General features: G+C 38.8%; 2 protein-coding genes across 12 annotated transcripts; one reads left to right on the forward strand and one right to left on the reverse strand.

The window, feature by feature from the left end:
- Positions 1 to 8168: 8168 nt before the first annotated feature.
- GLDN (gliomedin) lies at positions 8169 to 30429 on the forward strand. Its single transcript, XM_055809553.1, has 10 exons — positions 8169 to 8592; positions 12881 to 12932; positions 15198 to 15215; positions 16395 to 16502; positions 18677 to 18823; positions 19521 to 19646; positions 24747 to 24827; positions 24916 to 25041; positions 25768 to 25918; positions 29227 to 30429. The coding sequence occupies exons 1-10, from the start codon at positions 8560 to 8562 to the stop codon at positions 29684 to 29686; spliced, it is 1302 nt and encodes a 433-aa protein (XP_055665528.1). The 5' UTR covers positions 8169 to 8559; the 3' UTR covers positions 29687 to 30429.
- Positions 30430 to 31792: 1363 nt separating this feature from the next.
- DMXL2 (Dmx like 2) lies at positions 31793 to 86989 on the reverse strand. 11 transcript variants are annotated; one of them, XM_055809468.1, is made up of 45 exons: positions 86765 to 86989; positions 77946 to 78071; positions 76159 to 76230; positions 75391 to 75469; positions 74598 to 74754; positions 73593 to 73659; positions 71596 to 71774; positions 70714 to 70897; positions 69532 to 69706; positions 68543 to 68776; positions 67151 to 67428; positions 66266 to 66962; positions 64460 to 64581; positions 63310 to 63399; positions 61804 to 61921; positions 60954 to 61073; positions 60257 to 60484; positions 57879 to 59558; positions 57469 to 57579; positions 56522 to 56691; positions 55098 to 55195; positions 54773 to 54938; positions 53534 to 53798; positions 51684 to 52783; positions 50393 to 50584; positions 48742 to 48818; positions 47985 to 48112; positions 47063 to 47311; positions 46114 to 46152; positions 45291 to 45472; positions 44803 to 44933; positions 43714 to 43799; positions 43271 to 43472; positions 42050 to 42167; positions 41189 to 41251; positions 40706 to 40792; positions 40485 to 40606; positions 39578 to 39716; positions 38912 to 38972; positions 38698 to 38825; positions 37063 to 37140; positions 36403 to 36494; positions 35764 to 35816; positions 34405 to 34622; positions 31793 to 33276 (listed from the first exon to the last, which is right to left on the reverse strand). In XM_055809468.1, exons 1-45 carry the CDS (start codon positions 86849 to 86851, stop codon positions 33067 to 33069), a joined length of 9258 nt encoding a protein of 3085 aa, XP_055665443.1. In that variant the 5' UTR covers positions 86852 to 86989; the 3' UTR covers positions 31793 to 33066. The 11 variants fall into 11 exon arrangements, with proteins under 11 accessions (XP_055665443.1, XP_055665460.1, XP_055665452.1 ...); XM_055809485.1 differs by having other exon boundaries at positions 45291 to 45451; positions 47985 to 48115; positions 86765 to 86988; XM_055809477.1 differs by having other exon boundaries at positions 45291 to 45454; positions 47985 to 48115; positions 86765 to 86988.
- Between the last annotated feature and the right edge of the window lie 57190 nt (positions 86990 to 144179).

Here is a 144179-nt window from a genome sequence, read left to right on the forward strand (position 1 = left end):
CTGCTGTGGAAACAATTAATTTTCCTTAAGACATGTTTATCTAAATTTGCCTTCTGGACTTGCTTTGTTAGCAGTAGAGGAACAGCAATCATTTTTAGGATGTGATTAATCTTGTTCTCAGGTAGAAGTCTGTGAAGTCTGCGTGGTCACTTGGTTTCATGCCTGTAAGAGGCACTGAGGTGCAATGGGTAAGTTTCTTTAAGGTTCCTCTTTAGTTAATCCAGTGTATGTGATTTTTATTCTGATTATGGGTGAACAGGTGATTATTTGGTTACTGGTGGAAACTATAACTCTTCTGACTGAAGAAGATTCAGTTCTAGATTATCAGTAGACTTTAAGATGAAAATGGCAGATGCATTTAAATTGTTTTAATATATTTGTTTTTAATGACATTCTAATGCATGATTTTACTGCTGTCTTTAATAGTCTTTCAGCTACCTTTCAGTTATCCCGCTGTGTATTTAAAATTGCAATGTATTTTACTATCAGGACCTCAAAGAATATGTTCTGTGGTTTTGACTTGAGTTGATAGATAGTGCCTCTAATAATCTACTTAATAAGGCTAGCAGTTCTGTTTTTCATGTGAATGTTCTGAGATCATGTTGCCATCTTCTCCATTTATAAATTTTCCCTGTGCAGTTGGTGCATCTTTTGCAGCTGTCTTTGTGGTTATTGTGTTTGGTTTTCTCAAAGTCATAGATACCTGCAGTAAATTCATTATTTGAAATTTCTTCTGTATGATCTGTTAAAAAGATTATATAGTGTGGTTTCTTTCTCTTGGCTTTCTAAATAGTCTTACCATGTATATTTATGATGTATATAGTGATATGTCAAATTAGTATGTTAATAGTGCTCAAACGGGCAAAAATAGTTTTAATTCCCTGTGAATCACAATGGTAAATAAAATGAATGACAGAAAGCTGAGGGGAAGCAGGCTTGGAATACTGATTGTATTCCGTACTTTCTGATTGAAAATTACTAAGGGATACAGATAGCATCAATAAGCTCTTCGTTAGATTGCACTACATGCAGCACTAGCTGTAAGAGGGATGGATGCAACGTACACCTGATATAATGCAGAGAGTAGGAGAATTTCTGAAGTAGAGGCAACCTTAATGCTCCTCTACTTTATATCCAGCTATTTTACTTTTTCTGGCCTGGTATCCTTGGGCCACACAGGTATCCACGCTTCCTCCTTGGAAAGATTGCTGGACAGTGAATGATGCAAGAGAGTTCCCATAGTATACAAACTCCAAATTTTCCTTCTGTTGTTGGAATACCTTTATAAAAAAAAAATAATTCTGTTTGTGTGCCACTCTCAATATAGAGACAATTAGGTTTGATAATTTTTTTTAATAATGAAAATTCAGTATTTAATCCCTGGGTGGGTTCATAGATGGCTGAGGAGTGTCCTCTTCTTCCTTTGGCTCCTTACTGAATGGCAGGATCCTTTGCAAAAAGCAAGGACTGTTCTTCAAGGGTAGCTATCTGTGGATTTCTCTAGTCCTATTCACTGTTTTCAGATTCCAGTAGTGTTATAAAGTTGTGATAGATGTGGATAGATGTGATAGAGCCACTTACCGTTTGTCATGTGTTTTGATCAGTTGCTTTTATTCCCAGAGTTTAAATTACGAATGGGTGGTTGTAGCCATGGTGTTTGAATCGTTCTGTTTGACTTTGTTCCTTGAGTCATCTTTCTCTGTGATTCAGCTCTGATTTTTTTTCTGACGTGTGTTGGAGGAATTCTGAGCAGTTTTCTGGGAAAATAGTCTTTAGCTGCCAGTGCCCTAATGATGCATCTCTAAGGCATCTTCCTCCAAGACTACTGAATGTTCATTCAAAGACAATGAAACATTCTGCTGGCGCCATTGAATAGTACTCTTTGTGCTGCACTACTTGCAGATATTTATGGGGTTTCTTTTGAATTTTAAATGCCAGCTTGGCTTACCTAGTAAGAAATTGTTTTGCATTGGTTTTTAATTTATGATTTATCATTAAGACTGGATATTCCAAAATAACAGCTGGGACAACATTTGCTCTGCATAAATTTATTAATTCTTGCAACTCTATATTAAGTAGGAATTTCCTGAAATCATACATGGTACTTAAAGTATATGTTGCTTATTCTGTAAGGAGCTTTGTATCTTTGTGCCGCTGAAATACACAATGGAAGCTTAAAAGGGTTGGGGTATAGCTCCAGCTTTTTCAGGTAGGAATTTGTTAAGCATTATCTAGCAATTCCAATTCTTTCTATGCAGACTTTTTATTTGTCTGCAAAATATTGCTTGAAAGGATCTAATTAAATATTCCTATAATTAATTTCACTTATTCCAGTGCTGTTCAATCTGTAACTTTTTTTTTTTTTTAGTTGGCTGCTCTTTTGGTAATACTACACATTTGTTTAGGGCCCATCCATTTGCTGGAACTGAATAAACGATTAAGCCTTCCTGCCAAAGTATCGCAATGAAGAAGTAATTCCACATATCTTTCTTCCTATTAATACCTTTCACCCCAGGTTGATATACAAAACTAATTCTATTAACATTTCTGCAGTATTCTAGAGGAGCATCCAAGGCTGCTTCTGTGAAAAAACCCACCTCCTCTGGTATAAAATGATCAGAATTATACTGTTTTCTGTATGTTTTATTTTCCTCTAATTCTTAGAAATGTGTTTGGGTTTTTTTTCCTTGAAAAGCAAGCCTTTATATACCATATCCAACACGGTATAATCTGTGTGGAATGTATGTGCAGAAATGGAGTGGGTTGCATTCTGGTGTCTGTCACTGATACAAGCCTGAAGTAATGCTGTGGGGTGAGGTTAATCATGGAGCTTAGTGTCGTAAGTCTGCTATTGTGGCTGGCCCTACAGTTACTGTAAAGACATTTCAAACCTACGTATTCCATTTTTTTCTGAACTTGAATAGCCTAGGACCTAATATGAATTTCAAAATCAAGCCTTTCTTTTTGCATGCGGTCAGAAGCCTTTTAACATTTTAAAGCTAAGCTTTTGCTATAGAAACAATGTTGGTTTCGGTGCCAATATTGCATTGGAACTGTGATTTGGATGGAGGAACTCTGCAGCTGCTGGGCTGCCAGCATGTCACATGGTTTGAGCAGTGATAACAGAGAAGAAGAGAAGGGGCATTTATAACTCTCGTTGTGGCTTGCCTTCCTGGGTACATCCGTGCTGAAGATATAGTTGCAACAGGTACCAGTATCAACTGTTTCAAAGGAAAACACCAGAAGCTGACTGAAAAACATGAACTGTTAATCAGTTTGAGAGTCCAAAGAATGATCTTCCCCTTCCACTTTCTAGGTTTGGAGAGTAGAGTAGATTTGGAATCCTAAACCAATTATCTTAAACCTCTATCATATTTCCTGAGAAGAAAGGGATTCAATAAAATCTGTCAGTTTTATAAGCTTTATAAGACCTTTTTTTCACTTTAACTAGTTCAGGAAAAATTACATTATTTCTAATAGCATTCATAAAGATTACAATCTGTACAATCTTGTAATGGCATCATCAGAGGAAGTTTGGTTATCTATCTTAGAAGAGCGTTGCCCTCAGCAGCCCAGTCCATCTTTCAGCATTAGCTCTCCAAGTGAAAATAACGTACCAGTCTCCAATGTGCTTTATTACTGGGACAGCTGTCTAAGTAGATGAGAATTCAGTAATAAGGATTTTCATAAAGTAAAACATCAGTGGGAGCATTAGCTAAGTGTGACACCATCTGAATACATTCTCGGCCTTAGGATAATCAAGTGATATTCTTTATTATACACAGTGTGTAATTTGGATACAAAAATAACTCTTGTGGTAAAGCTATGTTTTATCTCCTAACAATTTATTTCAACTGTACGACTAAGCTGGAATTGTGAAAAGATAAACGTGATGTCATATCTGCAGTTTGCGTATTTATATTGATAGTTTCTTTCTAGTTCCCATATAATGGGCAGTTTTACATCCTTTTTGTATGCCATGCTTCACTGCATGTCAGTTGTGCATGCTTGTGTTAGGACATGCTTTAAAGACACAATTTCTGAAATGCCAGGAAATAATTGTGCTGCTTGCTGGCATTCTGCCTACCTGAAAAAAAGACTGATGGGTATAAGGGATAACGGTTTTCTCACATTGGTTTAGATTGCCACTGAGCTTATTTTTTCTGTCATTTTACTAAGGAAATAGGAGTAAGGTTTCCAGCATTAGCATTCAGCAGCATTCCCAAGCCTCCGTTCTGCTTTGCTGATCACCAGTGTACCACTGGGACCTTTGATTTTCATCATGGAAAGAGAATGAAGCCATCAGGCTTGAAGCTGCATTGCAGCTGACAGCAAGTGCTGTATGGATGGACCAAAATTTCAGATGTGTTATACAGGGACAAGAGATCTATGAGGACACGTAGGATTAGTAGGGCTGTAGCAGAGCATGAGAGGATATGGAGATATTTGGATGAAGTGCTGGTTATATGGTATGGGGAGAGACTCAGTAGAAAGCTGGGAAAGGCATGTCCACAGCCCAGTAAGACAGCTGCTTCTGCCACTGGAGCAGATAATAGGACTTTCTAAGCAGCCTAAGCTTGGGACCCCCTTTGGCACAAAATGGTGCTGTCAACTGATTCCTGACTTTCAAAAATAGGGCACCTTCTCAACAGAGGTGAGGCTCTGTGTGTCCTAACGAACTAGGCACGGTACTGCACAGACTGCCATATAATCAGTGGTGTAGGCAGCAGCTTTGGAGCAGTTAGCAGCCTGGGGAAGAATCCAGCAGCTCTGCCAACTAAGCAGGTTCTGTACCACAGCTTTGGATAGGGTGTTCACAGTGATCCGATGGCCCTTTATAAAAATAAACAACATTAAATTTCTTTTTGATTCTAATGCAGGGGAAACCCTGCAAGATCAGACGGATGGGGAAACCAGAGTGCTCTGTTGCTTCTGTTATTCTCCAAATGGTAGCTCATGCCTATTACAGTCTTTTTACTCAATCATTGTGCTCTGAAATGGACAATAAAGGTGAAGAATTCCTGTTTGTTATGCTATATGGCCTCTGGAGTGCAGTTCTATTTATGTTCTCAGAAAGAAAGCTTTAGTTTGCTGTTATAATAGATACTTAATAGTTTTATTATATCTATGAAACTGTAAACTAAGCTTGCTTAAGACGTAATGTCTTCTGAGAATTTCTGTGCAAGGTCATATTTCTTTTTTTTTTCCTTCACAAGATTAATAGTGTAAGCAAAACCAAAATATGCACTTCTATGATAAGCTAGGATATCAACTGCAGAGCTAACAATTATTCTTATAATCTCCATTGTCATCAGAAAGACTATTCACATATAAGTCGAACTTTGTGATAGCTTCAGAATAGTCTGCCAAGGCCCAAGGCCTCAGAAGTGATTTTTCAGTAGGTTCTTACATATTTGGATTTGTTATTATTCCTTAGAACATCAAGATTTTACTGGTGGAGCACATTCTAAGACTTCATCCTGCAAAAAGGTATGCACATCTGTATGATCTTAGTAGTCTTACAGAAAATGGGTTATCTGCAACAATATAGTAAAGAGCTCGGGCAGTAATTTAAACATCAGTGAGATTCCTTTTTGGTAAATGTTTCATTGGAGGCTAGTAGTGGGAATATAAATAGAATCATATAATGAAGGTGCAGTTCTGTCAGTGTTTGGGGTTCTTTTTTTTGGTTTGTTTTTTTTGGGGGGTGTGTGTTTTGGGTTTTGTTTTTTTTTTTTTTTTTTGAATGGCCAAATCAAGTTGGTAAATAGTGCACTGGTTTCTGACAATACCAATCAAGGCATTAGATTCCTGATCTTCTTTTATAAAATACAGAAAGCTGAAAAACTTACTGTGATATGGTAGAAGCTGAGCAGGATAGATCTGAAGTAGTGTAACTGGTTCCTAGACCATAAGGTAGGAAGTATTTGCACAATACAGTGAACCTTTTTTTCCCAAATCTGTTTGCCATGCAGGGTGAAAAAGGCATTCTGGTTATCCTTGTAATATGTATGAGCTACCAAAGAAATCCCCGTGATTGTTTATTACAGCACACACAAGAGCAGACTTCTAAGATTGTGCAATTGATGGTACAGGACACCTGCTCAGAATTTTGAGAAAGAGGTTAGCGCTGTTGGAGCAGGTCCAGAGGAGGGCCACAAAAACCATCAGAAGGGTAGAACACCTCTCCTGTGAGGAAAGGCTGAGAGAGTTTGGGGGGTTTCAGTCTGGAGAAGAGAAGGCTCCAAGGAGACCTTATTGTGGCCTTTCGGTATTTACGTGGGAGGCTTGTAAGAAAGATGGTGCAGACTTTTTAGCAGGGTCTGTTGTCATAGGACAAGGGGTAACGGTTTTAAACTAAAAAGAAGGTAGGTTTAGGTTAGATATAAGGGAGAAATCTTTTATGATGAGGGTGGTGAAACACCAGCACAGGTTGCCTGGAGATGTCCCATCCCTGGAAACGTTCAAGGTCAGGGTGGACAGACTGCCCAAGGGGATTGTGGAGTTTTCTTCTCTGGAGACATTTAAAATGCCTGGATGTGATGCTGTGAAAGCTGCTGTAGGTGAACCTGCTTCAGCAGGGGGTTGGACTTAGATGGTCTCCACAGGTCCCTTCCAAGCCTGACCATTCTGTGATGGGGCTCTGAGAAACCTGATCTAGTTGAAGGGGGATCACTGCAAGGGGGCTGGACTAGATGACCTTTAAAAGGCCCTCTTCTAACCCAAATTCTATGATTCTGCGCTGGTGAGCCTTACCCGTTTAAATGTGTGATGATTTCCTTCCATCTCACCTGTCACTACAGAGATGGAATTGTTTTTGTCTCTTCTACTTTTACCCTGCTCTAAGGCCATTATGACAGTTTCAGAAGGAAAGAGTCTCCAGTGTGATGCCAATGCTTTTTGCAGTAATTTTTTATTTTTGAGAAATGAGAACTTTAATATGATGGCATTGTTTTCCTCTCCTGTGTTTAACTGACTGCAGCAGAACTGCATGCATTAAATTCAAATTTGATTTGACCTAAATAGTTCACCCTTCAGTGCACTGTGGGATCAGTGTGAATGGCAGGACAATAGTGTAGTTAGAATGGAGACAAAAGGTTGTACCTGAGCAGTTGCAGAGATCTGCAGAGAATGGTCACGTTGACAGGATTGGCATTCAAAAGCTGTGAATTTCTTGAGATCGGTATGAAGTATAGAATCATTTAAGCCGGGAGAGATCTTTAAGATCATCGCGTCCAGCCGTTAACCCAGCACTGCCAAGCCCACCACTGAACCATGGCCCTGAGCACCGCATCTACATGTCTTTCAAACAGCTCCCAGGGACGATGATTCCACCTCACCCCTGGGCAGCCTGTGCCAGTGCCTGACCACCCTTCCAGCGAAGACATTTTTCCTAATCTCCAATCTAAGCCTCCCCTGGTGCAACTTGAGGCCGGTTCCTCTTGTCCTGTCACTTGTGACCTGGGGGAAGAGACCGACACCCCCCCCCCCCCCGCCTACAGCCCCTTTTGGGCGGTTGCAGAGAGCAGCAAGATCTCCCCTCAAGTACTAACAGTGTGAGAAAGCACACTGCCTTGTCTTGGAAATTAATGTCAGCTTTTAACTTTTCTAAAAATATTGCTCAGAGTTTAGTAACTTCCCTATTCTTCATGTTTATTTTAGAAAGTTTAGTAACTTTCGTATCTGCTGTTCTGTATGACAGTGAAATTCTGGATGGTTCATTTTCTTATCTTTACTAATTGGGAGCAAAATTCGCTGTATTGAAGATACCCTGCATCACGGGAGGGTTGGCAGGAACAACTTGGGGGAAAAGTCCGTGCTTGAAAATCTAAGACAACAGGTGAAGTGCGATTAGTGAACGACATAGGATGTTCTTAAAAATCGCAAAGTGCTTTCAGGGGCTGCAGCGTGTCGGTGTGTGTACCGAGGGGGGTTACTGAGCAGCATCCTTTACCGCCAGCCCCGCAGCCTTGGGGAGCGCACAGTAACGAGAGCCCCGATGCCTGGGGCAGCCCCGTGCGGGTCGGGCCCTTGAGAAGGTGCCTGGGAGTGCCCGGGCGCAGCCCGCCCGTCCCGCCGGCTGTGCTGGGGGCGGCGTGCCCGGGGTGCCGGCAGCGGGGCGGGGGCGGCCGGGCTGCCCGTGCGGCGCTCCCCCCTCGCCCCCAGCCCCTGCCGCTCTCCCCGGCTCCCGGCGGCGCCGCCACTCCCCCCCCGCCCAGCCGGCGGCCCACGGCGCCGGGCGCGGGGCATAAAGCCCTCCCCGGCGGCGGGCCGGGGCGCAGCCGGCCGCAGCGATGGAGGCGGCGGGCGGGCGGGCGCTGCGGGGCGCGCTGGCGGCCGTGGGGCTGCTCTCGGCGCTCAGCGCCGCCGGGACGCTCTTCCTGCTGGCGCAGTGGCGGGAGCTGGGCGCGGCGCTGCGGGAGCTGGAGGCGGCGCGGCCGGCCGCGGGCAACGGCTCCGTGCGGGACCTGCTGGGGGCCGGCCCCGCGCCCCCCCCGCAGCAAGCGGAGCCGCCGCGGGGAGCGCGCCCGCGGGCACGTGCGCGCCGAGAACGACGAGATGCTCATGATGATGACCTACTCCATGGTGCCGGTAGGGCGGAGGCGCCCGGCCCGGCGGGGCGGGGAGGGGGGACCGGGGAGGGGGGACCGGGGAGGGGGGACCGGGGAGGGGGGACCGGGGAGGGGGGACCGGGGAGGGGGGGACCGGGGAGGGGGGGGGCGGGCCCAGCCCACGGGGGGGCCCAGCAGGGCCGGGGGCCCGGCGCCGAGGACGGCCTGGCCCGAGGAGCGCGCTGGGTGCGCACCGTCCCCTCGCCGGGATGTTCCCGCTGCGGCGGCAGCCGCCCGGGGCCCGGGGCCGCTCGGCTCCTGCCGTCCCCCCGCGGTGCCGAGGCGCTCGCGGCCGGCGGGCCATGCGGCTTAGGGCCACGCTTGCAGCGACGCTCGTACGGAGGGATGGAGCGGAGCCGCTCTTAGTGGCGTGGACTTGAGGAACTTCCCCAAGATGAGTTGCAATAAAAAGCCCGCCTGCCAGCTTCCGAGGGCGTTAAATCTCTGCGCCACCAGCGGCGCCCCACGCGTGTCTCTGGCCGTATCGTGGGGGCCTGGCCGCTCCTGGGGCGCCCGGTCCTGGCGGAGCAGCCGGGCCGGCCGCGGGGAGCCGCCTCCCTGCCGGGACGCCTGAGGGGAGCGGCCGGGGCGCCCGCCCTGCGCTGGCGGGAGCGGCCTTGCTGGCAGCGGCTGGGCCGTGCCCGTGAACTCTGAGACAGGCCATAGAGTTGAAACGTTCTGGTCCCATTGAAAAGCTTTTAAGTTCTGAGTCGGAAGAAATACAAGAAAAATGCTGCTCTTGCGGCCACCTGAGCCGAGGGCCTGTCCCGGGAAGGCCTGAGCCTGCCCAGGGAGCTCGCTCCAGCTCTGCCTGGTGTAACTAGATGTAACCCTCACTAAATAATAAAAAAATACTGACAGAAATTACCTTTTCAGCAATGTTCCGCTGGCAGTTTTGTTAATAAACCCTTGCAATGATGATTTTCCAGCGATAACATCGCCATTAACATATAGAGCTAATGAGGTTGTAGAATGTAGGGGTTTGTAGCCTAGAGTTTTAGTAATGCAGTTGTTTGCGGTTTTAGAATAAATAACAATTTTTACTTATTTATTTAATCATATATAGCTAAGGTCATTTAAGTCAGAATGGTCTTAAAAATAACACAAATAATACATATTTCAGCCCTGTGGTAATTCGGGGGGAGGGGGAATAAACATTATTTTAGGGCAAAGTGGAATATAAATCGCTATTTTTTGAACCATAATTCTCAAGTTACTGTTTCTGAGCAGGTTTATTTCAAATTAAAAAACTTAAATGGCTTTGTAGAAAGATATGCCATAAAAATTGGAAGAAATACGTTTTCTTTAGATTTTTTTGCATCAGGTAACGTTAAAAAAAAATTGCTGCTCCCACAAAATATTTTTGTGTGCTGTATCTAAGCTTTTCATCAAAACACTCAGTCAAAACTTCTTCCTCTTTCTTTTAAGAAATCATCTTTGTGTTTGGGCTTATTTTGTTCCATCCGATGGGGTTCTTCTTTGAGTCTAAGGGATCCAGAAATAAATTTATGGGAGAAGAGGTTCAGATCCTGGCAGGGATAGTTATGATGCTGTTAGTGCCATTTGTTGTTAGGTGCTCAGCCTTGAACCAGCAGTGGCAGCTGCACTTCCAGATAGTTTTCACAGGGGCGGTTAAATACACCGCTCTGCTGTCATTAGGTAGCACGTATGGATTAAATTAATTTTATTGCTCTCTCCAAATATCACCAAGCGTTACAGTGTATACTTCAACAGCATGCAGCAAGGCTATTCTCTTGTGCAGCTCCTCCATGTAAATCACCACTGTGATGCTGCTGTGTGCAGTGTGCTTCATTTAAATGGATGTATCCTTGCAGGAGGTTGCTTGGGGTCTTTTTGTGCCTTTTTTTTCTTACAAAATTTCCATCAAGTATTTTTCATCCTGGTTGCTGCTCAGAAGACTGTGTAACTATGTGCAGACCCACTTGCTCAAGGGGAAAAAAATCCTTAGAAAAATTTTCAAGAACCTCCCCTCCCACTCCTGCATTTTTGTATTGTGGATCTAACTCCCACTAATGTAAAACGAAGACTTGAATACTTTTTGTAGCATGAGACAAAGTTCCTTATAGTTGGTGAGATGTTCTCTGCTACACTGGTGGGCCTTAGAACGATATTCCAGCCTCTGCTGAATGTGGGCCCTGAATGGAGGTTTTGTCTGAGCAGGATCTCTGCTGTGGGGCAGGCACGGATTTCTGCAGGCGTGTGCTGCAGGTATCGGTGTCCTACTGCTCTGCACAACAAGGTCAGGGTAGAGCTCTCGTGGCCACTGTTTAAGAACTTTTGAAATAACTTTAGGCATCAAACCCCGTATTTTAGGTTAAATAAAGTGAGTATATTTTTTGTTTTGGGCCTTTTGTTTATTTATACATATAATAAATTATACCTATTTATTTTGTAAGAGGACAAAAATAGGAAATTGGCAAATGTGATGGTGTAGATAGGCTGATGAGAGGGTAACAGTCCAGTAAGTTTGAAAGTGAGATTTAAGACAGTGCAAGAGGTGGTAGCTTATGGATATCTAATTATCTGAGTAGCTCCTTCGTAGTTTAGGTTGTCTTTTTTTTTTTTTTCCTTCTTTTTTTCACCTTTCCCTCATGAGAAAACTAAGCTTTTAGTATTTATATAATACTTTTCTCTGTAGCTTTTCTTCATGGCAAAGGTGATGCTGGCTGATTGGATGACTGGTGTACTCATCTTTCATAATTAAGCTGGAGGCTCTGTTGTAGGCTACTTGCTATAATGCACTCGCTTCTTGAATGCCGTGTTTTTTAATTGTCACCTGAATTGCACTGATTGGTAAAAATAATGCTGCTGAGGTAATTGGAGGGCCCCAAAGCAAGCTGTAATCACTTCAGCAACCTCAACAAAACCATCCAGATTAAAATGCAGTTTGAATTAGAGAACACATGGAGAATGTGTATTTTTCACAAATCACAGGGTAAAGTCAAGTGTGTTTGAGGGGCATGAGGGGAAAGAGAAAAAGCAAATTCTGATATTTAAAACCAGCTAGCTCTTCTCAGCTAATTGAGTCCAAAACCTCTAACTATAAGAGCTGTTCCAATACAGTCTGGAATCCAGTAAATTCTCCATATGTATCTGATAGAATTAAAATCCAGAGTCAAATATAGTTTGATTTTGCAGCAAAATAATACGTGCCATCAAAATAATTGTCCTTTATTTGAGTTAGTTACATTTGTCACTTGAAGCTAATGATGCATTGATTTTAAAAATAAAGATTGACCATGGCAAATAAGCTTGCTACGATTAAACATAAGTCTGCCTTTCAGATTGACTTGAACTTGTTTGTTCTGTCTTGGGACTAGTGCATTGCATTATTTGTAAATAGAGCTATTATACAACGATGAATAAATGTGCAACTCTGGGTAAATAGTTCTTTAATGATCATGTATTGCACAGCCCTGAAATGATGATCTTTTTCTGACTATAAGCGTTAGACTTTCCCATAAAGGGCTGAGGCACTTCCAATGCTTGTGTTTGTAATATTCTCATTTCTGCTGGATGTTTTGGTGAGTTGCAAAACATTTTTAGAGTGTTGACTCTCAGCATGCGGACATGTAATGTGAATGTTTGCCCAGCCGAACCCCGTGTATTTTGTAAAGCTGACTCTTTAATTGATAAATTGTAGTCTATTCTAGATTAAAAGCATCTGTATGAATGTCTCTTCCATCTTGGTTTTTATAAAGTCTGTCAGTGTTGGGATGAAGTATTTCGAATGGACAAAGGTCCATTCCAAATCCACAGATCTTGCTTATTCCAAGATAAGAAAATGCTTTCTTGGAACAGAGGTCATCTTTCTCACTGGATATGCTATGTTGGAAAAGTATCCATCCTTTGATATGAATATAAAATAAACTTGAACATAATTTTTATTGGATGATGTTGGCTTTTAATACCTTCCACTAATAGAGTCAGTGCATGGACAACCACACATGTTTTACAGTAATGTGTGAACTTTAGTGCCTACTTGGTGTATAGTGTTGTCTGCCCAATATTTTCTTCGTATTTTCAGTAAGGTTTAAAATGAGGCATATTGACCGATTCACATGAGAGAATCGGTGCCTGAAGAGATGGGTGCTGTCACAGTGTTAAGGTAGTTCTAAATGGTTTATTCTTACAAGCACAGAGTGGCTGGTTGCATCTTTGTTTTTGGAATTATTTCTATAGGCCAAGTAAAGTAGATACTTTTGTGGCGTGGATTGTTTTCAACTTTACTCTCTTTGCAATATTAGGTCCGAGTGATGGTGGATTTATGTAACAGCACAAAAGGGATATGCTTAACAGGTATGTTTACTGCCTTAAGCATTACACCTATGTTACCTTCAGGAGCACAGAATTCCAGTGTTTTCAAAGAACTTGAGGTCAATGACTACATCAAAGAACTATACTGTTTACTCTATCAGAATTTACATATCAATTGGATTATTTATTTAAAAAAGATAATAGGTGCTACTTAGGGACTTATCTATACCTTTTTAATGGAAATGCTGGAATTTAAGGAGCTCAGTTGATGTTCCTTCGAGCTGTTTCTTTCCCATGTATTTTCAGTAGCAAATCTTAGAGAACTGGATGTTTAAAATGCTAGTTGAGGTTTAGTTTTGGTATTTTTGTGTATGTCCCCACACTTCAAGGCTGTTATGGGATGAATGTATAGGATATAGAAACTTGCTTCCATTGTAACTGCTGTGGAGTAGTGGGACTTAGATGAGCAACGTATTTGTTCCCATCTGCATTGGACCACGGTAGCATGACGTTGGGTTTCACATGCCACCAGTGAGAAGCTGGAACGGCTGATGGCTAGGACAAGAGGAGCTGTGAGAATTTTCTATGTGATTTGGTGAAGAGAATGTTAGGTCGTAGCCAATATAAGGGCTGTGATCCAGCTTTGAAGTCTGTAGTAGAGTCATGTGTTCTTTTTGGAAATGAGAAGATTAGAAATAAGCTGCTTTTTATGAGTTTAAGAAGACGCTTCACTTGCTGTCTGGTTTGTATTTTCACACTGCTAAAAGGTCTGTTTGGCTCAACTGATTTCAACATAAATGAGAATTACCGTAGTATACACAGATGCTAAATACTACTTCTGAAACTGTAGATCAGTTCTGATTTCAACTGAGGCTGAACTACAGATGACTTAGAAGTTTGTTTCTTTGGGCTCCAGAGTTCTGAATTCACACTACTTGGTGCCTCCTGCACCTTTTTACTCTCTTGACACTATTACACTTTGTCTCTGTTAGTGGCTTTCTCTGCTATAGGCCTCTACATTTGCTCCTTTTTAAGCACATTTCTTATTTGTCTTATGCTCATACAAAGGTAATCGAGATCCTCAGTTTTTGAGGTGAGGAAGTAATTGAGCGCACTAATGGGCATAACATTGTAGCGTGGAAAAGATGGTGGTTTACTGGAAGATTGGCAGAAAGATGTTAACTGATGTTACTGCCTATACTGATGAAAAGGGATAATTGCTGTAATGGTATTATAAAATGGTTTTTGCTTTACTCATAATGCTAATTAATGCTGAAAACTGTCATCTTTAGGGAAATCTGGTAATTACTGTTATTTTCTGTTGTAGAGAGTTTTGTCGAAAGAAGATAGTACTTTGTTGGCTGGATAAAAATGTTCACAGAACTGATTTTGTTCTTTAATTGCAGGGTTTTGTTGGTTTTTTTTTTTGTGTGTGGTTTTTTTTTTTTTTTAACGTGTATTGGAGTTCACATAAGATAGATCTTGTTACAGAAACATTTTCTGGTTTACTGTTGCTTCATTCTTGCCTGCTATGCTTTCTTCTAGTTAAGGCCCCATACCTGAACTCAGTCAGAGTGAGATAGGTTTTATTGTATTACATATTGCTGAATAACAGGAGCAAGTCTGATTTCTAATACACCAGCCAGGTTCTGTGGGGAGCTTGGTCCAGTCTGGAGAACAATTACATGTGAAAAGCCTGATTGTGATTTAGAGACAGTTAACAGGAATGATAGAGTTTTGGTGGTTTGTGGTTTTTTTCCTATTTAAATAGTTTGAATCCTGAACTGCTAAGAAATCTCTGTAAAGCAGAGAAGTGTAGCATGTATTTTTAATGTGTCTTTTCAACAGGGTTTTTAATTGTGACATTCACCAGTATTGCAAAGCTATTCTTCTTCTGCTATAATGGGATATGGAGAACACATGTACGGAATTGTACCGAGTGCTAGCTGCCTTGCATCCGTGGCATTGTAAAGGCACCTTAGCCTCTGACAGGGAGATTACATTGTCGAGGTGGTTGTTTGTCAAACCATTATCAGATGAAATTTGCAAAAAGTTATGTTTATATGTAATCACTTTTAAGGACACTCTTCCAGTGAGTCTGACTTTATGCTAATGCTCAAATAGTTATTTATAATACAAAGCAGTTAAATCCATAGGTGTTCATTTTGAAATTTGAGGGGCTTTCCTCCCCATTTACTGTTCTGATCTGATGGTAATCAATTAAATTTGGAATGGCTTTTTGTTTTCTTGCTAGGCTAAACTCACCATTTCTTCTTTCTTGTGTTCTTTTCCTTGTTCTTGTTGTAGGCCCCCCAGGTCCCCCAGGTAAGACAATTGTGGTAACATTTTTGGGTAATTGAAACAGATGCTGGTACAACATGTTGAAATGGAGAAATGTATCTTTAATAGAATACACTTCCATTGCTAATTAGAATGAGGGAGGGTTGAATGCCTGTCTGCCTTTATAATTTTTGTATTTGGGTCAACTCATGCCCCTTCTGAGAAGGGGGAGGTTGTAGACATTATACTTTTCCCGTGGAGGGAATAGAAGAGTTTCACATTTACTGAAACATATTTGATCAAAGCCAGAGGAAATTAGGAGCGTAAGTAGCATTTAGCTGAAAAGATGAGTGTATATACATAAAAAATAAACCCGAGTAAACTGATACTATAATTCAACACTAAAAACACCGCCTTGGAAAATGGTGGTCACTAATTCCATCCTCCCAACTCCCCCATAACTCTTCCTCCTTTCTTACTTGATTGTCTCTTTCTGTTCTCACTCATGTGGTTGCTAGGCTATGTGAACAGTTACTTGCTTGCTTTCTGTGCTTCGTTAGCTGTGGGTCTGCTTAGAATAATTCTCTGTATGAGAAAAGTATCAGGCACGTTTTGTTTGTGGGGGTTCAAGTAGTGACGAAGAGGGAGCAGTTGTCTTCTCTATCGACAGATCATGGTTTGGCACTACGGTGTTCTGGACAAGTAGGTAATGCTTTTTTTGTGCTACATGAGTCCTGCCAACGTCACAAGCAATATTAAAGCTTATGTGGCTTGTGGAAGATGTTATAGTCACTGCCAAATTCTGAAATAGGATGAGTTCCACTGTGTTTGACCTTGAAGTGGGATCCAAAAGGCTGATCTGTGCTGGCCTTTAGCGCAAAATGTGTGCAGTATTCATTTCGGTCAGTTTTCTTACGCTAAGGCCAGGGCAAACAAGCACCTTACCTTTAAGTTTGATTTATAGTTTGTTTGTTTGTTGTGGCAGGGTGTTTTTAGTTTGGTTTGATGGTGGGTTTTGTTGTTTGTTTTTTTTTTTCCTCGGGTCTTTTTTTTTTTTTTTTTTGTAAGGAGAATTGGCAGGGAGAACATAATGGCCAATTAGAGGATTTTGTATGCCAAAGGAATATATATACACATATAAATATACTATACGTAAGCATAGTAGACTTAAGGATAAATTGCATTTAACAGTGAAAATTCAGTTATGCTGTTTGATTTGTTCAGGGCCTCCTGGACTTGATGGACTGCCTGGCCACAATGGATCAGATGGACTCCCAGGTATACCAGGACAAAAGGGAGAACCAGGAATAAATGGAAAAAGAGGAAAAATAGGTATATATTTTTTTTTGGTGATTGTTTAAAAAATAATCCTTTCTTACTATTATATTCAGACTTAGTTGCTTTCAGAGCTTTGTACAGGGGGAAGGGTATCAATGTTTAAAAAGAAGCTGCATGTTGCAAAATTCTGTAGCATTCATTATCTTACACCGAGCTTTGGAAGGTTACTCCAGACTACTTCCACAGTGAGGAAGATGGTATACATAGATCAAAGCTGTGGCGTGCACCCAGTTGAATCTCAGTATTCTGAACTTGCTAGTGAATACTGTTATTGTAGGTATATTTCCATTCCCTCAACCTGCCAACATAATGGCCCTTTGACTTCAGATGTCTTAAAAAAAGAAAGCCAGAGTTTGGGGGTGGGTAGAAGTTGTTATATGTTACCATAGTTTTGGTTCCAGATTCATAATACTATGGCAGAGCAGTATATTTCCATATTTTGCTTCTTTTCTATGTTGTCCATTTAGGCTGGAAACTCTTGGAGCAGCTTTTTTTTTTTTTAGTCTCCAGTAAACTTGGTAATGCAGTGGGGTCTCTAGGGTACTATATAATGTAGCTGACACACATGGGGCAGTTCTGTGTTTAGCCCCCAAGAAACTATTTGGCCTTACTGCTTTCGCCATGCCACGTTTCTGCTAAGAACAGAGAGAAGCAGAAGTGCCATCGTCTCTTATCTGTCCAGCTCATCAGCAGGCGAGGAATGGGCCAGGGCAAAGGCTGACTGCAGAGCACAGGGGTAGCCCTGGCATGCTAGGTTCGACCGATCAGCGCGCAGTGGCTGAGATAGCAGGTAGGCAGTTACCGCACCCCGAGCCTGCAAACTACTGTGGGGCTGTAAAACAGTAACCAGTTTATCCGCTGAGTTAATGATGCACAATAGCTACGTGCAAGCATGGATGGATAACTGGTGCTTTCAAGGCAGGGTGAAAAAGCAGTGGGCTTGCATGGTAAGAGGGTAAGGAGACAAAAGGGCATCGGAATGGTAGAGCTGAGAGGGTGCAGAGAAGAGGAGGGGTATGTTGATGAGTAGACAGACCGATGTTAGCAGCTTGGTACTTGTAGTGGCCCATCTATTATTCTGGATTTTGCACCTAGCTGTGTGGGCTTGCTGGCAGGTACAAGGGGAACGATTGCGTACTGTGTCTTGAGACACTACATGTTCTGTCGCTTCAGTGTTCTCCACAAATTTTTAAAATTGGAGATGAAAGTAACAACCAGTCTTCAGAAAGTCAGGTGGCAGTTGTGCTCAAGACATGTTGCAGGTTTCACCCCAAAACTGTAATTCTGTTTCTGATTTCACTAAATCAATTTGAATATTAAAACCATATATAGGAAACCAAGCATTGTCTTCTCAAGTATTAACAAATGTAATTTATTTGAAAACCTACACCTGCAAGAACATTGACATTTCTGTTTGTACAACTGTTATGTTTCTCTCTCCTAAAGCAAGAAAATACTAACTGCCACAAAAGTAGAGGGTGCAAGGTTTTGATGTGTCAGTTGTACAAACACACTGTTGTTTCCTTTATTGCAAAACTAAATCATTGTTTTCTTTATTGCAAAATTGAATCACACGGGACAAAGGACTACCTTGTCAAATATGTTACTTTACTAAGTGATCAAGTGCAAAATGTGGACTGATCGTGCTTCTAACAAGTGTAGAGGGAGTGTTACAGCAGTCATGGGAGAATGTTACTAGGTAGCTGTGTCTATGATCTGTTGAGACAGTGGAAAATGTTAAAAGTGCAATGTCTGCTGTAAAGTTAGTGTGTAATTGCTTTAAGAAAAAGTCTGGAGGGACCATAAAAGTGCCCTTTAATATCTTACAAATGTGAAATAAATATAGTACTTCACATCTTCCCTTAGTATTCCTACTTACCCAGAAATTCTCCAGCCGTTGTTAATGAGGCCCAGTGTATTTCATGATCAAAACTCAGAGATCACTAAGTAAAGAACGTATTATTTGCACCAGACGGATTGTACACAGTTTCCCTTCATATTAGGTTACAATGTTGTTTTGAAATCAGACCAAATTACAGCTACCCAGTTAAATACAGGTGAAAAAAAGAACCAACTAGAGTAAATAAGTTTTGCATTAAAAAAATACATTGATTAATGTTTAATATTGAGACAAGCGTTCTTGGTACTGACATGCTTTTTATTTCTAGGTGTACCAGGACCAAAAGGTGATCAAGGACAGAAAGGAGAACCTGGAGAAATGGGTTTACCTGGCAAGGATGGTATGCCAGGAGGAAAAGGTGCAAGAGGAGCAAAGGGTGAAAAAGGGGATGCAAACAATGATGTAATATTAGAAGGTAGGAGGAAGTGCTCTTAGGAGTTCTCTTGCAACAGTGTGCTTGACAGAAAAAGATAAACTCTGCTTCTGAAGCATGAATGTAATCTGCAGGGGCAGGACTAACCAGCATAAACATGTTACCCACAGTGAAGTTTGAGTATTGCGCTGCCCTAGGATATTATGCTCGCTTTTTAATGTAAGTCTTGACAAAGACTTTTCTGCTTGGGCTTTGTGTTGAAGTGTACATAAATTCCACCCTTTCCAGTACACTTCCAGACAGTTGACCTCCCCTTGCTCTTTCTTGCAGTGAAATTTTGTTTTTCTATTAGAAAATGAGGGGCAGATTTCCACTGAGGAATACATGAAACGGCCACAAATACAAGCTGTATAAAGGTATAGCACTGTAGCGCTTGAAGTTGAGGTCTTAGAATACAGTAAGTAAAAGGCAATGGTGCTTTGTAATGCTCCAGTATGCCTGTAATCCAGACAGATAAATTGCATTTGTCTTACAACTTGTGAAGTTCTGTGTGGTTCACCTTCTAACAGGCAGCATCCCAGTTTGTTTATTGCACCGTATTTCTGTACGCAGAAACTTCTTGAGAAGAGAGAGGTTGTTTTGGAGATCTCTCAAAGTCCATCGTGTGGACACATAGAGTTATCTGCAGGTTGCCTGTTGCCTGCAGGGCCTGTGACGTTATACTCTGTTTTGTACATAGGTGCAAAAGGTGAACCTGGACCCCCAGGCCCCCCTGGACCACCTGGACCCCCAGGTCCTCCAGGAAAACGTAAAGGTAAATGTAAAGCACAGCTGCAGGACAACATCTACAGCAGCAAATGCACAGGTCAGTTCTTTCCAGTGTTCTTCGTAGTATTACAAACTGATTGAAGATTAAAGTCATTGCTCCAAGTCTTACCAAACAGTAAGCATGTGTTTAATTTTGCTGCTGTCAGTAAAACTGCACAAACTTACAGCTGAGCGTGTGCTTAGGTGTTTTGCTGAACTGTAATTTGGATAAGGCAGTAAGCTATCTCCAGTATAATGTTAGTCTTTTAATTGTGCTTTGCTAATGCTTGAGCAAAGTATTACACATGGCGTTTTCTGTTAGATGAGGTATATTTGGAAAGTAAGAGAAAAGCAGTTGAAACGTTTAGGTTTTAAATGCTAAATTTTGATTTTAAGTGTAGATATAACACTTGTTAACCAGGCTCCATCTGACTATTCTACAAAATGAAATGCCTGGTCATTGGCAGAATTGAAGCCCCTTGAACTAGCTAAGACTTCTAAAAGCTGGAGGAATACAAAAGAGTTCTCTGAGACTTTGCATCCATTTGAAAATGTAAGTTTTGGAGCAGGATGAGCTTGAGTTCTTTTCAGTTGTTGCTGTTTATCATGACTGTATCCCAAATGACGAGTGGATCATGAGCCACCTTTTTTTCCTTCACTGTAGCTGTGTTGGTGAGATATATATGACTAATTGTAATATTTAGAAAAGAAAAATTAAAGACAGACTAGACTCCCTTCAGACTGTGGCTGCAAATTGCATGACAGAACCTGTTAGAACCAAAATATGAGTATCCAGACTGCCATGCCATAGACCGTATGCTGAAGTGTAGCACCTGTCACACTTTTTCTTATTAAAGTCACTGATTAGAGTGCTGACGTAATTAAGAATTTGCCATGAGAGATCTCTGGCATGATTTTCTGTTGTGCTGGATACTAGTAAATCCTCATAGATTTAACTTGGTATTGTGGATTGTTGAAAAAAAACGTATCAGTGTTCACGTCACAATTCTGTCCATGTTTTAGAACATCTTTTTCTGAAATAGATTAAAATTGTGCCTCGGATAGAATCCGTGTGTGTGTATGCATGTGCCCATGTGTATTTTCTCATGAGTGCTGCCTCTGCTGTGTGGAGCATGTATAAAGTTAGTTGGCATTTATCCCCTCCTCTACCAGGTGACTGGCTGGATGTACTCTGCTATCCTGAACAGTGTATTTTGTAAATACATTGACAGATATAGCCTATCGAGCGTGTTTTTCCATGCCTGAAGTTTATATGGATTTAAATATATCAATAATAGCTAAATACTTTGTGGAAGAAAGTGTTGGTGTCAATGAGATACCAGAGACTAAATTAATATTCTATATTCTATAGTAAACGCATTTATTACTATATTTTTATAGGCATTTATATTTATCATAGAAAAAATTAATTTAAAATGGGATTATTTCAGATAGGCTTGAATTTCTTTTTGCCTGTTTGAGCGGGAGTAACTTCTAAGAGGTTAACAGGAACATTGAGACTATGTGAAAAAAGTATTTGCAACTTTTGTAATCAACATCATTTTCAGCAACATTGAAAAGAAAAAGTAATCTCTGTGATCCTCGATCTCTCTAATGCTCTATAAACAATTCTGTTCTGAATTAGAAGTGTTAAATGACGGTGTGATTTTTCTAAAGGCTTTTCGGTGCCAGTTCAGGCACGTGGGGGCAGGGGGAATGGGTGCAGCTGGGAAAGCTGGTGCTTGGAAATGAAGGATGTTCTTACTCATTTTGTTGTGAAGATCAGCAGCCTTGTTTTAAAATTATTTCAAGATGTGTGTCTGAAGTTGCTGGACTTCTGAATATTTTGGCCAAAAATGTTATCATACGTCCCTGAAAACTGTCTCTCTGAAAAAAATACCTGGTTTTGAGACTTGCATTTCAAAGCACTTACTACATACTGGCAGAGGAGAGCCTTCATTTTGGCCAATGCAGAATTAGCAGTGGAAGGGGAGGGGAGCTGGTGATCTGGATGCTGAGGAACGTGGGTTCTACAAACACTGTGATGTTGTGATAACTGGGAAGTTTTGGTCCAAGGTATTAGTTGATTATGGAAAGAAAGCAAAGAGAAGCTGGTGCAAGAACAGCGGTGTACTTCTTGATTACTCCAGCCTGAGAAAGGAAGGAAACTTGTGGGTTTGGATCTACAGAGCAGGTCTGGCTGTCCTTGTCCTGTACCCCTGAGTGGCATGGCATTGGAGATGGTGTGCTCCTTACGGTCGTGGCTCTCAGTTACCGTTGCTACCCTTACAGTTCTGGCACGAATTTTCCTCCCAGCTGAGACGCCTGTCTTCAGAGAGGTCAGAGTGATCCTAAGAAAGAACAGCAAAGGATATCTCAGTTACTAATCTTTCACATTTCTGGAAAAGAAGGAAGTTATCTGCGAGAGTGTTTGCTAAAGTGGGGTTTCTTCTGTAATTGGGACTGTAGTTTCTTGATAGGCACGCTGAAAGGAAGGAGCACAAGAACTTTGTGTGGTTATTAAGTGTGAAACTAGCAGAGCAATTTGTATGTCTCACCCTTATCAGGGTGATACGTTTTTATGTCACCATCATTCTGCACAGTTTGCTGAGATGAAAAATCTTTTTTTGGTAATAATTATTATAAATGCTCTTAACCAGCGAATATTTCATAGTGGGTAGAACATATATCAATTATTTCCGCTCCTTATTTTTAATATAGCATGTAATTGTAGTAGCATTTAAGAACCTCAATCAAGAGATTCTGGGTATTGAAGTGTCAGAACAGAGCCCAAAGAGCCTCCTGACAACGGGAAGTACATAGCTGGAGTAGAAATCTCATTCCATTTAAAATTCAGAAATGCATGAACTGTTGTACAAGACATAATTGGACCATTTACTCAGGTAGCCTCTTTTCAAGTGTTGGAACAGAGTGAAGTGCTGTGGAGGATAAGCTATCTGATGGATTTCTGATGGATTATAAGTCCCAGTGAGCAAATGAGAGTTATGCTCAAATAACTCTGTGAAGATGAGATCTTCCTCAATGAGCACTTACATTTTATGAGTCAGTAGGCTGTGAGACCTTATTACCAAAATTCAAAGAATGAAATAGCTTTTGTTATAAAATACGTATATCCCTTTGAAAAAGAGAATACACATGCTGATTTACAACTGTAATTAACTTATTAAACAAGAATACAAGAATGATTTCTTTAAATTGAATTTTGAATCAGGTAAAACTATTTCTTTAAGAGAAGAGAATAATTAGTTGGAAGCTGAGGTATGTTTGTTCTCAATGGTACGATTAGCTAATTATAAAAGAAACAACACATCCCTGCTCCACATCGCCTCGCTCCATCCTTCCCACCCTCCCCAGACAGACCAAATCAATAGTTTTAATGTCTTGTAAACTCCATTAGCTCTCAGCTGGAATATTTTATTGTAGGAATCAGTAGGATATTTATCTTTTTTTTTTTGATGGAAAGAAAGCAGTGAAAGTTTCACTAGGAGTCTGTGATTGAAAACTCTCTTTTTAATCTTAGGAACTTTCTGTTTCATGCAGCTGAACGTCCTCAGAGGGTACTGCAGATATTCTCAAATGCAAATAGTGCACTCAGCTTCGCTGCAAACACTGACCTGGGCCTTGACTGTTCTATGGTCTTAGATAAACTACTGTATAGGGAACTGTTCATTCAGTAAACTATCTATTAGACTCAGCCCAAGAAAATTAAATTGTGCATTGCAACTTATAACTTGCCCTGAGGGTATTCCTTTTGTGAGATATTTTGACAATATTTTGAGGTCAGAAGCTGCAAAAGGATCTAGAAGTATCGCTAGATTCTAGCTATAGGCATTCATCTTCCCGTGGTTGGATTGACTCAGCTTTATTTTGGAGATACGCTGCGATCACTTACAAGCTTTCAATGTCGTATCACCAAATGTCCTAGATAAATGGGTAGGAGAAATATGTGGTGTTCTTGCTGTGTCTTGTAGTAGTTTCCTTCTGCATTAACGAGATGATACAATCTAAAGGAGAAAACAGCAATGCAGTGTAATTTTTCCTTTCTTTCCTGAATGTCACAGTACCCTTTCAGCATTACTTGATAGTTATTTCATATCTCATTTAAACTTCATCATAGCCCTGTAAGTCCCAGAAGAGGTTGGAAGGAAGCCATGAAAATGCATGTCCAAAAGAATTTGCAGCCTGCATGTCGAGCAGTGTGAAATGCGTAAGGAGATGAAAGTTAAGAATGGAATTGGGAAACAAGGCTGCAATGAAGTCAGGGTATCTTCAGCAAAGAGCTGAGAACCGTTCTCTCTGGTTACTCATTCTAAGCAAACTGAAACGTGTCACATTGTTTTAGAGGCAGAAGAGGTATCCAGGTTTAGAGGAAAAGGTCCATAAATAATTTCATTCAGGCATTGTTTCAACAGTAAAAGCTAAGAGGAAATCCAACTAGTTACTCTTTAAATTGTTGAGTGACAGGGAAAAATGTTTCCAGGTGTTTGTTTCTAAACGTGAACCATTGCTCGGTGTGTAAACAATACAGTGCATTATTTCCCTCAAGTCTTTCATATTGCTTCTTTAATGGCATGGATGACTGGCCTGCATTCCTAAGCATTACGTACACGGTGTCTGCGTTCGTACTTTATTGCTGTCTGGGGCATTAACAGCACAAACAAAAGTTCCAGTGTCGCCTGCAGAATACACCCTCTCTGCTGGTGGATGTCGATTTGGGCATGGAGCTTCTGAGATCAGTCACTGCTCCTTCCCAGGAAAGCATTTTTGGTATTACTGCTGGATCAGGCAGCTGCCAGCTGTCTCGGTTATCTAAGGAAAGGGACAACTCTGCCTAAGCAGCTACTCAGAAATTCACAGCTAAGGAATTAAATCTGTTGAGCAAAATTATTTACTTGGTTGACTGTCAGCCTGACAACTTTAAGGAAACAAACCAGCCTGGATACTTCATTTCCTTAGCGGAAGTGAGAGCAAGTCTTTTTTTATCTCGTTTTTTGACCAGACCAACCTAAGCCTTTTTTCCCAGATGAAACGGAATCCCAGTTGTTAATCCTTCATTTTACTAGAGTCATTGATGGGCACTTCTGTCACGTCAAATAAAGAAAAACGATGTGTTTTATCCTTTCCCTCTCAACTTTAGGGGAGACAGGTGCTGTACCGAATGATGATACCCTGGCTGGAAAAACTGAAGACAGAACCCCTGGTCCTTCAAAAAAAGCTGGTAACCTGCTACAGAGCACAACTAACTGTTACTTGACTGGTTTAATGTCACAGATAATGGACATGTGTGGGGTTTTTTTTTCTACTAGAATGTGTTATAACATCTGTAGGAAGTCCTGTTCACTTTGTCAGTGTACAGCAAACGTTTGGAACGTGGATGCGGGAACCCGCAAACGTAAGCGATGAAAGGATTTGGCTTACCATGCATTTTTCAGGTACGCTAGTAGTGCTCACCGATCAAAAAATCAGTTGTTACACTAACTTTGCTTTCTGAATTGCTTCAACCTAGACTAATACTTCTAATCAAGTACGATAGGGTTTTTTACCCACATCTTTTTGTCAGCGTGTTTTCCTATTACCTGTATAATACTTGACGATACATGTGCGTATAGACATTTGCAGTATATTTAGGTATTCTCAGAGTCAACATCAGATTTTGAAAATTTTAGGGTTTTTTTTAACCAATGCAAGTTTAAGTGCCTGTTGTTCATGCCTTTTTACTCTTTTATTTCAACAGTTTCCTATGACTTTACTTCCCTAAATTGTAGCTAGGAGTTTTTTGCCTTTTCCTTTAGCTAGCCGTGAAAATGAATCGGATGCTGCATAAGCTACATTTTGTGCAGGAAAATTTCCAGGACCTAAGTGGAAAAAGGGAATATTTCTGTCTATTTACCAACTGTGTTCAGGATTAGGGCCCATCAGGTCTGTTGGAAGCAGGATCTTGGACACTAACTCTATAGGTATATTTTTTGTGCGTGTGTGTCTCTGACTGCTTTATCAGGTACTAGCAAGTTGAATCAGTGAAAACACAAATACAATCGTTGTCTGTCAGATATTTGATTGAGATTGATCTTCAGTGGAGACTGAATTTTAGGGCAAAAAGTTCAAAATTAGACGAACTAAATAATAGCCCTTTTTTTCATGTTTTCCCCTTCGTTTAGGAAACTCTATAAAAGAATATGAGAATTCCAACGCCTTGCTGAATGACAGCTACAGGACCATTAACATCACAGGATTCTTTCATGGATGTGGTCATGCAGTACAAAACAATCATCTGTACTATCAAAAGGGAGGAACCAATGTCATTTTGAAGTAAGTCAAACAGCTGGCTTAAGGCAAGGGATGCTGTGGAAGGAGGGGAGACGGGTTAGAGTGACAGAGGTGAAGCAGACCACTTTCCTTGTACCATTTTATGTTTCTTTTTGGTCCTGTCTGGAGCAGGAAGAACGGGGGAATGGTTCAGAACTCTTTCCAGAACAAACAACTAATTCTTTCCAATCTGTAACTAAAACGTGGGCCACTGGCCTTCCATCTGTTGTGCAGGTGCTGTGGAAGGAGGGGAACGGGGAGGGTAGTCCAGGTCCATTACTCTGCTGTGACAGTCAGTTCTTCAAGCATTGTTCAGCTCTGTCTTAAGTGAGTAGTTACTACGTGGTAGGAGAACTGGGCCCCCAGATTAACGGGTTTTTCTTTTGGCTACCTTGGGGTCCAGTGGGTTTCTATTATACGCTACATTGCTGTGGGTCTTCTTGCACTTGGATTCTTTGCTGCGTTTGTAACTGCGAGAAACGAATGGGAACTGGCTAAGGTTCTGGGGGTCAGCACAAAGTATTTGATTTAAAAAAAATAAGCTGTGCATCTACCTGCATCAGAGTAAGAATTGGTTCAGCTGCAGTCTGGGGGACGTGGATGAGTGGTTATGTGACTGCAGCCCACTTGTGGAACTTGACTTTGCCGAGCTCCTTGCTGGATTGGTGCACAGGCTTTGCCCTTGGCTAGCGCTGTTCGGAGCTGGGAGGGGGTGAGCTGGGGCTGCTCGTGCAGAGGAATGCGCGAAGGCACCAGCTGAGGACATGGCGACCTGGTGAATTGCACATTCCCAGACGGAGGAGTGATCCCACTGTTTGATTCCCTTGCGATAAGAAGTCCCTACGGCTCTCCCAGTGTATCTCCCTGCGTCGGAACTGGGAATTATGTCTCTGTTTCTTCAGTTTCTACTGAGGACAGAGACAATACAAATCAAACTCAAAATCTCATCTTGTGGGAAGGGCCGAAGACAGACAGTCCAAGGGCAAGTCAAAGATTGCATCTGCTTTCAAGTTCTCTTACACGGCTCTGATGTCTGAGCCAAGAACATCACTGTACTTTGATGTCTGTTCACCAGCAGGTGTGAGTGCTGCCTTCCTATATTCTTTTGGATGCCAAGGAATGTGAGCAAGCTGCTTGGGTTCTACAGTATTTGTTCTGCCAAAGACAAGCTCACTTTTTGGCAACCTCCTTTAAATACCTTTAGGGCTTTTTGTTTACACATCGGTAAAAGACCATTTCTGTGATCACACACAGTGGTAGGACAGAGGTTCCTCACCTTTGCTTGGGTACTGTTAATTGGGAAATGCCTTCGTGTACAGATGAACACAAGTGGAATTTGCAAAACCTACGAAGTTGCTGAGACATGGCCGTTCTTTCAGTGATTCCCTCAAAGATTCCTTCAGCACAGGTGGAACGAGACACTGTGAATTCTGTGATAGTGAAGTCCTTACTTTTGGACCAGAGAAAAGTTTCTGGGAGTCTTTGTATTGATGTAATGGGAAAAACAGGTGAGGACCTGGCTGGTTCATTTTGCAAATGTTGAAAAAATATTGAAAAGGAGTTTCCTGTCATACTTAAAAGCTGGTAAAACTAGGTTTGTCTGACCTTTGGCAGGTTTTCTTGTGATGGTCAGATCCCTGTTATTATGTCTGCTTCCTGCATTCTTCCCTTGTTTCATAACATGCTTTCCCACCTCTGATACTTACGGTTGACTGCACTAACCTTAGTGATCAGAAAAAGTGTTTGTAGTTTGAGTTCCCTGTAGCTGATGAAAATATTACACTATATTGTGTCATTTACACCCCAAGGTGCCAGAGGATTAAGGAATTCCTGAACAATTTGGAGTTCCAGGTCAGACTGTCCTTGAGTGGGGGACTGGACAGAACCTCAGGAATGAGACCACACTTTTCTGCTCCTTTCAGGGTTTCCACACAAAAGAGGAAGACAGGGTGTTCTGTCTTGTAGATCTTGCACGTTTCTAATGAATCTTGAGATGCTTTTTATCTTGGCTTTTTTTTAGTAGAAAAAACCCTGAAAATCTGCACTTTGATGTGACTACTCCTGCTAAGGGCTGTCCTTCTAGCCCTTGCCCTTGCGCAAGGTTATTTACAGATGTGAATCGACTATCAGATGAACTGGGTTGGCACATGTTTCTCAGAGATCTCCAGCTTTGAAGCCTTTTTTTTCTTTTATTACACACATGCTGCTGGAATGTGGAGTTGCTGCAGACATGAATTTTACAAAAGCTGGGGGGGGAATCATCTAGTTACAGTTACTCTTGACTTTTCTTATGGTGATTTTTCCAGTATATGCTATCAGCGCCTCTCCCACAGAAAAATTATTCCTCCATTATCTTCCTTCTATTGTAAATTCCTAGATCTGAAATGTGCCTGTCATTAAACTGGGCATTTCAGAGCACTCTTGTAACTGCAGCAGATTCCTGTATTGAGTAACGTTTTTCCTCTATTCGAGGAACAGAGCTATGCGGCTGGATGGAAGTCAGAGGATGAGATGTGCTTCGTTACAGAAGGCATTACTTAGGATAAAGCATCCTCCTGCTAAAGCGCTGCGTTACTCAGTGATTAAATGCCAAGCGAAAATGTGTCTTGATAGTAGCTGATGACCCTCTCAAACTAGTAGAGGAACTCAGTCTGGCTGCTCAATGCTGCTGTCCTCAGACTATCATGCCATTAAGGAATTTCAGGGAATAAAAACAATTTTATACGTAAGAGATGAGACATTCAGAGGCCAGCATGAGGTCAGAATTTTGGCTCTGCAGACGTGGAATTTTTATTCCTTTGATGTTTACTTGAGCAAATCACTGCATTATCTGAACTGTTTTAAAAAGAGGAACTGTAAGTTTAGGTGAACCTGCCCAGAATTCATGCTGGTTTGGTCAATCCCATTTTCTCCCTTTAGTTCCCACCTAGTAGAAAGCAAACTTCTGCACAGCTCTCATTTCACAAGTTGGGCCTTCACCTGGCATCTGATTCTTTTTCATACCCGTTCCCTTCAGTTGCTTCTTTCATCCCAGTGATAATAAAGCTCGTAGACTAAATAAAGTGAAACCTACTGAAGGGAGTTCAGGTTCTCGTGCGCCTTTCAGGTCGGTTATTAATTTGGAATTATCTCCCAGCGTTTTGGAAGGTGCGTTGAGTGGAATACTTAAAAGACATCAGAATGGTCCTTGAACCCAAGTATTTTCAACAATGCTTCTATCTGTAATAATGCACTCTGAATTGCTTCAACCACCCAGCGCATGTAAACACGACGTTTTAATACAACATACCGAATACTTTATCTCATTTCAGACTTGGGCTTGACAAAGCGTCGCTGGGCGCACTGCTAATTGAAAATGCCTTATACCATGGTCGTAACTACCTCTTTTCTAACTCGAAGACGTATTTCAACGTAGCAGTGGATGAGAAGGGGCTTTGGATTATATATGCCTCAAGCACTGATGAAAATATTATAGTAGCACATGTTGATGAAGAAACGTTTTCAGTCATTCGGCATATCAATACCACATACCCGAAGTCCAAGGCTGGGAACGCATTCATAGCGTGCGGCGTTCTGTACGTCACCGACACCAAGGACACGACGGTCAGCTTTGCTTTTGATTTACTGAAGGAGCAGCCGATTGATGCGAGGTTTGAGTTACGGTCTTCGCAGTCTGTTCTTGCTATGCTTTCCTACAGTCTAAGAGATAAGAATTTGTACACGTGGGAGAACGGGAGCTTAATGATATACCCTGTACATTTTGGCAGATGAATATATTTTAAAACGTCAGGTATGGGAGCCTTGTTTGACTAAATAGATTATTTAAAGCGATATGATAAACACATGGGGGTCTCTCGTTATATTTCTGTTCACTGATGGTGGTTTGGAGTGTGCCTAAAAGGGAGATCAGGTGCCTTTGTATAAACACACTTCAATTATACAGGCCGTTCTCATCTTCTTAAAAGAATAGCTGTTCAGGATTGCAGCTGGCACGTGGTTAGCGCGGACTTGGCTTTTGTTTTCCCCCTGTTGTTCAGCCGATAATTATATCTAATGTACATTGATTATTCCGTGGTCATGTGCTCAGCAAGGACTATTTATAACTTCCAGTTGCAATCATCTTATCTGCAGTCATTTTCTACTCGGTGATTATGATCTAGGATAAACGCCTAAATAACGAAATTTTGTGTACATATACTTTCGTCACTTAATACTTTTCCACTGATGAACATTTCTTTTTGGACAAAAATAGACAGCTGTTAAAAATCATGGGGATGGAAATAGTTGTTTAAATAGAAGAAAAGCAGAAAGCTTCAAAATTTGGCAAGTCCAGTGAACTGTTTCAAAATGAAAAGCAAAATCCAGCCCGAGTACAAGGAAAACGGGAATAATGGCGTTACTAAATATTGAATATACATGAAGTTGTGTTTAGTAAATGGATTGTGGGAAGAAAAGTAACAAGGTATAGAATTGAAGATGTAAAATTTATGATTAAAATTCCCTTTTTAACAGTGCTTGTGTTGCTGCACTCTTCCTTGCCCGCTATGTAAACTATACCACTATAACTTGTTTATGACTGCGCTTAATTATATTAAGTTCTGTTTCTAAAAAAAAAGCTCCCCATGTTCCTCCATCCAAGTGAAACCATGAAATGAAGGGTTTACTTTTTTTGCTGTTATTCTTAGAATTACAAAATATCTTGAGCAGGAATGCATGCACTCATCGGGGTGCTTAGTGACAATTTGTTGTTACTGTTAATTCAGAGATTGCACATTCACATCCAAATTTTTGAGAGCCAGAGGTGAGAAATAATAACAACCAGAACAAAAGCCAAAAGTTGCTATTTCAGATGTCTGATTTTAACATCAAAACATAAACCCCTACTGTTGCTTTGCGTAGCTATGTTCAGAATCACGATCTCAGAAAACCCCCTACCTGCATTTCCAAGCTGCCTGTGTGTATTGGTAACGTTCACAGAGCTCATTCAAATATTTAGAAGCACAGTGTCACCGAAACCTTGAACTTAATACCCCTCTGTGACATCCAGGCACCTTGAAGGGATTAATGGATTTGGGAACATCTATGCCTGCAGAACCTTGTCTTGCAAATGTGCTGGAAAAATACCTCTGCTGCAGCGTGTGATACAGCCGTGACGGGGCCCGGCTGCACGCTCTCCTCAGCACATGTGCTGGTTTCACTAAGGCCAGGACTCAGGCCTTGCATGCTAAGGAGAGAGATGCAGCGCGAAATAAAAAAGCATAATTAATACTTCACACTAGCATATACATCTTCTATAAAGAGCAAGGGTTTTGTATGTGGTTCTGCTACTGCCTCTGTGGGGTGGGGGTCTTTTGGAGGGGGGTTAGTAGGTTTGGGGTTGTGTTGTGTTTTTAAAAATTGAATGATGGTACCAATAAAGTAGATTCTTAGGCTAAAAAGCAAGCTCCAGCAGTATACAGTTGAAGTTATAACTGCATATATATATAATATATATAATTTAATTTATACAGTTTAGGGCACATTATAGAAACTGTCACCTCTGGCTTATCTTAAATCGTGTTACGTTTCTGAATGGCACTGTTGAAGCACTGGGCTCAACGCTGGGAGAAGGCAGGGCAGTGCGTTCTGCCTCTTGGCCTCGCCGGGCTGGGGCAGAGCCAGGCTGGCTTCTTGCAGCTGCCTTGGGAGGGGGGGAAGGGGCTGAGTTGTTACCCTTCGGCGCTGCTAGGGCAGCTACAATAAAATGCAAACAGCTCCTCGGCCTTCAGCTCGGCACGGTGTGAGGTCACGGTTCAGCTCGCTCCGGCACTATCCCATCAGCCCACGGAGGTTTAGTTAAATTAATTTAAACATAAGGAGGAGTTCTGGAATGGACCATTCCCTGAAATAAAAGTAATTTATTTAACTTACAAAGGGAAAACTAAACAATGACATTTACTCATGTTTCTTTTCATACTTCTCCTACATCACAGCCTGCAATTTAAAATCACCTTTGGAGAAAGGTGCTTTTTATTCTAGTATATTTTACAACACAGCACAGACATCAAAATTTTCATTGGAGGAATAAGACAGTTTGTTAACATTTAAATATGCAGACATCCGTTCCAGTCTCTTAAGAACATGTTTTTTGTTTACAACAGAAAAATACATCCGACAACAGTAGCTAGTTATATTACAAGCAAACAATATTGAACTCTGCATAGTTTATACAATATACTGTGGTAATAATTTAATTACCAGTTTTTATCCACTATTTACTAGCTGGCCACATAAAGCCTGACATTCATCTGAAATGTGGCATTATACGTTCCATTGGTATTCTCTTAACAGCTTCATTTAATGAAGTTATTTTCTGGATAAATGAACTTCAAAACTAAAAGCTGGTTAGAATTCGTGGATGTCTTCACTACAAACACTTAGTGCTTACAGTACATTCCTAAAGTAAAGGCAGGTGTCCAATAGAAAATGTAGTTGTCAGAAGGAAAGGACAATAGTGTGCAAATTAAAACCCATTGCATTTAAAAATGTGTTGATGTGCAAGTTACAGTATCAAGTGTGTGTTAATACTAACTGGGAAAAAAAATATCTCCACATAAAATGATACATGTCTCACAGTACATTCTTGATTGCACGTTCCACAGCATTTGCATCCATTACACTTTCTTATGAAAATCAAATACACCGAGTACCCTTAATTAAAACTAAACTATTTTACAATGAGGAGTTGTACACATGCTTCAGGTAGTGGGAAAATTGAATAAAAATAATCAGAATCACATCAGAAATGCTTACTGACTTGTAGAGCCACAGTGCTTGTTAAGTGACTGACAGCTGTCAGAATCTTTACAATACACTTACTAAACGCAGTTGAGAGTTACTGAGCGATAACCCCATCCAGGCCTGACTGTGCTGGGTTTAATTCTTTATTTTTACAGTCGTGCATTTCCACCCTGGTGATCCTTGTGGGCATACTCAAAATACACCTGTTGAAAAAGTGGTTTGTGTTTATTTTTTTTTTAATCTTTCCCCATCATATTTAATGCTGCAGTAACTGCTTTGAAAGGAAACGACATTTCCTTTCCACAGTGGGTATCACTGTGTTTTTAGCTACTTAAATGGACATTATATAAAAACAGGATTAGCTCACAATGCTACAGAATGTCAAAAATGCCTGAAGGTACATTGAAAGCACTGGGAAGAGCCCGCATTTTCAGGGTGCCGTCTGCTCCACAGGAGAAGATACGATTGCCTTGCACAGTTTCAATCTGCGTGACACCAGCACCGATATTTCTGAAAATGGACTGCTTAGCGTGCTCATTTTTAAATGAATGAATTAAGTTATAGCCAGTCAGTCTCCACACCTGTATCAAAAGAATGACAAATGACAAAAGGAGATTAAAATTAGGATTTGTGTTTTTTTCTGTTCCACATTGCTGGCTGCTCTAAACCCTACTCAAAGAGAAAAGGTATTTTTTTGTTGTTGATTAGCAACAATTGCAACAAGTCCAAGAGTCTTGAGAGGCTCCCGCAGAAGCACAGGCCAGACAGCAAGAGGCTGCCTTGATGTGGACCAGCTGGTACATGGCCTGGTGATGCTGCCCTGTGTTGCCTGGTCCATAGTGCCCCTCCCAGGATCCCCTCCCCCCCCACCCCACGAAAGCTGCAGAAATTGACAGGTTGCATTTTTATCAGAGATAACTCTTGTCAGCTTTCCAGCAGCTGGAAAAGCTTTCCTGCTAAGGAATGCTGCTGAGCATAAGCTGCGTAATTAACGAGAGCAGTGGCACGGCTGGCTGAGCTGCCTGTTGTGTCCCCAGTTGCGGGAGCCCCCATCAGGACCGGGCCACAAAGCGTGCAGAGGCACAGAAAGCCCACACAACAGTATGCGGTCCGGCCAAGAGGAAAAAACCTGCTCCCACCTTCTCTCTGCCATCTCCTTCTATTTCGTTCCTTTAGTATTCAGGAAATAAGCCCTTTAAAACAGGGACTGTATTTCTGTGTTGGTTTTTTTGGTTGTTGTTCCTTGCTACTGTAACATCTCAGTAGCTGCATGGGGGTACAGTATCAGAGAACAAACAGAACCTGGCGCTACAGGAACTTTACACAACACTGAAGTTGCTGAGCGCCCCCTGCGTTCCAAAGAGAGACAGCCAAAGGCAAAACCAGGACATTTTTAAGAGAGAAAAGTAAAGATTTCAAAATAATGCACTTCAAGTTCAGTCACGTAGCTTTAAAAAGACTGTTTAATCTTTAGCAAAGAACTAAACCTACTTGCTTTAGAAGGGTATTAGTATACTGAAGTTTAAATTATAAACTTTCTACACGTTGTAAGGCAAACGTCACGTGTATCAAATGTAGGTTTGGGTTTTTGGGGTTTGTTTTTGTTTTGTTACTGCATTCATCTGGCTATTTACAGCGTGCTGATAAACTGACATCAATATCAGCTGAATGCTCTCCTATACGGCTGAGCGCCTCGAGACCTTCCTTACCTTCATGTTACCTTCTGCTGAGCCCGTGACAAAATAGTCCTCAGAAGGATCCAGTGCAAGGGCCTTAACGGCCGATTCATGCGCTTGGAAGGTGTAAAGGATTTGCCTCTGCCTGATATCAAAGATGCAGATGTATCCCTTCCTGCCTCCAGAAATCAGCAGCTGGTGTTTAGGCGCATACTGAAGTACTGTGGCACCATGATCATGGCAAGTGAAGGCTGAAGAAGAAGGATGTCAGGATTTAATAGATTTGAAACTGTAAGTAGTTTTTGACCTTAAAATTCACTACTTCTGCAAATTGTTATCTGAATATTTTCTAACTTGACAGATACGTTCCTTCATTTGGGTAATGTCATATCAGCTGACAGCTTTCTGCTCTCATAAGAGCTACACAGATCTAATGCACAAAGCAAGCATGACAGGCAGTCTTAATTTATTTTATAATACAGGCAGTCTTAATTTATTTTATAATACAGGCACATACCTGAATTTCAAAAATTCACCATATTACGTTCATTTAAATTCCCAAGTTAATTTAAATTTGTAGCTATGCTATCCTTTTAAGTATTAATTAACTTATAGATATTTACTATATTCTGATTTCCTTACCTGTTTTTCACAGGAGCCCTGACTCAGTCTCTTTAAAATGAGGCTGAACTCCTGTGCAATCTGCTAGTTCTAAAATACAAATCTCAGAATGCACCTGTTGCTTAAAGTCCTGCAGTTGTTTACACATGTTAAGATAGATGAATTTGCTCTTTTAAAAGCCCAGGATATTATATTTGCGTTTATGCATATTTTTCTTTCATAAAGCAACATGCTAGAATTTTGCTTTTTTTTTTTTTAACATGAAAAAGAAATTATTGAACTTGGTCGAATAGACACAAACATCTTTTCAGGCACCCAGCCCTAAGCCAAGGGCAGCAGACAGAAGGAGTTGCTTCTACTATTACCTACAGCTGCCTCTTCCTCTGTGCTCCAGCAGAGTACTGGATATCTTAATTCAGTGACAGTTTAAGTGAAAGCCTGCATACCGGTAAGAGTTCAATAATGCAGCCTTAACTGCTCAGCTGTTAATATCTTTTTCAGGATGTATTCAGGTATTTCAGACTTCATTAATAGTGTTGGAAAACCAGCTTTGTGTATGGTTGACCTCCTTTCTTCATACTTTTCTATACAGAGCAGACTAACATCATGCTAGAGACTATACACCACGAGTTCTGGTGTAGGCATTAGCATGCAACATGCATATAGAACAGTTGCCCAGTGAAAATTTTTCCCCTTGCCCCAAATGCATACACACACTGTATTTCCTTAGCCAATAAGAAGTAGAGGTTTAATTTTCACTGCAGCACTTACCATGTATAAGACTGTTACCAGACGAAACCAAAGTGTCCCAGAGGCACACATTCCTGAGGGGGGGGGGAGGGAAAAAGTCATTACAGCCTGAAGTGGTTCATGGGGTGACATGAGCTAGAAAGCGTCACATTCTGTGTCAGCGCCTAGACAGCAGGACTGAACAAGGAGGTCCTTGACTCTCTGCAGTCATTGGAGAGCATGTGCAAGGAGTTAAGAGCTTTAATTCCGTGCTCTTTCATGCTTCCTAGCGGAATTATGCTTTCTACCTTTAGGATGTGAACTAATCCTAGGCTGTACCAAGAAATTACAGAAGCTGTTCTTTTCGGAGAAAAAGAATGATCTTGCCTTTGCTGAACGTATTTCTCCCCCCAGCAACAGCATCACATCAGACTAGTGACATTTGGAGTACACTTTGAAAAAACTGGTTAACTGCTGACCACTCCTCACAAAAAGTACATTTGGGAAACAAGAAACAGAAGGAATGATGTTGAAATAAATCATCTGGCAAGTTCAAGCTGTAACAAAGCTCAGAACACTGAGCCTTAAAATGTCAGCCACATGTTAACGCACAAAAGCTAATGAGTTATGGAGGTGAATGGGTAGATTTGGTGAAATTCCTCATTGTTTCTTTAAACACACCTGTTATCATTGGACTGTCCCGATGTAGCAACTAGACTTGAAGAGGTTATAAATGCAAAGTCACTTGTGGTTTTACTGTGGCACTGCCAACTCTGTTAAAAAAACAAACCAAAAAGATGCAATGTTACCAGTTGTAGCCTGCATTAGAAGTTACTATCAGTAACTGCAGTCTTAAATGTTGACAGCCTGACAGGCAATACAGTTTGAAACCTCAGGGAATGGAGCAATGGATTACAAAGCCAGTGCAAAATAAAAAGATACTAAAATAAGAAATAAACTATAACAAATCCACAACAAACCTGAATTTCAAATTAAGCATGGTCTTTCATGTACTGCTAAGAAGCAGTGAAAAGAACTGAAGAGTTTGACTGAGTCTTGAGATGGTAAAGTCATCACTGTCAGCTCTGATTTTTAATTTAATCATGGATAATGCTGAAGTAGTATTTGTAATTACATTGCAGTTTATGGTTATCATGCAATTAGTTTTCCAAAGACGCATCATTGAAATTCTACAAAGTTGTTTTGATAAAGTATGCCAATGAAAAAGCAGCACAATCAAAAACATTTCAGTGAAACTCTTACACTCTTGGCCTGTCTGAAGTCTCAAAGACTTAACTTTCCTCTTTACAAAGAAAAAAATAAAAATTTCTGTTTACTTACCAGATAGGGCTTAGGATTTGATGTGGTTTGGTTTACTTGCCAGATACTCAGAAATCCTTCACCATCAGCAACACCACACTGCCAGGAACAAACCGCATTCGTTAGCGTAACGTACTGGTTATGGGATGCTTACTTCGTGAGAGTAAACAGCTGACTTCAGGAAAAAACCCACCAAACCGCTGACTATCATCAACGAGCATCAGGTATAAAAAAGTAGTTGAAGCCAAGTGAGTTCAGAGCTGATTGTTTAATGATTATTTAATGATTGCTTCTCTCCTACATACTTCACTCTTTTCTGGAAATGGAGGCTTTCTAAGTGTGGAAGCTTACCTTTCAAATCCTAACGTCAAATCTAAAGCTCACAGAGGCATTGTTACTCCATGACCCTACTTGATAATGCTTAGTAATGTAAGGTGCGTGACAGCGTGCCATAAGCGTGGTAAGAACGATTATGGAAGGACTACGCTGTATCAGGAACGGTAAAATGACTGAGCTTTATTTGTAAACCATAACGCATAACAATTAATACTGTATATTCTATACAGCATATTCTACACCTGTAAGTATTTTAAAAATGTTTTAAGAAATACTTATAATTATTATTTTTTTTAATGTTTCCTCCTTTTAGTCAGGTTTCACAAGTCCTGCCTGAGTGACCTCCACATGAAACAGTGGGGACTATTAGTACATCTTAAGTTCTTGGTTAAAATTGATTCCCACATGATGTTAAGATTGCAGTATCTCAAAACATAATCAAACCACTAATTTTTAAAAAAAGTTTAAATGAGATTTTATGCTGCCTGAAAATAGGTATGCTGGGAGATACTTTATATTTCAAACTAATTCTAAACTTTGCTGGTTTATAGCTATCTTACAGTCACAGCCAAACTCCTTTAATTCACTTTTTATGGCTTTTAACTATAATGAAGTTAAATAGTTTCTCAGTGAGAAGACCTGCTAAAAAACCAGAATGGGCAACATGAAATACCGAAGAGGTGGGTATTCCTCCCAATTTTCTTCTTTGTCCTCTCTGTTTTCTGCACCTCATATACCTCAGAGAGTCATTTCTGGCCAAATTGTATGGCTCTCTTCTACTCTTTCTGCTCTCCACTGCACTGGAGTATACTTACATTCAACTAATAGGCTGCATTTTATACATCTGTATCTTCTAGTCATGCATTCTGTCAAAACTTTATCTTGGCCAGAATACAAAGTATGAAGCACTTCTAGAAGAGCTGTTCCTAGATTGATACAAGTTTGCTTCTACAAAGTAAGTTAGTTCAGTGTGTTTTTTTAATAGGTTTAATTTAAAAAGGTCATCAATTGGATTCGATCAAAATCCAAATCCAAAATCAGAACAGATTTTAGAACAGGGAGAACAAGAAGTCTGAAAATGCAGCAAATGGGATATGGGAAAGCAGTGTGAAGCCGACAGAAGAGAAAGGAGAGAATAAGGGTCAGAGTTTTATTACAAAGCTTCCATACGCAGCCATGATACGATACTGCTTATGCCATCGTTCTGGGACATCTCAGCAGTTGTGTGTGTCACCAGTTAAGCTGTTTGAGAGGTCACAGTGCAACCAAAGATTTCCTTATGAATGAAAGAAAAGGGAAAATCCTAACTGTTGTACTTACCTTATTGCCCTGGGAATTGAAATACATTCTTGTAACCCTGGCGTTCCCAGCCTGCCGGAAGCACACCAGTTGCTGGGGCCTTGTCCACTCAAACATGCGAACGCTACCATCTTGTGCTCCTGTAAGATCTGAGATTATAGGATAGGTGTTCATTAACGCTGCAGTATTTTATAGAAAATTATCTACTCCATACTATTAAGTGTGATTCACTTACAATACTGATGGACTGGATGTGAAGCCATCCTCTTGACGTTATTCAGATTTCTTTTAATAAGCTTCGTATAAAACAAAATTAAAATAATTTGGAAAAAAGACACAAACACACTCTTCAATGTTGTTTACACTACTACACGGTGAGTTTCCCCCAATTAAAAAAAGCCTGTTAAGCTAACATTCTTTGTACCTAGTGACGTGTAGTTGCAGTATAGTAACTAAAGCCTGTTTATGAGAGGTTTTTAAACATGAAAGTTCAAATAGTATTAACGTTACCCACTTTTATACAAAGGACTTAAGCACATGTTGGGGTACATACTTTTGATATTAGTCCCAATGTGAGTATTTAAAGTTTGGGATTGTTCCGGTTTTGATTGGCTTGCTTTGTTTTCTTTTGTCCCCAGAAATTCCAGGTCCTACCTCAGAGTTCCCACAATAAAAGAGAAACCCCTGACTTTCCCATTATTGTTTATACCACGATAACTCTATGCCACGATATACAAGGAAATGCTTCGCTTGGCCACCTTTTTGGCTGGGCCTCGGTCATCGTAGGCCTTTTACATCAACACTGACCTAACAGCATGACGAGTGCACACCAGGTCTCTCTACTGACCAATACACTAAACAAGTAACAGTCTCCCGAGCTGCAGGCGACACAAGTACTTACCACACCAGCGCCAGTGCTGGTCTGGCCGCTGCCCAGCCACGGCATAGATGAAGATGGTTGTATTTGATTCACTCCAAAAGAGGGTGCAGTTGACTGAGTGAGCGTTGTGGTAGAACCACGGAAGTCAATATCATCAGAACTGTAAGAGAACAGTAGTGCTCTGCTTTAAGCAAACGTTCCTTTGCTACCAACGCGGTTTGCTTATCTCATTATCAAGAGCCTAATGGCAGCGCGTAGGGAAAGTGATTATAACAAGACTACAAATTGGTAATTCCTGCACTTACATTGTGCAAACGCTTTCCACATGCTCCAAAGCGATCGGTATTTAACCTCAACAGGTAAGGTTTAACTGATGATCCCAACTGTGGTAGAGGGATGTTGAGAACATAAGCTCCCTTGAGAAGAATAGTGTTGGAATATTCCTGACCTGCCTGTCCATACGTGTATCTGTTCTGTGCAATGGTGTGTGGTATAGACGAGTGCTTGCTGCAGCCGATACGTTCACAGTTCTGGGCACAATAATGGAGGAGGCAGTAATCTGGGTGGCTGCATTATGCAACTAGCACCAACTACTGCAACTAGCCTCAGTGCTGCAGTGATGCAACTGCAGCGTTTTTAAGGTAGCACGTCTTTTATTAGCTTATGCACCGTGGGATTTTACTTCACTGTGCAGCACAGACATGCCCAAAATACTCAAACTCCTCAAAACTGTATTTTCTCCATGAGTAAAACAAAGACGGTAATTGTTCTTTTGCCTTTCCTCACTCTTTCGTAAAACAATCTGAAATCTACTGAAGAGGAGTGATTCACTTTTTTTGTGTGACCCACCTCTGCTTACACAGGTATTGTACATGCAGCCTCACAGCAGAGCAATGCTCTTGAATACAACCACAAAAAACGATCCTACCTTTTAGACTCTCGGTCATATTCTTCTCCAATCCATATAAATGACTGAGCAGCCAGCAGAGCCGAAATATCAAGTTCTTGAACATCATGCGTAGATGCCAAAACAATTTCATTGCTGTTTGCCTATGCAGCACAAATAGAAAATTTATGCTAACTATAATTAAGATGTTTTTATTACTGTAGCATTTGTACAGTTTTCTTCTTGCAGTATTTGAGGCTTACCTTATTAACTGCAAATGCCATTATCATATCTGATTCTTTGTGAATGATTTTTGCTTTCCCTCCGGGGTAGCCAAGATCTGCTTCAACCTACAAAACACGTATAAGCAATTTCAAGTAGCATGAAAATCCATTTTGTCATAGTATATTCAGACTGCAAAAATCTATACAAAATTCATGCAAGAAAAGTTCAGTGGCCTCAGCATTGTTTAGGAAGCTAAACTTTAGACTTCTCATACTCTTTGGTGTTCTAGAAGCCAAAAGTTATTATTTGAGTGTAAGAAACACAAAGTTGTGTGTGCAATGCTATTTACAAGGTGTTCACTCATCCCAATTATCAGGACATCCGAAGTTAATTCGCTGATTAAAAGCGTGCCACACAGACTACACAGAACACACAGCTTCTGTTAGTCACATTAGAGAAAGAAAAGCCAGTTCCACAGAACTTTTAAGAATGTGCTAGAGGTTTGGGAGAAGGGATACTACCTTGTTTTTGTGATCTTCTGCTACGCAGTTTTGTTTGACCTGCTCCACACGATCTTCTACAGACTACATAACATCACACAGTCACAAACACAAAACACATGCACAAACAAATATAAAAAAAGAATGAAACATTCCAAACTAGATTTTTAAAGGCCACTCTGTCAGTAAATGATGACAAATGTATTTTTAACTTTTTATAAAAGGCACAGAAACTAAGACAGGAATCTAAACAAACTCACTTAAAATGTAATGCCTCCTAGATGAACACAAAATGTATGGTAGAGTAAATAAATGGAGGAGTAATACACACACAAACTCCATACTTACAGGAATTCTTAAAGACATTAAATAGTATACTATATTTCCCGTGGTACTTATGTGTTGGTTTAAATTTTCAGTTAGAACTCCTTACAGTTGTAACTGGTACAATTCGTAAAACCCCATGTTATATATTACTATATAATATTACTTTTATATGTATATATTACTCATGCATATATACATATACACAAAGTAATAGCTTATTTAAATTTCTTTTTCAATATGACACACAAAAATATTCAAATTTATTTACTTATTACTGTTATTGCAAGTGTTCTGTTTCTATATTAGGACAATATTCAAATACATAAAGGTAAGGTGAGATATGTCTTGTTTAAAAATATTCGGTTAAGTTGGTATTTCAACAAACAATGTGAAAGTCATGTTGGTTAAAAAAAAAAATCCAGATGCTGTTAAATGAAAGAAAGAAAACTGAAATGCCAACAAAAAAAAGGAAAGAAAAATTAAAAGAAATACTGAAGAGACTGAGGTACAGTTATAATTGGGTTCTTTTCAAAAAAAGTTACATCCTTTGTTTACCTCACTTTGCTTTCTTTTCTTTGTGAATATATATCTTATGAAAGTCTCCTGAAGAAGTTCTTGCTTCACAAGAAAATGCCAGAGCCTTTTTGCTGGAAGAGCCGAATAATCCTTTGATCTGGATAGCACAAGAAGGGAAAAAAAAAAAAAAAAAAAAAAAAAAAGCGTCAATGTAATTAAAGCTGGACAGAAAAAAAAAGATAAAGAAAGACTGAACTTCAGGTGCATTTGAGGAAAAACCCACCAAGTTTAAGCTCTAATTGTTCAAGTATCAAGAGAATTTTTTTTTTGCATTTTTAAAATTCCACAGTATGTTAATAACTTCCAAGTACTACAGTTTAACCTGCTGACTTGCCTTTATGCCTATATTTGCACTCTAATAAAACTGTTTTTATGTTGGAATTATGCTGGCCCTTCAGAATTTTTTATGTTGGAATTATGCTGGCCCTTCAGAATTTTTCTACATTTTTCTTTCAGTATCCAAAATAATTCACAAATACTTAGCTTATATATGAGCCAACTAAAATTCATTGCCTCAGATGTAAGGACAAATATTTTTGAAAGAAACAGTGCATGTTTGTAGGGATATTTTAATAAAACAAAATTCTATAGCAGTATCAATCATGCAAATCCAAAGTCATATATAATGAGCAAACCTGAAGTTGTATTTTAGTATATTTAGAAAAGCAATCTATTTTTCAGCTGAAAACATAGTTCGCTATCTGTGTTTAAAGATACCTGCAAGCACGACATTGGTCTAAACACAGGATGATTGGCTTTACAAGGATCATACTTCAATTTTCTCTCCTCCTCCTGACATCTGCATGTATTATTTTCTTAATTATTTAATTAATTCTTAATATTCTTTTCTTTTGTTGCTGAGCTAGGGTAGGAGACAGCTGCTACTGGAAGAACAGTCAAAGAGGTTGAATATGGTCTTCCCAGCAGCAGCTATTGCCCTTAATTTGTAGTCCTCAAAGCTCAGCTCTTATTTTCCTTTCTTGCTGCGGTTTTGAAAGGTGCAGCAGAATGAGGAAAGGCTGCTGTGGGAGACAGCTGCATAAGAAGGAACAAAGGGACGTGGGAAAGTGATTTCTGTAAAGCATTGGCTAGACCCAAGATCTAGGCAACCTTCCTTTGGCTGTTTAACTTTAGATGGAAACAGCCTCTAGCGTTTCAAGGATTAAAGAACGTGGTTTTGCTAGAAAAACCCACACTTACTTGAATGGTGTGTTTTCAGGTTCAATCATTGCTTTATTGCGGAGAATAGCTGGTCCTGCACCTACGCCAAGGTCACTAGGGTAAGTATTGATGTAGTTCGGTGGTGGGCCTTCGAACTGGTCCATTCTATCTTGAAGAATCTGTTCCCAGTGTTCCAAGTTTTTTATTACAGCAATGCCCAGCGGTGATGTTACAGGCAGATCTAAAGAGAAATATTAACAAACTAAGGCTTAGAGGAAAAAAAAGGATAAATCATTTAAATTACAGTGTGTATAAAAAGCCAGAATAATAGAACCATTAAAAAAAAAAATCTTGAAAGGACATGTACTTGTTGGCAATTGTAAGAAATACTGTATTGAATTATTTAAATTTAAAAATGAAAATGAAAAACCAAGAAAACCACTTATACAGAAAAATAAAATATGAAGCAGAATTTAACATACCAGTGAATTCCAGACCAGCAATGGGAAAGAAATTCTTAACATTGTGCAGAACTAATTTTACCATTGTCAGATGCAGAAGAGCCCAGCTGTATAAAAAGAATAGATCTAGTTGTGTTAAAACAACATTAACAGTTATCTGCACAATATTTTTATCCTTCTACCAAATTCAGAGATTAGAGAAACAGTGTAGATGCTTCACTGAGATTTACCAGACCCATAAAGCTACTTATATCTCAACTATGCAACATAAGGGTGCCTCTGAGGGCACCTTGCTGCAACAGATGGCATCCCCTTTCCTCTTTTACAAAACCCACACTATTGTACTCTTCCCCCAGATAAAAGAGTGTGTGTGCAGGGGCCTCTGCAAGACCGAGAATTAAGTACAAGCCCCCTGAAACACCTCCTGAAATTCTCCATGAAATCACGATGAATATAGATGAGACAATTACTTGAGTTTGGCATTCATGGCAGAAGCTTCCACACTGAAAGAGTCTCACAGATGTTAAAGATACAAATCCTGTACAGTAAAGCTGTCCGAACTAATGAGAGGCCTGAAGAACACAAGAGAGCCGTCGTTTTTCTCCATTATTACAAAGCTGAGATTATCCACATTATTTCATTTTATCTTGTAATATTTGCTCTTTTATGTGTTCTATTTAATCTGGCCCTCATTCAAAGACTAAAGACCATGCTTGAATCATCAGCCTAAACCATCATTCTAGAGCTGGCATTGTGGTACCTACCTCATGTTCTTAAAAACGTCTTAAAAATGCAGATGGGGATTTTTTTGGGTTTTTCCCCTCACCAAAAAAAGTGAACCACACAGCCTTGACTTCCTAATCTGGTTTGTGGGTTTTTTTGTTTTTTTGGTTTTTTTGGGTTTTTTTCCCTCTGGCAAGTCAATGGGGAACTGTTACTGTGATGAGAATTTGTCACTTCCATAATCCCACTACCACAAATACTTGCATCCACAGTTCTAAAATTATTTTATTTAATCTGGACAGTGCAGAGGATCTGTATTTTCTTTAATTTGGAAGCAAAGGTAAGCACATAACAAAGTATTCAAAAATAGTGGAAATTTCTGCTAACCTGTAAGAATTGGCATCTTTGTGTTCCTGGATCTGTATATCAGAGAGGAAAGCATCGTCTTCTTCCTCATCACTGTGAATGCTTTCATCAGAATCATATATAACACCGCTGTCTGATAAAGGAAGAAATGGCTGCAACGCAAAATAAAAGCCTGCTATAAAAGCAATTTTCTGATATTTTAATATTCAACTCTTACTTTAGTTATCACTGTCACAGAGCTTAAATGACAACAACTTAACCTATAAATAAGTTTCCCTAAAACATAAAAAAGTAGAAAGGGAAAAAGCGTTAATCCCTATTATGGGCAAGAGACATGTTTTGTAAGTAATAGGCTTGTAGGCTCTTCATCTTTTATTACAAGGGTAATATTCTGCAGCTTACTACAAAAAGCCTCCAAATTTTCACGTTATTTTTGTCGTCCTTTAAAAGTTAACAGAGAAGAAATATGCTTTTAGGAACTTTTATGAGAATCTTCCATTTTCAATTACCTTTGCCATAAAATAGTCCCACATGCTGAGTTCTGGGGGGATAAACTTTTCTTTGTAAGAGGGTCTCTCTGCCGGTACAGGTGGTGGTACGGTGCTATCCTTTACTGGTCTTCCTGGCACTAGCATCCTCATGTTAAACCGACGGCGATGTTTATCCATTTCTTCTGATGGAAGAGGTGGTGCTAAATTCAAGTAATTTCAAAAGCTGATACTAATATTGCATCTTTAGAAGCGGTGGCCGCATTTTATGATTGAAGCAACTAAAACTGTTGTTACTGGTACTAATTTCTACTGGTTCAGAAATCAAAGCCAGCCTAAATAAAGTAAGTGTAATCATACAAAAGTTCACATGATAAATTCAGTAACGATGGCATTTATACATTGGATAAATCATGAGAAATACATTTTATTGTCTGGATTAAAAGCTACATCCCCTAAGAACTTAAGTAAAAAGCTTTTAGCTGAAAAATGTCTCTAGAAAAAAATTAAGAAATTTTGTTGAGAAATAAAAATAATAGATACAATTTCACTAACTGTAAACTGCACAAGTAGCAGTAGTTACTTAAAATATAAACCAAGGACCTCTCTAGTGAAGAAAATTTGAAATTAGACAACTGAAGTCTATTTTAAAAGTGTTACAATTTAAAATGTCTTAATAGTTATCATCAAAATATTAATGGGGAATTTGTTTTTCAAAGTGTTATTGGCAAAGCAACACTGAAGATCACACTTACTTTATTACAATGGAACTAGGTATTTAAAAACTTTTTTTTTTAAAAAAAGCCACTACTAACATTCATCTACACTGCAAGTTTTTACAAACCTTCATTACCATCCTCTGAAACATCAGAAGCTGTAGCAGCTTGCAGGTTAAAGGAAAACAGAATACATCTCAAATGAAGACATGACTTTATATAAAATTATTCATATTAACATCTTGTGAAAGTAACTGCCCTAAATGAGTTTAAGTTATTCCATGAATGACAAATATCTGTTGTGCATACTTATTCGGTGCATTGCCTCATTACTGTTTTGTTTTATATTCCTGGTATAGAACATCTGATTTTTGCATGTATTTCAAGCCTATCATTGTTTCCAAAGTCTGTGTGGCAGGATTTTCAGTATTGTTGCAGTGTTAAGTCTATGACAAATGGTTGTCGTTGCCTTTGCCTCCAGAGGCTGAATTCAATCTTCACTTGTGCTTTTCCTCATGCAGTATATTAAGACATGCTCATCTGTCTTTGCAAAATTCCTGGGTTTAGTTGGAGCTTACATATGCATGAACCATTCTTCTGACAGAGAAGGTTGATATGTCTGCTCTGTGGTCTTATGCAAGGTGAAATCGTGTCTTGCAATAAAAATTGGTTTCAGAAATACTGTTTCACCATTACTGCAGTCGTTAAACAGTAACGGTGACCTCTCACATGCAGAAACCCATAGGTATTAACACTGATTTATATAATCTATTTTTTCACTAAAAATTATGACTTAAAGTTCTGAAAAGTGTTATAAGTAAGCATCTAAAGGTAATATTAGCAATATAACTGTACAGTTTTCATGGCAAATTAAAAATGTGCAGTTGTCCTTTGTAATGGCACCCAGCAAGACTAATATTTTTTCTGCTTTTTAATTAACGTAAGTTTTCTTGCTAGTAGATATTTAAATTCTGCTTGCTTGGGTTTTGTCTATAAAAGGAAGGAAATCCCTTCTGCTACATTGCTAAAAGGTATAAAAGGCAAATCAATTAGTATGACCTTTAGAGAACAAAGTACCTGGAATATTTTCCGACTGTCTTCTAGGTTTTACAAGAAGTTTCACTCCTCCACCAAAAACTGCAGCCCACATTCGACTGTTCAAAGGGTGGGCTGCTAGTCGAAATAATTCATTACATGAATTTGTTGCAAGGGCATGTATAAGGAGACTCAGGTAGACAGCTACAACAGCTTCGCAAAGCAGGATGTTTAACTTGGGTTGATCTTCATCCTGAGCTGAACTTAAGAGATTTATAAGTGAGCTCACACCTGCAAAGAGGAAAGATGAAAAGTTCTGTGTTGAATGAGTAGGAGTACAAATGGAGGGAAAAAAAAAAAAAATAAAAAAAGGAAATGTTTCACCTCTATGCTTTATGTTAAACATATACTACTAATAGCCACGTGACTTTTATTCAGGTGAAGTATACTATTAGTATTTTTCCTAAAATCATAGAGATCAAAATTAAAAAGCACCTTCTTGGGCGTGGGACTTCTGCATTGTAACTCTCTGCAAATACTATGGGCGGTTCAGTTTGCCTGTGAAATTCCTGCATTGTTTCCACAGCCGACCTCAAAATACTAATTTATGCTCATAGATTGGGAGCAGTTGTTTTGGTGGCTGCACCAAGCACAGATGTCAGAGTACTGCAGAAACAGCCAACGGAAATAGCTTTGCTAGGTGGTGAGGCAGATTGGAGGAAAACATTTTAGAATGACAAATTATCAGCTTATTGAGTTTATCCTAAAGGTCACAGTCTCTTCTTCCAGCAAGATATTTGCCATATAGGAAGTTTATTGTTTTGATACATAAAAAAGTTAAAGGCTATTATTAATTTGAGAATTAAATCAGAAACACTTATCCATCACTGATCATCCATCATATTACAGGACAGTGAAATAATTTTGAGATGTGGTGCTAAAAGTAACCTTATTTTTGTCTCACCAGGCCACTGAGCAGGAGATGAGTTTGGAGTTGCATGCTCCTCAATACTTTCTGTCCTCAGTCTGCGTCGATCACTCAAAAGCAGTCCTTGATAAACCATCCCTGTAAACTGATTTGCTTCTGTTTGACTGCTAAATACAAATTAATATTTTTTTCTGATGAGAATCTATTTTAGAATATTTTTGTAATAAAGTATTAGTATATACACATGCTTCTCATTTTAATCAGAAAACACAACATTTAAACTTCTATAGGACTAAGTCAAGAACTTTATAATTTCACAGTATACAAAATGCATCTTCTTATTAAAACTCAAACTGTTTCCATGTGGCACTACCAATCTGAATATTATATGCATAGCTCCAGATTGAAAAAGGCTTTTTCAAAATTTTTGATAATGTATTTGTTCTGAAGAAATTTTTTTAAAATGTTTTTACAGCATTCTCTTCCAGGTACGGTTTGGGATATAAACTAACTGCAACCTGACTTCAGTTAGCTCAAATATTTCCCCTGCACCCCTATTTGGCAATGAATATGCTGTGGAAAATAGCATTCAAATATTTTTCAGACGCATCCCAAGTGAGAACGATACCAGATTTTCCTATTATTTACTGGAAAATATCTGAACCATTGGTGTTGTTTTATCGGTGTAGAACTGCTCTGGCATATCAAAGCTAGCAACAAGCATGAAGAATTTCCACCGTGGATATGCAAAGCATACTCAAATGTAGGACTGCAAGAAAACTTCTGTTTTTACCTGTAGCTGTGGCTGTCACATAGTGCTTGATAAATGGATGCAGAAAGTGAAGCTGCTAAAGAATGAAGTGTGTACACCTAAAATAGAAAGAGCCAATAAGCCATATATAAGTTATATCTAAAAGGTGAGTAAACTGCAACTCTTTCTAAACAGCACTGGCAATGTGCTGTTCAGGAATGTAGTTTTAATCCAAGTTCAGCAAATAGTAACTGAATGTTACTTGAAGTTTACATACAGTACTTGGAAAATCACAACTGCTTGTTCAAGATCATTTGATTGCAGCCAAATCCTTCTAATATTAGGTCAAAATAATTAACTTTAATACAGAACTGCTGCAATGGATGCGTATACTGAAGGAATAATTAATATTTTATTATATTTTATATTAATTTTAATATATTGTATGTTACACTGAAGGAATGATTAATATAATAATGAAAAGCTCCTGGAAGCTGTATTATATAACATTGCAGTTCAGCGTAGTAGTAGTTGCTCAGTATGCATAAAATACAGAAGTTTCTGTAAACGTTGTATCATGTGTTATCTGTAATCTCTTTGCTACCTCAGTTACTTATAGATTTCCAAAAGTCTCCAGCAGTAACAAGAATAATACTATTATTGCCTCACAATGCAATGGGAACACTCCAGTTCTTAAACAGAAGGAATACAAGGATTTCTTGGAATGTCTGATGAAATCCACAGTGTAGAAAAAATGGTACTGACAAACTGTTAAACATGTAAACATTTTTTGTCCCACCCTGTGTTCATTTTCATCATTTCCTACCATCTTCCATTTAATCAAATGCTAGGCCTTAGATTAAAACGATGAATTATCTAAGTAGTTGCTTTTGAGTTAGCAGGTGTCAGCTCTTCTGAATTCTCTTTTAAAAGAAAATGCATGTGAAGTATGAGTCCTTAAAGAAAGACGCTTGCTGTAGCATAATGCAGGATGGAAAAGGAGAGAAAATGAGATGTAAATTAGCTTTTAGAAACTTAACTGCCTTGCAGTGAGAAAACCCATTTAGTTTCTTAATTTTTCCCTACTTTTATTTAGTCAATAGAAATTTAAATTAATATTTTGAATACGAATACTGACTTAAATGTACAAAATAACAGTTTAGCTTCTTATTAATTAACTGGGTCATAGTCTCAGTCTCCTTGGCTTTCTTCCCCCTCTATTTGCTGAATCTGAATAAAGTTTATTCACCCTCAAGTATGGAATCAGGTAAAGTGAGTCACCACAGTTCCTTAAAAACCAGTACACTTGAGGAAATTCGCACTAGAGTGAGGTTTATAATATCTATATTAAAGGAAGGTTATAATGTCACTTACAGTGTCCCATCTCTGCTTTCATTAATCTCCCTACAGGATTTGACCAGAATGATAATGTAATAATTACCTGACTAATATGATCGTGTTGTTTTAAGAGGCAAGGGTTATTTACATTTGAAATAGTTTCCTGAGAATGACCAGAATTTGGATGAAAGGGAACTATAACTGGATTAAAAAGAAAGCAAGCAGTTATCTAGAATTTTCAGTCTTGTGAAAGGTTAAGTGTTGAAAAGTTAACTCAAATACGTTTCGTTTTTCACATGCTCACTCCCCATGTTATAAAAAAGTCATTTTATATTTCCTGAAAGCTTTTCATTACCTTGACATCTTCAACATTAGGATGGGGCGGTGATTTCATCTGCACAATAGTGTAAAGAATATCATGGATGTGGTTGTTCAAATACAGCACAGGATTGGCTATCACCGTTTTTGTGGATGCTATGCTTGCAGAAAGCAATGGTAGTGTTGTGGGTAATGGTAGTGGAGACTGAAGTTGTTTTACAGTAGTTTCCTGTTTAAAAGAAAAGATTGTTTTTAAAAATATTGCTTTGAGAAAAAAAAAAGTTTAAAACCTGATGATTTTAAATCTTCAATTTTTTTCCAAGGTTATTTGTCATTTTTCACTCCTGTCTACTCAGTAGAGACAAGATTTTACTGTGACTGATCTCTAAAGTTAAGTTCTTATTTACTATAATAACATGGATCAGACTGGATAGCCAAGTTTTCTAGAACATTTTTTGATTTAGTGCAGGAAGATATCTTTATGTAGTTCATTACAAAGCGTTGGGATTGCCTATTAAGAAACACTAACTAGAAATGCACTTGCTGTAGCATAAATTGACATAGTACTCCCTGGTCTGAGTTAAATAATAAAAGTAAATTTGCACTATTCGGAGTTTCTCAAGTGGAAACAGAATTTTTTTTTTATTCTTAAAAGTGTGTGCTTAGCCTAGTACCACCAAACCAGTGTCTACTGCTCCTGTTTGAAATGCGAGAAATCTAGGACTAGAGCAAGTTAAATGGCTTGCCCAGTATCAGATTACCTGCTGTAGTTCAGATTAGTCATTAACATACAAAAAGAGTAGTTTTCAGCAAATGAAACAAATGTAGAAAATGCCACCATATAGTATAAGGGAGCACTACCCTGTCTGACTTGGTATTATTTGTTGAGCCTTGCAGCTAAGATCCCATTCCTTGTAGCTCCCTTGCGTGATTTGCAGAGGTGTAGGGAATGAGATTTTTGTCATATTTCAGCAACTGTGAGATTAATTTATTATATGGGTACCCAAATATTGCGATCAAAATTATAATTTCATTGGAATACACGTATAATGCTGCAGGTACAAAATAAACAGCAACATTCCTATTCCATTATTATAGGTCGCCTAATCCTCAATGTCACATCAGATTCTTAAGAACCAAATAATCAGGATGTGGAAAAGCAGCACACTTAAATACCAAGTTCCTTCTCCAAGAACAATAAAACAATCTTGACCATTAGACTTGCAGAACACAAGCAGCATCTGTCTAGGCACAAACTTAAGCATTTGACAAATCTGACAGTCCAGAACTGTTCACACCTGTGAACAGAAATTAGCTGAATTTTTTACCTGCTGTGACTCTTGCAGCAAGAACTTCAGCTCCATTCTTACTGATGCTAAACCACCACCTTGTGCCCCATGAAGACTACAGTAACTTAGAAAAACCCTTAGAAGAGCTTGGTTCTTCTGCAGCCACCATTTTCGTCTTTCAGCATGTTCTCGTTTTGCTTGTAACCTACGTCTTTCTATCTGGTGCCGTTCATATGAACCAATGTCTGGCTTATCCATAATTTCATCATGATCGAGTAGATCCCCATTTACTTTGGTGTATGTTTTACAGTAGTCTTTGCCCCCTGCGTCGTGGTTGCATATTTCATGCATAGCAGCAATCTCTTTTTCAAGCCAGTTGTACAGCTGAAATCTGAGCTTTCCTCCATCTACTTCATAACCTGTAGCCAAAGTCCTCAGTTCAGTCATAAGGATCTTCAAACAGGCTCTGAACTTCAGTTGTTCAGCAATAACATCAACCTCAGTGTCTCCTGCATCAGAAACGTCCCCAAGTGGTGTTTGTGGGATGTTGGTGTCCGAGGTTCTCTCATCATCTTCTCCATTCTTAGAATCAGATTTTGAGTTTTTCATCATTATACCAACATCCTTGTCCTCTTCGTCTGACCCACTTTTGTCTTCACCCCAATCAAGAGTAAGAGGCTCATCGTCAAATTTTACCGCTGGTTGACTCCAGTCGAATTGTGCTGAAGATTCAACAGTGTTCTCAAAAGCAAAGGAAGTTGAAGTTGGCTTTGACCAGTCTATATCGCCACTTCCAGCACCATCCCTTAGGGCTTTGGAATCTGAAACGCCAGCCTGTATTGGAGGACTAGATGAATCTTTCTCTGCAGCCACAGTAGACTTTTTTCTTATTTTTGGAATTTTGGAAAGGACTTCAAGAGCGAGTACAGGGCAGCCCACTTTAAAATGAGCATTTGCGGTAGTGAAGAATAATTTTCTTTCTATAAGATTAATTTTGTCAACAAAGCTTTTCTCAGTTTTTAGACCTAAGGTGGCCAAAGTCCCTTCTGGTGAGCTGAAGTATCTTCGGATGAGCAAAGGGTGAGTCCGAAGATAATTGTAAAAACTGAATACCACAGGATTGCATGACTTGACGATAACTAAGGAATTAAACAGATAACATCTATTGAAAATGGCTTTCAAATGCTATTATTCTGTTTTGCAGTATTTCCTGCGGTACAGAGTTTTGTCAGAACACAAAAACAGAGACAGTTTTGTGTCTAGTTGCCAAAACAAAATGAAAGACTTATTTATTCCCCACCAAAAAAACCCTAAAGGTATGAGCTGGATGAGTAGAAAGATGCTAAGTTGTCTCATTCGCCTCACTATTTAATCCACTCAGCTAGACCTAAAATAAAGCTGGCATGATCATCCGGGTAGAGATTTCCCCAAGGGAGAGAATATGCCACAGAAACCTATACAGCCACCTGTCACTTAACATTAATCTCAGAAGAGACAGGATAGGAAATCCCGCTAGAACACTGCTAATTCCTAGAAGCAAGAACAAGAATTTAAGTCCGTTGGAATAAAGACTGGTCAGCATACAGTGGCAGAGAGGTATTGTAGGGAAGTACCAAACAAAGGTGGCCCTCCTGAGCTTGTCTGACATCAGAACTAAGTTTGGTACTTAGTTTGGGGGTTGGACATGAGTCCTCGGAAGAAACTGAAAAAGATTTTTTCCCTTATTTTATTAAGAAGCAGAAATTGAGTGGGCCAGTAGATAAGCCAATTAATGATTTCAGCATAATAGCATCTCAGTAGAAAGGACTGCATACATACAAAGAAAGTATTTCTCCTTCTCTACTTTATCTTAAAAAGTTTGTCCCATCAGACTAGTGGTTTCCTCTTACCTGGGTTTTCATCATCATCTTTAGGTGTTTGTTCCAGTAACGTGTCCAGTGCTCTAGTGTAATCTTTCATTATCCAGTATGCAATGCTTCTCAGAAATGGATCGGAATGCAATTTAGTACAGCTGAATCCAGCTCCATCCTTACGGCAACCCAAAATCTTTTCATAAAGAATGGAGGTATATGTGACAGAGGTTTCAAACTCTGATTCATATAAACGAGCAATAACCATAGCCAACTGGATGTCTTCCATTTTCTCAAGGCACACCTACAGTAAGAAGTGGGGAAAAAGTTGCTTTATGAGGGAAAGGTAGTTCTTGAAAATAACAGTGAAGTTAATAGCAACATGTGTTTACAGAACAGATGATTTTTTTCCTCAGTGTATCTGTTCTTTAAACTATATATTCATCTTTGGGTCAAAAACATGGTAAGTGAGATACACCCAAGTCACATACTTTCTTCCGTGTTTGGAAAGAGGTGTACTTTCTTCTATTTCAGGAATTATGGTATGCATAGCAGTACATCAACATGTAAAAAATTAATACGGCAGAAGTAAAGGTCATTATTTTTATTCTACCTAGTAGAATGAACATAACTTCCAGCTTTAATGCTAATATATCACTGGTAAGATCTTCTTCACACTATCTACCAGAATTTTATCTCTCAGGATAATTCTTTACCTTCTCAGGTAAAGACAAACATACTGTATATAAATAGGGAGGATAAAGGTTCTCCAATTCTCATTCTCTCCTGAGAGGTACTGCTTAGGTTATGATCCGGCTAACAGCTCTCACCTCCCTTGTGGCAGGCAACATGACAGCTCCACCAAAAAGGGATGCTCGAGCTGCTTCGGAAGAGAACTCTGCCTCCTTTTTTCACTCAATGTTGTAACAATAGGTCATGCAGAATAGCCAGAGGCTGAACAGAGCGCTACAACTTAACTGCGCTGATCACACAGAAAGTTTTGCTGGAAGGGTCATGACTGGTATTCCTAAGAGTGCTTCCACTGAGGACTGATGTACCTGAACAATTATTCTGACCTTCAGATCAGCTTCCAAGCTGCTTTTCACAGTAGTGTGGGGGTAAATGGTATGCCTGCAGGGCACAAGGGGGTCATGTGTGGACATACTGTACAATTTTTGCTGCCGCAATTTGTGAAAACATCAGCAGAGAAAGGCTTGTAAGGATGCAGTTACATAGGTCAAATTAGAAACTGAAACTTAGTTTCTCAAAAGTGGATACCTCTATTGCATCTTTCAGTGAACCTGCTAGCAAGAAAAATGCAGCTGATTGTTCAAAGCGTTGTTTTCCCAACAAAGCAAAAGCATTTTTTAAGGCAGCTTTGCGCCATCTATCTTCACTGAAGTTGTGGCTGAAAAAGGCAGTCATCTTTTCATCATGCTGGGACCTGTGTAAAGAAATGCAATGCATACAACTACTTATTACAGAACCTTATCATACAATCCCTTGAACATCACTTTAAATTAAACCTTAATCTTGAACAAGTTCTGCTTTGCATTCCTGGTTCAATTAAGATTTAATCAACCTTATGGTTAGCAGAACTCACCTAAACAGACCCCACACCACTGCTTTTTTCTTCATAGCAAGGTAAAAAAGTGCAGCATCTAAGGCATCATTGTTCCTCTGGAATGAAGCTTTTGCAACCTGTAGTAAACAAAACCTACAATTATTAACTAAAAGCAGCTATGTTTTCAGTAAACATCATCCTCTGTCAGGGAGGATTGTCGAGGTGATTGTATTATTTCTACAAAACAACAGTTACTTCTGTCAGAATGTTTTATTCATATGTAATAGCTCTTGTTTTATTGTAAATGTTCTTAAGAGTCAGAAAAACAGCACAACTGCAGATACTAACCCCTCTCAACCACAGTGGGACATTACAAATAAAAATGTTTTCTTTAAAAGCGTTATAGCAACTGATACTATTAGGTGAAATTCCTCTTGCAACCCATTATTTACATATACTTAAGCTAATTTAAGTTTTTCTTTAATGAAGACCGTTTGTTTTTTGTATAGGACTCAAATGTAATTGCATTTGATTTGGAGTACTAGGATAATTAAGTTCTGGTGCTCCTGGATTCTCTGAGTATCCTGTAACTTTTTAAAATGTATTCTTACAACAGATGACTTGGAATTCAGTAAACTATTAAGTACTTCTGTTCCAAAGACATTTCAAAGATTGCATTATTTGTTGTAATTCAAAGCAAAAGCTAGTAATTATTCAAATCCATCAAACTTCAAGTTACAAGGAAGCTGAAATTCTTAAAGCAAGGATTTAAATCTCATTGGTAGCTATGGGAAACAGTGTTAGATATTACCTCAAAAATATATTGTATTTTATCCCTTATTAGATCTCCCATAAGAAAACTCTGCATGCTAATGAGATTTGGTATAATTTTTGTTTTACATAATATAGGTGCATATTTCTATAAAACAGTAATTTTGCGACTCTTCAGAAGAGTAAAAGCTGCACTTATGTGCAGTTCAGTTCTTTTATGTTCTATAGTACTCCATTAAAAAAATATAAAATTTGCAAAACCACCCTTTGTGTAGTTTTTATTGACTAATATTTTTAGATATATTTATTTATTAAATAAAACCCACTACTGAATTGAAAGCATAATTCCCGTTTTAATCTACAAATACAGATTGTCTCACATACCTGAAAACAAGTTTCTTCTTAAAAACAGGGTACTTGGTATGATCTTTAACATACCATAAAGGGGGCAGAGAAGTTAGGTATTTCAGAAATGGCTTTTCCCTAGTTCAACTGTAATATATCTTACTGTTAAATATAAAAATATTGTAAGCCAGGACTGCCAACATCAATTGGCATGGAAAAAAACCTAGTTACACAGTCCCCTGGTGGGGCTGGAGTACAAAGGAATCTGCTATATACAAGGCACCATGCGTATCTGTTGAGGCATACCTAACAGCATGTAACTGTAATTTGTAAGCAGTAAGAAGTACCTTCTCAATGCATCTTCGGAGTGTGTTGATATTCCTGACCCACCACCCAATACCCATAGCTCTCAGTTCAGACCACTGTGGGTCTCCCTTCTGGATAGCAGGAATCATATTGATCAGCTCCTCCTCAGCCTCAGAATGAAAAGCCCATGCAAAATGGCAAGTAGATAAGCCTAAAAAATAACATAGGATAATAAAATTCACACGATTAAAACTTGTTAATAAGAAAATGGAATATGTGAGAGGTGCAAAGTGGGATCTTCCCACCCAAGAGTTAGGGAGATCTGCAAGAGGCTGTTTCCCTCAACAGGAAGCAGAGCTGCTAAAGGAACAGCTGAAATAACTTTTTGCTTGCTAGGAATGTCCTCTCCTCAGTTTCTCCCATCGTTTTCCACTACCCCATTCATATATGTACTGGAGTTATGTGGTGAAAGACTGAAGGAAAAATACTCTGTTATCACAGCAGCAGACCCATTCTGGGCCAGAAACCTTTCTGTCTGTGGTTTAGGTGGTATCTGTTTTTCTTTCCTGTATTTCACAACAACATCTACTCAGATTAAGCAAGGGAAAAAAACCTGTTGTGATGAAAATAATAACATAATCTTTAAGGTAAGATAAAGCCATGGTCATGTAAAGCAGTATGTTCACTCCTCTGGCAGAAACAAAGAAATATTTGCACAATCTTTATGTTACCTGGCTGAAGAACTTATCTCTGCCCATTCAGTTTGAGGCATGATCTACCTTCTGTGCTAAAGCTATACTTTTTCTGCTATACTTTTGTTTAGCCTATACTAAACCTTTACAAGATAAGGGCCTTTATGGAACAGATATAATCTAAAATTAACATGCAGATATTAGAAATATCATAGTATTATAAATCAAACATAACCAGATCCCATCAGCTCAAGTGGGTTGACCAAATGAAAGCAATGCTTTGCTCTAAGAATTACCTTGGTGAAGCAGTTGAACTCGGTATAGAGGTGGGAGTGATGTTAGAAGGCAGGTGTGCAAGCGCATGGCCAACAAATACCGTAAGCCACATTCATCTAAGGTATCTCTTCCTGTGAAATATAAAATACTGACCTTTGAACATGCAGATGACTACAAAAAGCATATATACAACTTGCCACGTGCAGTGTGAGGAACGTATGTTTTTTAACATGCTGAGAACCTGAACTACCAGTTATTATGTATGAAATATGAGTAGAGATTTATACTTAAGCGTTTTTCTTTCTTACTTTATCTAATCTGAATGACTGGTGCTAGCTTTCAGCTTTGGTATCCCAGAATACCCAAGGACTAAGTTTACATTTGCTGAGAAGAACAAGAATGTTAATTCAATAATATATCTGTTACTAACCTGAGTAATTCTTATCTCTGTTCTCATCTAGTTCAGTGCTTGTCGTGGCCACGGTGTCTGCCAAAGCAACAAGGAACATCTGCTCCAGTCGAGTGAGGCCTGGCAGACTTGAGTGCATCAGGTGGCTTGAAAGGACACTAGCATGTTCTCTGCCAAAGTAAGTCGGACCATACTGTGACAGGTTAATAACTTTCGATTTACTCTCCCTCTTTTCAGGCTCAAAATCAATGAAGTCTTCAGTTGTAACAGGCTGAATCTGGAACAGATCCGAGTACTGATCCTCTGTTTTCCTCTTAGCCTGATCTTCAGAGCCCTGAGGTATTTTAGAAGTTTCTTCAGAAACGTAAGTGGCATCTTGATCTGCAGCAAGCAGCGCATACAGTGGCAGTGGGGGAATTGAGTCTATCTCTGTGTAGTCTCGAGTACCATCTTTTCCAGCTGTGATGGTATCCTTTGCAGTACTACCGCTTACACTAATGGTACGAGAAAGGTGGCGTTTAGGACCAGTTCCTTCTCCAGCTTCTGTGTCTTTAACTATTGCAACTTCTCCTGCAATACATTTAACTAAATGTGATAGAATGGCTTTGGCTCGACGAACTTTACCCAGATCCATAAGTTCTAATAACTGGGTTGGATGATACTGGGGTAGAGTAGGTGAAAGAACATGAGCAGCTTCAAAAAGGCCACCGTCCTGGATTACAGTTGGAGTGCCAAAAACATCATCCACAATACCCGCCCCATCAATGACACTGGTCTTCTTTGCTATCAAGCTTGTTTTGAGTGGGTCTTGTGTTGTTGAGTCTTCAGTAGTAAAAACATCGCTTTCTCCGTCACCAAACTTGACAGCATGTTTCCATTGGGCATAAACATGCATTTCACAGTCCATTCCCACCACCAGTATGCCATCTCTCACCCAGGACAGAGAAACAGGCAGTGAAGGAGTACCATCTACAGATGATACCAAGTCAATTGATCTAAGCAACACCCACTTTGACTTTATACCTTGTTTTATGCTTCCACCTAGTGGTAAAGTAATGACAGCTACTCCCTCTTTGCTGCTAGTTTGATCCGTTACAATTCCCGAAAGTCTTCCATACATGAAGATGTTGGCACCAACTCCAACTGTCAATATATGTGAACCGTCTTCTTTTGATACCCAGTCCAAGTGCACCAGATGCTTGATACTGGGCACCAGGTATTTGTCTTTATTCAAAAAAGCATCTGATTTACTGTAAACAAATAAGTTACTATCTACACTGACCCGCGAATCAAGTACGCTTCCAACCTTAACTAAATCATCCAGATGAATCGTCTGTTCCAAAACCCATTCTGATCCTCCTGTAGACTCACATTCCAGTATACAAACATGCATGGAAAATTCTTTGGAAACAAAACCATTGTGCTGTATGGGTTGTTTGTACGCTACTGCAAGACGTCCTGTGTAAGAACAGCTAACGGCAACTGGCCTTCCTACTATGCTCACTGTACTGCTGTTGTCTTCTCCTTCATCATTCATTAAGGGCCATTTTCTCCAATGGTATGTTTCCCTTTCTTCATTTTTGCTGTTTAGATCTGTCTCTACGGTACATCTCCAGAACCGCACTCTGCTGTCTGAACATGATGTCACTATCAAATAAGGTGCAAGGCAGACTGGGTATATCGATGAAGAACTCAGGTGACCTGAAGTTAGAAAAAACATTTCCTTTTAGTAATATAAAGTAGAATGCCTATATGAATAAGGCAGACATAACACCGTCTAACTACTGATAGAGAACTTTACCCAACTCCAAATTAGAAAAATAAATCCAGGTTGTAAAGGCAAATGTATTAAGGCTGGTAACAGTCTTGCGGCTTGAACATTACTATTCATCTGCATTTCTGGTCACTATTCAAAGAAAATAAGCCGAAACTGAACTAATTCCAAGAAGGGGTGTTCGAAAGTCTTAATCAGATGAGATTAAAGAAGTTAAGATTAGGTTCATCTAGCCTACCAAAATGAAACCTAAGGCGGAGTGGGGAAGACAGGAGAGCCATAGAAAAACAGAGAAACAGGAAGTGTAAGTACATCAGGTAAAAAAACCCCAAACAAACACCCAGCACGTTAATGCTGGCAGAAGAACAAGTGAGTATAAATTGTTCGTTAATAAATTCAGACTAGAAGTTAGGTTTCCAACTATTGGGGCTTTTAGAGCTTTCCTGTGGGGACTTGATACATGTATGAAAGGGTAACATGACATGGACACAATGATTTGAAAGAGTCTTTTTAGTCCTGCATTGCCTCTATCACTAAATTAGAATGTGACAGGCTGAGGAAATACAATCCTATAAACTAGGAGGTAAATTAGTGGACCAACGGGATAGAAAAAAGTTACATTTACCTGCTGAAGGAGTTGCTCTTATTACTTCTACACCAACAGGAAGATCCAGAGGTTGGCTATACACAAGTCTGGAACTCAGAATGAGTTTACTAGCAGTCTGAAGATTAGCAATTGATGAAGATCGTGGAATGGGACTTATACCAGGTGATATATCTGGAGAGGAATCCACAGTCTTTTGCTCAGGTACACTAAGCTTATTCTCTGATGATGTAACTTCTGTTGGTTTTGCTATATATATATATATAAAAAAATGCCAACAGTGTTAAAAAAATTGTTTCAAAGGACAAGGCATGAATATACTACAATCAGATTTATTATTTTAGCAGTGCATAAATTACACTGAAAATAATTATATGATGTGTGCAAAATGTGTTAGTTTCATTGCATGCTGTGACTATTTGTTTTAAGATACCCGTAACATTCTGAAATACTGACAGTTTAAAATAAAGGTTCCAGTGTGTAAGTACACGCTCATCCTATCAAGAAATTTTTATATCGCTATTGGTATAGAATGCAACCAATGTCTATAAGGAATCGTACTTCTATTGCATTGACAAATTGTTCTGAAGATTCCTGACTCTGAGGCTTCTGCTTGACAAATGTGGCACAATTTGTTTTAAAATCAACCACTAAGCCCTTATTTCAAATAATATGAAAGAAGTGTCTGTCTCTAAGAAAATTAGAGTCACTCACTCACCTAAACAGGCTTGCACAGATTTGAGGTGAAGATGCCACATCTGAAGAACAGAGCAGCCATTACTATCTTTTTCAATTACTACTAGGTAGAACTTTTCTGAGAAAGGTGGTGGACGATACCCTGTAATTTAAACATATTATCACTATCATGAAGTTTACATTCAACAAAGAACTTTCAATAACAGAAGACATTAAAAACTGATACTTTTTCCCCATTTGAAAAAAAATTGCGTGATTATAAAACAAAATACTCAAACAGTGTCATTGACAGTATTTTTTAATTGACGTTTTGTTTATGGCTATGGAAGAATTACAGAAACAAAGAGACAGACTGACTTACAGACAACCTGAGTATTAGTGGCAAGTCTAATTTATTACATATATTTGCCTTCCCAGTCAGTTTGAACTGTTTTGCTAAATTATTCTTTTCTACCTGCCCTTTTTCTTCCTTTTTCGTTTAAAATTTTAATTCTACTACCAAATTCCCTAGTTACTTTCCCTTGTATTAAGTTGGGAGTCAGGTGTATTCACCTTATCACCTGGGATTACATACTGATGCAGAAAATACACTTTTGTTCTATTTTTTAATAGTTTTTTATATGTAACAGAGCATTTTGAAAAATGGACTTTGTCATGTAAATTCAAATGTTTCACTCTATGCAAAATAGAATGCCTTTGTTTACGGTTACCAGGTAAACAACAATTCATACGACCAACGTGAAACAGCCATTTTACTAAGTTCTGCAGATTCTCATTAAAAAGGGACGTAGCATATGCTGGCTAGATTTCACTAGTCCTTAAGAACATTTTCAGTACTTACTTCATATATATTAGTTATTTTTATGGTATACCTTGTGATGGCTGGAAAAATATCTCAGTTTCCTTCCCTTCCACATCTTCCTTATGTGGTTTGTATCCCAAAATGAAGTCTTCTTGAAAGACATGAAGCAATTGTGTGTTTGAACCACACTGAAACATTAAGCAATAGTTACACTTCCAGAAGAGTATAGCAACATTTTGTAATAATGCAATTATTTCCTTTGTGCAATCTAGCTACCGAAGAGGATCACTTTCTTTTATAGTGTTGAAAATTATTTTAATGCATCTGGAAAACTAACCATTTTCCTCTTATATTAAGAAAAGCATATTCTAGAACCTGAATGTTTGTATATTCAAATAATTTCCCTGAGATCTATCATGCTAGACAAATTCTGTAATGACATATTTTGCCACAGTTATTGACAAATGCATTAGTATATGGTTTTTATTTCTTTAGGCATTGAATAAATGACAGTGGCAAAACCTCTTAAGACTTTATCCCTCTTCAGTGGGAAGACATGTCTGCAGTGATTTGCTTGAGAAATCTAAAAAAGGGAATGAATTACAGATTTTCCTTCTCTTGGATATCTCAACAGCTGTCCTTCCTGACAGCAACAGATTTCTTTGCAGTACCTCTACCTCTTTATAAAGGAAGCTGCTGGCAGTGAAATCCTCTCCTGCAGCCACGGAAAAATATGTCCCCCAAAGACAGTGATGGTAAAGTTTCCATGCTGCAGAACACCCTTTTTCCAGAGAAACATGGAAAGAGAGTATTTCCTGTACTAATCTATAAAAGTTTTAGAAAAATAGTTTGTAAATCTGAACTCAAAATTGAAGATCCTATGTGATTAATACTTCAAAGACATGGAAATCTATTGAGAAATACTTCTTTATACATGTCAAAAACATCCAGATGGCTAATTAGGAAATGGCAAAACACACTGTTTTCACAGGCTGCTTCCTAACAGAAAATAGCAATGGAACATGTATGATCAAAATAACTGTAAGTAAGAACAAGGTATAAATAATACTACTTCCTCATTGTTTGAAATTTATAGCTAACAGATGGAAATTTTTCTTACAAGACAGACAAAAAAAAAAATCTGGAGTCGTACATGGCTATGATTCCTATGCTTTAGAATAGTTAGGTCTAGTTTTTAGGTTTGGGTTTTTTTTAATATTGTTCACCTTTTTGTTTATTTGAGGGGGATTGTTTGGTTGGGGTTTTTCCCCCCGTTAAATTAGAATGGTTTGTAAACCAGTCTCTAGTTAAGTTTTGTTTTCATCAAGATTTATGTTTAGAAAATATTGTTACGCTGACAACTTTGGGGCTTTGGGCTCCTAGCAGCTAAAAGAAAGCTATCTTGACTAAAATGTTCCAGGTATCTCAACATCCAGAAAAATTCAAGGCATTCATCACCATAGAGAAATGTCATGTCTTTTACCTCTTCTAAACAGACTTCTAAACAGGTTAATTAACAGCCACAACTACTAAACACCTTTATGTGATACCCTTAAAGAGTTAACAATTTATTTACTTTATTTGTTATTGCATCAAGTTCAATAATGCATCCTGGTCGAGCAGTAGATTGTTGGCTCACAATGTTAAACACTTCCCCAATAAGTTTCTGAAACAGAGCAAAATGAGAAAGGTTAGTATATTTTTCTTTGAGACAGAAGGAAATTGCTGTCATTTACAATAAACTGATGCTTTAATTATCCTTGTGGCCATAAATCATAACAGATTTCTTCCTGTTGTCATTTTGGCACTTATGAATAATGCGTTTATCAAGACATTTGCACTGTTATGAGTCTGCAGCTATCCATGGGGTTAGCACACCAGTTTTTATGGAAACCAAATCTTGTTTATTTAAAGATTTATCCTTTCATAACATAACATAGTATCTGTGCCATGAAAAACTGAAATATATTGCTTCACTTTAAACAAAATTTTCAGGTTTTGTCACAACACAAGAAATAAATCAGTACAGATTATATATAAACTGAAGGCTCTTAATTTATGCTGGAATGCGCACAATCATCGCTCCTAGAACAGTTTCCTCAGACTGATCTGAATACTGACAGGCTTTATCTTGTAGGATAGTTTATCAAATACCAGAAGAATGGAAAAAAAAATAGGAAGGATGTGCTTCTTTATACAATAACAGTGCCAGGTCTGGCTTTACTTTGCTTTAAATCATAGAAATGAAAGAAAAAAGGATGAAAAAACTGCTTATTACAGAAAAAGTAAGAACTAATATTACCCTTAGCAATAACCTACTGATTTCCTCATATCCCACCATCTCTACCCTTCCTCATACATAAATGTAACTTAGGTGGATACACCGAAGTCTTGCTCTTCTGTCCTCACCTTCCCACTTACTCTTGACTCCCCTCTTTTGAGAGGGCAATGAAAGAAATCCTGTTGGGGAAACCTGTCAGGACAATTTTGTTTCAGTCCAGCCACTGTTAGCAGCAGCAGCTGCATTTCTGTCTGATAACATTTCTAGACAGCTACAAAACATGTAATTACGCAAGGTATAATGTGTAGTAAGAATGTAGTAAGAATACATGAAATGGCACAAAAATTACACAGAACCAAGTGAAGACAAACTACTGGAGGGGAAAAAAAGTTAGCTGAATTAGTTTTATTTTAATACTTTCAAACCATTGCTACCTAAAACTTACAGATGATTCAGGGTCAGATAATTCATCTAGAAGTTTTCGGGCATCTACAACAGCTTGATAGAGTCTCAGGTTTTTGCCATCTGATGCCACAAAGCAAGCACTAGCAGAGTTGCAGTAAGTACCTAATAGAAAACACAAAATTTCATAGTTAAAAAAAAATGGCAGTCAAATGGCATCGAGTAGTTGAACTTTGAAATAACTCCCTTTCTGCTCATTTACGTAACTGAAACTCATCATGAAAGTTGATTAATAAAAGCAGAATTCATTTATGTTTACACACATGTAAAAATCAGTATGTAGTGCACGTAAGGGAATGCTGCCACTCCTTAATGTGGTTACGTTCTTTTCACTGTCACCTCTAAGGAGGTGCTTGGAACGGCTAACTAGCTTCCCCAGATTGCCAGCGATGATTTGGAGTAGGACTCTAAGGTATACTGTTCAGGAAGCTATATTAGCTGTAACTTTTTTCCTTGTTTACTGTCTCTAGGCTCTTTGGATAAAATTAACTTCTATGACTATTCCCTTTTACACTCCCCTTAAAAGTGCAGATGCAGAAGTGGAGGGAGAAATATATCTGCAGTAGTGAATAACATACTAAAAACTAACAGAGGGGCTTGTTTACTTCTCTACTGTGTGTAGAACAGGCTTGATACAAGGTTTTCTATTCTAATAAACATTTTCATCTTACATTATAAGAGGAAAACAACTAGTTATTTTTGTTTAGAAAGCTTTGTGAGATTCAGACAGCACAGAATGTTACTGTGTGAGCAGAGGAAACCTATTTATTCTATTTTAAACCAAAGATATGTTACGCATTTATTATTTAGGATTTTTGAGGTTGTATAACATCTTTGACACCCATTTAATCATTGCAAAGGTCAGGCTTGCCTTAGCATAATAAAATAACCTGGCACTATTAGTATAAAATTTAATGTTACATCCAGCGCAAAATGACATTTTTAGTGCTGTATACAAAGATGACAACTACTACAAAAGCATCTTTGTGATAACTCAAAAATAAATATCTGAGGGGCTCAATGGAGTAACATTTCTACAGACAATTATCCTAACTGCAAGAGAAAGCCCTAAAATTAAATACAAACCCCAAAGAATTGTCCTAGGGCATTACGCATCAGATGTTGTACTGCCTGACCTCTGAAAAAACATTGTCTGCGGTTCTGTGAAGATAATGTAGTCTTTCTTTAAAAATACTCCGTGTTCTAGCTGGACTTCTGTAAACCACTGATAACCTGAAGAATTTTGGTATTGTTTTAGGATCTTCTAAGCAGAGTTCTTAGCCAGCATGTTAAAAGATTTTGCTACTGTAAATTTTGGCTGAAAATCTTTCCCAATGATTCAGACGGTCAAGTGGTCCAAATACCAGTTTAGTTCAACTCACTGCCTCCTGCAGCTGTATATGGCCAACAACCCAGATGCCCAAGTCATTGGAGCATCTGTATTATTAATACCACGTCAATGCATGGACCACTCAGTGAAGCTGCCTAAAGCACTGAGGAAAGGGATAGTCTTGTTCTGTGTGAAAGCAATGATTGCTTCCTCACACAAAGAAGTTACTGAATGTCTGCTGATCCACAGTAACTACAGACACACTCAGACCAGATGAAACATTTTGGAGTGGCTTAGCCTCGAATGAAATAAAAATGCTTAATTTGCATAATGCAAGGAAATTGCTGAAAAGTTAATATAAATATACTCCAAATACAATACAATAGTAATTTATTTTAACAAATTAATTCTATGACTCACAGTGTTAACTCTATATGGAAACATAGTAAGTATACTCACCAAGGCAATAGCTGGGAATAAGTGTTGGAAGCCAGGCTACGTTAGAGAAAGCGGAGGTATGAAGAGAGTTAATTCGAGCCAATTCAGATACTCCTCCAGTGTATGACAAAGGTCCAATAGGGTCTACACGCCATAGAATCAGTTCACTATAGATTGCATTTGGATCATGGAATGTACGAGTTGCTGCATTTTTAAGTTGCTGCCTAGAAGAACCTTTCACATGTTTAATAGGATCCATTATTCTGTTTATCCTGTCAGAGTCCCAGCAACTGTCTGATTCAGGAGTTAACAGAGCATTATGGTGAGAAGATGTTAGCAGCAATGGTAAAACAGAGTGGCAAGCTAGATCATTGAGATGAAAACGGTGACCACAGTACCTAAACTTATGTGATACAGTTAGCACAGTAGTAAAAGCTGATTTATCAGCAAAAGTAACTGCCCATTGATTTAGAGAGCCATCTATATGTTTGGAAATCATCATTACTATGGGAGAAATTATATTCACATTTGCACTGTCCTGGGCAGAGCTTGGTCCTTTACTTGCTAGAGTCTTATCTGGAAAGTCCATTGTCTTCTGATGTACACCATTACTGTTATCTTTTACAAAGACAGGGCAAGCATACATCATAATATTTTTGCTAAGAGAACTAGCATCTCCTGATGGAAATGCAACAGGAATCCTAGAAGAAAATGAAACCTAAAAAAAACAACAAACAAACAAAAAAAAAGAAAATTAGAATAGCAACAACTCAGTGTAAGTCTGAATAAATGTTAGCTGTTTCACAGGAAGACTTAAATTCTTACTGATGTTCAGATATAAAAGAAAGGACAGAATGATTGTTGATTAAGATCATAAATACTGAAACAATTTCAAATATACAATACCTGAACTTGTCGAAAGATGCCTGGAGTGTATTCATCCAAGTATTTCACATGCCACACCAAAAAGGTACCATCAACAGGATGGATAGTAAAAAGCATGTCTGGATTTCTGTTCCATTCTGTTAGGAGCAACTCAATTTTCCGATCTAACAAAACTGTTGGAAGAGGCATGCATGGGCCTGCTAGTAGAGATGTTTTAGGGCTTCCCTCTCTTTCTCCATCTTCATGTTCTGAAGAGCCTGTACCAGTCCCTGTCTCTGATTCTCTATCTATAGACAAGTCTGCAACAAAAAAGAAATGTGCTATTTTATCCATCGCAAAGATTTCTCTTTCAGTTTCTATTCAAAACACGGTATTTTTTAACTTGCTAGTAGTACTATCAGATAAGAACATTCATGCACATTGAGAGTAGAAACATCTTTCTTTGGTCTGTCTGTACATAAATGTGAGGCTCTGGCCTTTGACTATTGCTTTATGCAATACAAGTAGTAATAAATATAACTGTAAAAATACAGATACTTAAGAGTAATGCCCTGCCTAAGACTATTTTGGTCAATTATATAAACCCACACATTTTATATGAATGCTGGTTCCAAATTAATGTGGGGGTGTGTGTTGTATTTATAAGGTAATAATGAAATATATGGCATGTAATCATTGATGAAATAGTACGTATTGCACGTTCAGGAAGAATTATCACACACTTTACTGCATTGGTAATCTAGATTTTAAGAACCTAAGCATTATAAATGACACAATGTATCATCAGTTTACTATCACTAATTGGTCTTACTGGTTTCTTGTGGTTTAACCCCGGGACATTTCCATAGAAGATTTATTTTTACACATTCTTACTGGCCAAGTAACTCTCCCACAGCAGTGTAAAGTATTTCTGGTAGGATATATTTTCCAACATTAATTTCAAAATATGTCCCTCCATTGTGAACAGCTACAGTTGGGATCATCAGGTGATCTAAGGTTTAAGATTTAAGTCTTACCAGCACTGGAAGCATTAAAATGGAGCTATGTCTAACCCTTCTTAAAGCTTACCATAAATCGGTGTGTCATTACTGACAATCAGATTGTAAAGTAAATAGAGAGCAGGTCTTAGTCGTAATTTCATACCTCAGTGGAATACATCCAAAATGGAAGTGAAAGACAAAAGCTACCTGTCTTTTTCACCTTGTATATAAACTATTGTGTTCCAACAGAGAGTACATCATGGATTTTTTTCATGCCTACAATTACAGCAGCCAAAATTTCAGCTGTAAATGTTTACTTATTTTAGATTAGTGATAAAATGTTAGTACTTACAATACTTGTGCTAAATAATTGTGTTATTGCATTAATGGGCTTCAAAATAATTCTTGTGCTACATTTCTCAGTATTACTAACCATGATCTAATTTCATATGTAAACCTCTCTCTCTTTCTTCCATTTCTTCTTCCTCTTCAACCTCAGCATCAAAATCTTGTTCTAGTTGTTGTTCAGAAATTTTTCTGAGACGCTGCATAAATACTTCAATAGAGGATGTAAAATTAAACTCTTTATTATTCAACCAGTGAACAACGAAGCCTCCATTTCCTTCATCTATATTAAAAGCTGTTCCAGCCAAGACTGATGGAATATCTGTGGACATTTTTAAACAAATAAAGCTATATATTAAACTGCTCATCTTTACATATATACACACACAGAGATTTCTTAATTAAGACATTTAACTTATTTTAGAGAGAACAATTTTTGCCTGTAAGATTAGAAAAGTAAGATGCAGATCAAATTTCTACATGCACTTGTAATTAAAAAAAGTAAAGATAGTTTAACATCAATAAATTTACATGAAAATTGATTTTTATATGAATGGAAAATGATACTCAACAGTTCTAATTGCTCAGTTTCATATGTTGCAGTGCTGTCATTTCATACAGATCTTAGGTAAGGTACATGATTGCCCTTTAATCTTTTCCTGGTTTAAAACAGGCTGCATTACTCTATAAAAAGCAGCTGTTTCCTGCCAAAAAGTCTGGTATAACTTTTACCATTCAGTACATATTCTGTAGGATGCAAATACTATTCACCATAAACCATTGCTTCCCAAAATCCAAACAACACCAAGCAGACTTGAAATTTAGGTTTCTCTTGCTTTCTGATATGTAAAGATGAATTTAATTGGATTTTAAAAGTGCTGAAGTTATTCAGAATAAATTCAGCCTCATTTGTCTTACAAAACTATACGCCAAGTAACAGACTTGTGAAACAACAGTCGTCCTACAAATTCCCTGTATTTGCTTAAGCAAAGCAAAGATGTGAATCTCAGCCCCCCGCCCCTTTTTTTTTTCATTTTGTGCAAATATATTATAGGTTAATAAATTATTTTATTTCACCTGTATTAGGGTTGATGCTTGCTGCTATATGAAAGTGACCAAGTGCATTTGCGTGATGTGAAATGTGACGCTGAACTTCATGAGTACCCTGCTGATCTGGCAATACATCTGTGTGGGTAACAAGAACTGAAGATCTCCTTTGTCCTTTTCTCATATTTTTCAAATGGTGAATTGTCTAGTACAGTTATAAAAAAATAAATTAAATACTAGAAAACAGTAAGGTAAAAATTCATACTTACACAAAGCCTAAAGCTTTTTAACTTCCTTCTACTTAAGAAGTAAAGACTAATTTCAAAAGGATTATTTTAAACATGTTTCAACAGAGATTAGTAACACTTATGTACATCAGTTCTGGTCAAAGGCAAAGCTGTTCTAACAGTCTTTTGAAAGTTCCTTTAATATCCGCTCCAACAAGAAGACAGAAGTATGCACTATTCTGTGTAACATTCCTAAACAAGATTACAACAATCTACAAGCAGTAACTTTTGCAATATCATTTGATAATGAATTATTTTTGTGTAATGGAAAACTGCTGACAGCATGTGGAGAGCACAACTGATTCAACAGCTCAAAGCATACTTGGTTCCACTCTCCCTCTTTGTTGATGGTCATGATATGTAAGAAGTAAAAACTTGGTCTGATTGTAATAGTCTACAAATGAGTGGTGGGGTGGTTGGTTTTTTTTGGTTTTGCTTTCTTGGATTTTATATTGAGAAGTTCACAGTAAGGGAAAACCTAAAAGACTTTACATGACTGCCACTGAAATTTAGAGACCCATGATACCACCTTTTGGAAATGCAATTATCAAATCAGATAACTAACAATTACAAAACCCCAAAACTTTACTGCTTCCACTGTTTTCACAATTACAGAGTTCCAGACCCACTCAGAATGAAACCATCATTTACTATTCCTCGTTAAACATTGTCTCTTCCCATCACTATTAGTTAGCTATAGAAAAAGTATATTCAGTTTTAGGAATACAGAGCTTAGGTTCAGAATTGCAAGGTCTCTGACTTCTTCAATGTTTAGCAGTAGACTTTCAAAAACTGATGTGAAATAATTCAGACTATCCTGTTATGCTTATATAAACTAGATAATACACATTCTTAGATTTCTACCTGCTTGAAATATTTAAGAATCTTGAAATAAAGAAATGACAAAGTAAGTATTTACTTGTACCTCTAGTGCATGCTGTATTTTGTCCTTTTGCTTTCCAGATTGAGAGATGGTGCTGCTAATGCTGGAAGTGCTAGTTTCACAGATCTGCTCACCAAGAAGAGTATCTTCTGGTAACAGCGTCTCTGCCCATAGCCGGCAGATGCCATCAAGACATGATGTGAGTAACACATTACAGACCAAACCCCTAACAATAGACATATTATGGTTACTACCCAATATAAGTAAATTAGCTATATGGACGCAGCACAAATTAGGGGAGCGTACAACTATTTAGTAGTTATTGTTTCATCCAAATTTCTGCCTCTCCTCTAACTAAAGGTTTTATGCCAGTAGTGGTTTTTAGCATGCTGATAAACCCATAGATTATTGGCAAGAGTGCACATGAACAGGGAATGGTTATTATCTGATAAATGCAGCAGTTATTATAAAACTGTAGTTATGCCTAAACTATCTCACTTGCTGGACTATGTGAAGAATGCGTAAATTTTACTGAATAACAAATAGTGAAATTGAACAACTAAATCCCTGTATACAAAAAGGTGCAAAAGATGGCTTACTAAACACTAATAATTTTAAAAAAATATTTTATTTCCAATGTCATAGCACCATTTGTTGAAGAAAAAGCCTTACCATCCATGCTTCCTGGCATAACTTGAGAAGGCACTGAAGTTTAGACCATATTTTAGAATAAATCTCACCTGTCAACATGACTATTGTTATTGCAGTAGGTAATACAGAAGCTTATGGGAAGATGTTGATATGTTTTTCTTTGAAGTATAACCTGAGAAATCTATGTTCCTGACGGCCAAACTTTAAGCACAGTATTAAAAAATACTTAGTCAAAGGCTTGCTTGTTTTTTTAAAAACCAAAAACTTTCACACCTGGGCATGTACTTGCTAATGTTCCGCCATGAAAATCCTGTCACTGCTCGAGGATGTGCCAAATAAACAAATGAGAACTGGACAACCCCTGAGCTTTTTTTCTTTTCTTCATTCTCTTGGGGCAGAAGAGATGACTTCCAACCAGTCATAGGGTACCAAACCTTCAAGAGGCAGTCATCCTAGGTAAAGTAATAAAAAACCATGGAGTTAGCTAGCTATAATTAAAAATGTCACAAAACCAAAATCCCAAATAATAAGGAAACTGCTGTTCTGGTATCTTTCATGAAAAACTTGATCTGTGGTCCAAAACTATTTGCAGTTTTTCAGACAAGCCCTTTCTGAGACCACTTATTTAATTTATGGCATCCTGGAATGCAGGCTAAAGAAATATTCTGCTGACAACACATCACTCCCATAAGGTATGTTTCTTCCAGTCCTACTTCTTTTCTCTGGGTTCACTATGCATTTTCCGCATAGCACATAAGCATGCTTAAATGTCCATTTCCCCGCAAAGATAGAAGCCAGAAATAGGCTGCTACTCATGCTACAATATGAAGCTCATTAACAGTCAATTTCTCCACTGAGACAATTCATACTGTAAGTCCCTGTTTGTTCCCATGCACAGGACACCTAACTCATGGAAAGCGCTGCACCCACTGAGCATAGGCACACAACGGAGGAGCAGATGCATATTACAACCTTGGCCTTTACCAGCACAAGCTATGCTACCTTCCTGGCTTGAATGGTTGGGCACCACTGATGTAATTAATTGAAACTAAACTGAATCACTACACAGCAGTACTACAAATGCTGGTGAGACTGGAGTTATGTGAATTAAGGTCAACATTACTAGCATGACAACAGGAAGTTTTACAAAACTGGGTGCCACATCCCTGCATTTCATGACTTCCTGCAGGAATGGAGATACAGAATAAAGTAAATAATAAATTTCAAATCTCAGAGTGCGGATAAAAGACGGTATTTCCTGACAAGCATCAAAAAGTACAGTATCTGACCACAGAAGGAAGTCTGACAGGCAACCCTGTTAAGAATTATGATCAAAGCTGTGTATCTCATGAAATAACTAATATAGAGCTGTCCAATAGACAGAAAATTACTTCTGGAACAATACACCTCATTTATTTCATCAGATTCTTAACTATATAAAAGTATGTTCATGGGAAACAGAAATATGGAATGAAGCATATATTTTGGCAATTTGCTTACAACAATAATTTTGAATGTAATGTTTATTAAGGTGCTGTAAGTATGTTTTTAGTCTTAAAACAATGCAGCTCATGATTCAGCTGTATTCTTTAGTAAGTTTAAGAAAACAAAGGTTCCTAAAATTCATCTCATTCTTCAACCAACATTAAGTGCAAGCAATAAATCCTTACCTATCCAGACTTGAAAAGCAAAGGGAATCACTCAAATGAGAGGGTGACATTAAAGAGAATTATTAATTGAAAACTTAACTTGAATAGCAATTTGCCAAAAAGATGCTAATATAGAAATATGAAATAGACGTTAAGAACTGATAATTGAACACAGAATTAACTCAGTAGGAAATGTTTTCTAATTTATCCACTGAGGTGCGCATATTTTTATGCGGTTTAAAATGTGTATGTATTCTATCATTATGACCTAATATTTATCCTCATTACTTCTAATAAGCAGAAAAATATGCTTATGCAGATCTGAAAGTTCATGTAAATATACTTTTAACTAAAAAATATATATACACACACAAGTCTGTATCACTGTTACTGTACTTCCAGGTTGACTGTCAAGCATTCAGTAAGAGTACACAGCTAAATCCAGTTTCTTGTTGCTGAAATAAATGGAATCACAAAAAAATACAGTATTACACATGAGATGATAATTTAACTTGGCTCAGAATATGACAGAGTATATGGGCCAGGACTGTTCTATATTATTTACTTTTGTCAAACATATACAAACTACCGCAAACATGTAATTACTCTTTTTCTCTTTACCTTCCCAGCAGTTGCAAAGTATTCACCATCAGGAGACCATGCCATCAAGTGTACTGATACTGCAGTCCTAAAGAACACCAGAGTGAAGTTGTAAGTAAAGTCTATTTATTCGGTACTATTATTCCATATGTATTCAGTTGGTTAAGTATTACCATTCATTATTTAAATGAAATATATTAGTATTGTATAGTTGTTGCTTTAAGCATACTTTCGAAATAACAGAAGCATAAGAAGTATTTGCTAAGTGAAAAAAACCATGTTTTTTCACAGTTTTACAGAAAACCAGCCCATTAAACATATTGCTTTAAGTACAGCAAGCCTAGGCTAGATCCAATGAGATCACAGAAGTGAAGTTTGTCCCATGTGCTCCTCTACTGCCAGTGAAGCCAAGACATAGTAGGAAGAAATGAAAATAACTTGTGATACTATTAGTCTGTGCCTACAGCTTATGGGTCAGCTGTCTGAAAGAGGGAAGCAGCCAATATAGTGCTTTGTGGCCACAAAATCTAAAACAGCTTCAAAAAAAGTCATGAGAAAACGGGTGCATAGACAGCTGCTTCCCAAGTCTATGTAGGAATGGCTTATCTCTAAGAACTTCTGTAACGGGGATCTCAAATAGAATTGGGTAGAAAGAGTTTCAGGACCCTCTTCTTAAGGTTCAGGAAGCAGCTCGCATCTTTATCAGTGTAGCATATCTGCCTGGTACTGCTCCTCTGTTCCGTCTCAGCCAGTATTTAAGCACTACTTTCGAAGATGAGAAAACAGGGACAATTTTGATACATTGCCAGTGCTAGAGTTTGGGTAAGCCTTTGACTAGGTTATCTGGTGATAGCTCGCTTGAAAAAGTGAGCAATTTTTATTTGGAGCAACTTAACATTGTTTGAATACTCTGGTATTTTAAGCTGATCTAAAAGCATACTTTAAAATACAGTTTTGGAGAGAAGATAGGCTTGATATATGAGGTAGCACTGCTATTTGTCTTAAAATAAAAATTCTCTCACTCACTTGCACTGCCAGACACATTTCCAGTCATTTAGAACTGGGAGAACTTTATCATCTTTGATCTGATTGTCAGGATCTTCATCTTCATCTTCTTCTGGAATGTCAGTAGATGGAGGGGCCCACAACTGCAAAAAGTCAGTTGCTGTCAGCAGCCTGTTACCTGAAAGTGAGTAATATCAAAGCTGTGAAACCAAGATGATGCATGTATATTGAGAGATTAAGCCTGTCATCATATTTTGTTGAGAATTATTCAAAACAGGTTGGAAATCTAACTTTGGAATGTCCATTTTAAATATGATAGGGTATTGACATTATGCAGCTGTTTTTACTATGACATTCTGAATTTAAAATGCCTTTTAAGAAAGAATATCAAGGTTTTTTTGGTGACTTCAAATGATAAATCATATTCAATAATGAATGTTGCAGATGCTAAATAGCCATTCACGCCTCAAACAAATATATGTTCTTGGACATCTTATAAATATCCATGTCCAGGTACATTGCTGACTTTAATTGTGATAAAATTCTATTTAAATGATTATCAATGGTAATTTAAGTCAGTTAGCAACTTAACACTGTGATTCTGAAACTAAGATCTTTCATGAGAGACTCAAATGCTTGGCACAGCATCTTCACAAATGCTAACTGTAGCCTCACATTTTATGCAACACTGCCTGAGAATAGATAATCTCAAATTTCCATATTCATGCTCTCACTTTTTTACAATAAAAATACTTTGTGTTCAAGTTTTCCTAACTACAAATGTTGAACAAATACTTCACAAACTTTACATTACCTTGAGGATCCCATGCCAGGTTGTAAGTCATAGAGCTCAGGAAGAACTGCCCAGTTTTCAGCCACTGAGACTTTAATTGCTGTAGTTAAGGAACAGTAAAGGATTATTTCTCAAATCAGCAGCAAAATACAAAGGTATTTCTTTCTTTCTCTATGAAATTGCTATTAAGGTTGTTGCAAAAACATTTAGAACCCAGTGGTAGATTGCTGAATCTAATTTTTATAATTTCTTTAATTGTTTTATAAAAAATAAATGCATCACAGTGCCCTGCAAACCAGATCTGGACTGTCACACACACAAATAAATCTACAGATTACTTTAAACTACTTGGGTCATACATTTACAGAAACATAAGGGATGGCAGCATAGATGCAACAAAGACAGTGAAACCCGCTTGAGAACATGCTTAATACTTGGGTGCTTGGCTGTGGCTATGCTGTTAAAACAAACCTGGGTAACACATATACAAGTCTAAGTCATATTTCTGTACAACAGATCTGACGACCTCTTCAAGTTAAAGAAACACCAGCTTGTCACCATGTCATTCTAGTACAAAATTGAAGAACAAGATGTTGTTAACTAAGGAGGGGTGCAGTCCCCAGTTAGGCTAATGCAGTGAAAGATTCTACCCATCCAATTTTATTATGGATGGTGGAAAACATTTATCTATTAGCCTTTTGTGTGCCAATGTAATATAATAACTGGCAGACAGACTTTTGCCTCTTCTAAAAGCCTAAACCAAATTACAATCATGAAACACATACTTACACAATTTCTTTTATGAGAATTTATACCAAGTGGTTCAAAAATGCAAACAGCATTTCCATATGATGCTGCAATCTGGAAAAAAAATAAATTGAAGACTTAAAATGTAAGGTTAGAAGATAAGTACTATTCCAAAATAGCTAAATAATTTCCAGTACTACTTCTATGTGCTGCGGTTTGAGAAAAGTGAAATTAATGCAAGTGTCATTAACTGTGTTACAGGTATACTTTAAGGAAGCTGTAAAATACATACTTGTGAACAAGCCCAGTTTTTTAACTCTAAGGAAGATATCTTGTTCAGTGGGATAAACACTGTCAATCAGATCTAATATATTCTTCTAGGGTAACTACTGTTAATGTATAAGGGAAAGCTGATGCCTTTGCTACTTATGCTCACATTCTGTCCACTTCACAGCTAACTATTTAATCATTAGTGTCTGGGTCTCAGTGTGTTCCCAGATTCCATTTTGTACCATAAACAATTACAAGAAATAGGAGGAAATGTAATTTATTTTGAAGTAAAATAGATTTTGAGGGGAGACAAATGGTAAATGGGAAAACTGAAGTACTTCTACAACTGAACCCCTCAATTTCTTTCACCCACTTATTTCACAGAAGCCTCCATACACAAAACAGTCTTTACAGTAATTTTTCTGGTCATGTTCCTAATACTCATATCCTTATGAGCACTTTTGACTATCTTTAAAATTCTTTTTTCTTCCACAGAAGATTTTTAAAAGAAAAACTGTTTATGTTCTTCCTATTCAGGATCTGGTTTCCTCAATATAGAAATGATGTAAAAGTTTCGCAATGTTTATTATGAAATCTTATTTCCTCTGGCAGGGGGTGGGGGAGTTGGGGGCAAGGTTGCAACAACACACTCCCAAAGAAAAGCACAGATGGGGAGTTCAGAGTCCTGAATGCAAAACCACCCAGGGGTTCATGGTGATCCTGCAAGGGCCACCTCTGCAGCTGGAGTCACTCTTCCAGTCCTACTGGAACTGCACTGCTGCAGTGCCAGCAGCCTTGCCAGCTAAGCCTGCCCGAATCCTAACTAGGGCTTTCTCAATAATGCAACAAATTTTTAACTAATATTAGTAGGCAGTGACAACCAACAAACAAAATTTGCTCAGTGCACTACCTTAACTCATAGAAAGTAGTTTTTTCTCAGCAATTTAAAGTGATTCTTTAGCATTGTTTAAGGATTAAAACCAAAACCACATAGCTAGTCAAGGGGCCACGCAGTTATGATGGCTCACACTGCAGCACATCAAAACACATGAAACATGCCTAAGCTTTTCTGAAAACCAAAGTATTTCTAGTTCATTATTTTGCAGGACACAAACACACACACGTGTGTGTGTATATATATATGAGAATGATTTATCTATGTCTTCTTTATTTAGATGAAAGTATACAATGGCAGAGACAATAACAATTTTAGTACCATTCCAGTTCTGATACTATACTGTGCAACTAACATGTATTTCCACATTTTGTGAGACCTGTTATTGCAGGTCCTGCAAAGGAATAAACCCCATTGTTACAAGATGCCTCTTGCTTCCCTTACCCCCACCCCCTACTCTAAAAAACAAATTACTATTAAATTGAAACAATTCTTTGAGTAACACAAGAGGTGCTACTCAGAAAGTACAGATCAGTAAAACTGATCTTTGCCATGGAATTAACTCATTAATACTATTAATGTATTAAGCTGCTGTTTAATTACTTCATTTAGAGTAGTCAATTTATATTTTTTTAATTCTATACAAATTGATTAAAATCCTTACCCTGCCTTGTCGTTGGGAGCATTCCACACAACTGACTTGGATGTTTCCATGTTTAGCACCGGGAATAATTTGCACACATTCAAAGTCATTTGCCAGAATAACAATGTCACAACCAGAGCCATATGCCTGAAATATTTTTTTAAAGAAATAAAATTAATTTATTTTTTTTAAAATGAATTCTTATCAGACGACTGACGTTTTGAGAGCTGTGAAAATCTCCATTGAAACAAATGTTACTATGTAGTGGGTTTATTCCTAGCCAATTCCGTAGCACAAGCAGAATAAGCAACAAGTAAAAACAAAGTATCAAAGGAGAAATCCTCCAGACTTTCAATCAGGACAAACAAAAGCAGTAAAAAATAGAAAAACAACCCTACCAAAAAAACAAACTCCAAACTTACTCTAGAACTTAAGCTCTGTGTGTACTTTTACTTTTATTTGGTTTCTGGAGGTTTTTTTAGGGTTTAGTTGGGGTTTTCCCCTCGCCTCCAATTCTTGTTGCCTCTTACAGCAAGGCAACCAAAAGTTTACTATTCAGGTGCACTTATTATTGAATTTAAGTATAAATTTCTTAAAATACATGTACGTTGTGCCTCCCACTTTTTTTTTTTAAGACTATTAAGTTATTCTTTTCTATATTAATCCAATTTCTGGGCTTTTCGGAGTTTTAAGAAGTGTACGTTACTGTAAGCCTGTAAACCAACAAAGATTTGTCTTGGATATATTGTATTTTATGCAATATACACTACAGTCTAATTTGTTTAAGAATAAGTTATAGAACAATGATAGGTCACAGCACATTTTATTGGCACAATAAATACATGTCTGTCAACTTCCACCTGTCCTAGTGGGTCAAAATAGTCTAAAAATTTTGTTTGCTCAGTGGAACAGGTAATCTGGAGTATTCAGGCACAGAAATCCCTCCCTAGCATCAATCTACCAATAAGCCTTTGTAAAGTAAAGAGTTATAGCTTGAAGTCTCTTTCCTTAAAGTAAGTTTTCCACTGATTCAATACAGTAGGCAGAAATTTTACAACAGCTGAATTAAGCAGACAGTGCAAGTCCTCAACAGTCAGTTTCAGATGGTACAAAATTACTTAAGTCATTTCAACTTGTCCCCTGCTTCTTTCACAATAATTTCCAAATTACTGAGTCCTAGCCCTCTCCTTTGTGGTTCATCAGTTTAAAGGCTACCTGTATTACTTTTGAGAAGTGTATGAGAAATTGTGAGTGTTTCTATAGATTTACAGGCTCAATGACCATTATCAGACACACAAAATTAATCGTGCAAGATAACCAGTGGAACTACAATGGACAATTTAGGTCTCGTGACCTTCTATGTCTACTTCTGATCTTTCTGGAAAGGAGCAACAAGTAAGAAAATCTGAAGAAAAAGGCTTAATTTAGTGAAAGTACAATCACTGCTAAAAACAAGAAAGAAACAGCAATCCAAAGAGCAAAGCAGAAACTCCTCAGGCCTCAGAAATTAACACACCATAAAACTGCACACACAAAAATGAAAACTGCATACAACACATAGATCATCTAAAAGATTTCCAAGGTCATCTCACAAAAATAAAGTGACACAGTGTTCTCCGAGTCCTCAAGCCCACAACTGTTGTTCTGGGAAGCTCTGAGGAACTGATACTGGAGTTATTCACAATGTAAGTAGGAGGGGGGGAAAAAACCCACAACGGCTAAACTGTTTTTAGAGTGAGATTATCTATGTAACAGAATATTCTAGCTCCTTGACAAACAGGCTATGCAATTATTAGACCCAGTCTGGAAGGGAATAAGTTCTTACTAAGATAGAATAGGATTATTTCCAGAAAGTAAAAGAAAGAATGAAGATAGTCTAAGATAAGTTCTGGCACTGAACAGGAAGTCTTTTGTTATGTTTTTGTATTTTTTAATATCAGAATTTGTTGCAAAAAAAAGCCTCCACCAGCAGTGTGGAATGCTGGATAGGCCAGCAAATGTTCACAGGTAAGAAGGAAGAAGGTGGGAGACCAGGATGTGAATGCCCATAAGCAGACAGGAAAATAAAAGCAGCTCCTCTTGTTCCAATAATTTACTCAGAATTCTAATGTTCACAAGCGATTCCCCTACTATTTACTTTTACAATTTACGAATGGCAAGCCAAAGAGCAAAGAATTGAAAGACCTTCTTTTCAATAGTCTGCCTACATAACTACTAATACAAACCTACTAAAAGACTATTTGAATGGTTACCTAATAAACAAACAAACAAAAAGGTATTGATTCACTTCAAACAAGGACTTAAACCTTTCTGATACCCTGTATTTTCATTGTTGGTATTGATGACTTGCAAATCTGAAGCTAAATTAAATATAAATTATCACTGCTTGTAATCCTGTCAGCAGGAGATACAGGCGCGTATCTCAAATTATAAAGGGAAAGGCAAAGACTTCTCAACTTTAATTTCCTTATGCTTACTGTTATTAAACATGCATGTTTCTATGTGTGTGTACTGTTGACAATGCATGAAAGAGAAAATCTTTCATACTTGGGTGTATCTGTTGACTCTGTGAAGCAAAATAATTTAGCATCTTCCTTTTTAAACATTTCAGTTTCTCTTCTCTCCTGTCCCCTATCCACATTCCTTATTATAGCAGCAAAGCAGTATTTTTCTGGCTAATTACATTACTTAGCATATTTTACAAAGTTAAGTAAAAAGGTGGTTATGACTTAAAAGAGTGTTTTACAGTAGATTTCCCCCCCCCCCCCCCTTAAGAATCATCAAGATGTAGAGATCTCTCTCCTAAGTAAAATCTTCTTACTGTCACTCATATCCTTCCTACTCTGCCTGTGTTTGGCAGCACACCAACAAGTGACTCAGCACACCTAAGTGTCCTAGGCCAACAGAGAGGATTTCTGTTAAAGACCTTAGTCTGTACACATTCCCAACAGCAGAGTATTAGCCTTCAGCTCTAGGTTCTTTGATCAAGTGCCATCTCTTGGTTCTGGGGTAATTTTCTCAGTGTATTTATTTATTTATTTCTGAGAATGTGTCTCTTTCTTGACAGTATATTAAAGTATATTTACTTTAAATTTAAGAAGTACATTTATTATAACCCTACCTTTGGGAAAGGGTGTCCCCCCCATTTTAAAACAAACATTCGCTTTTTCACATTTGTAGTCTCCAAATTTCTCAAAACAGAAAAGGTCAATATACTATTTCTATTCCGAAAGATATTTCCGTATTTCACATTATATATATAAAACTAACCAAAAGGAAAATTTGTGTTTATAAGGCTTTTCTAATATACTCAATATATTAAGATGTTTATACTTGAACAAAACATATTTCTATTAAATCTTCTTTCCATTTTCTGCTTTCACTCCTTTAAGCTAGTACTGCAGTAGAAGCACCCTATGTTGGTAAAGAATAGGGAAGCGTCATAATGTTTCACATCAGTAGCTCCTTTTAAGGACTCAGCTGACAACACTTTCAGGAAGATCACTGGTGCCACCACAGGTCTTTCCTGCCAGAATAAGTGGCCTCAATATTTGTGGCAACAAACTAACAATATGCATAGCCTGATTAAAAGGAACGGGAAATAGGTAAGCCATAAAAAAAGGAAAGATGGAAAATAAGATGCCAAGATACAGTAATGGATGAGAGCAGCACAGAGGTCTTAGATAAACAGAATTATAAGCAGTCACTGAATGAAACAAGTGCAGTAAAAACCACCCATGTGGAGTATCTGCCAACCTTCATTTCTAACGTCACTGATAACTTCAAAGAGAAAATTAAATGGAGTTGCAAAACTGCCAGATTGCAAGGATGACTTGCAGGATCTATAGGCAACTAATAATTTGTAGTTTGCCAGTGTCTGCTTTAACTGTCAAGATCTGGGACCACTGAAATGAACAATGACAAAGCTCTAATTGAATGCAGGAGCACCAGACAGAAGTAGGACATAGTGTCCTACTGTAAGAGTTTATGCTATGTCCTCAATTTTCAGATAATACTAAAACAGCATATGCATCTCTCTCTCAGCTGCCCATGTTTTCTGGTCTGGTTCTCTAATTTTAATGTTTAACACTGGAACTAACAGATAGGGAAACAATTATTCCTTCATATTCCCCTCTTGTTTCTTCTATATAATATTTTTCTCTGTATAAAAAAATAGTATTCTTCTTCATCTGCAACTCTACAAATTTGGCAGAAGTGAACTACACCAGAACTCCTCAAGCTCCAGCATGTACTATTAGGGTGTACAGAGGCATTTTAAGGTAGTAAATGATGTGGAAGAAACAGAATCGGCCACAGTGGTATTAAAAAAAATATTTCACAAACATCTAAAATTATTTACGTTAATTAAACTCTGTATTAAAACTTGATCTAAAGCCAGTATTGGCCTTATAGTACTCCTCTATTATAACAAAATTTATCCTTCTAGTTTCTGGCTATGGATGGTACACATACAAGAATCAGAAATTCCTCCACCTTCCTATTAGCAATGAAGACACCTGAATTCTGAAACATTTCTAAACTCTCACCAGTGGACACAACATTTACGCTTCCCTCCTCCCCTGCTAAGTACTAGTAGAATTACATACACTTAATGCAAACTAGCAAAGTAACTGAAATAAACCCCAACCCACTACTAGCCTGTGGCTGTAGAACAGGTTTTCCTAAGTTGACATTTGAGATGAATTAATTATTAAATACTTTAAAATACACTTACACACAGAGCTTCAGAAAAAAAAAAAAGAACATAATAAGGATTCAGATGTTAAGCATTTGCAATCCAGTTCACATAAACATGACAGTGGAGAACATATTATCAATAAATAACAGAGAGATTTGCAAATAAGTGTTTTAATAAGTAATTTTTCAAGACTGATGAAGTAGAGAAACAGCAGAGAAAACCTATTTTGAGTTGCTCTGTCTTGTGGACATAAAGGTGTGGATGAAGATTTTGCTGTTTTCAATGAAGTAAAAAAGTTTAGATGGGTGTCGGAGACTCATCAGCAACAGCTTCTGAAATTCATCACACAGTTCCAGGCCAAGTGTCAGTATTGGTATGGAAGATGCCAAGAAGTCTGTCTTTTTCAGAAATGAAAAATCAGAATTGAAAAAAATTAACTTATATCAGAAAAGTTCTTACATACAGACACCCCTAAAATCTGATACTCTGATTCTTCATAAATAATTCTTAGAGTTCTGTATTTCATTTACTGATACCTCTTACAAGTAAATATACATAGTCTTTTGCTTGTGGGACACTAGCCAGTGCTCAGAATAATTATACTTCCAGAATCTAGCCTTTAGGTAATTGACATACCTATGTATTTCTTTATATATACCTAGACTGACCTTAGAAACAGCTACATTCTGTTTGGAGTTTCAGGGGGAAAAAAAACAACCCTGAGCTTGGGCAAAGGGCAAGTCATATGAACAGAATCAGAACAGCTCATCATTTTTATTTGAAACCACCTTACTCAACATCACAGTATGTCGGACTGGTAACATATAGCCCACTCAGAGTTAGGGTCAGTGCCTGAAACTGGCTCAACGTAAAACAACTGCTTAACAACAAAGGCTAAGTGAAATCAAACATGATTTGAAAAATGCAGTTTACTACCTTTAAAGACTTATCGGCTGACAGTTAAGACTATGAGGTTCAAAAAATAAATCCTTCTTCTGTCTAGCCAGGGTGCATGCTGTAAGGCCCTTCTGCATAAAGCTCAGCTCTGACCTTCTGTAAACTCATTTGTGCAACACAGTTAACAAGATTTGCTGAAATGAGAACATGAACTAACAGCAAGTTGAATGGTGCACAGAATCATTACTAGAACTTCTGTCATCTAGTATTTAAACCCTTTGCTTCTGTCCTTTCTGAGCTCAAATGAAGGGAGGCTGAAGATACTGCCTGGTAGAAAACAACGCTATGAAACTATTTTGCTTCTAATCACCCTTCAAATAAATTTTCCTGTGTGTTCTCCACCCTGCTAGATTGGGTGCGATACAGCTATGCAACATCCACAAGCCAATTTGTTAGGCAAACATCTCTGTGCTTCATCCCTTATTTGGGAAATGCTAGGTATATGTCAGGATTGCTGCAGGCAGGTGTGGGAGCATAAGGAGAAAAGAACACTATATGCATTTCCGATAAAGAACAGACAAAACCTCTGTAGCCAACCCACAGCAACTGTCTCTGCTTCTTCGGATTCGTTTTACTTTATGGAGTCACTAATTTTTGCTTTTAGCAGGTTTTTTAGCAGAAAAATGAAGGGAAAAATTATTTCTTTTCCCTTTCTCCTCAGAATAACTAGATGACTTTCACCAAAGCTTTAACAAAGTTGAGGCAGAGTATGGTATCATCTTAGCTCCAGCTACACTGACTTAGAAATTAAAAGTTTACCTTTATTCCCAGCAAGAAGACATGTAAACAAGCCAAGAGCAAACCAATGAGGAAAGAAGGATGAAGAACCTCAGAACTGCAGTGCCCCTAATCAGATCAGAAGAAACTGTGTTCCTTCTCTTAGAACCCTAAGATTGCTGGAGTTAAGCATCTAAAGCAAGTTCATACTAAGAGGACACTTCTCCAGAAAAAGAAATAGGCCCAAACCTATTAACTAGTGAATACATATATACATGTACCCAAGCTGTTATGCTACTGTTAAGTGGAGTAACTTTGAGTGATTCATTTCTGCACACAAAAAAGCCATATTTTCAAGTCCCTGTGATGAATCAGTTGTAGCAATCTTGAACTACTTCTCACACATTTAAAATGAATGCCCTAACATCAGCCAAAACACAGAACAAGCACATGCGCACTCAGACAGTGGCTCCTCTGCCACAGCCTAGCTCCATATAGATTCATATAGTACAGCACATACTATGTACATCTCCCTTAACCTCTTGCCTTTTACTGCTCTGCTTCTGCTGTGTTCTAGACGCTGACAGGTACTGGGTCTTAATAGCCCGTCTATAGAGTCAGGCTCTGTTACCAATACTGATTATCTCTTGCCTAAACTGCAAATCCTGCTCCAGGATCTGAGCTAGAAGTTATGACTCCAAACAGCTTAATGGCTTGGTGGGACAAAGCTGTATCAATCCAGTGTTACTGATACTGACCAACAGAATTTAAGGTTAGGCACTAACAAAAGTGCCATCTGCAGTGGTTGGCAGACTATGATGCTACTGAGAGTCAACACAGGTGACCCGCTACCTAAGAATCTGGAAACAAGACCCCAAGCTCTTTGCAAGCAGATGTTTTTAACAAATTCAGTTTACTATAGAATCAAGGTCTAGTACAGCAGGAAATAATACCACAAATACAGAGAAAGAAGAAAAAGGGAAGATGAAAGTTTGAGCTGTGGAAGTCCAGAAAATACATTTATTAAAACACAGTTATCCCTTTAGTTCCTTCTTTACTGTATTATAAAAAATTAGATGTAGCACCCAGAGAAGACAGCGAGGTCTGTTATACACAGTTTCATAATCAACATGCTACCAAACGATTCTGCATTTTTCATGTAAAACGTGACTTTTGTTCTTGGAAAATTCTTGTATGAATGATAATATCTATTACTCATTATTGATGTTTTCAAACCTATTATGAGAATTAGCATAAAGCTGTATTTCATAATAGCAGTTGACTTTTCAAATTGCCACAGTAAAAAGAAACACAATAGAATATGAATAAGAGTAAATGACTTATATAAATATCAAAAGTAACAGAGGTCCCTTTAATAGCAGTATGGCTGCATAGCAGCAGAACAAGGAAAATAAAGACAGACATTGCATCTTTTATTACTTAAGACTTTCAAGCATTCATTACTGAAATTAGACATCTGTGATAATGGAAAGTAAGCTTTAAACATTTGACAAGTCTGCTGACAGTTATCTTAGACTAAACACGATGCTCTATATCATTTAGATTGGGATTGGTTTGTGCCTGGGATATAATCTTGTAAATGTTAATACAAAATCTAATGAGACAATTTATCCCCAAATAATTACATACTGATTAGACGACAGTAAGCGAAACACCACAGAAGGTGATCATTCATTAAAATCAGACAAGCATGTCACAAGCTAAAAAACTGGAAATTGACATTGGAATAGACAGCAATAGCCCGTGGATGATAAACGGATTTTATTATATAGACTACTGGACTCTTGAAATGTACTTAGTGTATCTCTTTCCATTGCTTTTCTCTTCCAGCTTAAGAGGAACATTTGACAAATTTGTGTTTTATTAACCACAGTAATTGAGGCCAAACGCTTATCAGTAGTGGATAGGCTTCTTAAGAAGCCTAGTACAACAGTATCTTCCCTTTGCAGGAGGACCATACACACACACTCAAAAAAAATAAATAATGCAGCAAGCACCCAGCACAATCTGGGGACGGACAATTGAGGGGCTTCGCCGGCTCCCTACGGGAATGCGGAGGGCCCACCGAGCACCGGCCGGGGCGGCGGGCGCACCGGCGAACCCTGCCCCCCCGGAACTCCCCCGGGGAGGACGAGCGGCAAGACGCCGCCCGGGGCCGCAGGAGGCGGCGGGGTCACGGCTGCCTCCCCCCACCCTGCGGCCCGGGAGCACCCCGAAGCAGCGCGCCCCCCGCCCCACCAGTAAACACGGCGGCTCCCAGCCACCCGCGGCCCCCGCTCGTAATCCCCGCCCGGCCCGGCCCGGTTCTGACCCTGCGAGGGCCGCCAGCCCCCGCCCGGCAGGTTAATCCCCTCCAGTCCCTCCCACCGCTCTCCTCAGGCCTACCAAGCCCCCTCCCCCCTCGCCGCCCGCCTCAGTCCGGCCGCCCCCGCAGCGCCACCGTTACCGTGAAGGGGATGTCCTCGACGCTGCCCACCGAGTAGCAGTTGTCCCCGGGGTTGACGGCGCCGGTGAGCACCTGGTGCAGATGCATGGCGGCCCTCCCACCACTCCCCGCCCCGCTCTCCTGGGGACGGCAGCGCCGCGGCCGCCGGCCGAGACCCGGATGGCTCCGCGCTCGCCTCAGGGCCCGGGCCCTGCTCGCCGGGGAAGGGGCGGGAGGCGGCGCACGCGCCGGGAAGCGCCTGAATCAGGTGAGGCGCGCGCAGGCACCGCCCACTGCGCGAGCAGCCGCCCTCGGGGAGGGCCGCGGTGCGCGCGCCCGCCAGCCAGTGAAAGGCGGGAGGGGGGGCGGGGGCTCGGGCCAGCCTGCCCGCGCGGGGCCCGCCGGGAGGGGGCGCGAGGCGGCAGCTGCCCGCGCAGCGCGGCCCGAGGTGGGCGCGGGGTTTAAACGAGAGCGGGGAGGGACGGCCCGGGAGCGGGGCATGCGGCGCGCCGGGCTGGCGCCTCCAGGTGAGACGGGGCAGGGCCGCTCGCCGAGGCGGGCGGTGGGACGTTTCGTGAGGGTATGGGGGGACGGACACGTTTATACGCTGCTGCGGCAGCGTTCTGGGCGTGAGGAGGGTTCGGGAGGCGTGTTCCGCCCAGCGGGGCGGCGGGTGCTGAGCGGGAGGCGGCTCCCTCAGGGCGCGGTGCTGCCGGCCTCGCGCTTCGCCTGTGGCAGTCACATGTAGGGCTTCCGAGGATGGCTTGGAGGGGTTTTCTTTTTGTTTTTTTGGGGGTTTTTTGTTTGTGGTTTTTTTAGGGTTGGGGTTTTTTTTGGAGGGGGTGGGGGGGTGGGATTTTTTTGGGGGGGTGTTTTTTTGTTTGTTTTGTTTTTTTGAGGGGTGTTGAGGGGCTTTTTCTGAGGTGGGTTTTTTTGGGTGCTTTTTGTTTTAATGAGCCTCACATTTGCTCACATCACCCAAAGCTTGTGAAGCTCTTGTGAACCCACGAGCATTCCTCCAGCTGCTGTGACGCTGCTCACTGCGGGTGCACGGAGCCTCCCAGCAGCCAGGCCTGTGTGCGGGCTGGGCAGCGCGTACCTGGTCCTTGTGGGGTTACACTGCGTTATCCACTGGGGCATGAGGCCACCAGTGGCAGTGAGAACTGCTTTGTGTCAAGACCCAGTATTTCAGGGTCATTGTAAATACAGATTGACAGGAGGCTGGTGAGATAATTACCGGTACCTGATAATAGAAGAGCAATACAAGGGACATGGAGACCTTGTTTGAGGTGTCCGATTGCGTTTTATGCACAGGATGTGACCTCACAGAAAATATGGTGAGGCTTTTGCTGCTTTATTTGTTATCACTGCCAAACCCTTGAAAATAAAAAAAGCCTTTAAATAGCCCTAGCCTTTTCTGTCTCAGAAGTGTGAAGAAGACTGGATCCTGAAAATTGTTTGGAAGGGATTCTAAACTCTGACGAGGGAAAAAAACCCAACTCTGTGTGTCATGATATAAGGAAAGTTCTCCATTTTCTTGTCCTAGGTCAATAGTAGTCTTGCAGTTGTACCACTGGTGCTAATGATTGAAGCTTAATCTCTTTCAAAGTTTATGGCAGTTTTGTCCCAGTCAGGACTGCAAGATACATGTTGTCTTATATTGCTGCTTGAAAGTGTACCTCTTGCTGATTAAATGAGTTTACTCTGAATGTAGAAGTAAATGAAGACATAATCAAGTTACCTTTGAATGGGAAAAAAAAACATTGTCGTCAGAACACTTGGGATTTTATCTACTCCCATACTTGTTAAAGGCAATCCCTTTTTAAAGGGAACAGTATCTGTAGCTGTAGTAAAAGGGGAAAAAAATTTTGATCTTCAGTTGACCTGATTGCATGCGAAACGACTATGTATTGTTCATATGCTTCCACTGATATTTATTATCCCGTAACTTTTCTGACTGAAGGCTCTTCCATATAAAATGTATGCTAACTTACAACTGATTTTAATTTTGCATAATTATTTTTTCAAATGCATACAACCGGACTTAGAGGCAAAAACAGTGTGTGTGTGGGGGGGTTGTATTTTGTTTTTCTAAATGAGTGGAATAAAGTCCAGCTAATGTCTGAAAAGACAGCTAGCTTTTGAATTGGCACAGACAGTCATGATATGTTGGATGATAGGAGAACAGTATGATCAAAAGGAAAGCATTCTCCTTTGGTCTAGTAAAGCTCTCTGGTTTTGGTGGCAAAAAGTGTGTAAATGAAAGTGGAATACCTACAGGATCAGTTCAGTCTTCCTTGGTAACAGACATGATGACGGACAGTTTTGGTTTTCGGCCCAGTCTTCCATCACCTAATCAGAGTAAGACTGCCAGTAGCTCTTGGGCATGCCAACTGTGAGAAAGGCTTCAACCTTATTGCTTGGGCAGGTGAGAAACTTTTCAGTGTTTGACTTGTGTGGTACTCCAATTCCACTGAGACTTTGCTGTGAGATGGAGAATGTGTGCTGTCCTGAAACAGGCAAAGTTCCTGTTAAAAGTAAAAATAATGCTAAATTGAGTTTAATAGTAAAATACTCCATTTGTAGCTGTGGAAACCTATAGAAACGGCTACATCTGTGTACAAGAGCTTTGAACAGGAATCATCCTGCAAGTATCTGCAGACAAGGCCTTGGCATTCTTCCTGAAACAAGTACTTTCACCTGAGTTTTGCTGACAGGTGGTTTTATTTGCCTCAATCATTCCTTGTTAATGTGAGGTATTTTAGTCACTAAAGTAGTTTTCAGTGCATGTAACAGTGGTTGCTATGCCTAGGAACATATATCTCATAAATAATAAAATTCTATAAAATAATAAAAGATTTAAGGGGCCTTCACTCTTCATTTCTTTTCCCTTTCATTCCTTACTATCTTGTTGCCTTGCTCAATACTTTTCCTTAGTGTTAAAAAGAAAGGAATCTGCAGTACCTCTGCTGGAGTCTGCCCAGGAATTCCCTGCTTTGGTTTAAAGTTAACTGGAGTTGTGGGAAGGGAAGCTCTGTTACCTCAGGAGAGCAGCTGCTGTGTAGAATCAAAAGGTCTATTTAATTCATGCTAATAAGCTGCAGGTGGAGCTGCCTTAGGTGGAGTTTTAAGAATGTGTTAGGAATGCTGAGGGTACTTTGCCGTTGGTCTAACCGAATAGATCGGATGACCTCAAGACCTTGTCTGCATCATGTATAAGGATGACTGTCTGGTTTGCCTTTTGCTTTTCCAACTACAGGAAAAGGAAGAGGGAGTCAAAGGAAAGGGGTCCAAATTTAGAAAACAGACACTGAACTACACAGATGCTATGGAGAAATAACTTGATTCCATTTGCTGAATTATTTTCAATTGGCAAAAGGTGATTTTATACAAAATAATCAGAAGGAAATACCTTGTTTTGAAACCATTATTATATATAAAAGAAATCTAACTTTTTTCCCCTAGTTTTTTTTTAGGGGTAAAAAACTTTTGCTTTTGGCAAAAGGTGGAGTTTTTTATGGGAAGGGAGAAAATACTGTGAAATTTGCATAGGGAAGAAATCCTAAAGCACATGCAAAAGAAATGTGCTTCACATAGTCTAGGGAGAGAAAGCAAGACCCATATGAGGCGTCATGCAAGATGAATGCCAGTGCTGGACTACCTTTTATTTCAAAGGTGAAATGCTGTACTCTAGCCTTGGTATCCTGAAACCTGAAGAACACACCTTGTTTTGTTTGACCACTCTGTCAGTTTTCTGTGCTCCTGAAGGTCTTGACCTTTCCCCAAGAAACAGAGGAGCTGAGCACAATGCTATCATGATCCTGTGAATATTTTCCTCACGATCCATAATGATTCTGAAATCTTTACTGGGTTCTTGATTAAATTGTATTTTTTTCCCTGAAGAAAAACTACTTGCCTGTTTTTCTCTAGAACTCATTCAGCAGTTAACTAAGCTTGGAGAAAATAATGTTTTTCAATCCATAAGATGCAACACCTGTTCTATTACTATTTTCTGAACCATAATGTGGTGGGTTTTATTGCTCTGCCTTTTGTTATTCCTTATAGAACAAGATTGCCCCCATAATGATCTTAATTTGTAAAGCATTGTTCATAGTGTATTTCTGTACAGGACCTTAAAAGCATTCACCTGTGAAGGATGGTCATTGCTTCTGTACTCCTGAAAAGCCGTTACTACAGCATAATTTTTGCTTGGATATTTTTAAAAGATCATGTTCATGGAAACTGACAGTCTTGCTTTCCCAGGGGTATCTAAATGCTGAACACTTTTGGCAGTGCATAGATATCTAAATATTTCACCTTGTCTAGACCCTTACTGTCCTGTGGAGTAGTCACCCATGCTTCCAGTTTTAAAGAAAAAACAAAACAAAAAAACCCAACCAATAACATTAAACATTGCAGCAAAAATGAAACTTTTCAATAATTCTTTTAAACCACAACCAGGTACTTGTGGAGGAAAGAATTAATGATTAAAGATTCCAGTCTGGTGGGGCTGGGTAAAGTAAAAATAGTTTAAACAGCACAGAGGAGTTGAGGCACTTATTTGAAGGTGCTGACTTTTTCCATGACTAAGGAGAAGGCTATGTCTAGGAGTGCTGTCTCTTACTTTTCTTTAGAAGCTTCAAGGCTTTTGTTTTCTTGCTGGTCTGTCTAATCATGATGTCAGTTCCAGACCAGTAGAGTGTGTTTGGGGAGGGGGGTAGGATTTTTCTAAGAAATGATTGAGCAGTTTGGTGATTTCTTTGCATTTAAGTACTTAAAACTGAACAAGCAGAGGCAGATTAAACTTAAGTTACTCCCTAGTAGTGCTATGTGGCATAACATTGGACTTCAATGATGTAAGTTGGTTCTCTTGGCTGAATTTATTCTGTGTGCTCTCTGCTAAATGCTTATACTATACAGAAATTCAGTGAAACATCTAGTGAACAATTGTGTTTAGAATAATTTTCTGTGTCAGGATCCTAATATATGGTAGGAGGAACTGTTGTTTTAATATAAATATTTTTCTTCAGATGGAAGAATTAATACTTTTGCATTTCTGATTATCTGTGTATTTTGCCTTTCCATATGTCTTTCAAGCATCTGGAAAATACAGTCCCTCCAGTGAAATCACAAGCAACCATGTGCAATTCATTCTAAGTGCATGTTCTTTAACTTCCACTCTAAATGATGATTTAGTAGAATGACAAATGATTTTACTGTCAACTGCACACAATTAACTTCCCTGACATATGAGCAAGCATTCAGTATCAGACTGAGCGTTCACTTATGCATTAGGCATATGTGAAAGATGTTCTGGAAATTTCCCCTGGTCATCTTTTATTGAGGAAAAAAGCCAAAACAAGCCTCGGATGCATACTGGGTCATATCGTGCTGCAGCAAAGATTTCAATTCTGCATCTGTCAAAGGCAGATGTTTCTGTCTTTAAGGAGGTAATGAAAGGTGTTATGTGGGGTTATTTATAGCACGCACTCATCCAGGAACTGGAGGACACCAGAAGAAGATTCCAATTATGAACTTGTGATGACAGTGTTTTCAGGCAGAGACCAGACCTTTGACACTAACAGTTTTGTAAGCACCACAGGAACAGTTCTGCGGTGAAGGCTGAGGAAGACTTCAATTAAAAGCCCTTCTGGGGAACTTCAGCCAAAACGTTTTGGTCTGACAGTTGAAAAGCTTGTCATCAGTTTAGGTTTGTGTTACACTCTTAGTAGCTTTTGTACTGTGTATTTCTTCAACTTCAAAGTGTCTTGTCGCTAATACATCCTAACTTTATAAGATAGTTATTGTTCTTCTAGTAAGAAAAAGAATCTAGGGGAATAATCTTTCTCTTGTGTTATTTTCATTTTGCTTTCCATGTGGTACCCTTCTTGAATTTTACCGGCACTTATGTAAACTTTTTTAAAACATGTGCACCTGCATGTTACATGCTGTGTCATTTTCCCTAACTCATTTTCTACAGGTAGCTGAATGTACCCTAAACCAACATATTCTTAAGACTCACTGGCTTTTGGCAAGACCTTAAGTTAAGCCTATTGTGATATTATCTGTTTCACAAGATTGTAGGATGGGATTTTAAGTTGTAAGTAAAAACAACCAAGCTTGTAATATTATAGCTGTCACTTTTGCTTCCTTTGAAATGCATATGCAAAAAAAGTATGTAATCATGTATGGAATTAGCTGCTGAATGTCACTATGATCCTCTTCTTCTGTTGGCAATATTAAGCCCCAATAAAGTTATCTTTAAATCTAAAGGTATATTTGCACTGGGTGAGGAAGAAGAGTGGATACAGTATCCAAACCATTTAATTGTTGTTCTTCATATGCTCAGCAGGGTTTCTGAAGAGCGTGTGTGAACATCTGCTCACATAGGCTACCTAGCTAGGTCTTTCAAACTGGCCTCTGGAACATCTTACTAGTTTCTTGACTGCCCAGGGAATACATTATGAAAAGAGGTGTGTAAAATAAAACTGTGAATTTGCCCCTTTTGCAACACCTCACAATTCAGTGTAATTGATGTACTATGTGCCAGTTGCTGGGTCTCATTTGTCTTTGCAATTTTTTGAGGATCTGATCATTAATGCTTAAGTACTCATGTCTGTAGCATAGACTCTGTGACCTTGTTGACACTGGAGCTGAGCTATTGCTAGTTAACCCAGTGGCATTCTCTTGTGTTGAGAACAACACTGTAATGTATCTATATGGGCTGTGGCTCAGGCAGTATGAACATGTTTACCGTGGGTAATTTTGGGAGCATGAGTATTTAATTTGCTTTATGCATTTCCAGTGAGCCTGACAGGACAGATATGAATCATTTGAAGTGAAGCAGAAATTATCAATATTCCCTCTTACTAACATAGCTCTGAGGCATCTCTCACCAACTCTGCTTGGTGATGAAATTTATTTTTAAAACTTGAGGGAGGTTCTCATGTCTAATTGACTTTTAAAAAGCTGGGCATACAGAACTGAGCACTCATTTAATAATAACTGTATGAGTCTGACGTTCTTTCCCCCCATATCAATCAGAGTAAAAACTTGAAAATACATTATATCCGGTGAAATGGAAAATTAAAAAAACCCTCACATTCTTTTTAAGGGTTTTTAAAAATATTTTTTTCTTCCAAATACCTCCACTTTGGCTGTCTTGCAGCCTTAAGAAGCAAAGAACTGCTATGCTTCTCCAGCAGAATACTGAATTAACTGGAATCAGTTCCACTCAGTATTATTTAGCTGTTTTTTTATCCATGCTGAAACAGTCTTAGTGAAGTAAACTTGAGCGGATAGTAAGCAACAGTAACACCAACAAGCAGTCATTCATTGAGTTAGGTTTGAGTTACTGGCATTTTTTTATTGGAAGAAATGTCAAATTACAGTTTTCAGGGGTCTTTTTTTTTTTTTTTAGATTAAGAAAACATGGTAGAGGCAGAGGATCCTGTGTTCAGTGTCAATTGTGAATTGCCTGATTAAGGAAGGGACTGATATATATTTGCTTGTTGTTTGACTCAATGATTTTGATGAATGAGACTTTTAGATGGTACTTCTGTGTAAGAGCTAGTAGCTGAAGTGGCAAGTGGGCAGTTTACTTGGAGCACTTAAGAGACTTAGAAAAGTAGTCTGGGATTTTACTTTTCTTTGTCCTTTTGACAGTGAACATCTAAGATGTTTAATATATCTCCTGGGGAATTGAATTTAATATCTTGAGTTATATTGTTTCTGTGGTTGGGTGTGTTGTTGTTTTTTTTTTTTTTTTCCAAAGTACTAAAAAGCCCTGCAGCTAAGACTTCCAGATACCCTTTCTCACTGAGCCCATTTAGTCATAGGGTATTTTATCTAGAACTGTTGCTATCCCGATTTCTTTTTCAGGAAGGCAGAGGTTTGTCATCTTTGCTTGGGCGAGTTAGTGAGCCATAACTGCCATGGAGTTCACCACACTGCTGCAGAGGTTTCTTGGTTTAACACTGGCTCATTATTTTTGTCCACAGACGACCCTTTGAAAATTTCTTGCAGTAATACATAAAAAGTATTAATATTTCAGGTATATGGAGTGTATATTTTTTAATTACATTCTGGAAGTGGCATCTAGGGAGTGTATCTCAAGAGCAAAGTGCTATCTATGTATCTAGTTGCTAAAACAAATCAAGCATCATGTAAAGTTTCTCAGAGGTAGCAGTGAGTTTAAGGATGACACATGATCTGCAAAGCTCTATGGACTTCATAGTTTTGAATTGGTGACTGAGTTATTTTGTGGGATTTGTATTACTCAAATAAATAATAAAAAGCAAGTTACTGTTGATAAACTAAATATATTTCCCAGAAATGTATATATATGGAATAATTCAGTTGTTTGTACCTTCTCTCCAAAGAATATGACAGGTGTACAGGTTTCTAACTGGAGATTCTCAATGCAAAGACAGTTAAGGATTGTTGATTCCTATGGTAACATGTGGATCTTACTCTAGTCTTCAAACTGATGGGTAGAATGCTCCACTATGTGTAGAAGTGAAATTTGCTTTGTCTCCTATTATATAGCATTGAGAATGTCTAGGATTGTTTTGATATGTGAACTGTGTGTTCTGCTCTTGCAAACAGTTCTGAGATTGTAATAAAGATGTGTGCTTATGAGAAACATCCTCTTCTCGGTTCCTACAATTGCAAACAGGATATAAGAAATTAACTGAATGCTAGCCATGATTAATTAATGCTATGCAATGGATTAACTGAAAGTGCACTCTGGCTGTCCAGTCATATACCTTAAATTAAGTCAAGACAAAAGGTGAAATTTGGGCCTAAATAAACAAATAGTTTTTGCCAGTGACTTCATTAGTGGGAAGAGTGTTTCAGGTTTTCTTTAATTTGGGTATATTTCTTTGAGGTTTTGTTGTGCTTTCTTAGCCCGTGTCTGTCTGTCTGTCTGCCTGCCGCCACCGCTCCCTTCCCCTTTTCTGTCATTCCCCCCCCTTTCTCCAAAACTTCTGAATTCCTTAACTGTGTTTAATGCTGAAGTCACTGGTATATATTATGGAAACTCTTGACAGGATAGGGAAGAGAGATTTTAATTATGCCCCCACTGGTGGAAAATCTGTGGTGAGAGGTCAATGGTTCTGTCTTGTTTGGCACCACAGGAAACTGAATGTCAGTACCTTCATTTAGAGGAAGGAAGTGATGGTTTTAGAGAGAAGGTTGATGTCACAAGGGACATGGCAGGGCAGCAAGTAGGGGACTGAGGAGGTGGCAGGCTTCATTTGATCCACTGCTCATGTAACAACTGCCTCATGGAAAAAGGGGTCCTCTAGTGTTACCAGCCAAATGCATGTGGCAGCTGGCTTCTTGACCTGTCTCGGCTTCAGTTTTTTGGCTAAATTAGAATGGGTGAATTACAGTTATCTGCCTTGCCTGAAAAACAGAGGGAAATTTAATTTTGAAGGAGTGATTAAAATACTAGCTGTTCGTTGTGTACAATATAAGGAGAAGCTGGTATTGAGCACTTGTTACCTTTCAGTTGAGTGGTATGTACTGAGCACTCTGGTAGGTCAGCAATGTGTATGCCTGTTCTGAGGGTGAGCACAGGAGTAAATGAGTTAAATGGTGGTAATATTTGCCAGCAGCGTGATATGGAAATGCTGCCCACTGCATCACGCAGATCTGCTACCATCTGTTCATAAAGGTTTGTTGCACTGAGAGGAGCAGAAAACTGTATAATTTTCCTTATGTTAAAGCTTGTAGAAAAACTTTCTTTTGTTTTTTCTCTGGATGTTTATTTTCTCTGAATTCAAGTCAAGTCTTTGTTTAATGAAATTTCCATAGATTTATGAACTTAAGCAAAGTAGCCTTAGTCACATAAATAATATTTTCTTCTGTCTGATCAACATTGATTTTTTTTTTTTTTGCTTTGCTATTCAAGCAAATACATAAACACAGTAATTAAGGTAGCAGGACAAGCAGTATGTTATGTGGATCATATGGTATTTTGTATATCTTACTGATAATATACCTAAAAGGGATCATTTCACAATGACCTTATGGTCGTAGTTATCAGACAGTCTATATTTTGATTTTTAGAATTAAGCAGATCAAAGAGTATATTCACAATCATTTCCACATTTGTTACTGATGGTGTTTGCCATTATTCTTGGCCAAATATTTTAAGAGTTTTGTTTTTAATACTGGCTGTGCAGCCCAACTAAGGCTGTGGGGTAGTCTGTTTGTATAGGGTCTCAGACTACCAGCCTTTAGTATCAATACTGTATTGTAAAGGTAAGGTCAGCTGGTCTTAAATACAAATTTTTATTAAGAGGACAGCTGTGTAATAGCAAGTATGAGTAGGACCATGCAGCATCTTTGACTGTTTTCCCATCTACAAATGGCTGTTTGGGCACCAGCTGTGCTGTATTACTGAACCACACTGAAAGGTCTGATGTACAGCGTATGGGACTTCTAAGCAGTTATATTCTGATATTGAAACGGTCTCCAGTTGTCTCTATCCCAACACCTCTTTGTGCCCCATTAACCTGTTCAGGAGTCATCAGCTCTCGCTTACCTAAAGAATTTGTCAGTGTTTTGCTGGTGATGAGAACAATAGTTGCTACCTTTTATCTTCTGCCTCACCTCTTTGGGGAATCCCTGGAGCAGGAGACATACACGCTGAGCTTCAGTGTTTTCCAGCTGCTTTTTACTAGGAGCACCACAGTATACCTCAGTTGTTGCTGCAAGTAGTGGATTAGATCAAGCCTGAATTTGGCCTGCTTTGTACCAAAGAGCCAAAGTAATGCCGGCAGGCTTAAGAGCAAAGTGCTCTCCATTTGGTTCTTGAACTAGGCCTAGTGCCAGTCCAAAGATTAATTATATCCATTATGTCTTGGTCCTAAATAAATATATAAAATGTTGAAGAGGAGAGATGCCTAGGAGAGAGAATTCAGCATTGCAAATGACTGGATTACTTGGTCCTGCCATGACCAAGAAATGCAGTAGACATAAACTGGCTACTATGAAATTTAGTGATATACTTATTTATTATTATTTGTACAGCTTAATTTGATGCTTGGGTGCTTAGACTTGTAGCATCAGTGTGAATTCTCCATCTGTGCAGTTGTACCAATGCAGTAAAGAACTCAGATTAATTTATAGAGATGGCTGTTGATCGGAACCCCTGTCTGAAGAAAAGTCTGAAACATTTTATTGAAAAAATATAAACCAGAACAACTTTGAAGCAGGAATTAAAAATACTCAAAGAGATACTGAGGCAATAATTCTTTTAAGTATTTGGGAGTATCAGACACTGAATTGTCTGAAGCGTCTTCCCCCCTGTCCCCCTCCCCTCACCTCCTGAGGTGGGTAACTGGAAACTTGGGAGCTGATGCTGCAAAAGCACCAGGAATCCTTTCCCATTCCAACTGCAGAGACTGTAAGTAACTCTAGTAATTACTTTAATGGGGGAAAGATATGAGAGTGCTTATGTATATTGCTATATAGAGCCCAAAGGTCTAAGGGATTTATCCTGTTGTCTGCACCTTTTTTCAGTCATTTTACAGTCGTGTTGACGTGGCTATACAACTTGTATTTTTTGGTGGTAATGGATATATGCAATATATATAAACTGTCAATGCATTTAAAAAACCCCATATCTACATTTTGTGTCCATTTCTAAACTTCGGTCTCTTGACTGTTCCTGCTTCTAGGGAACAGAGTGGTTGAATGTTGCTGGCTTTTTCTCTTATTTCCAGCTGAGAGAAACTGAACAGATGGGAGTGGGAGAAAAAAATAATGACAAGCCAGTGCAGATAGCGTGATAAATTTGTTGGTGTTGTGTTTGTTTTTGTTTGTGTGGTTGTTTTTTTTTTTTTTAATTTGGGAGGACAGGGCACTTCAGAAAAGGTAGCAAAAATACACAAATATGTTTTGAGTGTTTTTTGTCCATGACTCAAATTTCTTCAGGTGCTACCTGGATGTGGTGGGAAGGGAAATAGTCTGTGCTACTATATTTAGAAAGGGTTACATCCATAAGGTAATGCAACCACCAGCATTTCAGAACTCTGCCAGATGGTGTTGGCTGTAAGGAAGTTCTGTGATTCATTTGGTAAAATATTTGTCACTGCAAATAAGGAGCTTCAGACTCATTGGTCTAGTCAGTGGTGGAAACCACCACTGGTCTCACCAGATGCAACACTGGACATAAAGGAAACTTCTTATGATGCTACTTTTCAGCCTGGGTACTTTGCCCAATGAGATGCAACTGTAAATTGGTTTTGCTTGTAGTTCCATCTCAGGGTTCAGCAGATATTAAATTAGCTGTTTCAAAAACCTGAAATATCTATTCAAAAATATCAAAATTATTTATGAAATTTTCCTTTACCGTGTGTTTATGGTGATTGATCAAAGGAGAAATGAGTTTTCAATTTAATTAAACACTCTCTTCCCCATTTTGGAACGAGCAGTGGGAACATTAGCCCAGGAATGGGATATCTAGTAGAAGAACCAAAAAGAAGGGATGGGGGAAGGCTAGAACAATGCTGTGTTTTTTTGTCAAATAACTCTTTGGGGAAAAGATCTGCATAGTAATATTCCAGTGATTTGTGCTAGCCAAAAAAACCCAAAACAAAACAAACCCTCAAAACTTTTGTATAGCTTTGCTCTCAGTTGTGCTGTTCTCAAACATTTACTGTTCAGTTTCTGCTTTAGTGTCCCAAAGTTCAAATCTGTCCCTCCTTGCTAGTAATTAGTAAGTAGCAATACTGCAAAATAATTTCCCAAGGAATACTCTGGTAGCTGCCTTGGAAAAGTGACTAAGCATCCTCAGAGGCGACATCACATAACATGTTATGTTCCAAGAAGGACATACACTGACAGAAGGGATGTCTAGAGAGACACAACAGAAGCCTTTCAGACTTCTGATAAGCTTTTATGAGTTAAAGAAAATACCTCTCAGGACATAGATGGCTTCAAATCAGCTCCCCTCCCACATGTAAAACCATGGAAATCCAAGACTATTGCAATTTACATAGTCAGAATTACCTACTTAGGAATAGGGCTTCCTATGTCAAGAAATGATTATGGAAGAATTCTGTCTTAGTCTTGAGAGAGACAGAGCTTCAGCTTTCTCTAGCAGTGCAAGTCAGGCTTTTAGCTCTGGGTTTGTTTTTTTTTTTTTCCCCAGAAGTGCATGGTTTTTGCTGTTGTGGAATTCAGACACCAGAGAACCTTCAGTTATGAAGTAATTTTTCTGATCCCAGAATATCTATCTTGATACTGTAATCAAGAAAAATGTATTTAGAAAGAACCTGTGCCAAAGAGATGCTTTGGACCTTGATTAATATACACCAGCACTGTTTTGCTCTCTTTAATATACTTATCTGATTAAATCATGTTAAGTATTGGTAGCGGGGAGGCTACAGGGGTGGCTTCTGTGAGAAGCTGCCAGAAGCTTCCCCAGGTCCAACAGAGCCGCTGCCAGCCGGCTCCAAGGCAGACCCGCTGCTGGCCAAGGCCAAGCCCAGCAGTGATGGTGGTAGCGCCTCTGGGATAACATATTGCACGGGAGAACTGCGTAACTGCAGATGGAGAAAGGAGTGAGATTATGTGAGAGCAACAGCTCTGCAGACAGCCAGGTCAGTGCAGAAGGAGAGGCAGGAGGTGCTCCAGGCGCCAGAGCAGAGATCCCCCCGCAGCCCATGGAGGCTGACGGTGGAGCAGAGATCCTCCTGCAGCCCGTGGATGATGGATGCCCAAAGGAGGCTGTGACCCTGTAGGAAGCCCACACTAGAGCAGGCTCCTGGCAGGACCTGTGGACCCATGGAGGGAAGAGCCCAGGCTGGAGCAGGTTTGCTGGCAGGACCTGTGACCCCGCAGGGGACTCACGCTGGAGCAGTCTGTGCCTGAAGGACAGCACCCACCGGGAGGGACCCACGCTGGAGCAGTACATGAAGAACTGCAGCCCGTGGGAAGGACTCAGGTTGGAGACATTCATGGAGGACTGTCTCCCCTGGGAGGGATCTCACGCTGGAGCAGGGGGAGAGTATGAGCAGGAAGACGTGGCAGAAACAAGGTGTGATGATCTGACTGTAACCCCTGTTGCCCATTCCCCTGCGCTGCTTTGGGGGGAGTAGGTAGAGATATCGGGAATTAAGTTAAGCCTGGGAAGAAGAGAGGAGTGGGGGGAAGGGTTTTTTCTGATTTGAATGGTACTAAATTGAAGTAACTTTGCCCAAGTCAAGTCTGTTTTACCTGTGGCAGTAATTGTTGAGTGATCTACCTGTCCTTACCTCTAGTCACGGGTCTTTCATTGTATTTTCTCTCCCATGTCCGGTTGAGGAGGGGAGTGATGGCTTTGGGTGGGCACCTGGCATTCAGCCAGGGTCAAACCACCACATGATCTCATTAAAATGTCATCCAAATATAGATATATATTTTCTTTATGCACAGATATTTATCTCTTCCTTTAACAAAACCATCAAATACACATTTCAATATATAATGAAGGATTTAAGTATAGAGAAAAATTCCAAGAGAACTTTGCTAGCTTGCCTGTGCTTTACTTTGACCAGAGTGCTTCATTTCATGTCATCTTGCCAGGTTTCTTGGAGCGAGTGACACATGCTGAATGTTAAATTTGCATAGTGCTGGGGTAAGGAAAGCAATAACATACGTATTGTGTACATATACATTACATATGTATGGCCTACACATGACTCTATAGAGTTGCATGTTAGATATCTGATGTTCAATCAGAATATTAGAGGGAAGGGAAATGCAATTCTATCTTTTGTCAGTCAGCATACAGTTTTCACAAAGTGAAGCCTTTATTATGTAGGACCTGATGAGTTTGGAGTGATGTATGAAAGAAATGGAACCACTGGTCATGGTATAAAAATTTATACTAAGGTGTAGTGTTACAGCATAACATTTTATTATTCCTTACATTTAATGTATGCTAGCAGGATTTGGGAAAAAAAGTAGAAAATTTATTCTTTTTGAATAATAATCAATTTTCAAGAATCAAGGGAACGGGTAATGATCTACTTTTTACTGACTAAAATATCAAAGAGAATAAAAATTAGAATTACTAATGAGAAAAGAAAGGGCTTAAACTGCAATGATAAACTTGATCTCAGTATTTTTAGATTTAAAGTGATTTTTACAGCTGATTTTTCACATGTGATCCTTCCAATACAAAATAAAGAAAACTATTCAGGTATTGTACTTAGAAAACTGAATATTTAACATTGTTCTGCTCTGGCAGAAACTCTATCTTATTTTACAGTGAAGACACTTTTAAAAAGGTTTATTTTTGTCCTGAATGATTTATTGTTTGTACATCTTTTGTTAAGTGATTATAAGGCTGACAACCTGACACTTGACAAACCTCTTCCCTAATCCTTGTAATTAATTTGCTTTATTCAGGCTAAAATAGAGCATTGCTTGTTAAAAGTTAATTTACTCCTGGCGAAAAAAGAACTAGTGTATAGAATCTCACCTCTAAACCTCACGTACAGATCAACCATACAGACATAAAAAGCACACTGGAAAGTTCTTGTCAGTGCTGGGTTTTAGTATCAGTGGATAAAAAATGATAACAAAGGATCTTTTGATTTTTACCACAGGAGCACATTGGCTTTTTTGTTCTGTTTGACACCAACTAATTAGGTTGGTCTGTTGTCAGAACGATTGCATAGAAACAGTTTCTTTCATGTATTGTTATTCTATGGCAGGTTTTCATTGCTTGCTAAATTGAATCCTATTCAGTTAGACTTGAGGCAGAGATAGTATTGATTCTTGGGAAAGCACCCAGAGCTCCTGAGATTCTGTACTCCTATTTATTCATCTGTTTAATGCTGGGCCTAAATATGTGGGTATTTTATGAAGGCTTGGGGATTGCCAAAGGATGCAGAAATACTTCCGCTGGAAAATACATGTAAAATGCATTAACTTGCTGCCCTTTTTATAGAACATTAGTGACACCCAGTGGTTATGGAGTAATATACATTATAAAATCTATTCTAAGCCTTTTTTCCTTATAAAAGCTGGAGCTCAGACAACCCATGGAAAAGCTGCTCGAGGTCCAAGTACCTTTGTCAGGTCTATATTCTGCCTGTACTTTAGGTTCACAAATTTGAATAAGTTTAAGTGTAGAGGAATGAAGGCAGTGAGTTGATTAGCATTGATAATATGCAGCTGTGGCCTTGCCTCGATGGCAGTGGGTTGGTTGACATGGATGATGTGCAGCTGTAGCTTGTTCCTGCTAAGTAGTTAAATAGCCCTGAGGATTAGGGTTGGGGAGGAGTGGTGTGACTTCTGGAGGAATGAGAAACAGCATGAACAGTAGAATCTGACTGGTGGTAAAGTCCTGTGCAGCCTACTAGTTTGTTCTGCAACAACTGGTGTCCCGTGTGAGGCTGGCTGAGTTGGGTTCCAACCGCAACAACTGGCGCCCAATGTACTTGAGACAAGTGGGAGAAACTGGGACCCGTAACAGACACTGTGAGAGGTGAGCCATTGACAACTAATTGATATGGGTATTGCAATATTTGTTGTCCATCTTAACTCGGATTGCAACTTTTGGCACCCAGCATAGATGGGGACTAATTGATATGGGTGCAGAAGAAAAGTCTACGTTAAAAATGCTTATAGATATATTTGAAAAAAGAAGCATTAAAAAAACAAGAAGGCAACAAGAACTTTGCTAGGATGGTGCGAAGTAAATGATGTGCTAGTTACACAGAAAAATTGTCTCCGGCGTTCAGATATGGCAAAATGCTGGAAAACTACTTTTTGAGGCTACCTTGGGGGGGGGGTGTGGTGGTAAAATTGCAACAACATCACTACAACATGGAGATTAGTCTTAGACTTACTAGAACAATTAAAAGTGGACAGGGAGACAAATTCTATATTTGAAAAAAAAAAAAGGTGGAAAGTATGATAAAATAGCAGTAAGAATTTTGCTAGTGTGGTGTAAAAAGAATGATTTGCCAGTTGTGGTGAAAAATGTCTCCAGCACTCAGATATAGCAGAGCGCTGGAATGTTACTTTTTGGGGCTGCCACGAGAGGGGACAAAATTGCTACAGCGTCATTGACAACATGGAGATTGGTCTTAGATTTACTAGAATGATCAGAAGTGGACAGGGAGAGAAAGGCCACAGCTGCATATTATCAATGCTAATCAACCCACTGCCTTCATTCCTCTACACTTAAGTAAACGAAATAAATAAAAAAAGCACTTCAAACTTGTTTTGAAGTAGTTCTCACTTTATCACAGCTTACTGACAATGGGGAAAGTCCCCTCTTTATTTCACACTTTAAAATAGTACACTGTATTGCCATGTGATTTAGTCTTCTCTTTTGGTATGGCTTAGGTAAGCATACAGAAAGCTGGGTTAACTGTTTTATGCTACTATCATTCCCCTTTTGTACCTTGCTTGTTTTGCTAGGACTTGATTTGTTGTTTTGCAAATACATTTAATAATTAATATTTGCAAGGTGTTTTGAAATTATGGGTCGTAAACTATCTTTTTACTATGTCAGCTGTGCCTTATTCACAAGCATAACCTGCTGATGAATCCAGTGAGACTTTTGTCCTACTAAGTTCCTTAAGATTAATTTTTTTGATTCAGCCTACAGCAAGAGGTCTGAGCATTTGTCTAAGATCTCAGACTTGGAAATATATCTCCTAAATATGGATGGTCTTAATGGGAGTGATTTCAGCAGAGGACATAGAAGGGCCAGAGAGCAAGACTTCATACCCCAGTGACACAAAGGTGATATGCTCTTACTAGTACCCTTCTATGCTTGAGAAAGTTGGAGGAAGAAAGGAAAAGATGCGGTGAGAAGGGAGGTGGAAGGGGGAAAAAAAAAAAAGGTAATCTAATGCATGTGAACCTATCTCTGTACAGGTAGGGGCTGGTGTAAACTTAAGGCTCATGAGGAACATTTGGGTTTAATTACTTTTACATACTTGGGCAAGTCATATAGTTCTAACTGTGTCTGGTTTTCATCTGTAAAATGGCGATATCAGTGCTTCTCTGTTTTTGAGAATAAATATACTAAAACCTAGTGACAGTATTTTTTACAGGAGTCGGGCCACTGCAGTATGCAACTGCTTGATTTGGTGCATGTAAACTGTGCCATCTCTCTCACGGAGAAAGGAACATGAATCTTTCACTGATAGGAAGGCGGTGTGTGTGTGAAAACAAATAGACTTTCTCCTCCACAAAGCCTTTTGGCATTGATTTTAATCAGAAGAAAATCCTACTACTGTTAGGGAAGAATGTAAGACTTCGAGACTTTTCAAAGACAGGCGTTGTTCAGCAAGCATGGTAGACCCAGCAGTTTTTAATCTCCAATTTAGAAGGAAAGCTTATCTAGGATATCTTACAACTTTATTTCAGTGTCATTGTCTTTGTATGAATTTGTTTGAAACTTAATGCCTTTGTTTCTTAAAATGAAATATCTGTCTGTTTCTTGTCTGGCAGTGTGCTAATCTCTTTTCAGAGATGCTAAGGGTAATCTGAGAGACCATGGCTGCATTTATTCAGAATCTGTTTCAGAAGAGATGCTGTTATTGTGAAGGGGTTGATTTTGAGTCTTGGAATGAGCAGCAAAATTAACTGACCATAAACCTGAAAACAGTCACTCAGCCCTCATGGTCTGTCTTTTGGTATCTATAACCCTTTCTGTCCACTTCTGTGCAATGCTGATCAATTTAGAACAGGTAATATTTCTATTCAGATTGGCTAGTACGCTGCTTTTTGATTGCAAAGGAGAATCCATGAAATTGAAATGAGACCGATGTAGGATTGATTTTCTTCTATGTGTCTTACTTTATCAAGACTTGAGCTGAAATATTTCAATATCATATTTTTTTCAGATGCATGCCTTTAACTACAGAATATATTTATCCTATCTCCCAGAGAAATGAATAATACCATGAGGAGCTATTTAATCATGAGCATGGAGATTGCTCTGCAGATTGCTGTGCTCTGACCACGCCAGTCAATACGGAATAAGAAAAATAATGTTGGGAAACAAGGTGTCTGATTCATAGTTACTTAGCAGTAAACATAGCCTGTACTTTCTAAACAGCTCAAAGAGAAATATATACAGACGGAAAGAACAGCATCTGTTCTTATTAACTAAACTTAGCAATACAAAATTAAAATTATGATTTAAAGTTCTTTGTAATGTCTGAGATGTCTCATCATGTTATTAATACTGGGAGGCAGACTTGTAAAGGAGACTGGAATTAAGAATATTCTGAAGGAGACTGAGTTATTTAACTCTTTTTACGGTTAAAGTACTGAGCATATATTCAGTTAGCCTATGAAGCTTGATAGACAATCTGAGACAGTCAGCTCCAAACCTTGAAAAACTGATTATCTTAAGCCTTTTCTGTGTTTTAGCAGTTCTTCCTGGTATAGTTGCACAATGTATTTTGTTTTCCTGGCAGATAAAGTCAAGCTGATATCAGCTGAACTTGTGCAGGTGCAGCATGTGTATGGTGTATGTGTTTCAGTGTGACAATATTAACACAGTTGTGATAAGACATATTTCTTTCACATAGACATGGCCTCAGGCTAATAGCCTTTAGCTTATAAATGTGAGGGCTCCTGTGCACAACAGGAGTTTTAGTGAAAGAGATGGTGCTGTGTGGGAGCCTTCTTAAAGACAAGAGATAAGTGAATGGAAGAAGATCAAGTGAGAGATCAAGTGTAACAATATGCCTGCGCACCTCGGCAAGATGAAGCAGCGATGCTTCACACTGACAGCTATAGGACTTTTGTTGCTCAGCATGACGTTTCTCAGTGTTACAAAGACAGCCTGTATTCTGGTTGTCTACAAATCCCATCTGCTTTAGTGACAGGTCTTTCAAGGAAGGACTTTGTAAATGAAGTATCTGCCTGCTGTTGTTCACTTGACATCACCAGAAAAGCATATGGGTATGTGGAGGCCCACATATGCAGACTTAAATATTTTTGCCTTATCCAGTGGTTGAGTACAGGTTTGTACCAAGAGAGTATAGGTACGCACATGTGATGCAAGTCAGAGTTTGGACTGGAGCGCAGCTATCTGTTTAGGTAGTGTAGAGTTACTGCCATTAATGAGATGACGTGGTTTTCTCTGGGTGATTGTGTGCATGCTTTGTAAGGTAAAGTCGGATTTTAATCTAAGTAAAAGCCTTTCTCTTCTCAAATCATGACTGAGAAGAAAAATTGCAATAAACTGGCAAGAGTATTTCTTCGGCTTTTGCATTAAAAGCCTACAGCTGAGGTGATTAAAATTCTTGGCTAGGTTTAGCTGTTTGGGAGTATGGAATGTGGATAAGAAAGACTTCAGGAGACTGAACCTGTACTCAAAGAAGCCAATGGTAAGAAATATAGGAACATCAATGTGAAGAGGAAGAGGAACAACTTCTAGGAGTAGGCATCTTCAACAGCACCTCTGCAACAGCCACTTTCCCTTTAAAATAGAAACACATCTGAGTGGCATGGTCTGAATAACTTTTTTATAAGGAAGTTGTGGGTTATTTCAAGAATTTGTTACTCTACCAAAATTTTAAGCCTTAACTAATAACACTAGAACATAGTTTTCAAGTCTTGTTATTTTTTCTGGTGTATAAATCAGACGTAGGCATCAGCCAGCAGAGATTGAGGTTGGTACCAAGCATCCAATTTTCAAGTAGTTGTATCTTTCTGTTGAGAAGTGTTTACAGCTTCTTGGCAATAACAGATGGATAAGGGAAATGGCTGAGGCAGTGTGGGGGGGGGTGTGTGGGTTTGTGTGTGGGTTTTTTTTTTTTTTTTTCCAGATTTCACTTCTGGATAGAGAGAATGTCTGAAAAATTTCAGTCCTGGAGTATACGTTTCAAAAAATTGAGAAATGCACTATGTAAAATAGAATGGGTGGAGTCGTTCTGCTGGGTTGGAGCCAATATAACACAGTCTTTTCAAGTTAGCTTGAATTCTAAACAGCTGTTTGCTTGGGTGTTAAATAGGACATTTACATTTCTTATTCCTACCTTTGGATACAGGATTTTCCAGTCCTTATTGTAAGAAGAACACATATGTGCATGGGATGTGAATTGGTTACTTTCTATTTGAAACTATTTTTCTTATTATCCTTCTGAATTCAGAAGAATAAATCATACTATCAAGGTACAAATTAGATAACAATTGCATCCTAGTAAAAGGGGAAGAATAAAAAGTGCACAGTTCTTCAACCTGTTGGCTCACGTGTATTTATGCAAATGTACGTTCATTATTCACAGTTCATAGGTGCTCAAATTAATAATATTTAACTTGAACAATTCGGGAAAAGAAGAATAGGCTAAATTTAGCAAAGTATTTATTACAAATAATAGTAGCTCTAATTTTATATGGACAGAAACACTTTCCAAACATAAGTAACTGCCAGAGACTGCTGAAGTATTTCTTTACATTTAATATGTTTATCAAAATGAATTGGAATGAGAAGTTGCAAAATTACAGGTTTATATATATATTAAAAGAAATGTTAGCATTTACAAAACACAGCAGTAAATTAAAACTAAATATGCCTGTGATAAAATTTAAAATAAAAAATCAACCTCAGGAAATTAGAGGTGAAGTAGTCTTAAAAAAAAAAAATAAATCCAATATCGTTCATGCATGCACAATCTCCTACTGGAGTTAATAACTATGCAGTGAGCCCTGCTGCTGGTTCAGAGTTTTTGTGCATGTTATGAAGGGGGGGGGGGGCGGAACAACCCAAAACAAAACTGCCACAAGATTTAGACAGGTGCATAGTCAGGGATGTACCCAGCATGGAAGTAGGGGCTGAGTGCACAGGTACTTATATGGAGAAAAATATTTCCATGTTTGAAAATGTAGCATAGGAAGCAAAATGATGGTGCTTGCAATTAAGGTAACACTTGTAAATATTCTGCTATTAAATAACATAAATTCAGCAAATTTCTTATTTGTATTTTATTTTAAAATATTTACTGAAACTGTTGAAAAGCATTTATAGGATAAAGTCCATTAATGGACAAGTGCGAAAGTCCTGGGTTAACGATTGGACTTGGTGATCTTAAAGGTCTTTTCCAACCTAAATGGTTCTATGATTCTATTACTTTATGTCACATTCTAACACATCTTAACAACAGTATTAGGAAAAAGTTGAGCTACTTTTTTATATTATAGCTTGATCCAAAGCCTATTAAAAAAAGAAGATTGTTAGGACTTTGTCTTTTATACTTGAATTTCTAGCATTGCCCCAGAAATTATTAAAGGCTCTAAAAATATTATTTTGGGAAATCTGTAACTGAAATATAATATTTGAATTGAGTATTACTTATTTGAATGGAAGGGCTGCCACTATAATAATTCCCTCAAAAAGAATCATACTTGTAATAAATAGAGTGCTTAAATGGGTTTGCTATATGGGTTAAACTGCTAATAACTGATGGCTACTTCATGTCTTCCAAAGAAGAATCCTTGAAAAAAAAAAGTGCTCAAGTCAAAGGAGACCATATCTTTTCATTTGGTGGCCCTCTTGCCGTGCTTACAGGTAAAACCCTTTAAGAAGTGGTCATCTACAGAAAATGTTCAGATTACCTGGGAGTTGATCTGTGCTATTTATACAATCTGGAAAAGGTTGGTTTGAAGGAAAGATACAGAAAACTGATATTTATTTCTTTTAAAATGACAAAACTTTGGAGCAATATATGGGAACAAGTTATCAGAAAAAGAAAATCTGAAATAAGGAAGCATTGACTTGATTTTTATTTTACCTTTGTTTTTTAAAATGCTGGATATCATTGGTGGGCTCAGTAGAAATCCCTTGAAGAAAGTGACACAGCTCTTCTGTGTTCCGTTTTTGCTGTAGTAAGACAGCACAGCAATGAAGAGGATCTTAATAATTTCTGACAATCTCAAGAGAAGCTTGAGACATGGGATAGGACAAATATGAAAGCTGCTGGATTGTTACTCCCAATCCAGCATATAACCCACAAGATTTGGATGGTACAGAATCCCAGTCGTTGGTGTACTTGTTTTCCATTTTCCTCCTCACCAATGCTTACATTGCCTTCACATATTTAGGTGATTATTTCTTTGCTGAGGAATGACAATCGTCAGTACTCTTCATTTGAAGAGGTTGTTTGGGTATTTTTTTGTTTCCTTTTTTTATTCCTTGTGAAAATGGTTAGGTCATCTTAGCATAGTGACTTGTTGGAAAATGTAGGCATTGATTAGCCCAGTTGTTTCTCGAGTACTGTTGTAAATATCCTTTTTGTTCTTGGGTTTGTTTACACTTTGGTCAAAGATGTATTGCAGTTTAATGCATGCAGCCAAAGCACTTAAAATGTTTAATGAGTTTTGATTCCCAGGCCAATACCTTACTTGAACAAAATTGTGGTGGTTTCATTTGAAAAAGGAGTCTGCCCTAAAGAGCGGCTATATCAACATCTTTTGTGATCGCATTTTAAAAGTGGCAGAATATACTAGATACTCTAATACTCTTCAAATGAAAACTGTAAGGTTCTAATCCCCAAAGTGCTGTGGAGAAATCAGCCAGCTGGGATTTGCTCTGAAACAGCTTTGCAGAAGTATCCCCTACTCAGACATTCCTGTTTTTATCATTGATTGTGCAGCTGTATGTGAAACTTGCAGGGTAATTTTTGTGTTCCTCTGGTTTGGTTTCCTTTCCATATTTCTGTTGATATCTCAATTTTCAGATCTGCATTATTTTTTATGGTCCCCTACTTATTTCTTCTGAGTTTAATGAGTCTGTGAATACCTTTTCATTTGTTGTTGTTTCTTATTTCTAGTCTCTCATCCTATGTCCAAAATTCATCAGTTTGAAACTAATCTTAAGAGCCCTTGCCTGGAATAAAAAAGTAATAATTGCAAAGATGCTAATGTTCTTTGATGTTCACAGGGACTTATTATGGTATTACCTGCATGTTGTGGGTGGAGCTTGTTTGTTGGAAGGCAGCCTTCAGCAGTTGTGTGGATCAGCCACTTACAAGGGAGAGCTAGTGACTTGGACAGTTTGTAAAATGTAGTTTTGTAGTGTTTAATGGTTCTTGTTAGACTATGAGCTTTTGCCTTTTAAGGCTTCTGATGCAGAGATGAGGTGTGTTAGCTGGTTTCAGGTGAACAGGATTGCTATGCTAAATACGAGTTGGCGTTCATCTGAAGGGTCATAGTAGTCTGTAGTAGAAAACTGTCAATGTGTCAACATGGGCTAATGCAGTGATGTGAGGCAGTCCATCCTGTTGAGCTGTTACATGCTTGCTGCCACGGCTTATGCCAGCTGGCACTCACCCTGTGGTCACAGGGACAGCACAGGTAGGTGCTGTTCCCAATAGGCACCACTGATAAAGCTTAGCAGTATGAGCACAGGCTTGTGACATGCTGGAGAGTGAAGGCCTTTTTATATACTGGAATCTTATAGGCTGAATAATGGTCGGGGGACACAAAGATCTGGGCTCCCAAAGTTTGACAGTTTTGTTGGTATAAGTGGTTGCATTACAATAATATTGCCTATAAATGTAACCTTACCCTAAATTGCCAACTGTGCAATATCCTTTTGCATACTAATTCTGCTAATCAGTGAGCTGGTTTAGATGTCACCAGACATGGGACAAGTTTGCATCTGACCATCCAAATGCACTTGATTTGGGTAAGCTTTTCAGGTTTATTCCCAGTCCAGCGATACAGGATTGTCACAAGAGTTTTATGGATCCAGCTTGAATTTGTCTGGCTTTTTTTGGTGAGAAGTAGACAATATTGAGGCTAGAGAAAGATGAGAATTTGTGCATCATAGTTGAAAGTTTCTCTCTTAGGGCCATAGGAGCAGAAGAGTTGTAGCAAGGGCCCTCTGCCCTTTTGACCTCCCAGCAGCAAAGGTAACAGATGGTGCCCTTTGTCTCAGCTGGCTGCACACCAAGCTACATGGGGTGCAAACCAAGGAATTTCAAGTACTGTAGAGCTGGGAGGATAATATGGTTGGTTGGTTGTTTTCAAGAGAAGACAAGAAGGGTGTGTGAATCAGGCCTTGCTGGCTGAAAGCAATTCTCAAGATTTCATGGGGTACTACTCTTCCATTTAATAAGATCTCATTTTTTTGACTTGCAAGTAGGCTACTGTTTTGTAAAACTCATTACAGTTTGTTCTTTTCAGAAAATGGGTTCAATCATGATGCAATTTGGATAACCAAGTTGAAGACTGTCATCCTGAAGTGTATGATGCAGCTATTAAACTAAATAAATGCCACCTTTAAGAAACTGCTTTTTTGATGTGTTGTTTGTTCCTTTTCTGATTGTTCTTTTGACAACTTGAGTGGAATTTTGTTAATTGGTTCTTGGAAATACTGGAGTGGTTTGAACCTATGTAGTTATCCAACCTAAACTCATCACTGTCTGCCAGTTTTATTTTGGCAGCAGATACTTCCAGTGGCATGGACATGTCTCAAAAAATTGTCCGTGTATGTATTTCCTTTGTCTAGAGGCTTGCTTGCACAGGCTTACTCCAGAACCTCCATAATCAAATATGTTAGGGAAACTTATTGCAGTGTCAAACAGTGGCATAAGTTACGCTAGCTGGGAAATGTTTCTTCAGAGCAACTAATGCCACTTCATCTTAGTGGACAGTTTTCTCCAAATTATCTTGGTTACTTCTCTGTTACTGCTTCCAACTATCAGTTTGCACCTAAGCACTAATTTCAGTATTTCTAGAAAGCTAAAAATCAGGAGTTTATCTTGTGTGTATCTGTGTGGAAGTTCTTATAAAGTAACTGCATACTGATTAATTTTCTTCTCCACTTTGAGAAACAAACGGTTTTTAGAATTCTGTTTCAATACAGTATTCCTTCCCCCCTCCTTGAAAAAAGTGCCTGGAAGGAGCCAATGTGTGCATTAATCATGAAAATTCAAGCATGTTCATTTTTTAAGTTGTCATCAACTAGGAGTTTAACTAGTAACTGTTCTAATCCCTTGACTTCAGATTGCAAGTAACTAAAAAATGAAGCATTTAGCCCAATTAATCTATTTTTGAGGTAATGCAACATTCATTATAAAAGCACTGAGCTGTGTTTGGGTTAAAGTCTTGACCTCTCCCAGCAGGAGGAGTCAGAGAAGTATGTTATAATAATACTTCATCTTTATGTATTTTTGCATTTTGTAGTAGGATGGATTTTCCAGCAGAGGGAGAAGTATACTGAATTATTGGGAGCTGAGCTGTAATTTTGCAACCCCTAGTTTAGCAAAGCTATATGCAAAGCTGAAAATTCCTATTACTTTGCTTAGAAGACATACTTAATTGTTCTGACTGATGATCTTTTGAAATGTCAATATATCTTTCTGCCTAATTTGTTACCAGTAATTTTTATATGATCATTGTTTTGGTATTTTATTAAACATAATCAAATAGTGAAGTGCCTGTTATGTAAGGTGTTTTTCCCCCCACATCCATAATAGTCTGGTCTAATGAGTTGCCCTTTTCACTGATTGCAGTGATAGCTGTTCCTTAATGCTTAACTAAACCATTAAAATATACTTTAAGGGACACATGTCTGATAACATTGTTTGTAGACAGTCAATGTCAGAATAATCTATGGAGAGCAGCTGTAAAAACCAACCCAACAGAAAATCCCCCCCAAAACCCCAAGAACAAAACCAGGAGTACTCTGTTACAGCAGTGTGTTATTTGAAGAGAGTGTGTGTGAAGAGTACAGCATGCTCTGAATTAAGAGCAAATCCCTTGATGTGGCCAACCAAGTATATATGTTTCGTCATCACTGTTCTTCCTTTACTAGCCTCAAATCTGTTCTCTTCCTCGCCCCTTGCTCAGTGAAGCACTGTGGCCATGTGCTCAGTGCTGCTGATGGCTAGTGATTTGTTGGCAATGCATGGTTTGAAGTATGTATTTTAGTTTGTAGAGCCACTGTACAAAGTCTTTTAGGTGCTATTTTATGAAAAAGAGTAGTGTCATCCCAAAGACTTTTAAGCAATAAAACATTTTGTTGCAGAACATGATAAATTTTGATCACTGCTGTTTCAGCAGCTTTGTTTTAAGAGACTGTCAGAGAGGCTGGTGGAGGTTGTTTAAGCTTTAGTGAAGCCACTTTAGTTTCTGTAACAAAATTAACCAATATGGAAATAATTATCCTGCAATAACTACATCCTCTGTCCTTCTTGTGAAAGTGGCCATGTTCAGCAGTGAAACTAATGGCACTGGGAATATTACTGGGTAACTTGTCCTCCGAGACCAATTCATGTAACACTGTCAAATTACACAATGTCAGTGCAAGGTATTGAAGAACACATTACAATGACAAATTAGAAGTGCAAGGTCCTTTGAATAATGTAGTTCCTGTGAAGGTGGAAACTCATTTCAAAGTAGCTCTTGGGACTTCCCAGGCTGCCTGGGATTTATGAATATGGCAGGTATTTTCCTTCTAGGGTCTGGAGGAGGGGGGACCGTAGCCCTGTGTATGGTAAAGGCTCTTGTTTATAGGAGATGAACTTGCTTGTTCATATGAGATGGCAATATATCCTGCTGCCTCCCTTCTACAGGGAATTTGCATATGACACTTGTTCAGATAATTCTTTAACTCACAGAGCAAGAATGGAAAACTTAATTTATTGCAATAAGGAATTACTGCAGCTCTGTTAGTAGAATCAATGATGTATAGAAAAAGGACAATTACAATCTTAAGCCTTTGCAGGGATACAGCCTGCTTTAGCTGGCACTTGGTAGCACTGAGCAGGTGTTGGATCTCTGTGAAAGGACGCTGAAAACTTTCATAACCAAATGGCATTGGGGACTGGGACTGAGCAAAAAAGGTAAAAAGCTGGATACATAAAATAAAAGGATTTAGGAGCCCAGTCCAAAACTGCAGTTTTAAAGGAAAAAAAAAAAAAAAACCCACAAAAAAAACCAAACAAAAAAACCCACCACAAAACAATCAACCCACAAAAAAAAAAATCAAACACCCCACCCCCAATAACAAAAAACCCAAAACCCCACCCCCAATAACAAAAAAACCAAAACCCCACCACAACAAACACCCAAACCTCATTTGCTTCCAAGCTTAAAACAGCCTGCCAGTCAAGTCCAGAGGAATTCAGTTTTTTTCAGCAATGTTTCTTAGGCACCCTTGGGCCATGTTTTTGGTTCAATGTTCTTGATAAAGCAAAGCAGTCTGGTGCCTAACTTCTGAGCCTAGTGGCATTCTGTCACTTGGAGCTTTTGAGGCTTATCTCAAGTTATATTCTCAGAATGTACCTAGCAGATCATGCTTCTAAGTGTCTTGGAAATATTTTTGTGGGTAATAGTTTCCCTAGTGAGCTGGCATTTGCTACACCCAAACCAAACTAGGAATAAACTATAGTGTGAGACTTCAACAATAATTCTGATTTTTTCAGAAGGTGGAAGTTTAGGCTGTTAGTGTCTATGATATGATGAAGCTTTGGACAGTACAAAGACCAAGATGTCTATACATGCTTAGGCAGCTTTTTAATTTGGGGAAATAGTTTTTGTTCTCTTCTCAAAGAAGAAGATGCATCATTGGATATTATCAATTTAAGTAATTAGTAGCAAGTTTCAGTTGTTTTTCTGAAATGCGCTTATGAAGGCTTTTTCCCTTGGAAGTCCTGTGGAATTTGGGATGGAGTGGCTTTCTCAGTGCCGTAGTGTGTGTAAAGTGATGCGTTTGCTTTTTAGAGACCAAGTGGGGTTTTTTTGTTGGTTTGCTGTCTCCCCCCCCCGTAAAGCATGGATTCCATAGTAAAGAGCACAGATTTGCTTTAGCAACATTGTTTAATTGCTTTATTAAATGTCTACTTTTATCACCAGAATGGAGTAAAATTTGGAACTTCAGTTCCTCACCTGTGTTCCACTTGAAATCATGTGAAACGGCCTCTTGCTTATGATGGTACTACAAAGCTGTAATTCTGGTGTGGGTCATTTCACAACAGACCTGGTGCATTACATGATTTAGCCTACCATGACCTAAATTCTTAAGGTTATTGCAAAACCTAAAAAAGGGCCAACTTGCATGATTTCTTGCTTTATTATGAATATTTCATGATGAGCTGGTTTGGTTCAGTGGTTAGCAAATAGGCTGACAAACAGTCACTGTGTTTTTACATTGGTGAGTTTATCACTGTAACATCTTCAGCGGTATTTGAAAATTTAGGGTTATTTGCTGAAAGCTGTCTGAATTTTTAAGTGCTTGTGTTTTAGCAGTTTAAGGACATGGAGTTTTCTCTGCTTTCATTTCTTGGTAGTCTTATGAGCAAAAATGCAAGAGCATCTACTAGCTAAATGCCTCTGCTGAACTGTGTAGTTCACAGAGATCCTAACTGGGCAGCAATAAGGTTGGCAGTTTACTCCTTTGGAGAGCTGTCGGCACTGCTGATTGCGGCAGCAGCAGGTTGCCTTGGCTAAACCATGCGTCTCAGCATGGAGAGTCCTTTGGCCTTCTTCTTTCCCTATCGGAAAAGGCACACAAAACAACATGACGCTGTTAAGCTCTATTTAGTAAGTGGACCCAATGAGGGACAGACTATGTCAGAGGAGCTTTAAACAGAAATGTGTATGTGCAGAGTTAACTGAGACCTGCCCCAGTTATCACTCCAGCAAGCAGGTGCAGTCAAGCCTTGGGGACTGGATGCTTGCTTTGACTTTTCTCAGCGTAAGGTTGTGTTGCCAGCTCAGTGCCAATCTGTAACTGTTGTACCTTGCACTTTTTGCTTCTTTGTGATGACAGATGTGGGCGTACCAGCTCTGTATCCTTTTTGCTGTGTCTTTTTTTTAAATATCCAGGTGTCAGCACAGGCTTCTCATCAAGTTAGTGTATGCTGGTATCAATGGTACAATATTCCAGCAACTTCAGGTATTCTCCTGTTACTTGTTAACCCAGAAATCCCACCAAGGCTCACTATGCTTATTTTTAGCTTGTGTTGTCCTGTTGGTCATGGCTTGTTATGATCAAGTCCTCTTTGTGTTGTCCTCCATGGATCCGTGTCATCCATGGATCACTCAGTAACTCAACTCTTCATGCAGGTAAAGCTGCTGACACCCTTTGTTAAACAGGAGCAATGCTAAGACCACGTGTAGACATAAGTGGAGAGGCATGTAGTTCGGGCTGCATTTATTTTCACTGGAAGTAGTTCGATACTAGCTTGCAGATTCTGTTGGCCAGACCCAGATCTTCAAGCATTAAAGTAACATGTCTATATAGATGTTATAATCTCAACAATAGAAACCCTATTTAGGTAGAAATTATATGTAAATCAAACTTGTAATAGGATGAGGAAAAGATCGGAAAATGTAAGGATTTATTTTAGTGTAGCCCCAGATCAGCAACATCTAAAGGTCAACTGAAGGATGTGTACATGTGGTAGGTTGACCTTGGCTGGACATCAGGTGCTCACTAAGCCTCTCCTCAGCAGAACAGGGTTGGGGAGAAAATTAGATGGAAAAAACCCCCAAACTTCTGGGTTGAATTAAAGACAGCTTAATGAAGCAATAACAAAGGTTGCATGCACAAAAGTGGAGGTCATTTGTTCAGAAGCAAGGGAAAACAGATGTTACTCTCTGCTTCCCATCAGCAGGTGATGTTTGGCCACTTTCCGGGAAGCAGGGCTTCAGCAGGCTTAGGGGTTCCTCTGGAAGACGAATGTTTTAAATAAGGAATGCTTCCCCTTCCTTCTCCTTTCTCTTAGCTTTTATGTCTGAGCAGACATCGTATGGAATACCCCTTTGGTCAGCGTGGGTCAGCTGTCCTGGCTCTGTCCCCTCCCAAGATCCTGCCCACCCGCAGCGTACCGGTGGTGGTGGGAATGCTGGAGAGGCAGCCTTGGTGCTGGGCCGGCGCTGCTCAGCAGCAGCAACACACTGGTGTGTTCCCACCACCTTTCTGGCTACCAACACAAAGCACAGGGCTACAGGGGCTGCTGTGGGGCTCAGCCAGACCCAGTACAGTACAATAACAAAACCCCTTTCTCTTTGAGGTCTTGGTAGTATTTACCAGCATATTTCAGAAAGAACTGTATTATTTTTATGTAGTGAAACAGCTGACTGAATTCTAATGACAATATCATCCTCAATGTATGGGCAGTTCATGTTAATAAAAAATTGTACAGCTTTTTGGGTTCTATGGTCTGCACTGCAACATCGGTTTGCAATGCTCAGCTGTGAGAAAGTTGGTTTTTGTTAGTGGGCAAGTACAAAAATGAAGGATGCGAAACTGCTTAGTCAACATCTTTTTGTTTTATTTAATTAACCTTCGGAACTCTGCTTAATTCTATAGAACAATTTCAGTATTTAACATAGTATTTTCATTCTTAGGCCATGCAGGTGTTTTGTTGTTTTTTTCTCCTTTGGCCAAAAATATTTGCTGTTTGTGGACAGTTTTGCTTGACTGGAAATTGGGTTTGCCAGTGACTCTCTTTCTTTGTGCAGTACGTTTTTTTTTTTTGGTGGATTTCACTCAGCCTGCTCAGCAAGAGAGCACACTCGTCCACAGTCAAACTTGGCCTAAATGCATCTTTGGCAAGGCAGTTGCAGTAGCATGGGCTGGTCCTAAAAGCATATTGAAAGGAAAAGTGAAACAAAAGGAGGAAAGAGTGAAATGCAATAATACAAGGAAACAAACAGGAGGAAAGGAAGCAAGTACAGGGGAGATGCTATGTGCATTCAGCGTCACACCCAGCTTTTTAGAATGCTTGGTGCTCCCTTGAAACATTTGGTAGGCATTGCCAAGAAGTGGAAGTGGCCTGAATGCCTTAGTAATACGCGAAGAAGGTAGATAGGTCTATCTGTCTGAACTCCTCCTCTTTTTTTCTCTGACCTCTAAGCTTTCATTTAAGCCCTGTTACTCTTGCCAAGGCTTTCTGAGCTCATCATTTGATCTCACAGTCTCTCTCCCTTTCTTCCATTACAGCACAGCTTCACTAAACTTGGAATAAAATCCTGCTTCATCTGGCTGTACTAAATATGGTGGCATGCGTGACAGGAGCTGGTTGTGTGTAAAAGTGTGATTGCATTGTCACTTTCTTAGCCTAGCGTGCTATGGAAGTGAAAAATGATGAGGTCATGGTAAGGTTTTGATATTATTTGTCGGGCATTACCTGGTTTCCTCTGAACTTGCACTGTGTTGTAACTGCTGTTACTACAATTATTGTCATTTAGTTGATTGCTTTAGTGTTACTAATAAATTAGTGTATCCAGATTAACAGTTGTGGTTGGGAGTGTTGCTATGCTTTAATTTATATAAAAGCAGATTTGTGTTTGGTTTTGCCGCTTATATTTCTGGCACAACGTAAATACAATTTACAGAGATTTCTGCCTAGAGTCATACTGACTGTTGACCAGTTAAACTCTTGCAGTTTTATTCTAGTTTGCATCTGTAAGTGATGTCATATTTTGGGTACTTCACCTGTACGTCTAAATCTATTGTAGTTTGACCTAGAATATTCTTAGGTTATTTGGCTGGGGAGATATACCTTCCACCTTGATCTGCTGTGAGTTACAGTACCTGGTATTTGCATTTTTAAGTCTTGGCTAAAAAGACATAATGAACACTTAACCAAATGTCCACCAGTCACATCAGATACCGCTCCAGAGAGGTTACATTCAGCATTTGCTTTCTCTCTTACCAGGAGACAAAGATGCCTGACATTGCTAGACTGTCTGACTGCCAACTGGCAGTGCAATCTTATCTCCTCAATTCAAGTGAACTTCAGTGTGCTTTATTAATGTTTTGCGCCTTTTCCTCTGTTAGAGTAACTGTTATGTAACCAATCTCATATACTACAGCAATGAAACGCATGCACAGGTACGTCCGTTTAAAATTTCATGTTATGTGGCTATCTGTAAATAATCCCAGCAACAGTTTTTCCTTCTACTAATTCCTCTGCTCCCATTCCTGCTCTCCCAGTGGGAAAGTGAAGGGAAGGGCTGCAGAATGGGGAAACGTGAATGGTTCCTGTGGCCAAGGTGGCTGGATGGAAGGCGCTGCCACACCAGCACCCTAGGCTGGCAGTTGGATGTAAGAAAAGGCATTTTTTAGACTGTTCTTAGCTAAATCCAGACTCTCCGCTGCTCCCCCGGGGAAGGGCATGGTCTGGGTGAAAGCAGTAATGTCATGCTGGGCTAGAGGACCTTGTGAAATCAGTGTTATATTCAGACCTCACCCTCTGCTCTTGTGTGCTAAGTGATTCTAGTCAGGACTGCATATGGACTGGAAAGGGCTATGCCATGTCCTCGTCTGGATGTTTTGTAAACGGCTTCTGGTCTGATTTTATGCATTTGTGGGTACGTGGAATCAAACCAATCTATACTGGTATACATGCTGCTGTGGTGACTGCAACTTGTGTTAATTTACCTGAATGACTTGGGTTACAGCTATGTGGCAGCACAGAGCTTAAGGCAGGCAATGTGCTCTTTAACCAATTTATTAGTCCCATTTTCTTGGGCTATTTCTGCATTTGCACTCAGGCACTTGGATGTTATATAAACTAAACTCTAGTACTACATGTGCTGGCTGTAGAATCAGCTCTGTCAGCCAGGGATTTCCTCTGTGCTACAGGAATGCTCAGGGTTGAGCACATTTCTAGCTGCTTTTTGCCATTTTGCATAGGAACACTAGGAACCAATTTGAGTCCTGTGCTCATGGGATTTAGTTGCAGTTGTGAGCAGAGCAACTTCCCTTAGCTTAAATTCAAGCTAGACAAAGATTTTACAGTAAGGGAAAGGTAAGTTTTTTCAATAGAATTGCTTGGGCAAAATTTTAATGGAATATTTCACTCTTGCATGTAGCTGAATAGATATTAAAAGTTGGGAGGTATTAAATTATGAATGAAGTAATTTTGATTATGGGAGCTATGTTAGGGGCAGACTATGAAGTTGTATTCCTCAAGAAAAGGATTAAGTTGAGAAAAGCTAGGCATGATCTTGGTGATAAAAACGTGTTTGCAAAACTTGCTGTATCAGTTACTCTTGCAAGTTTTCTCTTTTGCATGCTGGATTACCTCTGCACATAGGCTCTTTCTGCAGTTTCTTCATATCAGGCTCAGAAGTTGTAAGTGTATTATACATGGGAAAGAAGGAAGGAGATTTCAGCTAAGTTTAACATCAGAAGAACCTCCCAGTTTCTCTTAGGTCAGTGATGGAAACAACGCTTTTAGTTAGTGAGCAAATTATCTGATCTGTTGTCTAATGCGGTAGCTACCATGTGAAATTGTCCACACCTTGCATATGACAAAATAAAGATAGACTAATCTAATATACTTTTGAAGTAGCCAGATATTGTGATTTAGGTAGAATTGTCTCTGGAGTAGTAATTTACTCCCTGGTACTTGCTGTAAAATCAAGTTCTGTGAGTTTCCTATTTTTGAGGGTGTCTACCCCTTCCTCAGCGGAGAGGAAACATCTCTGAATCAAATTGGATTGCTCTTTCTCATGTTCCTTAGTTAACATTTAAAGAATAGATGAGAAACAAGTGATAAGTAGAGGAGAAAATGCATGAGAGAGATAAAGAAGATGAAAAATGAGACATTTGCTCATGACAAATGCATGGACTTGTTGTCAGTACTTTAGTTCATTTCTGACTGGCACCACAAAAAGAACAGGTCTCCTGTGGCTTTGATTTTTCTCTTGTGCTTATGTAGAGTTTGCAGGCTGTATGCTTGACTGGTGTAAATCTGTGTAGTGCTGCTGAAGACAGGACATATGGCTGAGAAAGTGCTCTAGAAGAAATTATTCTGGTGCAAATGTGGTGTAAGCAAGATGCAAATGATGATGTGTGCTTTTATTTAGCTCAGATCCTTGAGCAAAGGGAAGGCCAGCAGATGACTGATGTTTTTAGTAGTGCCTTCAGCACTCCTTGGCTTGAAGGACAAAGTGATCAAAGAAGCAGGCAATGGATGGCGTAGAATCACTAAGCAAGAAACACCTTGGTGAAGGCAATCGATACCTTAAGGTAAATTATGGTTAATATAAAGGAGCTGGACCTTGGGAAAGCAGGCAATACCTGGCGGTTTACTGTGTTCTTAGTCTGATGGTATTGTCTCTGAAGCAGCTGGTCTTCTGCCTATGCCGGAGTGTGTCATGTGAGCTGCCTCTGTTGAAAAATGTTCCCCATACAATTATGTATCACAAACTGATTTTCATATAACAAGATCTACATTTCAAGTGCATCTGAAGGGCTCACTGTGCTGTTTGGATGTATTTAAATGATCCTTCATCTATAATTTATGTACATGGCTTTTGGCAGGTATGTATTGATTACCATTCTATTGGATGTCAGTTCACTCTCTCCAGAGACGCATGGAGCAAAAGCAGAGGGCTGGCCCTTCTGTTAGAGCTTTATTAAGCTGTAATGATTTGCAGCCTTGCATACCACAGAAACTGTGTAAGGTCATGGGTCTTGGGACTAGAGCAGGTTGATCTATCCAGCATGGAGTTTGTCCTCTCTTTGGAAACACTTTGCTGTTTCTTTTCACCTATCATAGCCATGCAGATCTGTAGGGGAACGTTGTTGCAGAAAGTTGGTTGTGGTACATACCTGTTTACTCAGATTTTAAATGTGAGCAGCTACTCCTTGGAGTATCAGAGTGCAGTGTATGCCCATATGTCTAGGCAGGTTTATGACCTGCATCAAATCTATGGCTTTGGTTTTTTTAAGAACTATAGCACACACATACTTTCCTTTCCTCTTCCCTTCTTAGTCACAAGACATAAGATGAACAGTCTTAGGTTGTTTTTTTTTCCTTCTTTTTTTCTTCAAAGGCAGGAAAGGTTGAACATCCTGAAGACAGCATTCATTTAAACTTCAGTAAAGCTGATGTGCTTTTGACTGTTATTACTGGTCCTTATTACTGCAAGGCTTGAATGAATATCACGGTTCCAATATGTGAAATTTTGTATAAACACTAAGCAAAACTCAGCTGATTAGCTTTATAGAGTTTACTACCTGGATAGAATCACAGGTTGATGTTGTACATGCTCTTCCCCTAAATGACAGTTTGTTGCCAGCTGGATATAATCAGTGTGCCCAGTGTGCTATGGCATGCTACTGCAGTTAGTTGTCTCTGCGTTATCCTGAGGATACATCTAAAGAACCAAGCTAAGCCTCATGTGGCCAGATGTGCTGGAAGTGGAAGGAGGTATTGTTTTTGGGTGGTGTAGTAGTTTACGTTACTCTATTGTGCTGGTGGCAGAAACTGTTTTGGATGGCTTTTTTGTACTAAGATAGATATCGGTGAGCTATGTGAAGCTTAGGAAGTTGTTCAGGTGGTGCAAGCTTGCAGAGCTCAGCAGAAGCAATGTTACCTTGAGTCCAGTACTGCACTAACATTCTCTTGCAGAGTGGGACTGTGCTACGCTATGCAGAAATACTGCTTGGATCGGCTCACGACCGGCTGTCCATCCCACACAAATGTATCCTTACCTTCCTGTTCCTCACTGCCATGAGTCCATAAACAAATTTCTCAGACTGAGCTTGGCAAGTAAGAAAAGCAGGCCTTGTTAGGTATTTATGAACACTTTGTGCCTTTCCACAGCTGAATTTTCAGTATCTGTGGTAGTAGTGCTGAGTCATGCAGCTTGGTAGCTTGGTACAGAGTTAATTTTGTTTTGCCTCCTGTCTTGACTGCCACCCTGAAAAGAAAGGTTGGATTAAAAGAATTTTTCAAAAATATATCCAGAGGGAACAAATACCACTGATTAATAAGTGAATGTGCACCATTGCACTACAGAAATATACCTCTAAATTGGATTCTCAGTGCAAGAAATCCAAGGGAAGGAACTTGACAATGACAGATATTTCTGTGTGTGGTTTATTTGTAGACAATGAAACAATTTGTTGGGTTTGTTTGAGGGTTGATTTTTTTGTTGGCTTTTTGGTTTGTTTTTGTTGGTCTTAAACACCGAAGGAAAGCCTAGGTACTTTTATTCATTTTTGTTCACTTATTTATGCTTTATATGCTTGAAGTTAGGAAGTCTGTTATTTAAAATGGAACAGAAACCATGTAAGGAGCTGGGTGTAGGGTAAGTGGAGAAAATTCCTGTTTTCCTTTGGTGCTGTGTTTTGATGTTTGAGACACACATCATTCTCTGTAGCATGCTGATCCTCTTCTGTCTGTTGGCTCTTTTACATCAGGCAGCAGAGCTCACGATCTGACTTTTTCTTCTACTTGAGAAGCCACCCAAGAATGCAACATTTAAGTTCACGAGTATTAGCCTGTGCTATATGTAGAGCTAGGTAACATGTACACTCGGATCATGCTTCTGTTGAAAAATAAGTCATGAAGCATTCACAGAAACAGAGCCCTAACTTTTAAAATGTGCTCATTTGGTGGCTTCCTAAGACAAAGAGATGCTTTACTTCTGTGTTTCAGAAAGATTCTAGGCAGAAGGCAAGCATCTGGGTGTCCCATGTGTCCTGACATTGGCATACAGGACATTAAGTACAACAGGAAGGATGTTAGGCTATTATAGTTATGTACTAAGTAAAAATCTGAGCTTATGTCCTTTACTGCATCTAGCCCTCAGTCTCCTGTAAACAGTAAATTATATGCACTGGGACACATCACAATTTCTTAATTTTCATACCTTTTACCTTAGTTTAGAGACTACTGAATTATTTCAGAGATAGGTTGTCTTTACATAAAATATCTACTTTTTTTCCCAGATATGTCTGTAAATATCTTTATGAACTGATCAATGATATAGACATTTTTTTCTGATACACTGTACTGAAATATCACTTCTTGTTATTGCAGTCAACAAAACCTTTATTTCATGCCTGAACGATGACTGGGACAACTTACATGAGAAATGCTAAGATAGTTCTTATTTGTTCAAGATTTGCCCTTGATGTTTTGTTGTACATCTACAGGTAGTTTTCTCTACTTCGCAGAACTCAAGCAAGTGGCTTGTAGAAATCAAAGTGAAAATATTTCTCTTTTATACTAAGCTTTTGAGGTAAATAGGATAAGGTTGTGATCAAGGGCACAGAGTCTAGCCTGGAGGCCTGTAGCTGGTGGTGTTCCCTGGGGTCACTACTGGGTGCGGTCCTGGATGAAGTGACAGAGCACACCTTCAGCAGGTTTGCTGATGACACAAAACGGGGAGGAGCGGCTGATGCACCAGAGGCTGCGCTGCCCTTCAGCGAGACCTGGGCAGGCTGGAGGGTTGGTGGAGAGGAACCCCATGAAGTTCAGCAAAGGCCGGTATAGGGTCCTGCACCGGGGGAGGAACAGCCCCACGCACCAGGACAGGCGCAGGGCTGACCTGCTGGAGGGCAGCTCTGTGGAGAAGGACATCGGGGTGCTGGTGGGCAGCAAGTTGCCCATGAGCCAGCAGCATGCCCTGGTGGCCAAGGAGGCCAACGGGATCCTGGGGTGCGTTAGGAGGAGGGTGGCCAGCAGGTCGTTGAGGGAGGTGATCCTGCCCCTCTGCTCTGCCTTGGTGAGGCCGCAGCTGGAGCGCTGTGTCCCGTTCTGGGCTCCCCAGTTCAAGAGAGGCAGGGAACTCCTGGAGAGGGTCCAGTGAAGGGCTACGAAGGTGATGAGGGGACCGGAGCATCTCCTTTATGAGGAAAGGCTGAGAGAGCTGGGCCTGTTCAGCCCGGAGAAGACTGAGAGGGGATCTTAGCAATGTCTACAAATACCTTAAAGGCAAGTGGCAGGAGGATGGGGCCAGGCTCCTTCCAGTGGTGCCCAGCGACAAGGAGCACAAACTGAAACGCAGGAGGTTCCATCTGAATATGGGGAAGAACTTGTTTCCTTTGAGGGTGACGGAGCACTGGAAGAGGCTGCCCAGAGAGGCTGTGGAGTCTCCTTCTCTGTAGATACTCAGAACCAGCCTGGATGTGATCCTGTGCAACCTGCTGTAGGAGAACCTGCTTTAGCAGGGCGTTGGACCAGATCAGGGGTCCTCAAACTACGGCCCGCAGGCCGGATACGGCCCCCCAGGGTCCTCAATCCGGCCCCCGGTATTTACAGACACCCCCCACCCCCCGCTAGGGGCTTGGGGGGGGAACCAAGCAGCCGCAGATGACTGCCTGCCACTTCATCTGCGCGCCGGCCCCCTGGTTAAAAAGTTTGAGGACCCCTGGACTAGATGATCTCCAGAGGTGCCTTCCAACCCTGACCATTCTGTGATAATATACCTTGTACTTGTGGAAATCCAGTGAAGAATTTTGCTTTTTGCCATATGAGTTTTATCTGCAGCCTAGATGAGCAAAGATGTATGTTGATAATTTCTGGTATTTCTGCACCAGTAAACGCTCTAGTTAATGTTGCAAACAGACTTTCATTATAGCCCTCTTTTTATCCCCACCAACTATTTTTGAAAAATTCTGCTGTCTCAAAACTGCCATCATTAGTCTCAGCTCAGAAGTTTTCAGGAAGGTTTCAATTAAATGCAGTCAGCTATTATGCAAGTGGGAGGAGAATACAAATTTCCATTACTTTTGTTTTGCACATAACAGCTTGAAAATAGTTACATGTGTACTTAAATTGTGGTGAAACATCATTTGCACATGCAGAGCTATTCATCCTTTTAAATCTTAGACCTGGATTTTCTTTCTTCCTATCATAATAATTAAAAAGTAAACTGACCTAAAATCCTATCAACTTGTTTTCCCCCATTTTCAAAGCATTGTTATAGAATGACAAATGGTTTGTTCTTTCTGTTGTATCGGTGGATTAGAAAGGCATTCAGCTGTTTATCCAACAGACTGTATCTATTTATGATTTTTAACTCCTGAGGGTACTTTTAGTGGACAGAAAAAATGCTTATATTTGAATGTAGTTTGAAGTAGTATTCCAGTCCCAATTATAATGTTGTTTGTGTTTTTTGTCATGAAATCACATCAGTCTCAAAGAAACTTCTTAATTCCCTCTCCGTCTAGTGCTTTCATTTAAAAAATAAAATTTTGTTCCAACATTTTTTTGAAAGTATTTATGTCAAATTATTTTTTCATGATATCCTATTAAGTTAGTAGTATTGGGACAGGAGATCACATACCTTATTATGACTTCCATCATTTCCTGACATGTCAGTAGTATTGGCACAAGATATACGTTATTGTACTGTACTGGGGTACACTGTGTCCTGTTACTGACACTTCCTGGCAGAGAAACAGACAAGCTGGTCCATTTTTTAATTTTATTTTTTTAAAAAATATCTTATTGATAGCCACAGTTTAGCACTCACTGAAACATCCTGTAATTAAAATCAAGGTCTCACATTTGTAATTGTAATGAGAAAGTGTGATATTTTGACATTTGCTGAAAAAGTAGAAACAGCCTCCATGAACTAGAGGCAAAACTGTCTTCAAAACCTTTGTGTTAGTTCATAATATTCTATAATTTTGTGACAACTGTTTTTCAGAAAAGACTATAATTAATATGAAACTTTGAGTTTTATTTTGAATAAGCGTTTATTTTCCAGATTTACTCTAGTTCGGGAATTTTTTTTTTATTCTGACTACTTTTGTTGGGGAAGCAAAAATGGCAAGTTTTGATCAACTCTTTTTGTAGCACTAATGTGGAGAAAGATAAATATTCTGTAGTTTGGAGTTATTTTACCGATAATGGCTACAGAATTCATAATCCTTGGACTTTGCAAAGGTCATACTAGTATTAAGCTCTTTCAGTGGTACATTGGGAAGAATACAAGTGACGGGTTGATTAACTTTATGATTTTTAACCTACTCTCCCTTCATTTTTAATAGGAGATCAGTGTTGATACAGATAGTGAAGTCTGCCACTTCCCTGCTTTAAAATTAGTGTTATTTAGATTTTCTTTGGTGAGAAAGTGAGTTTGCAGTAAATAACAAAACCTTTAATTCATCTTGAACACTTTCTGATGTTTTTAATATGTAATGTATATACACCTCTCTTTTAAACCTGGCAATGTTTTCTGTAATGCCCCAACCCCCTGCTGCAAGAATAGCATGGTAGTCAAATGGGGGACAGAACCTGTGTGAATTTCCGCAACATATGACATACACCTTGTTTGATACAGTAATAAGCTGAGAGCACCCTTTTCAGATACTGAATACTAAACCTGTCTACAGAGCGGATCTTTCCGTTTCAGCACCTGTCTGCCTTTTACTTTCTTTTACACCATGGTCAGTCCTATCTTCTGTGATGGCAAAACTTTTTTACTAATCTGACCATGGTCAAATTAGTTCAGGTTCGTGGTCAGATTAGTTCAATTAGTTATGTTTTTAGTTTTTAGGTCATTAGTTTGTGGTCAGATTAGTTGAGCTGAACTGTGGTTCAATTTTTAGTGCCCTACACTTATCAGTTGCTGTCCTTGGGCTGTTAAGTGACAGCAAATATTACCTATTTGTTCTTTAATTGGTGCCAGCAGTGCTTTTCTGCTGAAGGAATCTGCCAAGTGGCTAAAGCAATTGGTATTAACCCTGTGTAGACTCATAGCTGTGAGTCTTGAGGTAGGAGGGTTTAGCCCCCTCAGTGCTGCTGCATCCCTGAGTGAACCAAAGGCCACTGGGCTGTTGCCTGGCAAGCAAACTTTCTCAGTGTGCCCACCAAACTGTCAAATGTTTCTCTGCCTGTTACAGATAACCACTGAGCCATTTCCAGAAAAAATGTGGAGAGATGGCCTCCTTTTTTTTGAGAGCTAATACCTTCTGACTGCTAGGCTTAGAGCTTTGGTTCATATAAATAATAAATACTTTTGTTGGCTCAGAGCACTTGCATGTGTCTCTTCTTTTGCGTCGGGCTATGAGAAGCCATGCTGTTGGTAGTTTCACTTGTAATTTCTGTTCTATACATCTTTTAGAGTTTCCTAATGAAATTTGACTCATAAAAATATAGTACTTCATTAATAATTTTAAAATACATCTTTAAATTACATTTAAATTTATATTCTATATATTAAATATATTATAAAATTTATATATAATATATATAATATATTATGTTATAATAAAATTCTATATAAATAAAATTAAATTAAAATTAAAATACAAATTTAAAATACATAATGATCTATGACCTTCAAATGAATCTGCATTTCAAGTAGACCTAAACAGAAAGTGTTCTGCAGATGCAGTATATTTCTGTAGATCAGGCAGTCCAGGGCTGCACTGCTGAAACAGCTCCCATGTGCTGGGGCTGCAGCAGGTGTTTCTCTCATCACTCAAAGCCACCCAGTTGACATCTAACTTCCAGATGCTCTAAAAGACTATCTTAAGATAGTCCTGCTCATGTTCTTATCTTTTATTAATTGTTTTCAGGACATATATTAGTTTCTTCTGATGACAAAAAAAAAAAAAAGAAGAAAAAAAGGAAAAAAAAAAAGACAGCTTTGAAATGAAGTTGTACATCTTTGTAAAGTCAGACCAAGTTTACATCAGGTTGCAACTTTGGAAATTTACTTCTGTGGCTACAAATGATTATACTCATGGGGTGGCCATCTCAGCAGTGCTTAGCTAGAAGCTTTTAAATTCATCTGTGTGATTAGTATTTTTAATTTTTCTTCTGACACCGTTACTTTTCTAGCTTCCACATGTGCTTTTCCTCTTGTATGGCCCTAATTTCTTTCAATATTCTTGACATCTACAGCAGGTGTTTTTTGGCCTGAATGCTCCTCAACACCTGTTGCCTTCTTCCAGGTTTCCTTTTTCTAAGTATCTCAACTGCTATATATTGGGGCAGAGAACAGTATTTGTTTACATATTATGTGAACACTATGTGAAAAAAATCTATTCTTTTTTCACTGGAAGATTAGCTTGTTTGAATAGATTCTATTTTTTCCCCCTTATTTTCACTGTTGGTTTTTTTTTTCTGTGTATGGCAAACCCCCCTAATACTTCCCATTTTTATCCTGCTGAACAGATGGGCAATGACCAATGAGAAATGAGATGAGGTGCAGAGAGAGTCTTTTACTTTTTTTCTGCGGGAATGATCTATCATATTACTTTATGTTGCCTTCTTTAAGAGAAGAGATGTAAACCACAGGTTTTTCAAATGCATTTTTCCTTGTATTGTAGTAGGTGAAGAAACAAAAACCTGAGACATTGGTATTCTTCTGTGCTTCATCAAAACTAAACATTACAGTTGTGTAACATTGGGAGGGTTATACTACCCTGAGGTTCTGAATATTTAGTTGGTTCTTTGTGAAACTAGCTGATACCAAAAGAAACTTACTACAAATTCCAGACATGGCAGTAATGTTCTGTTAGTGATGGCCTAGGATTGAAGAAATGCAATGTTCATAGGGACAGATAAAGTCTCTTAGGAAACCAGCTAGAATATTTGCCTTTTGTGTCTGCCTCTCATCACTGATCTAATAAAAGATAGCTTGTTATTACAAAGCTCGTGTGTCTGGACTTAGGCCTCTTTCCAGGTTTTTTTCCCGCCCCCCTTCTTTATCACTAGATTCAACATGTTTGATGAACGCTTTCTCTCTCTGCAGTGTTTTCCAGAGAAAGAGCAGTGATGACTACCATTGGTTTTAGTGAAAACTGTGTATGTATACCACCTCTGAAAAGCAGTTCTATCCCAAGCTGATCACTTGGGAATCCAGACGTGATTCTCCTCAGTCTGAGAAAAATTATGGCATTCCTCTCTATTGGAAAACTTCCACCTTAGAGGAATTCCACTCCCTCCCACCCCTGGTTTCATCAAACTATGAATTTGCCTTTCTCAAATAGAGAATAGGGACAGTCAATTCCAAGGTAAACTTGATCTGAAATTGATTGTAATGATAATTTATACAAATAATAGCATCTATTTTCTTCAGTTCTGGAGTTCTGACTTCTGCGTCCTTGGGTTTTGAATGCCATATGCTTTTTGAGTCTGGGGTTTATACAAATAACTGGCATCACTATATATATAACTTTTAAGAAATTGCGTTTATGTTCCAGTTACTACTTTTTTTGTTTAATGAAGTGTGAAGAAGTAGTTTGAAAAGTAAATCTGTAATATGGGCCCAATCCCTTTTCTTTCAGTGTTAGCAAACATACGAAATGTTAAGTAGTTTCAACAGTCAGTCATGAGGGAGAAGCTTTAAAGGCCTGTTCCTAAGGAATCATTTTATGTTACATAGACTTTGTCTTTTAAAAAGAAAAAGAAAAGAGAGAGAGAAAAGCAATAGTTTTGGAAGAAGACAGGCTTTCCTCCCCAAATCAAAGCACAAGTTTCAGCAGGCAAGTCTGCAAGATAGAGATGAGCACCTTTAATTTTTATCTGACTCAGCCAGCTCTATGAAAACCTTGTTACAGAGGTTTTGGAGTTCTTTATTTGCTCACACAGAATATTTGCATTCACAGTAGGACATGCATCAGGACTGGTATAGGTATCATTGCGTATGTTCCCATTTATCTGTTAATAAACCAAGTTCCCGTTTGCCCTGGGAGAAAGTAAGTCTATGAATTTCACACGTTCACTGACAAAGGTCAGTGTAATATTTTAGGTACAGAAGTGCTAGAGTACAGCTGTAGAGAGAAAAGTGATGGGAAAAGTATAGGAAATACCTGCTTCGTAACAGTACTGTGGTTTGAGCAACATGTCTGACTGGTATCCATGTGCTGAGGAAACAATTTGTCTCTTCAGAATGTCTGTAAAGATGTAACACGGCTGATTTATTTTGTGAAGCCAGTGTGGTTTCTCTACCTTGTCATCAGACTCCACATGGGCATACAATACTAGGTCATGAATGAAGAGTGTTTTCTGATGAGCCTTGAAGGAAAACAAAACAAACAAAAAATCCAACAGTGTTTGATTTGCACCCTTGGAAAGTTTAAGCTCTGTGAGATGTCATTTTAAAATATTTCATATGTTTTCTTTTACATACTCTCAATACGTCAGCCTCAGCTAAACGAAGAACTAAATTAAAACTGTCATTTCAGCTCATAAATAACAGATGTCTCACCCACTTAATTATTTATAGTCTTGAATCTTTCAAAAATGAAAATGGCTATACACATTTTTAATGTAGTTCTTGGTAATTTGCTGCATGAATGATAAGATTCCAGATAATCCCAGCACACAAACATGAAAAATAAAACTTTGACTGACTCGCTTATCTTATGTGACTGCTTCTTCGATCCCCTGTGACTTTTTTTAAATTAAAATTTAAGTGAAATCTAATCACAACAAAATGATGTTCATACACTTGCATTAATAATTTATCTGCTAGAGATCACAGTGCAGGTAGTATGGACATTAGAGATTCATTTGCTGCCTGAAAATCAATGCTTTCTCTTTTTGGTAAGATTCATCTTTTCATCTGCGTGAACTGTGTTTGGAGGATGACGAGTCTGAAATAACAATGTTGAAAGAAATTGAGACTATACTGACATAAAAAACCTACCCACCACCCCCTAAAACCCACTCCTCTGTATTCCTTAGCTAATTATGTCACTTGTCTTAATGACTTAATCTCTCTTTATGAACATAGCTAACCTAGTGAAAGATGAACTTACTGGGTTAACAAAGTTCCACTGGCACACAAACCAAAGACCCAGTGTGTGAGCTGAAAGAGGAAATGTGTGGGTTTGAATAGCGCAATTCACTTTGGAAGAAAGCAATCCCCTCAAGCAAACACACCTTTTCCTCTCACCTCCTGAGCAGTGCAATTTCAGTTCCTTTATGAGAAATAAGAGAAGCACTGACAGTCCTTATATAAGGAAAAAGTGTTTGGACTGTCTGGAATCTATGCTGTGTGGCCTAAGAATATTTTATGTTAGAGCTGCAGAGGTCAAGTATCATTCCCTGGGTGGAAGACAGGCTCTTTTGGAGGTGGGTAAACTGAGGGAGGCAGAAAGTCCAAAACAGGTTTATAAACGAAATCTATGTATGGTTAGAAAAGCATTTGCAGAACAGCTGTGGGGGAAAAATGAGTGGTAGTTGGCAGCCTGCAACTTGCCAAGGTGCTAAAAGGCTTAAAACATTGACTAAAGAGACTGTATTGCACCTGATCGTATAATTCTAGTTGAAGCAGTCACTGAGACGCAATTTTTTTAAAAATGCATGAAGATCAAAAGGGTTGCATACAGAAAGCTTTAGTAGTTAAGGCAAAATGTTTATACTAATAAAAAGAAGGAAATCTGACTCATTCTTTTTTGGAAGAAATTTGGTAAGCTGATTTTGCTACTTCTGATCGGATGCAGCAGCATTTATTAGCTAGGTATTTGTTAACAACCTTTGCAGGCATAAATTGGCTTAGTTCCTTTGAATTAATGGTGTTGCTGTAAATTGCACCTGCTGAAGTTAAAGTCCAGGGTTTTCAGTCAGGAACTGCTCTTTTGATGGGAGGAGATACTCTACCACTGGAAATGGAGAGGTTATACTGGTACGTGGCCTTGAAGGGCTGACTCTGAGAAATAACTTGTACCTGTAGCATGTCAAAGGCATGCATATCTGTTTACTAACTGTTGGATTACTCCAAAGAGAAATAAAAAAGCACTGCCTACCTTTCTGTTGGTTGTTCAGGCTAAACACTTTCATATTTGCCAGAAAGAATTGTGTGTTTGTGGTCTCTCATCATGATGCATGTAAGGGGGATGTTCTGAGAAGCACTGCTGCTGAGGGGAAGGTGGGCTGACTGCAATCTGGTGTTGTGGGAAGTGATGGGTAAGAAGTCTGGGGTAGAGCGAAGTAGATTTAAGCACTGATGTTCCTGTTGGTAGGGAGATGAGGATGGAAAGTTTGGGGAGCGAGAAGTAGAGGATGGGAAAACAGAATTGCTGGGGCCTGGGAGAGAAATAGGTAACAACTGTTCCTGGCATGTTCGGTAAGAACTTGGGCATATAGGATAGCTAAACTGGCCTCCTCAAGCATCAGAAGCTGCTACCTACGTGACAGGTAAGCAGGCTGTTGAGCAACTACAAAAAATACAACCTAAGTACTATGAGGAAGGGAGGATTGCCAAGGACAGGAGTAAGATGCCAATTCAAGGAGCTGGAAACAGCTGGGGAGAGCTGCTGGGCCTTGCTTGTTGATGTAAAAGGCAACTTATGAATATGAGTGACTGGAATACCCACGTAAACTGATTAAGACTTCCTCAGTGCTTTGTAAGCTGAACCACTATTGGTGAATAAATGTAGAAAAGCACTTTTACACGTGACAGAGCCAGGCAAATCAATGTTTTGCAGACACCACCCATCCAAACTTGGCTTCCAGCTCAGTGTGTTTTGTAAATATTATGTCAACATGATACTGCATAACAAAGGGAAAAAGGGTATACTGGCATCCATATTCTCAGCTGCAGGGAAATCTGACTAGCTATTGTAATTGGAGAATGACAAATCAGGATTGCAAACAGATTTCCATTCTCAGTTTACTCTATGTAAGGACTGACAAAGGTAAGTAAAATACTGATTTAAAAATCTGCTTTAAGCTGTGGCAGTGTCCCTTTTAATGATGTTTTGCACCAGTGCAGAATTACATATTGCAGCTTTTTAGTAGACACTGCCCTTTGCAAACTTTCTGGAAAATATTTTCCATCATTTTGACATTTCATTTAAAATGAAATATAGAAGATATTAGAAATTCATGTTCATGATGGGTATTATTTGTTTGACTTTGAAATATACAGAGAGCACACATTAATGCACAGTGACTGAAGTGTTACAGGGGTGTGCGTCTGCATATTCATGGGATGCTTCTTTACTCCACAAAAAAGCGTTGCAGAATCAGGAGTGACCTTTTATAGTACTAAAAATCTGTGTGTGCAACAATGAATAATTTAAAAAGGGGCCAGGTGAAATGACCTTCTTCCCAATAGATATACACATGTGTGTGTACATAACCAAGAAAGATAGAATGTTCTTTTTCCTTGCAAAGGTGCACAATTCCACAATGTTTTCTAAGTTGCTTCTGTTTAGCAGAATGTTCAGCACAGACATTCTTACCCAAACTGTTACATTTGTATAGGTATATCTATAGTTTAGCTGTAAGCCTAGGATATATATCAAGGCACTTGTACAAATGTGCCTGCTGTGAATACTGCTGCAAATGGGGAGAACCAGCAAATCAACTGACAAGCTGTCTCCTTTCCTGTCATCCTTTTGGAGTTCCACTGGGGGAATATGAAGGTATTTATGTCTCAGGGCTGGAAAAGGGCTTACTGTAAGTTTATACAGAAGTATAAAATGAGAGCTAATAAAGTGGAAGTTCCTGCTGAATTTTATACTTTCTTTTTTATAATTCTTTGAGAAAGGTGGTTATGAGGCAAATATTTCCTTTATACTAAAGAGGAAACAGGGATATGAATGGTTTAATTGAAGTGCACATAGGCACATGTATGATCAGAGCAGAGAGTAAGTTGTAGAGTGCTTGAAGCTGTTATGAGTGCACCAGAGTATTGATTGACAACTCCTGATTGTTGACTAGATGAAGATAAAAACCATTTGAATTTGAACTGACAGTTGTCTTCCTTTATGGTTTAATTGCTGTGTAAAGAACTAGTCTTCAAGGTCTTTGATGACCCAATTAACTGCTTTACAGACCCAACACACCTTGCAGGTGTGAGGAAGGCATTTTAATCTTTTTTTTTTAATATCAAACTTCCTAAAGATTATATTGTTACTGAGGGATGTTATTTTAATTTATGCAACTTTTTCTGAGGTGGGATTTGTCAACAATTTGTATTTAACCTCGCGCTCAGCTGACTTCTATATTTAATGCGGTCAAAAACTTCAGTATGTAATTGTAAAGCTTTTGTATTTCTGATCCTGAGCTTGCACCTGTGGGTGTTGAAGTGTGTGGCATAGCATGTGAAATTCTCATAAAACTGAGAGCTACTAAGTTGGAAGTTTATTTATACAACTGGAAGAACTACAGGCTTTCTTCCTTTGCTGAGATGTTACTAGTTTTCCCTCCAGAAAGCCCTGAAATTCTGACCTATTGAAGCAGAAATTCTAATTGTAACTGAATAGTGCTAAAAAAACAACCACCCTTTAATTCTCTTTCCCCATAATGGTCAACACGGGAACTTTGTTAGTTCCCAAACAAGGTCCAAAGTGGTGGCGTTTGTAGTGGGAATTGACTCAATCTGGTGACACTTCTTGTTCTTTGGTCCTAAAACTTCTACTCAATCGTAGTGATTACCATATTTTTAATGAGGCCCCAGTTTCATTCTACTTTGTGTACCTGTATTTGCCTGTGCAGTCATTGCAAGTGCACAAAAATACAAGAAAATTACCAGTTCTAAGTCAATTATTAAATGCTTATGTGCAATCACGGAATTTACATGTGCAATTGTACAGTTAGGCAGTACCCAGGTTTTGGTGATGTAGATAACTTCCGTGGGGGACATGCATCATAGGAGAGAATATATGCATCTAATGCAGAATAATTGATTATATCATTACAAGGGTGTAAAATCCTTTTAAAGCAGGATTAGTAAGTAGATATCTTTTTAATTGGGATATACTTTTTAAAATGGCTGATGTAGATGGAACTGTACTGGTCTACTTCCCATTCTGACTTGTACCACCTGGAACTGATGTTTGTCTTTAGATCTTACATCATATTTGTAGGGTATCCAATAGCTGCTGAATAAAACAAAGAGAGCCAGTAGGGAAGAGACAACCTCGCATATATGCATCTGTCTGAGATGCTGGTAGAAGTCAAAGGCAAAAAAAAAAAAATAATATCTAATCTGTGAATTTGCAACTAACATCCATAGACTAAACCAGCTGAATAAGTCAATAAACCCTTCTCAGTCTGAAGTGTATAAAACTTGTGTGTTTTGTATTTTGTTCAAATAAAATAATTTTTCAGCTTCCCTATTTTCCTGATAACTTTAGTTTCCGATTAGAATTGTCACAGACCTTACACTTTTGAATGCCAGTGCTGGATTGTTTTCTCATGCAAAGTGGTCTCTGATCAAGAGCAACTGATTATGTACTCTCCCCACATGCATCAGCATGTTGATTATGTGAAATCTCACGAAGAATTACAGTCAATGCCAATCACTGTCTAGCTGAAGGTCAAATTTTACATTCTTCTACTGATGTCGTCATTTTTTTCTATACTAATCTATAAACCATGTAAGGAATCCTTGGATATATGTTCTTAACAAAATGTATTTATGCTTTCAACTAGTGTTTTAGCATGCAAAAACAGAGCTCTGTTCTTGTTCAGCATGCTATTTGTATGATATTTATTGATACTGGGAAAAGGAAACACAAAGGAGCAGCCCCCGGGTAAGGAGTGTTTAAAGCTGAAGAGTGATGCTTAGCTGTTGCGCCTGTTTTGTGCAAGGTCTGCATGTGCGTAGTACAGAGGGGCGTACCTATGCTCAGTGCAATTCTCTTATTATTAGTCACGTTCACTGTTGAGTCTGCTTCGGTTATTTTAACATCTGGATGATGTCAGCACTGCAGATGATGCTTTAGGGCGGTTAGTGCCATGCTTGTACCCCAAAAGTCCCAGGAGCACAGCCCACTGACTCAAACAAGATTGGTTAGGAAAAATATTTTTGCTTAAATGTCCTTAATAGGCACTGTATCTTTTTCTGATGTAATTCATTTACATTTAATGTATCTGATTAAATGCTACCTAGTGATTGCTTTGTATTAGGCTCCCATATGGAGCAGTTACTTATCTGGCAGATCTAGGCAATCAACAAAAACTTGATCAGTAAAAAGGGACCTTTGTCTGAAACCAGACACCAGCAATGGAAATAGCTATGCAGTGTAGTAAGCCAGTGTTAAGTCATGAAATGTTTGCCCAGCTAAGCTTGAAGTAATTGGAAAGTCCAAAAAAATGCAGAATACCACCACCACCACTCGCCAACACTTCCTGCAAATGGAAAGATACTACGTGTTTGTTTCAGATTGGTTCCTTTCATTTGAAATGTCAAGGGCAGAGATTTTGAGAAGGCAATTAAGCTATATCATATATGTTACATCTGCGTGTTATTTGCAGACAGTTTATCTTACGTTAATATTTTTCAAATATGGAGACTAGGGATATATATGTGGGATAGAAAGATTCCCCCCTTGTACTGAGTTTCTGCTCATTTGAAATAAAATGCTACTCTGCCCCCAGCCCCATTTCCAGTTACCACCTGTATAATAGAAATAATAGCAAGTCGTGCTTGAGAACTAAGCCTTTTTTCTAGATTTTAATATTTTGCTACCAGTTTACAGAATACAAAATAAGTATGAAATTAATTTAGCACTTTTTTTTTTCCAGAATGCTATACTAACACTACTATGTCTACGTGGTAGAAGCGGAGTATTTCCCCTGGCAAAATAGGCATATCTGTTGTGCTCTTTGCACTCCAGTACAGCTGCGTACAATGGGAAGCTCAATTAAAGGGCTAGCTGAAAACCTTTTTCTTGACAAGATCACCTAACACAAAAAGCTTTGTACTCAAAATCATGTCTTTGAATGTATAGTTACATTCACATTGAAGGAACTGGATGCAAAAGTTAACTATGAATTTTTGCAGTGGAGTATGATGAATTCAGCAGCTCAGAAGGTAGAAGTAAATAAAGATTGTTATGCATGGTACTACCATGGTAGCCACACGTCTCAGTCAGAAATGGAATTTTATTTCAGCCTTTGTCTTCCCTTAGATGAGATGTGTATGAAAGAGATTGGAATGACTTGACTAGTATTTCACTAGCAGATCGTTGCCATGTGTTTTTGTATTAGGTGCTTTGATGTTGCTAATAACGAAGATGTTTGCAGTATTTGAAACATTTCCTTTGAAATAACGGTTAAAGGAAGAATAGGGTTGTTTTATATTGTGTTTTTAGATAATTTTCACTGTGCTGAAAGTAAACTTTCAAAAAAAGAAGTATAGAGGCTTTTAAAATTTTGCTTATAATGAAACCTGAAATCCATCAGAATTCAGTCTGACTGCAGCTCTAACATATTGAAATTGGATATTTTTTTCCATCCATAGCAGATTTTATTTCTTAGGATTCAGTATGATCGGAGACCCAGTCATTGATTCCCTTCGTTGGAAGGGAAAGTGGTGGATTCTGAGAGGTAGAATCTATCTGGAGGAACCTGTTTGTATTTGGTTACGTGTTCACAGTACTTGTACTACACTGGTGGTGATGCTCAAACAAGTATTTTTCCAATGCTCAATGATGGAAATGAACAGGTATTTTGCTGAAAAGTCAAAAATTTCATGAGGAAGGGACATTTCCTTACAAATGCTAGATATAGCAGGTGTTGTGATGTTAAAGGAGGACATGGTGAGAGAAATAGTTATGTATTTTCTTTTATGGGACTAAAGTCCCTAGAAATACAGGCTCTGTCCTGTTTCAGCAGCCTTGGGCAAAACTGTTTTCCTGCAGTTCTATAAGTAAACTAGGATTTTGCCAATGCAAAATATTTATACGATTATAGAGGTTTTTCCTGATATGATTTATGTCAGTGTGATTCTTAGCACTGAACTGATTTTCAGTGAAGAATCTCTTTTCTTGTTTAATGCTGGTGTGAAAGGAAGGCAGAAACAGTATTTCTTATTCGTTAACTTGTATAGTCAAATTAATGCCATTCTAAGAAAGATGGCATTTCTCATTTAATTTTTTGATTTGCATAATTTAGATATAAAAAATCAATGCGGTGAAGAGTGTGATACCCTGGTGTGGTCTCTTGGAACTGCTCTGTCCAGTGTCAGTCAGTAGTAAAATACATATGTCTGTTCAGTCCAGAACTGGGAATTCAGGATTATCAATTTCTTCCACATTAACTGTTCCCAGGATTATGCTGTAGCTAGCCCCGCTATTATGGCTTCATGGTTTGAAAAATTACATTTGAATTCTGAATCTTTGTATGGAGCCAGTACTATTGAAATAATTCTTTTCTTGACTTGGGGAAATATTCAAAGTCATAGCTGGAGGGACTTCTATCTTTAACAAAAACATAAAGAACAAGGTAAAAAAAGCTTTGCCAGGGTAAATGTAAATGTTCATTGTATATTTCCATTTTAACTTGAATTGCATGTGTAATATTTGTGTTATATTATATTCACATTCATTATAAATTCTAGTGCTCTACCCTGGCCAAAAGATACAAATATATTTTGCTAGATGAGATTTTTCTAGATGTCCAGTGTTTCTCATTTTTAAATGCATGCAATGAAGTTTCTAGGAAGCTTACGTGCCATCAGCTCTCACTGTTTGACTTTTGTGAGTGAGCCTGGCTGGCTAATGAAGCTGATCTGAGCCAGCCAGACTCATGATACCTCTGCATCTGGGTCTGTGAAAACTCTGCAGTAAGAATCTGTAACCTCACCCTGAATTAACCTTTTCTGAGTCCCTGCTCAAAAAAAACTTACACATTTTCAAGCAGCTCTGCATTATTCACTTAGATCCGTGTCTAGCATGTTCATTGTGTAGGACAGTGTTCTCTTTTGTGTCCTCACGTTGTTAGTTTTGTTGTAAACAAATAACATGTGCCAACATGTTTCAGAACAATGTGCCAGACTCTGTCTATAGTTAATTTCTGAACCTCAGCCAACAACATTTTGTATGTCTAGACATATTTGGGAGTAGATTAACTCTTATACCATTCAGTTTGGTTGTATAGGCTTTCTTTGGACCCCTATGATGTTTGTTTAGATTAATATACAAAAAGTATAGGTCTAGTTGATTTTTTTATTTTATTAAAGAAATTATCTCATAAGGGCATATCAAAGGTTGTCATGTCCAACACTAAAACATTGTGTCTGAAAAATCTAACTGTGAGTATATAACAAATATACTTTTCTACAGGATTTAGCAAGTCACAATAAAAATATCATTTGACTGTTCAAAAAAAAAATAAAAGTATAGAAGAACAGTCTATGCATAGTATGCTCGTAAGCAATTCAGTAAAACAGTTACATTGTTCAGTAAGTTATTTCATCAAAAATTATTTATTTTTTTGGAATTTAAAACTGCTGCTTCTGTATTGAAAATGAGCATGCATAACACCCTGTGACTTCATAAGTACACTTATCAATTATACTTGAAGAGTGATTATGGTAGATGGCAGATCAAAGACTTTATGTTCTAGTGTTACCCACAGAAGATGGGTCACATGAGAAAAACTTCACTAGGGCAGACCGAAGATCTAGCTAGTCCAGCAGCAGATTTTTACAGGAAAAGTATAGGAAAGAGTCATTTTATATTCTTGCAACTTGTGGCAATCAATAGCTTAAGGACATCTAAGTCAAAAGTTTCAGCCGAACCATTATATCAAATATCCAATGATAGACCTATCCTTCAGGAATTTCTCTAAGCCTTTTTCAAGACATTTATAGTTTAGTCTCTGCAACGGCTGTGGCACAGATGCAATTTTTCATAGTGCAATTATGTTGTGTGCAGAAACATTTCTTCTGTGCTTGCTACCTGATAATACAGCTACATAGTCCTGTTTGTGCTGTCTGGGCGCATCTCCTTGCACTGCTTCAGTGTTCATCAGCCTGTCCCTGGAGCAGGGAATACTTGGGGTTTTAGCTGCTGAACCAAGAGTGGCTTCCGTGGAAGCTTGACTTTCAGCGTGGAAGAAATCTCACTGAGGAACATCTTTCATTCTTTGTAGACACACCTGTTGCTGCTGGATTCTGACGTTAGTAGTCTTCATGATTATTAAGGATGAAGGTCTGCAAATTCAGAGAGATTGTGAAAACAATGTCTGTGATCTGCGTGGTTATCAATATGCATAACTATAGCTTTAAAAACAGTAAGCTGCATATTTGTGCAGTAAATATTCTGGGATGATTGTCCCCTGGGTCACTTCATACCCACAGCCTATCAGATAATTTTGACTGGACAGGCTTTCCCCTTAAGCATTTTTCTCCTTGCAGATAAGTGAGTTTTGCCCCCTGAGGCATTATTTCCCCCGAGATTGCTTTCCCTCAAAGTACTTATTTATGGTTACGGTTAGTTTTGGGAAGTGTTAATGGTATATTCTGGTTTTATATGATGCTTTTCTTGTTTATCCACTAAACATTTCAGGATAAATAGTTTATAGCTCCAAAGCTCCCTATCTTTCTCCCAGTGCCAGGAAGACCAGGAGATGAGTCAGTATTTCTCAGTAGCAGTTTTCTGTGAAACTGAGGATCAAAGAGAGAAGGGATAATGTGCTTGATTCTAGTTCAGCAGTTCTGGGCCACCAGATAGGTTTAGGCAGCTACACAAAATCCCATCCCAAGCCACTATGGGTTTGACTCAAAACCTTCTAGAGAATGATATCACAGTTTAGATGACATTTAAAGTAATTTTTATTTTCCTTGGTCTAACTTCCACCTATTCCATTATGCATTCAGTTTGACCCAGTCTTTCCATCTCCACTCAGGCTGATTCAGGAAAAATACTGTCTTAGAAGTGAAAGCACTCAGCGTGTGCCAAGAATATTGATTTTAATAGCAATTGCTGTCTCAGTATTTAGCAAGAGAAGGATTATCCATTGAAACAGAAGTGCACGTTGCTGGCTTTAGCGTGAATGCCTGCTTCTGTACTTCTCAGAGAGAAGACCTCTGAGGATTCTTATTCCATTCTAGAGCATTAAGAGTAACCTGTAAGTGGAGTTTATAAAAATAATGTGGTACCAGGAATATGTTGTAAATGCCCTGGTTGCCATCATAATAATTTAAAGTCTTTCAATATAGTTTTTCCCATTTTTTGTGTCATATATGTCCCCACTTCTAATTCAAACATAAATTCATAGAATGGTTTGGGTCAGAAGGGACCTCAAAGATCCCCCTAAATTCCAACCCTGTTACCACGGGCAGGGACCCCTCCCACCAGCCCAGGTTGCTCCCAGCCCCGTCCAGCCTGGCCTTGGGCACTGCCAGGGATGGGGCATCCACAGCTGCTCTGGGCAGCCTGGGACAGTGCCTCGCCACCCTCTTAGTAAAGAATTTCTTCCTAACATAAATCTACCCTCTTTCAATTTAAAGCCTTTCTTCTTTGTCCTGTTGCTACAGAAACTACTAAAAAGTCTGTCCCCATCTTTCTTATAAGCCCCCTTTAAGAAAATTAGAAACATGTTTCATTTCTAAGCATTGTGTGGATAATACCTGATCTGAGATGTATGCAGCTGCTGACTTTGGTACCTGTTGTTTGAAATTTCAGTTTCAATTTCATCAAACTTATCTGTGGGTGTTTTGGTTTTGGTTTTTTTTTTGTTGGTTTTTCCTCTGTATTTTTTTGGTTTTTTTCATTCCATGAATTACTTCATAATCGAGGCAATTTGAGAGATACATAAAGTTAACATAAAGTTTACATTTTGGAAAATAGCAGATAGGAACTGTATAGTACTACTGTGGCAGCATGGAACAAGGAGTGAATTAAAAAGACTGAATTTAAAATAAATTAACCAGTATCTATGCTTTGCTAGTGGGTCATTTGAGACATTACTTATTTAGTGCCATAATGATGTATTAATGTAAAAATGTTATTTATTTATGATGTATCCATGCATGTGCTAGGCAACTCATAAAATAGAGCTGATATTTACTAAGAACAGCTTACATGCTTAGATGGGATAAAATCTCATGGTGATAAATGGCAATATATTACCTGCAAATCCCAGATTCTGATGATGGAAGACTGTTGGAAAATGTAGGAGAAATGTGGCTTTTTTTTTTTTCCCCACAAACCACACAATGGAATTCTATTAACTTAATTTTTGGGTTTCTGCTTCATTAATCTCTTTTTCTACTTCTTATTTGATCTCTTCTGATGTTTTTCCTAATACAATACTTGACTGTCATATTTACAGTACACGTTGCGGGGGGCATATGAAAGACGAGCAGTCATTTTTGTATTTGAGGCTAGAAACATCTTACAGAATTGCCACGTTTTGTGAAAAGTGAGTTCAAATGATATTATATCTAATACTTTTAAATCTTAATACTTTGGGCAAAAATTTAAGAGCAAATGTATTCATGTTCCTTTCTGTTCAAAACAAAAACAAGTTTAAAAGCTGTCAGATTTTTTCCTTTTTTTTGTGTCGGCTATTGTTTGTTTTGGGAAATGGACTAGAAAAGTAGAAGTAAATGCATATGATGTTGATTGTTTTGTATTTCAGTAAATACAGGGGTTTTGAAATTTTTTATTTTTTTTTTTTTAGCTAGCTTTGGTTGAATGAAATGAATGCTGTGAGAATATACTTGATCTTTACATGTCTGTTTTTCAACTGATAAGAACACTAGGGCTACAATAATCAGATTTTCCATCCTGCAACTCAAGAAATATCCTGTAACAACAGATCTCTACCTCAATCTTTAGATGATTAATTTTTTGGTTTTTTTTTTTTTTTTTTAAATATTAGGAGATGCTGTTTATTTCAAACTAAGGTTTTTAGTAAGAACAACAGATCTCTACCTCAATCTTTAGATGATTAATTTTTAGGTTTTTTTTTTTTTTTAAATATTAGGAGATGCTGTTTATTTCAAACTAAGGTTTTTAGTAAGAATGTATGTGTTGTGTTTTGTT

The sequence above is a fragment of the Falco peregrinus genome, chromosome 1 (genome assembly GCF_023634155.1).
Source record: "Falco peregrinus isolate bFalPer1 chromosome 1, bFalPer1.pri, whole genome shotgun sequence".
Classification (NCBI taxonomy): Eukaryota; Metazoa; Chordata; class Aves; order Falconiformes; family Falconidae; genus Falco; species Falco peregrinus.

Excerpts from the sequence above, each read along its gene's own strand:
- GLDN (XM_055809553.1), top strand. The coding sequence starts at position 8,560 with ATGCTCATGATGATGACCTACTCCATGGTGCCG. Across the intron at positions 18,824-19,520 it reads CAATGATGTAATATTAGAAG|GTGCAAAAGGTGAACCTGGA; the intron begins GTAGGAGGAAGT and ends TTTTGTACATAG. Across the intron at positions 19,647-24,746 it reads CTACAGCAGCAAATGCACAG|GGGAGACAGGTGCTGTACCG; the intron begins GTCAGTTCTTTC and ends TCTCAACTTTAG.
- DMXL2 (XM_055809460.1), bottom strand. The coding sequence starts at position 86,851 with ATGCATCTGCACCAGGTGCTCACCGGCGCCGTCAACCCCGGGGACAAC. Across the intron at positions 69,707-70,713 it reads AAATACAGCATGCACTAGAG|ACAATTCACCATTTGAAAAA; the intron begins GTACAAGTAAAT and ends TAACTGTACTAG. Across the intron at positions 45,473-46,113 it reads TTCAGAGGATGGTAATGAAG|CACCACCTCTTCCATCAGAA; the intron begins GTTTGTAAAAAC and ends ACTTGAATTTAG.